This window comes from Pristis pectinata, chromosome 22 (assembly GCF_009764475.1).
Source record: "Pristis pectinata isolate sPriPec2 chromosome 22, sPriPec2.1.pri, whole genome shotgun sequence".
Taxonomy (NCBI): Eukaryota; Metazoa; Chordata; class Chondrichthyes; order Rhinopristiformes; family Pristidae; genus Pristis; species Pristis pectinata.
The window spans coordinates 14325092-14469270 of record NC_067426.1 but is presented as its reverse complement, the minus strand read 5'-3'; the positions used below and the strand labels follow the sequence as shown (position 1 = coordinate 14469270).

At 42.2% G+C, this 144179-nt stretch overlaps 1 long non-coding RNA gene across 3 annotated transcripts; it reads right to left on the bottom strand.

The window, feature by feature from the left end:
* Positions 1-69988: 69988 nt before the first annotated feature.
* On the bottom strand, positions 69989-142363 carry LOC127581868 (uncharacterized). 3 transcript variants are annotated; one of them, XR_007958025.1, is made up of 3 exons: positions 141952-142363; positions 93316-93439; positions 69989-71278 (listed from the first exon to the last, which is right to left on the bottom strand). It is a non-coding gene; the product is annotated as an uncharacterized LOC127581868 (long non-coding RNA). The 3 variants fall into 3 exon arrangements; XR_007958026.1 differs by having other exon boundaries at positions 142004-142363; XR_007958027.1 differs by lacking the exon at positions 141952-142363 and adding an exon at positions 122413-123502.
* Between the last annotated feature and the right edge of the window lie 1816 nt (positions 142364-144179).

The window sequence follows — 144179 nt, the reverse complement described above, 5'->3', positions numbered from 1 at the left end:
TGGCAGGTGTGTGGGGCAGGATGTCATACTGTGTCACTGCAGAAATATGTCCAACTTGAGTCAGCAGTCAAATTGGGCATTAGTCCCAAATACATGGTATTTTATTGAAGTTCCTTAACAGCTAACCCAAAGGTATCTCTGAACAAGATTGGCAATGGAGTGCCAGAAAAGGGACACATTTATTCAGATGCCCATGGCCCAAGAGATCTAATCAATCAATCCACTGATCGACTGATCGCTCTTCAGGTGAAGGATTTACTGAAACCCAAAAAAAGAACACAACAACTCTGCCTTGAATCAGAATCAGAATCAGGTTTATTATCACTGTCTTATATAGCACAAAATTTGTTGTTTTGTGGCACCAGTACAGTGCACCTGGGTTCAATTCCGGCTGCTGTCTGTAAGGAGTTTGTACGTTCTCCCTGTGTCTGCGTGGGTTTCCTCCGGGTGCTCCGGTTTCCTCCCACATTCCAAAGATGTACAGGTTAGGAAGTTGGGGGCATGCTATGTTGGCACAGGAAGCCTGGTGACACTTGCGGGCTGCCCCCAGACACTCTATGCAAAAGATGCATTTCACTGTGTGTTTTGATGTACATGTGACTAATAAAGATATCTTATCAAAGACATAAAAAACTATAAATTACAAAATAAATAAATAGTGCAAAATAAAAAACAACATAGGTTCATGGACTGTTCAGAAACCTGATGGTGGAGGGGAAGAAGCTTCTCCTGAATCATTGAGTTTGGGTCTTCAGGTTCCTGTGCCTTCTTTCTGATGGTAGGAACGAGAAGAGGGCATGTCCCAGATGGTATTGGTTCCTTAGCGATGGATGCCACCTTCTTGAGGCATCTCCTCTAGAAGATGTCCTTGATGGTGGGAAGGTTGTGCCCGTGATGTTCTGCTAGTTCCACTTCTATGGCTTAATTTAAAACATTCTTCTGGATTAGCCTTGACACAGAATTACAGAAAGGTTACATCATGGAAGGAGCCCATTAAGCCCACTGAGTCCATATTGGCTTTATTCAAGAGAAATCCATCTGATCTCATTAGTTGTCCTCTGCCCAAGTTCTTTTTCCCTTCATGTACTTATCCAGTTTCTTCTTGAATGCCATGATCAAATCTGCCTCCACTATCTCCCTGAGCAGTGCATTCCAGAGTCGAACTACTCAAGTGAAAAAAAAATCCTCATGTCATTATTGGTTCCTTTGCCTGTTACTTTCAATTTGATTCTTAATCCTTCCACCAAGGGGAATAGTCCCTTCAATCTACTCTATTCTGTCAGCTCTTCTCTCAACCTAGGAGAAAACATAGCCAAAGTCCTTTATTCCTGGCATCAATTCTATTGCCTGTCCTAACGTAATACATCTTTAATGTTCCACACCAACTCTGAAAGCTTGAAACCCACACCTCTCTCATTATTCCCATTTCTATCGGGCTCCTGACACCAGAGTTGAAAGTTGTGCTTCTTCCCTGCCTTCCCCACAGATGTCAATGACTGAAATTGAATGCAACCCCTGTGGCTGCAGCAGTGAGGCAGCAGCATGACCTGTTACACCTTTGTGCTAACTCTATTTGTCTCTCCAAAGATGCTGCTCGACCCGCTGAGTATTTCCAGAATTTTCTGTTTTATTTTGAATGGGAATATGGTGCTGCTTGTGGGTGAATAAATGCTGACACAGATAGGTTGGGCTGAACAATTTATTCCCCTGTTATTCTATATCTTCTGAAAATCTGGTCTTTGACTCAGCTCTGGGCCTTGTGGCCTCTCACACCACCTCTCAACTGCAATGCTCCAGTCCCCAGTGAGAATGAAATTTAACCTCTGGGGCTCAGAAGCTGTGCACCCATGAGCTTAACTGAAATTGCCCACAGATTGTCCCCTCCCAGCACCTACCCACCTAGAAAGAATAGTACAGCAAACAACTTTTGAATGATTCCAATGGTGTTGTATTTACTCTCTGATTTCCAGCGTCAATAGCCAAAGTAAACTTCAAATTTTAAGCTGTCCAAATATGGGAGGGAGGGATAATGCATACCAGTGAGCCACAATGAGTCAACAAGCTTTCACCATTCATGGTTCCATGGGTTAGACAGCCACATGAACACAGTTGCTTCTGAATCAGTTTTCAACAGAGTTACCGAATGCAAACATTGGGATTCAAATCCTCCGCCCTTCTTTTATCCTCTCACCAGCTTGTTTTATAGCTCTGCATAAGTGTTGACATGAGTGCACATTAAATGCCGAAATCTTCTCAGAAGCACGGAATGGTTGCATCACAAGAGACACCAACTAGTCCCTCTCATCCACAGTCCTGAAAATTCTTTCCTTTCAACTACCTATCCAATTAAAAGAGGACACTACAATTGAATCTTCCTCCACTAATACCCCTGTCAGTGCTTTCCATACCCCAGCCACTTAAGCAGGTTTTTCCTCATAACACTTCTGCCTCTTCTGCCAATCATTTTCATTCTATGCCCCCACATACTTAACACATTCTCTAGTGGGAACAGCTCTCATTTTGCACTGTCTCTACTCCTCATGATTTTAAATACTACCAAATCCCCTCACAGTCTCTTCTCTTCCTCAGTCTATCCATGTAACTAACATCCCTCATTCCTGGATTCATTTTAGGAAATATCTCCCTAATGCTTTTGCAATAGTGTGGCACCCAGAATTAAACACAATACTTTGGTTGTAGCCAAGCCAGTGCTTTATGACCTCCTTGTTCTTGCATCTTGTGCCGCTATTACAAAGCCCAGGATCCCATGTGCTTTATCATCCACTTTCTCAAGCTACCCTGCACTAAGTACACCACTTGTAACAGTGTGCTTACACCCAGCCCCATTTCTCTGTTCTTGTACCCCTTTCAGAAATGTGTCATCTAATTTAGATTTTCTCTTCTCATTTTCCCTAGCAAAATGTAACATACTGAACACACTAACACAAGATGTCTCAGAACTGAATTACATCTGCTACCCATGCACACACACATGTCCATTCTGTCTATATCTCATTTGGAGTCTATTACTATCCCTCTCATGGTTCACTGAGCCTCCAAGTTTTGTGCCATCTGAAAATTCAGAGACTGTATCCTGTACACCTGAGTCCAAAATCATTAAGGAAGACAGTGGTCCTACAACCACCGCCTGGGGAACTCCGGAGTACCCTTCCCTACTGTACGATAAACAACATTTCATTATTACTCTCTATTTCCTTAAACAGAGTTACTTTACAATTTACCCAGCTACTCAAGAGCTAATGAACAATGCACAGCACTTAATCCAAAGTAAATATATCCTTCAGTATCGTTCAATGTTTATTAAGCCCCGAGCATTCAATTCCCTTTAAGGGCTCATTCCCACTCAATCACTGTGATCTTCTCCAGCCCTGCAAATTTCCAAGAACTGGAGACACCAGAGATTCTGCAGAAATCTCTGGAGCAACACACACAAAATGCTGGAGGATTTCAGCAGGTCAGGCAGCATCTGTGGAGGGAAATAAACAGTCAATGTTTCAGGCCAAGACCCTTCATCAGGACTCAAGAATCAGGAACTGGAACTGGTTTGGAACTCCAATAGATGCACCATAGAGTTATTATATGGTGCATCAGCAGTTCCTTTTTCCTGTCACCAATTCCTCTGTTGCAGACATCACCACAGGAGCAGCTATTGCATGTCTCCCTTCACTGCTGATTGTGAAAAGCAAAATATGGTTTCAGGGATTCAGGCTCTTCATGGGGTCAAGCATGGGTAGGGAGGGGAGTGAGGGTTGGTGTCAGGGAGGAGGTGGCAGCTGGCTGGACTTCAGCCTTATGAGAGTGAAGTGGTGGGGGAGAGTGGTCAGAATGGGCCTCGATTGAGAAACTGAGGGCTTGGGAAGTTTAGGGATTGAGGAGTTGGTGGGTCAGGAGTCAAGGAACCAGGCCAAGGGGATCAGGGCACCCAGTCAGATGGCTGGAGTCAGGACCTGTGCCAACCAGGACATCTGATGATGGATGGAGCGTTCAGTATCATGGGGACAGCAGCCCAAGAGAGAGGAAGTAAATAATGGGACTTAAGTGGGTGGTGTCCCACTTCAGGTTAAACATGGTTATCCATGGAATGACCCAAATGTCACACACCCCAGGACAAGATGGAAGGATCTCCAAAGTAGATGATGGAATTTGATGCACATCTGGGTAAGCCAGTTCAATTTCTGCTCCACTAGTGGAAAAGAAAATGATTCTCATACATTTCATGGTGATAAAACACATCCACGTTTCATGAATTTCTGGGTTTCTCCATTTCATGCACACATCCCTTTCAGCTGCCTAGACTTTAAACACTGTATTTCCCTTCCTGAATCTCTCTGCATCTCTCTTTCCTCTTTTAAATCATACCTAAAAACAAATCTCATTGGTCACCTATCCTATATTATCTCCACCTTTAACTGAGTGTATTTTGTTTCTGATTGCTCTCCTATTTAATACACTGGATAGCAGCGAGAGCTTCCTTTGTGCGTTGAGACTGTGTACCTCATGTTGTTCCTGCCACTTGATGTCTTTCTCAGTCCCAATCTCCATGGCAACAGGCTGTGTCAAAGCCACTCCAGCTCCTCCAAAGGCAGCAGGAGACCGGACTCGACCAAGCCAGAGGTAAGGACACATTTGAAAGGGGTGGCAGAGAGGCATAGCCATTGGGAAGCAGCAGGGTAGATCATTAGCTCCAGTCATTATACTACCATGTTCACACTGGTCAGAAGTGTATCTCCTTCTGACACACAACATGTTTTAAAAATGTCAAAGCTTTGAAAAGTCCACAAGGAATCTTTCCTTCAGACAGAGTGGACGCTCAACAGGAAATGCCTCGGTTGTTGTTACAGTCACTTTGGTTGTCTTTGTTCTTGTACAAGGTCACAATATGTGGGACACCAAGATCGTGATCTTGTATCAGAACATGAGAGACAGCAATGATGTTAGCAATTATCAAGCCATTTTCCCACTGTCTGTGAAGGGAAAGTATATGCTTATGTTGTCCTGTCCAGAACAGATTTTGGCAGAATATGTTTACCCAATTTCCATAGTGGTTTTAGAAGTGAGAGATGCACAGCTCATCAATTGCAAGAAGATCAAAACCATTATGTGTTGCCGTAATGAACATCCTAAAAACATGAAAGACAATTTACTCAAACTGTCGAAGACTATTGGCTGGCAGCCAAAGCTGCTCAGTCTGATTTATTTCTTTCATGGCAACACGGGGCAAGATCAACTGTGACAGGGTTACATCGACGCCCCTTGAGAACCGCAGCAGAGTCAAACTGGGTTACATTCTGCCACTGACGCTCTTCAGCATATTGTCACCGCTGTGGTCATATGCCTTCAGCTCATCCACAGAGGGTGTCTATATACACACCTGAAGTGATAGAAAGCTGTTCAGCCTTGCCTACCTGAGAACCAAGACAAAAGTGCATCAGTCCTCATTGTTTTGTGGGAATGATGCCGTACCAGTATTCCGTACTGAGGACTGAGGAGCACCTTCAACAGGAATGGACAGACTCTTAACCTTTAAGGAGTTTGGATTTGTAAATATGTAAAGCTTGATATGTAAAGCTGTAACCACCTCCATTCAATGCTCTGGTAGTGCCCTGACATTTGCCCTCAGCATCATGATGTTTACAGCTTTACATATTGAGGCTCCACAATCACTAGCAAATCTGTCACTTGATACTGAAATCAAGACACACGCACATGCATATTGCAAAAACTGCAGCTACCATGTCTAAGCAAAGAAAGAAACTGTTGACCAACACCAACCTGATATGGAACACCAAACTGCAACTTCAAGCCCATGCCCTTATTACACTCCTCAACAGCATTGAGGCCTGGACAACATACGCAAGACATGAGGTAAGACTTAATCATTTCCACCTTGGGCATCTCCTGTTAGGACAAGGTCAACAAGTTAGATTCCTGGAACATCTAATTCTATCAGCATACATTCGTTGCTAAGCCAATGACTTTCTTTGGTAGAAGACAATTGTATTTCCATGGATATTCTCTATGGTGAGCTGGCTACTGGGTCACGACCTGCTGGATATGAAGACGACAGCCCTTGACAGACAATTGAGAATTGTCAGGACTACCAGAGACTTTCTTTTCAGCAGTGCATTAAAATAACTGAGGAGAAACAGAAAGCTCAGTTGGCTGAGAAGGGAACCTGGAGAAAACCAGCAAAATTTGTACCTACTGTGCCTTCATCTGAAGTAAGTGCAGTAGAGATGGCCACCAGGAGTGGGACACACCAGACAATGTTTAACCATCAAGATGCAAATCACTCTCATAGAACAGAAAGGAGATTCTGTGCAAGCTTAACATAATGTCTGTTTCTTTTCCAACTTTAAACATTTAGAAATGAGACTCCTTGTCTCTCTGTCTTTTTATTGCCTTATAAACCTGTGCTGTTTTTAACAATCTGTGTATCTGTACCCCTGAAAGCCTCTGCTCACTTATTCTATTTAAACAACTATTTTCCAAGGAGTATGTGCCTTTCTTATGCTTTCTACTAAAGAATTCTTTCTTCCAAACTTTAAGGAATACAGTCCCAATCTCGGGTTTGCCACATGAAGAAAGATGGAGTAAATTGGGCAATAAAAAGAAATAACCTTAACCTCACACTCATTTATATTAATTTGTAATTTAGACAACATTCCTACAGGTTTATTAACGTCTTCCAGGCTAAGAATTTTCAGGCCTATAGAACCCAGATGAATGTCCTTCTTCTATACTACAATTATTCTATGATTCTGTGAATGGCTTGATCAATTAGAGATTTACATACAATTTGATTTCTCCCACAAACTCCCACATTCTAATTTGCATTATTTTATTCACTGGAGAAAACCAGATCAAAGCACTTACTAAGTTAATGGACAAAGGCTTCTGTCTTTGGCTTAGTGGGGGATACCAACCTGTTTCAGCCAGCAAGTTATAGACTTCAGTCCCACTCCAGACAGGAGCAAATCTTAGGGAAAGGAAAGACTGCTTTAAAAATATAGTGCCTTTCATGACTTCAGGTCATCCTAAAACGCTTCAGGGTCAATCAAATGCTTTTGACTTGTAATCACTGTTCTAATGTAAAAACCATAGCAGCCATTTGCACACAGCAAGATCCCACAACCAGCATTATGATCATGACCCAGAGAATCTGCTATTGTAGTTTAGGTTGTGAGAAACAAAATGGTCAGGACTACCTTTCTCTCAATGATAATACCATGGTGTAGCTGCACGCGGTGTGTGGCAGAAAAGAAAACGTAGAAACACGGAGGCTGGACTGGAGCACACTTTACTGAATCAAACAAAGTGCGCACGCTCGCTAAAGTAACCTGCGCAGTGAGGGCACCTTCACGGGCTGTCTGATGTCCAAATGCGCCGGTTTGAGGCGGTCCACTGTGAAGGTCTCCTTGCAGCCCCCCACCTCCACGACACACGTAGATCCGTTGTGCCGGGTCACCTTGAAGGGTCCTTCGTACGGCCTCTGCAGAGGGGACTTGTGCATGCCCCTGCGAATGTGCATGCCACAGTCCCTGAGATCCCTAGGAACAAAAGACGGTGTAGTGCCATGTCTGGAGGTTGGAACCAGTGCCAGGCTCCCCACCTTGTCCCGCAGCTTTGTCAGCACTTCTGCCGGTGTCCCTGCTGGACCTTGGGCCCCCGGCACGAACTCGCCCAGGGCCGTCAGGGGGGTGCCGTAAACCAGCTCCGCCGAGGAGGTGCCCAGGTCCTCCTTGGGGGCCGTGCGGATGCCCAGTAGAACCCAGGGAAGTTCATCTGCCCAGTTGGGCCCTCTGAGGTGCGCCATCAGGGCTGACTTGAGGTGCCTGTGGAAACGCTCGACCAAACCGTTGGCCTGTGGGTGGTACGCTGTGGTGTGGTGTAACCAGGTGCCCAGGAGCTGTGCCAGTGTTGTCCACAACCCTGACATGAACTGTGCCCCTCTGTCGGAGGTGATGTCCGCTGGAAGTCCAAACCTGGCGATCCAGTTTGCGATGAGTGTCCTGGCGCAGGACTCCGTGGATGTGTCCGCTAGTGGCACGGCCTCTGGCCATCTGGTGAACCTGTCGACCATGGTGAAGATATACCTGGCACCCCGGGAGACGGGCAGGGGGCTGACGATGTCCACGTGGATGTGCTGAAACCTGCCGAGTGTCGGTTGGAACTGTTGGAGGGGAGCCTTCACGTGCCACTGGACTTTGGCGGTCCGGCAATGTACGCAGCTCCTGGCCCAGTGTCCGACCTGCTTGCGCAGACCATGCCAGACAAATTTGTCTGAGACCAATTTGATGGACGATGGACGGGTGGGCCAGGCCGTGTAGTATGTCGAACACCCGCCACCTCCATGCTGTTGGTACCACGGGCCAAGGTCTGCCAGTTGACGTGCTGCACAGGAGCTGAACCGCTGTAGGGCCGACGGGGACGTCCTCCAGCCGGAGTCCCGAAACGGCGGTGTGATAGGCCGGGATCTTGGTGTCCGCTTGTTGTGCCTGCGACGGCGCCGTGTAGTCGACCCCTGGGGCTGAGGTGGTCACTGAGTGGATGTGGGCCGAGACAGCGTGTCGGCAACCACATTGTTCTTCCCCGCGATGTGGCGGATGTCAGTGGTAAACTCCAAGATAAACGAGAGGTGCCTCTGCTGCAGAGCCGACCATGGGTTCGATGCCTTTGCGAGGGCGAAGGTGAGGGGCTTGTGGTCCGTATACTTGGTGAAATCCTTTCCTTCGAGGAAATACCGGACGTGCTGGATGGCTAGGTACAGCGCTAGCAACTCCCTGTCGAAAGCGCTGTACTTCACCTCCGGCGGTCGCAAGTGTCGGCTGAAAAAGGCGAGCGGTCGCCACAGGCCCTCAACAAGCTGCTCCAGGACTGCGCCGACTGCCGTGTCGGAAGCGTCTACTGTGAGCGCCATGGGTACATCGACTCTCGGGTGTACTAGGAGGGCCGCCTTCGCCAACGCCTCTTTGGTCTGCTTGAAGGCTTCCGTGGACTCCGCGTCCCATGCCATCTTCTTGGCCTTGCCAGCCATCAGACCGAACAGGGGTCTTATGATGCGCGCCACCGCCGGCACGAACTGGTGGTAGAAATTCACCATCCCCACAAACTCTTGCAGGCCCTTGACCGTGCTGGGCTTGGGAAACTGGCGGATGGCCTGAACCTTGTCCGGCAGAGGGGCAACTCCATGCTGGTTGACCCTGTGGCCCAAGAAGTCGATTTCCGGCAGCCCAAACTGGCACTTCGCTGGGTTGATTGCCAGTCCGTGGTGGCTCAGGCGCTGGCAGAGCTGGCGCAAATGTGCCACGTGCTCCTTGCACGACTTGCTGGCCACCAGGATGTCGTCTAGGTAGATGAAGACGAAATCCAGCCCTCGCCGAACTGAGTCCATTAGCCTCTGGAAAGTCTGAGTGGCGTTCTTGAGGCCAAAGGGCATCCTTAGGAATTCAAACAGCCCGAAAGGGGTGATGGGGGCTGTCTTGGGCACATCATTGGGATGCATGGGGATCTGATGATAACCTCGGACCAGGTCGATTTTTGAAAAGATGGTCGTCCCATGGAGGTTGGCCGTGAAGTCCTGGATGTCGGGCACTGGATATCTGTCGGCGGTGTCACAAACCAGCAACAAAAGAAACACACTGAGCATGATTCAGTGTTAAAAACTATTTTATTAATCACTACTTATGATAATATGTAAAATAAAAGTAAAAGTGTTAGTATGTTAGAATTCAAGAATGTTAAACCTCGAACGTTAACCCCAAAACTAAACTCTTCGTGTGTGTGTGTGACAAAGTCCAAAACTCCCAGTTCCTGAATGGTTCTTAAAGTTCAGTTCCGCAAGCCATAAGGTGAAACATGAGCAAGGGCTTCTTCAACAACCACCGTTGTCTGAAGATAAGATGTAGATGTAGAAAAACATAGAGAGAGTACATACGAAATCCAAATGTTCCACGATGGAACCCAAACGACACTTCATTGTTTACTCGGTAGTGACTTCCTCACCCCGAAAAGCATCCGAACCGTGGTCGTCCACACACAAATACCTGTTTCCTTCTACAGGTCAGCAACAAAGTGAACTCCACCGGATTACTTCCAACTTCCATACATGGATTTCAGTGGCAAACACAGTTATTGTTTCTCATCCATCGATAGAGAAAACAAGCAGGCTGGTGTCTCTCTCCCTTCTCTCTCTCTCTCCTTCTTCTTCTGCCTTCTTCAACAACGTCATTACGTCCTTTATCTTCTATTGACGTAAGCACGCCCCACACACACATACACACACACTCTCTATCTTAAAGGGACTTTCACTGAGTCCATAACAGCGGTTGTGGCATCGTTAAGTCTCCTGTAGTCCCCGCAGGGCCTCCAACCTCCTGCGGACTTGGGCACCATGTGCAGCGGTGATGCCCAAGGACTGTCCGAGTGGCGGATGATCCCCATTTCCTCCATTTTCCGGAACTCCTCCTTGGTGAGGCAGAGCTTGTCGGGTGGCAGCCTACGGGCCCGGGCGTGCAGCGGTGGTCCTTGCGTGGCAATGTGGTGCTGTACGCCGTGCTTGGGGTCGGTAGTGGAGAACTGTGGGGTGATGATGGAGGGGAAATCCGCCAGCACCCTGGCAAACTCGTCACCCGAGAGCGTGACGGAGTCCAGGTGAAGGGCCGGGAACTGGGCTTCCCTGAACTGGAAGGTTTGGAAAGTCTCGGCATGGACCAAATGCCAGCCTTTCAGGTTGACCAGAAGGTGGTTGGCCCGTAGGAAATCCGCCCCTAGTAATGGCTGCGACACTGCTGCTGCCGTGAAGGTCCAGGTAAAACAGCTGGGGCCGAAATGCAGCGGGATGGTACGCAAGCCGTATGTCCAGATGGTGGTGCCGTTTGTGGCGGTGAGGTCGGGGCCTGGGGCCGCGGTACAGGTGTCATGTTTGAGGGGGAAAGGACGCTGATTTCGGCCCCGGTGTCCACTAGGAAACGTCACCCGGAGTGTCGGTCCCAGAGGAACAGGAGGCTGTTGCGATGGCCAGCCGTCGAAGCCGCTAGCAACGGCCGGCCCCAGCGTTTCCCGGGAAGGCACACGGTGGACGGCAGCGGCGCGCGTTTGACCCCCACCTCTGATGGTAAAAACACCATTGGTCTGAACCCTCATCTTTGTTCTCCATGGGTCTCGGCGGTTTCAGTTGTGGGGTCTTGGCCTTAGGCTGCGCGGTCGTGGTTAGGCAGACGGAAGCCACTCCCCACTGCTTAATCTGCCACAAAATGTCCGCCCTGGCCGCGAGGCTGAGCGGGTCGCTGAAATCTTCACCTGCGAGGAGGAGGCGAATGTCCTCTGGCAGTTGCTCGGGGAACAGCTGCTCGAAAAGGAGGCAGGGTTTATGGCCATCCATGAGCGCCAGCATGTCGTCCATCAGCTCAGATGGCTTGCGGTCGCCCAGGCCATCCATGCACAGGAGCTGCGCGGCTCGCTCGTGGCGGGAGAGTCCGAAAGTGCGGAGGAGGAGTGCCTTGATTTTAATGTACCTGTCCTCCGTAGGTGGATGGTGCAGGAAGTCGATGATCCGCGCTGCCATGTCCTGGTCGAGCGCACCAACCACGTAGTAGTACAGCGTGGCGTCGGCTGTAATGTCTCAGATGCTGAACTAGGCCTCAGCCTGCTCGAACCAAACATGGGGCTGAATGGCCCAGAAAGTCGGGAGCTTGAGCGAGACTGCATTGTGTGAGTAGTTAGGATTCATGCCGTCTGGGAGCATCGGGGTCACCAAATGTAGCCGTACACGGCGCGTGGCAGAAAAGAAAACGCAGAAACATGGAGGCTGGACTGGAGCACACTTTACTGAATCAAACAAAGCGCGCGCGCTCGCTAAAGTAACTGAGAGCCTCTCCGGCGGATGTGATGTGCGGTCCCCGACGGAAGGCCCGCCCCACGGTTAGTCTGTGTCGCGCTCCCGCGCGTGCGCCTGCGGCCGCCAATGACGGTTCGAGTCCTGCGGGTCCGGGCCGCCACAATGGCATCTTTTCTCAGGAGAGTGAACAAAGCCTCCGAAAAGCAGCCCCCCCTGAGTTGGAACAGTTCATATGAAATAATAAAGTCTCTGTAGCCAGGTGATTCTCTGGAGCTGATTCTCAGTGATATGCTTTGTGCAAGTGACTGAAAATGCTGCTGCCATATTTACATTGGGGTCCTGAGAAGGGTGGCTAAAGAACCTACCTGTTTAAGGGGGAGGCCACCTGGAAATCATGAAGCAGTGTCCTAAGACATGCTGAGGAAAGCCTCACTTGTTACTTCATGATAAAAAATGTAGTCTCCATTGCACTCATTTCATCCATTAGTGCTGGAGGTTTTACTGTCTTCTCTGTCATTGTTACTGTCAGTTTCCTTTGCCCAGTTAGTAATGACACCCTCCTCTGCACAGTTACTGCTGACAACCTTCTGTCCTCCAAGTTCCTAGGTGTAAATATCACCAACAATTAGTCCTGGTCCAGCCACATGGATGCTATGGCCAAGAAAGCACACTGGCAACTCCACTTCCTCAGAAGTCTAAGGAAACTTGGCATGTCCCTGATGACCCTCACAAATTTTTATAGATGCACCATAGAAAGTATCCTATCCAGATGCATCACGGCAACTGCTCTGCCCAAGACCACAGGAAATTGCAGAAAGTTGTGAATGCCACCCAGTCCATCACACAAACCAGCCTCCCCTCCATTGACTCCGTCTACACTTCCCACTGCCTCAGGAAAGAGCCAATCTAATCAAGGACCGCTCCCACCCTGGTGATTCTCTCTTTTTCCCCTTCTATCAGGCAGAAGATACAAAAGCTTGAGAGCATGTACCACCAGGCTCATGGACAGCTCTCAAGCTGTTATAATACTCTTGAAAGGACACCTCATATGCTAATAGATGAAATCTTGAGCTCCCAATCTACCACGTTGTGGCCTTTGCACTTTATCTGTCTACCTACATTGCACTTTCTCTGTAACTGTAACACTATGTTCTGCATTCTGTTTTCCTTTTTATTACCTCGATGTATGAATATATGGAATGATCTGTCTGGATGGCATGCCAGCAAAAGCTTTTCACTGTATCTGGGTACATGTGACAATAATAAACCAATTCCAGCCAATTCCAATTCTGACACTGTCTTCTCTCCTAATGTCGCCACCCTCTTCTGCCCATTAGTACTGATAACTCCCTCTCCAATTAATGCCAATTTCTCCATGCACAATTATTGCTCACGCTTTATTTACTCTTCCTCTTCCTAATTATTGGTGGCCTTTCTTAAATCTTAAGCCAAATCAATCAGATGATTTCTTCTCTCTGTCCTATTCCCTCAACATTTCTCCCCATGTCTTATAGTTGCTGGTCAAATAGGTTTGAACATCTGGGTATACCTTTTATGGTGAGGCTGGGGGCAAATCATTTTCTACTTCTATTACACTTCCCCTTTATCCAGTCTTTTTCTTAACAGTTTACATCTCTGCCTCACTTTGAACTCAGTCTGAACTCAGTTTGAACAATAGCTTTTTGAGTATTGCCTGTTTTCTGAAGAGCTCTGTGAATCCTAGCAGAGACTGTGTGAAAATGTGAAAGTGTCCAAATTCTGCTCATGAGAGGTGCCGCAGGAATAGAATAATGGCTTAAACAAATCAGCTGGGGGAAAAGAAAGAGCTTATCTTTGCATTGTCAGCTTGGAATGATGCCATGTACAGATTTATGGATTAATTGGGTGGATATGTGACAGACAAAATTTATACAGGGTAGTACAAAATGATAGATTTTGGAAGGACATATATGAAGTAATAGAAACTAAATAGTTAATTTTGAAAGGGATTCAGGATCCAAAGAATGGGATATTACGTGCAGACATATTTGAAGGCGGTAGCATATTGGAAAAGCACATGAGGATCCTTTGTTTTATCAGGAACACAAATTATAAATGCAAGGAAATTATAATAAATCTAAAAAGATCACTATTTGATTTTAGCTGGAGTATCATGTCTGAGTTTGGACACCATACTTCAGTAAAGATGTCAAGGCCTTGGAGAGGGGCCAGTGTTTTATCAGAATGGTGGGGGACGATTCCTTATTTGATTGCCAATGGTGATTGCCAGTAACATTGCTCAAGTTTTAGCCAACACTGAATAGTGTGGCACCTCCAGTTGGTGGAGGTCTTGGGGTTGGAGCTGGGGGGTGTGGAGAGCGGAATGTTCCCCAGGCTTAAGGTTACAAGGGGTGAGATGGACTTCAGGGCTCTTGCAGAACAGAAACAGATTTGCAAAGGATGCCACAGCAAAGCATGAAATCAAATCATCAGTTCTCTAAGAGTTTGGGTCCATTCCTTTCCTGCACTTTCTCCCCATCTAAAACTATTACTTGGAATAAAAACAGAACATGCTGGAGATAAACAACTGGTCAAGCAGCATCTGTGGAGAGAGAAAAATAAATATTATTTCAGGTCATCAAACAATAAACTACTGCTTATCTTGTGTACAGCACCTTCTGATTCATTTAAACTGGCCAAACAGATCAGCCAAAATTAACAAGCCTTGCTGCCCTCTCTCAGCCTACATCTCACCATTTCTGTCACAGTCTCTCATACTGTTCACCATATCTCAAACATCTCTCCAACCCTTGCACTTCTTTACAACTTAAGCCGTGTTTGATTTCTAGCTTTTCCATTTCTGATGAAAGGTAACTGACCCAAAATGTTCCTCATTCCACAGATGCTGCCTGATCTGCTGAGCATGTCCAACAATTTTGATTTTCATTCCATAGTGTTGTGTTTTCTGACTATTGCTACCAAACCTCTTGCACCTGCCATTGTTCAAAGCTCAAATTTATTGTGATGTACATTCCAAGAACTTTGTTGTAAGAGTGAGCAAACAGTAGATTGCCTGCTCTCATTTTGTGTCCAGCACTTTGTGCTTTTGTATATCTTCCCCTTGTTCATGACTCTCCCACTAGTAGAAAAAATTCAACATCGACTCTGTCAAGCCCCATTAGGATCTTATATGTTTGAATAAAATCACCCCTCACTCCTAAGAATACAGACCCAAACTGTCTAGCTTCTCTTGAAAGGACAATCCTCTCATCCCAGGAATTAGCCCAGTGATTTTCCTTTGGGCTGCTTCCAATGCTATTATATCTCCTTTTAGGTAAGGACACCAAAACTGTGCACAGTATTCTAGGTGTGGCCTCAGCAACACCCTGTACAACCATAACAAAACCTCCCTATTCTTAAACTGCAACCCTTCGTAATAAAGGCAAACATGCCACTTGCCTTCTTAACTACTTGTTGGACCTGCCTGATAATTTGTTGTGATTCATACACTAGAACACCTGGATCCCTCTGATCTACACTTCTTTGCAGTCTATCTCCATTTGGATAATAATTCACCTTTTGATTCCTCCTACCAAACTGCATGACTTCACACTTCCCCACATTAAACTCTAGGTTTTTGCCAAATAATTCAATCAATCTATATCATAACATGTTCTTCCACCTATTTTCATATCATTGGAAGACTTGGAAACCTATATTTCATTTGTTCCTCCAGGTCATTAATGTAAATAGTAAACAACTGAGGGCCAAATACCAATCCCTGGCGTACTCCACTAGTTCTATCCCACCAGCCTATAAAGAACTCATTTATTCTAACTCTTTGCTTTCTGTGAGACAGCCAGTATTCAATCCATTGCTAACACACTTCCTCTGTTACCTTGGGCTCTTAATTTATGCACCAGCCTCTTACTGGCACCTCATCAAAAGCTTTTTGGAAATCTAAATACGCTACATGTACATCTATTGACTTTCCCTGTCATATCCTCAACTCATAACTCCCTGTCACGTAACTCCCTTACCTCCAGCACTGCTCTGTACCTTTCAATCTCAAACACACAAAATTTTCCCATAATATACTCTACCCATGTTCTCACCAACTTCTTCAACCTTGCCATTAATGCTTGGGGACTTGATGTTTGAACAAAACCATTTCCCACATTTCCTTGTCTCCCGTATTTAGTCACATCTCACATCCCTCCCGCAATCCCACAATCTTTTTTTTCAGTTATCCATGACATGCTTTTGCTAACACCCTCTCAACCTTGTTCTCAGCTCTGTCTCTTCTGTGTCTGCACTCGTGATGCTCTCTGGGCCATTGATATTCAGCTGAATTTTCTGCCTTTGCAGACCCTTTTTGCAGCAAATCACTTTCTTCCAACCCTGCTGTTCTTGACTTCCCATCTTACTTTCTCCAACTCTCCTCTTATAAGAACAATTTCCCATTTTCCCACACAATGGCAACCTGTTAAACTTGCACCCATTTCATTCACTACCTGGAATCGGGAGTAACTCTCCCAGAATTATACAGCAGTAAGAAAGGCCATTGTTTTCTGTATTCTATGGGTATCTTCTCCAAATAGCAGAAGTGACTTGTAGTGTTTCCTAGTGATCTTTGGGCCTCAGGTATTCAAAATATCAATAACTCAAATAAAGAATATATAAGTTTAGTGACATGTGGCATGATAAAAAAGGAGTGATTAATAGAATTAGTGATGAAATGGTGGAAACTAAAGTTCAAAATAAGGGATTGTGAAATAATCTGTTCTGGATTCACGAAAGGATGTTCAGCATATTTTTTAAAGAAGCTGGGAACTATGTAGGTCCAACAGGATTTAGGTGTCATATGTACAGATATTAAAAGCTAGCGGACTGCAAAAAAATTGTCAGTAAGGACAATGGAATGTTGGCCTTCATATCCTGAGAGCTTGTCATTATAGGTTTGGAGGGGAGGAGCAAGGAGAGCTGCAGTCCTAAATCTCTGCCTCAATCATACCTGGAAGAGCACTGCAGGACGGCAATATTACTCTTGAAGGAGGTTCAGCATGAATTCACGAAAATCTAGTAAAGGCTGTGATGGCATGTTGCAACAAGATTTGTAGTCACTTGAATATAAAGAATGAGATGACCTAATTAACCTATTTAAGATTAAGGATTTGATCAGATAGATGGAAAAACACAATTCTTTCTGATGATGAGACCAGAACAAGGGACATAACCTTAAAATTAGAGCTAGGCTAGTGAGGGTGCCAGATGCCAGAGAGCATTTCTTCATAGACTTCTGGAAACCTGACATTCTCTGTCTAGGTTGTAGGCAATTGAACATTTCAAAATTGATGTTAATCGATTTTTGATAGCTAAGAGTATTCAAGGTTACAGAACCACAGCACTGTTAAGATGCAAAGCAACTGTGATCCAGTTGAATGACAAGAAAGGCTCAAGGTACAGAATTTCCTTCTCCCGTTCCTGATCCTTTCCACCTGCACATTGCTCTCCACTATAAACATCTTCTCACAACCTTCCTTTTCCCCTTTATTGGTCCAAGATACTTTACATTTTATTTCGTCTTTTAGATTAAAGATATGTTTGAATTTGTTAGTGATAAAAATGAATATTGCTTTTTTTAATGCCTCAATGGGGAGGATTCTCTATTACAGCCGAATTCTTAGGAATACAAGAAAACTTGAACCCAGTGTGGATCTTCTCCCAAACTCCCTGACTCTGCTCAATCCAAGCTCTCTACTGTGCTGGTGGATTTGCTGTTGTTAGCATGTATAAATATAGGTTTATATACATCTCATTCAGAATTTCACTCTCTCATCTCCTTATATGGGTAAAGTGGGAAAGAAATTAATCCCTGTATGTTGATTTTGGCTTCTTATGTTTTAAAAATAAACTTTATTCATAATATTTGTAAAACTCCATTGCAGAACATCAATGAGTTATACAGTGCTAAAACAGGCCATTGTTTCTATGTATTCCACAGGTACCTTCCCATATCATTCACACTTTCAACTCTATTGCACAGAGGCCAAACATCAATTGTCAGACATCTTTTTATACTTCCCGCTGGACCACAATCCCACCACATTGTCTTGCAGACAGCCACTGACCTCTTTTCCTTGGGTGATCTTCCCTCCACAGCCTCCAGCCTTGAGACCCCCCTCTGTTATCTGCTCATGTGGAGTAACACAGTTCAGCTAGATTAAATTTAATGTAGGGAACTTAAGAAGCTATCACTCCACTTGCAGCACAAATTCAGTTTGTGCCAGTGCTCAGCAGAGCAATCCCATCACTACCAACCCCCTCCTCTCCTCCTCTTATTCCCCTTGACCATAGTCATAGAGTCATACAGCACAGAAGCAGGTCCTTCAGCCCACCATGTCTGAGCCCACTATCAAATACCCATCCATGCTAATCCCATTTACCAGCACTTGGTCCATTGTCTTCTATATCTTGGCCATTCAGTTGCTCCTTAAATGCTGTGAGAGTATCTGCATCCACCATCCTACTCAGGCAGTACATTCCACATCTGGGTGAGAAAGTTCTTCCTCAGATCCCTTAATTCATCCTCCTAAAGTGCATCACCTTTCATTTATCAACATTCAATTCCACCTGCCATTGCTCTGCTCATCTTGCCAACAATCCCGCAGTCTCCCACTATCCTCCACACTTCCTACAATACCACCAATTTTTATGTCTTCTACAATTTTACTAATCGTACCTCTTACACTCGATTCTGAGTTGTAATGTCTGCAACAAACAGTAAGGGCCCCAGCACCAATCCCTGTGGTACCCTACAGATCACCAGTTTCCAATCAGAATAGCAACCCTCTACCTTTACTATCTGCTTCCTATTACCAAGCCAACTTTTGATCAAATTTTGGTAACTTTCCCTGGATCCCATGGGCTCCAAACTTTTGGACCTTGTGGGACCTTGTCAAAGACCTTGCTACGTCCATGTAGACACCAACTGCACTAATCCCAGCAAAGTGATAGCTCCCCTTTTGTTCCATAGCTCTACCCATATGGCATCATTTGATAAGCTTTCTGAGATATCCTCACTCATTACTGCAGTAATGGACTCCTTAATCAATATTGCAATGCCACCTCCTCTTTTGGATTCACCTGCCCCTCACACCTGAAGATTCTACATTCTGGAATGTTATTTCTGGGTCCTACTCTTCCTTTAATCATGTCACTGTGATAGCAATAATATCATATACCCGTATGCTGAAAATTGCTCTGAGTTCTTCTGCCTTTCTAGTTCTTGCATTAAAATAGATGCAATTTAGTCCTGCATTCCTTCCATGTGCCTCATCACATAGAACAGTACAGCACTGGACAGGCCATTTGGCCCATGATGTTGTGCTAACCTTGATGCCAATTTATACTAAATGTCCTCCTCCTGTGTATCATACATATCCCTCCATTCCCTTCTATCTGAAAGCCCCTTAACCTCCACAAAACTGCCTGATTCCACTACTACCCCTGGTAACCCATTCCAGGCACCTACCATTGCGTAAAAAAACTTGCCTCTCATGTCGCCTTTATCCTCCTCTCCTATCACACCCAGTGATCCCGATATCTAAAGCCTGGCCTCTAACCTATCATTCTATACCAAGATTCATTAGCGTGTGGCACTGGCGGTGAATTAAAACCTTAGAGTTACTGCTCTTTAATCTGTAACCTAGCTCCCCAACTTCATGTTGTGGGACCTCATCCTTCTCTCTACTTGTTGGCACCAATGTGAAATCTAGCCTCTGGCTGTTTATCCCTCTTCTTTAAAGTGCCCTGCTCCTTCCCCATTCTGCAGCTGAGCCAAACACTGTGCTGTGATCTCAGCTCTGGCTGGGCTCCTCAGAGATACATTCACCCCCTCCATCTTACAACACTTTTTGAGTGAGATGCAGTCTGCCTTCCTTCCTCTGACTGACAGTCACCCATTCCTCCTCTGTCTGTCCTTTGTCAGGCTATGGGGTAACCATCCTTAATAACATTCCATCACGTAACTTTCAGCCCCATGGATACATCATAGTAGGTCCAGTCGATACTCAAGCTCCATAAGCCTGCTCTCAAGCTGGCCAAACTGGAGACATCTCCCAAAGCCATGGTGATCTAGACTGTAATGGGCATCTCAAATTCCCACATGTTACAAGCCATACAATCCACCGGACTTTAAATTTTGAAAGAGCCCCTGAAATCGCATCCAATTTGTTCCCACTCTTTATATGATCTAGAAAAAAGTGAAAATATTTATCTTTCATCTACCTGACTGGCACCAATGTCACACTATCTAACCAAAGGCCAGCATTGAGAAGAAGTCACAGATCCATCCCACTGAAGTCCCCTCACTCACAAAAGCCTGCATACTGAGATCATCCTGCATCCTTGTCCCAAACCCACCAACTTCCCCTTTTGATCCTTTTGCCAGTTATACATTTACAGTTGTCTATTAATTTACTGGGACATATTGGGATGTGTAGGTAACCTGAGTACCCAGGGGAAACCCACACAGTCCCAACGAGAATGTGCAAATTCCAAACGGCAGCACCCAATTCAGGATTGAATCTGGATCCATTCATGATTAAAACTGGGTTAGCTTCTGACGTCTGTGTGGAGCAGTTGTATCTAATTTCAGGTTCCCTCCTAAAAGAGCAGTTTGCGGAGAACAATCAAAGTGAATGTGAGTGATATTCTGTCAATGCTTCTCGCCATCAAAAGTGTCAGCTAGGCTACACCCAGCATTGGTGTCTGCTCCTCAATACCATGATCTGCCTGAACCGCCTACTAACAGTGAGCCATGCACTTGTGCTGATCCTCCACCTAGGTTGTTCTGCCAAGGTGACTTCAAAGGCAGTGTGGCAGTGTGAAAGTGGAAAATGCCTGGAATTCTACATATAAAACAAAAAAAAAATCAGCAATTGTTTTGCATAATGTGAAGTTTAACTGTAATTATTCTCACATCACATTGGCTTGACATCCTAGTTGATCAGATAGCTCGGTGTCACTCACAGGACAACACACTGCTCCTGCGTGATTGTTAGCACTCCAATCTTGCACATGTAATCCCTTCGTTAAATGGACATTAACTGGAAAATCACACCTCCAGTGTGGGCTGGTCTTCCTGGATAAACGTGGGGCACAGAGCCATGAGAAAAGTGATCTAATTTGACATGCAAATTTGTTAACTTCCATACATTCCAGCCAGATATCCTCCATTTTGAAGACACTTGCTTTTCACATTTCTTTCTTAACTAATCCTTAATACGCAGGATGGGCACTTGGATTTGAAGAGACATTTGACAATGACATAATTGCAAATTTGCATGAGAATGTTGATATAATGGGCTAACTAGAAAATATCCAAATAGATTCTTAAATATCTATTTTGCTTATGTCTACATCCAATAGGTGGATTGGGTTGCTTGTAACTTGTAGGAGGAGCCAATTCAATGGAGAATCTGATATAAACTCCAATCCTGTCCTCACAGAACGATTTCTCTGCTCACATGAGAAGTGAGAGTGTGGTCACTCCTACAAGTCAACAGAGATGAGGGCTGCTGCTACAGACTACGTCAATGCTGGTGCTTTCTACATGAATGCCCCCAAGCCACCTGACCAGCCAAGAGATTGTGGGACTCATATAGCCATCAGCCGGATTCCCCGACCAATGAATGCCTTCATGGTGTGGGCAAAAGATGAGAGGAAGAGGTTATCTCTGCAGAACCCCAACCTTCAAAATACAGAGCTCAGCAAACTGTTAGGTAAGGATTAGAAGAGTGGGGAACAACCCTGATGTTGTACTGTGGGGTGGTGGATTGGTTTAGATAGTATCGATAGAGGGAAATTCTTCCTATTAGAGGATAGTTCAAGGACCACGGATAGAATCAACCTCTTGTCCAAAAAGTACAAGGGGTATGCGATGATTTTTTTTATATGTACAGAGATCTGCATCTCATTATCTATGAGAGTGTTGGAAACAGCATCAGTCAGCTCCTTCAAGATGGAACTGTTAGATTCTAAGGCATGTTGGTTGTTAGATTAACCAGCCATTGGAAATTACCCTTAGTGTGGGCGGTTGCGGGAGAATTGTTGCTGTGTTAATTAGTATGCATGAGAGAATAGGTTACAAGGGAAATGGGATTAATCAATTGCTCAGAGCTAGCATAGACTTTATGGGTCAAATGGCCTCTTTCTATGACATAAGGAAATGGAGAAAATATATGGAAATACATGAGAGAGAGTAATTTGAAGGGCTGTAGGAAAAGAATGGGGGGTGGGGCTAACAAGATTGCTCTACTAGGAGCTGGGATGACTTGAAGGGCTGAATAGCCTCCTCCTGATTGTAACAATTATATGGCATGATTCTGAGTTCTATGTTTTAGCTATACTAAAACCGTTACTCAAAAAAGTAGCCAAACTTTTGAGATTTTCTGCAATGTTAATCTTCAGAACCTGCAGATTATATAATACTGGCTCTGCCATTTCTTTAATGTTCAATTTATGTAATTTCAAAGAGAAATGAGTATTTTTCTTCTAGTATCTAGGTGCTGCAACATGTTACACAAGTGTTCATAAGCATGACAAACATACACTTTTAACATACATGCATGCATAAATGCTCGTGTGTATATGAACAGCTGCCCATATACCTTTACATGCACATTTGTTTTTGCAGTTCTGCATTACACAAATGGAAATGTGAGTTTACGTACTAATAAACATCATAGTTAAAAATCAATAAAAGAACATGCATATCCAAGACACTTTGTAGAGCCTCTGAATGTGTTAATTAATTAAACATTAATAATGTCCCAAGTTATAATATGATGTAATGACTTCAGTATGATGTAAATGCAAATCTGTAGAAAATGCAAAGTCAATTTACATTCAGCAAGATCCCTCAAAGAGAAATGTGATTAAGACCAGGTAATCTGTTTCAGTGATATTAGTTGAAGGATAAATATTGGCCAGAACACTGAGAAGAATTCTCATGTTCTTCTTCATAACAGTCAAATAGAGACCATCATATCCAACTGGGAGAGCATGCAGAACTTGGTTTAATGTCTCATTGAAATACAGCAATTCTGACAATGCACCACTCATACATTCTCAAGTTTCCAGCATGGGATTTGAATTCATGACCCTCTGAAGCCAGAACAAGTATGCAACCTACTGAACCATGGCTGACATCCTTGAAAATTCTAGTCCCTTATTGGCATTAGGATACTCATTTCTCTGACGGTTGAATTTTGATGCAACTGTAATTCCTGCTGAAATAGCTACATTAATATTCTCTCAGCAAAGGAGGCCACTGGTGCCTCAGTCAGTTAACGCAGTGAATAGTTTAGTTCAAGAGCATGATGCTCCCAGATGTCATTGAAATAGATGATCCACACGAACTTGGCAGTTGCGATGCACACACATCTTCAGCACCTCAGAATAGTGAGAAGAAGTCACTAATGACTTCCCCACCACTGCTACAACCATCCCACCTCCCCACCTTGTGGCCAATTCTAATTTGTTGTATAATAATTATAATAAAACTATCAGTACACAAGATTAGGCATCAGGCTCAATTATGTGGTCACAGAGGGGGAGCAGTCAGCGAGAGAGGGTCTCACAGAACTCCCGTCAAAGAAGAGGAAAACTTCTTCAAAGTGGCCATACCTTGAAGAGACTTCACAGTGGAGCAACAAAATGGAGTCACAAGAGACTGCAGGTGCTGGAATCTGGAGCAACACACAAAATGCTGAAGGAACTCAACAAGTCAGGCAGCATCTATGATATGAACCTTCAGTCCAGATGAAGGGTCTCGACCCAAAATGTCGACTGTCCATTTCTCTCCATAGATGCTGCCTGACCCGCTGCGTTCCTCCAGCAGATTGTTTGTTGCTCCAGATCCCAGCATCTGCAGTCTCTTATCTCTCAGTTATGTAGTCACCTTCTCCAGACCAACAGGTTAACTATCATTCTGGCTTTCACAAACTAGTACAAACAGAACTAAGATGAACGTATGTAATGATGCTAAAATAAGTTTGCAAAGGTACTGACTTTTGCAGTTTGGGGGTGATAGATCACAGGAATCCATCCTTTATGTGTCAGCTTAGACTGAATGCCAGCAGACTGTTTGACTGCAGGACCGTCACAAGGATCCAAGTGTGCAAAGTCACTAATTTCAACTGCTAATTTCACTTCCTAAGACCAAGCACAGTAACTGTAGTATTGTCCAGCTGGAAAACGACCTGGTTCAGAAAGTTGAGAGAGAGGGCTGGATAGAATTTGGTCAGAGCTTGCTCACTCCTTGTCTCCTCGTCCATCTCAGCAATGGTATGAATGAAAACTACCAGCCTAAGGATAAAAAGTGTGTCTTTTCACACTAGAACCATCCCACTTATCCATCATCTCAGATCCCCCTGTCATAGTCAATGTTGGTAGGTCAATGCTTTTAATTCTTTAATTTTTAAAAAAATTTTTAAAAATTTAAAAAGTATATATTTTTTATTTACAGCGTGGTAACAGGCCCTTCTGGCCCAACAAGTCCGCACTGCCCATTTTAAACCCAAATTAACCTACCCGTACGTCTTCGGAATGTGGGAGGAAACCGGAGCACCTGGAGGAAACCCACAGAGACACAGGAGAACGTACAAACTCCTTACAGACAGCGACGGGAATCGAACCCCGATCACTGGCGCTGTAATAGAGTCGCGCTAACTTTTGTTAGCACTAACATTTGTCACGCTAACTTATAATTTTGTTATAAAATTCTCATTCTTTTGTCCACATTGGTGTATGGCTTTCTATGCCCTAACTCTATATCTTACTCTTGTTTCACAGCCCTCTGAGAACTCTACCCTCTTGTATCCTGGTTTCTCGTGGATTCCTGATTTTCTTTGCTACAACATTCATATCCTTGCATTCAGCTGCCTAGACACAAGCTCTGGAATTCCTTCCCTCCCACCTCCCAATTTTTCTCCATTCTGGTGAATTGTTTCATAAATCCAAGTCAATTTTGGTTTGATAAAGTTCCTTTGCTGTCCTGAAAAACATTTTACTACATTGGAAGTGCAATGCAAATACAACTTTTTGCCATGTAGAGAAGAAAAATGGAAAGATTACATTGTGTCTTTCTCTTAGTGCTTTGTAATTACCAATTACAAAGCAAAATTCTTGTGTGCCCATTAACCAACTCCCGTATTGCACAAAAATAGATGGGAAAATGACTTTGAGTAAGCTTATAGAAGAGAAAATGTACAAAACCATCAATATTCTATCCCACAACATCTAAACAATGAAGACTTTTGTGAGAAAAAATAGCAGAAAGTGTCTCCATGGCAGAAAGGTAGGTAACCAAGGGGTACAGATCCAAGGTAATGAGCTAAAAAGGCAATGGAGAGATGAAAAGATTTTTTTTTGCATGATGAAGTGTTACGACCTGGAATGCAGAATATGAAAGGGTATTAAAAGCTAATTCAATAATCTTCAAAAGGAAATTGTATTAATGCTTGGGGGGAAGAATATTGCAGGAATATGATGAAAGTGTATCAAAGCACAATAAATTGGATCGCTCTTTTGGTGAGATGGGCCAAATGGTTTCCTATGCTGTAAAGTACTATGATTCAATCAACACCATATGTTTAACTGACGGACAGAAATAAGGCAAATACCAAAAGCAAAATGGTCAGATAATGCTGACTTGCAGACAAAATTTGGCCTGCCCAAGTCAGATTAGTGCAATAGTTTTTGTATGCAGTTTATAAACCTCAAGGGAACTTCAAAGATCTTGCTTTAGAAAGTTTGCTCTGGTGAAACCACTGATAACACCGAACAACTATCTCAAATTCTCACTTCCAGAACTCAACCTCAATAATTTTCTAATTTGTTATATGCATTCAATTCTAATTTGCCACCTGATTTATTTCCATATTTTGTTCTAATTAACATTCTCTCCCTCAAATTAAACTGTAAGCAGCTAGCAAACTAGACCAAATGGAAATTTTTTAAAAACTGCAGATGCTGTAAATCTGAAATAAAAACAGAAAATGCTGGAAAAATTCAGCAGGTCAGGCAGCACCTGAGGAAAGAAAAATAGCTGAAACATGTTTCAGGTTGAAGTGCTAATGAAGGGTCTTTGACCTCAAACATGAACTGTTTCTCCTTCCACAGGTGCTGTCTAACTTGTGAGATTTTCCAGCATTTTCTACTTTTATTTCAGATCAATTGGAGTCAACAATTTACACTTATGAAACTAATTGAGTTTCAATGGATTACTTAAACAAATCTACAGGTGTCAAATGTCAACTGACATCTGTTTTTAATAGAGTAAGGCAGAAAAATTATAACATTTAATTCAACTGTCAGGATCGATCGAACAGGTGGGATTTCTTTCCTTTAGAAAAGAAGTCTGAATAGTGACCTGATAAAATTGTGGAAGAGTTTGATAACACAGATGTAGAAAAAATGTTTCCCCTTTAAGCAAGACCAGAGCTAGGAGCTATAATATAAGAGAGACACTAATAAATCTTGGAAAAACTTCCTTACACAGCAAAAGTTTGGAATGGGAGTAGTGCTATGCCAAATAGTAGCTGAGGTGAATATCACAGAAGCAATTAAGAGGGGGTTGGATCAGTACATAAGGGAGCATAAAGCAGAAGAAAGTGTTCCTAACAAAGAGTTCTGACGAAGAGTGGCCAACCCAAAATGTTGGCTGTTCATCTTTCCACAGATACTGCCTGGCCTGAGTTTTTCCAGCATTTTCTGTCTCTGCTTTCAAAAGATGTGTCAATTGGATTAGACGGGGTGTGGTGGCAGGAGACTTCAATGGGGCAGACACAGCAATATAGAACTTTAAGATCTCAATATCCTGTTGCTGTGGTCTAGATACTCTATTATGTAGCACAGCAGTTATGTACCCAACTCAACAGAACTTAACAGGCAAACCAATTGCTAAAAATGGTGGGTTTCTTGCAGCATCTTTCACCAAGGTCTGCTTATTTGCTTCTGGCTCCTCTTCTGGCACCTGTGCACAGAGGCCTAGAGCACACCACTTCCACTCAGGTAAGTGTGGTCCACAGACAGCTTGGGCTGTTCTTGCAGATGGAGAACTTCACAATGAATGTGAGGTCTGCTTCAGTAAGACTAAGCCTATGGAGTCCAATGTTTAGAACCACCTACAGGCAAATCCCCTTAATGTGCCCTCACCATAGGTCTCACTCAAACTCCCCATCCTAAATCCATTGCAGCCCCTATCATCTTCTGCCACTGTAGTTTGAACCTGAGCTCCACAACACCCTGTATCTGTCAATCATAACACCTTCCTCCAATAACTCAAGGTCCTGTTTCTCCCACTCCTGCAATTGATTGACACTCTAACTATTGCCCTGCCCCCAGACTTCTCTGCAGCCTGCCCTTGCCCATGACCTGTTACCTGCAGCTTATGAGCTCCTCCACTTACTCTGCAAAGCAAGTAAAGGAAAAGCCATTGTCTACATTTAGTCTGGTAAGGCCTATTCAATCGTACACAAGGCCTTGGGCCTTGATTGCAGTAAAATTTTATGGGAACAGATCCCTACACAAAACATGGTCTTCTTGTGCATTGCCAATTTAATTCACATGTCCAAACCTTTGAATCTCCACTCAAATCCCTATCATCTCAAAGTCATGACATGTACCCATGTAACCCATATAGGAAACTTTACTCTTCATCTCACAGCCAATGTGTAAGGTAGACTCTCAGGAGCTGTATATTAATGTACAAACATCCATATATCAACACCAGCTAATATAAACAGAGCTAACAGGACAACACAGAGGTCCAACTTTAATCAAAGTGTTGAGTGAATATGCAAGACTGCATGGAAAATTCTCCACTTGCAGAAGGCTTCAATTAATAGACAACTTGTCACCTCAAACTCTTTGGACTTGTACTTTGTATTCAAATGGAAATAGAACGAGACTTGTGGGTGGCACAGTGGCGGAGCTAATTATGTAGTTGCCACACAGCTTCAATGACTCAAGTTCAATCCTGACCTCCACTACTGTCTGTGTGAACCTTCACATCCTCCCTGTGACCATATGAGTTTCCCCTTGGTGCTTTGGTTTCATTTCATATCCCAAAGGAGTTTGCAGGTTAACTGGTGACTAAATTACCTCATGTAGGTGGGTGGTAAAATTGGAGGGGAATTGATGGGCCTGGGAAAGAGAATAGATTGCACGGAAATAAATGGGGGAATGGGACTGATGGAATTGCTCTGGGAAAAGGAATAGACTCAACAGGCCTAATGGCCCTATATTGTAAGGAAATATAATGAGATATGGTATAACCTGGAACAACTGGTTTATCATTTAAGAACCAACAAGGGAACAAACAACAAGGGTATCATTTTCCACTTGCCATATCAATGCAAGCCAGGTGCAATCAGCCAAGCCTTGCAAAAGAACGGGAATTGTAACCATGCAAATTACCTCCTTTAAACCAAATGCTTTGAGGTAAAGCTGAGTGCATGGTTCAATCACAAATCAGCCAAAATGGCTGGATGGACATGAGGAGCTAAATGACCTACTCCTATTATTGTACTATTGGAATGACTTATTTTCAAAAGCCTGTTATTTACTATGATTTAGGATTCAATTTGCCCAAAATCATCTCCTGTTAAACCAAATTAACGACATCTCCAGAATATAGTTGAGATTCTGTTGATACCATGGATTGAGAAATGTTCTTCCAACTGCATTTGTTTTCTTAGGCAGATAGGAACTAATAGGCACAATCTCAGAGTTTCCATTTTAAAACAATTTCAATTATTAAGAAACAGGGTAGTCTACAGCAGTGTTAGTATTAAAAGCTCAGAATAGTTTTGTAAGTAATTTTCCATGATTCTAATTATACACAGGTTAGGGAGGGTGTGGGAAGGGAAATAGAAGGCTTCAGATACAAATATTTGTTTTGATGATAAATCCTAACAATAAAGCTGGGCCAGAATGCCACTCTTAAATCCATCAAAAATCACTTAATTTATTTGTTTTATTTTAGCATTATTATGTTCCATCAGTTCCATTGGTTCATGGAAGATTTCACATCTGTAATTATGCAGCTAACGTTTATCATCAACTTCTCGCTTAATTTCGAGGTCTTAATAGGAGTGATTTCCTGCTATCTCACAAAGTCTATGTGGTGCAGATCCCAAGTGTTTACTATCCGCTTGGTGGGTCACATGATCACTGTTACTTGTCCCTAGTGTGTTTGTGAGTGGTAGAATCTGGAGGGAATTGATGGAAATGTTGGGAGAATAAAATGGGATTAGGGTAGGATTAGTGCAAATAGGTAATAGTGCAGAATCAGTGGGCTGAAGGGCCTTTTTGTGCTATTCCTGGTGCATATTTTCCAGTATGATTGAACTTTTGGATGGATCATAAGTTCTAGCTTTCAAGGAAGGCTGAAGGGTTTGAGTAAGAGCTTCAGTGCAGCCATTAAAAGACACAAAAGACAAGTCAATTGATATTCTTCAAAAAATATTCAACATTTTGAACATAGTAATACAATTAGGTAATTGGATATAAAAATGACAAGACATCTAAGTAGACAGCTGATCTGATGGTGTCCATTTTATGATGTGATTGAAGGTTAGAATTACATCTGAAATATACTAACGAATCCAAATAAAAGCTGAGGATAAGTTTGACATTTCTGGAAAGAGATCAGTTTGATAAAGCTTTGTTCACGTAAGGTCCATCTAAAAAATGAATGGCAATGGGTAATTTGGAGGTTAATCAGACCTACATTAAGGAGCTGAAACTGCAATGAAATGCAGAGGTAGTTCATGTTGAATAATTTGCTGGAAACAACATTAGGAAGAAGGATTGATACACAGCTGGACTTTATTGATCTGCTAATGAAGGGTCAGGAAATGAATGGAGAATAAAATGGAACAAAACTGGGGGAAAAACAAAAGCACTGACTTTTCAAATAATTAATTTGCAATAACTTATTTACTTTCTAACTTTAAACACAGAAGTGCCTTAAAAGCATCATGCAGTCATGTAAATATTATCACCATGGTGACAAATTTGGCACCAGGAATAAAATATGAAAAAACAAAGGCTGGCCATGTGCCGGCCATGTTAATTGTTTCTTAGGTGAAATCTCCAAAATCACTCAAAGATAGAAAGATATCAAATATGAAATATAATGAAGTGCAGCACTGCCTCTCCTCCAATATAGCCCAAGAAGCTAAGATCATGTCTGACCCTTTATTGCAAGCTCTTGTTACTACCCTTTCCTCAAACCCTTGATTTCCACAGCAGGCCTGTGAAAATAAAGACTAATGTAGTTATGATAAAAGAGAAAAATGCATGAATAAGGGCAGGGTTTGAAATGACTTTCTGAGGTAATTGCATCCAAATCTCTGTCAAAGACTTGCCTGAAATCGATTTGTCAGGTGTTTGAAGATTGTGGATAACTCGCCAAAGTCGAACACTGAAACAGCAAGGAAAGAAATTTAAGCAATGATGCTAATTAAGCATTTGGACGCTATAACTCCACAGTGAAGTTTCAAAGTCACAGAAAAAATACAGATGTTTTATCATTTCTTGAGAGATAAATGATCTTTCCCATTTTCTGAACAAAGCAGCCTGCTTGATTGCCACCCATCCACTACCCTAAAAATTAATTCCCACCACTGACACACTTTGAAAATGGGCTGTTAGTGCTGATGAATTGGATGAATAATTAAAATGGTACACTGGCTTCTTTCTCAGGTGAATGCAAAAGATCCTGGGAGTCCTGTTGTAATCTATAATAAAACCAATGAAAAAACTTACAGTAGAAGCATCAGCCCATTACTGGTGCACTTGCAAAGTCCTGGGACTTAGTTAATTTCAGCAGTCGTCCCCTGGGTCATTCAAACTGGACTCAACCATTTAGTGTACATGGATACTCGATGACTGAAGGATCAGGGTCTGATCGGTTGCATTTTAGGTTAAATAACCTCTTAGCACACAACCATCTTGTGACATCCAATCACTTCGATTAATTATCAATAGCATTAAATCCCAACAAAAGTGAGGGATAAATAACTTAATGTATATAGCATCTTTACAGGTGCCAGGACTCTTCACAGGAGTGATCAACAAAAAAACTGGCATCATTAAAGAGATAATTAGGACAGTTGACCAATTCTTGGTAGAATTTAAGGACTGAAAGAATGCAGAGATCACAGAGTTGAAGGGTTAGAGGAGATTACAAATATGGGCAGGAGAAATCCTGGGGGGATTGGATCACATGGTGAGAATTTCAAAATCAGAGGCTTGCCATATAGGAAGCTAATGTAGGCCAGAAAGTACAGGGAAACATGGGTGAACAGAACATGGGGCAAGATGTAAGGTTTTAAATGAGTTCAAGTTTACACAGTGAGCTATTTAGGAGGCCGTGAGAGCACTGGAATTACTGAATCTAGTGAATACCAAGGCATGGATCAGGGTTTCAGCAGAAGATAAACCAAACTTTATTTATAAAGAAAGCAATGGAACTATCCAAATTGAAATTGAAGGGGTAGAACTGACCTTTGGATATAGATATTATATTGACCAAGAACAGACACGTAGAGTAAAAGCAACCCAATGAACATTACAGCTATTCGTTTTCTTACCAACTTTCACCACCAAAAGAGATCTCAAAGCATTTCATGCCTGGAAAGTAATTGAATAAATACCATCAAGTGGTTCTGAACTCATATGTTGCCTATCAGGTGTTTCCCTTTAAGAAGAAATTAGATAAGTGCTTCAGAGAGAAAAAGTTGCCAGAAGATGGAGAAACTATCAGGGAAAGTGAACCCAACTGAATAACTCATTCCATGCTGTAGTGTGGACACAGTAGGCTGAATTTCTTCTTTCTGTGCTGTACTATTTTGTTACACTACAGTAATAAATGATCTTTAAATAAGGACACTGTCTTTCTTAAAGTGCATTTCTTTCACCATCTCCAGTCTGGCTCAATGTGTCTCCTTTCACTTTCCAGGGCGCTGTTGGAGATCCCTCACTGTGGTACAGAAGCGACCATACATTTTAGAAGCGGAGAGGCTGCGAGTGGAGCACATGCTGGAATACCCCAACTACAAATACAGGCCACGACGGAAAAGCCAAACCCGTGGCCCATACAGGAATGGCATTTCCATTCACGTGGAGGGCATTGAGCAACAGGAATCAACTGTTCGTCAAGACAAGAAATTTCCCATCAGCAAACAGGCAATAGACCAGATTGCCCACCCACACCCTCTCCCAGAAATAAACTCACCCAGCAAGCAGGAAATTCTCCCCTCTGAGAAACGGCCTCCGATAATCAACACACAAACTACTCAACCACAGTGCACAGCAGAAGCACAGAGTGGGCTGACAGGAATAGACTGTCCAATATCTCATCCAGTTTATGGACTTCCTCAGCCTGATGCTAGGCTGTACTGCAGCCAATCCTATCAAATGACCCCAGTGCCCCCTCCTTGCGATACAACATTTTGTTGTCACAAAGTGGCAGAACCCTCTCCATTGCATGAGAACTTGACCCAATGTTGTGTTCAGAGCTCTCAAACTATGCAACCAGAGAATGATATGGAAGTCCTGGACAATCTGTGCTACTCTGACCTGCTGGCTGATGTGGATCGCAATGAGTTTGACCAGTACCTGAACAATGACTCCTGGGCTGATCCACTTGGGCATCTACTGAATGAGAAGGTCTCCAGTAGCAATGACACTGCTGAAACTGATCTTGTTTCTGTATTGGCAGATGTGAATACAGCCTATTATAATACCATTTCTAAATTCATTTGACACCTTGTCATTGGTAGACTCGTAGCACCAATGCTGAAGGAGAACTGTGCTGTTCAAAAGTGCCATCTTTCAGAAGTGCAGTTAAACTGAAGCCCCTTCTGCCTTCTCATGTGCTTCTGATGGCACGAATAAAGTCGAGCGAAGAATCCTCCCCAGTACCCTGATCAAACGTTTAACACTCAAACAACATTATCATCAATATCTTTATGTTTTGGGATTTTGCTCTGACTAATTTGATTGTCGTGTTTGCTGTGATGCAAAGTTTGGCTTACATGTGCTTTCTTCTTTGTCTCTTTCTTTCTCTCTTTCCCTGTGAATACTTCAAATGGAAAAGACAACATTGTTATTATCTTGCTTGAAAATAAACAATAATATTTAAATAATCAGACAATAAGTACAGAGTAGTCTGGTTTATGTAGCTAGAGAGATAAGATTGTAGGGCAAGTCAATGTGAATCACTTTCCTGTATGCAGAGTGATACTGGGAGCAGCTTATTTTCTTGGCTTAGGGTTGTATTATGGTTGAAAATAAATGGGAGAAAAGAAAGTATGGAACATTGGAAGACAATGTTTTACTAAAAGGAAGGAATAACACTGGGCTTTGATTACCTGGTGGATTTTATATTCTTTAGTCTGTTTACTGAGCTAAGCTTTTGGCTGCAGCTCAATATTAAACAATGTGAATTTGAGAGGAACGGGTGTGGTGGTGGGACAGGAGGAGGCAGGAGATGGAGGGGGTGGTGCATGGGTGATCAAGTGTTGAAATAATCAAAGCGTGTAAGAACAACCAGTTATTTAAATAATGGGACATGGGTAAAGAAAAATTACATGATGTCTGAGTTGATATTAAAGTAGAAGAAACGGTTTGGTCTTTGTTCAGGTACTTTCTTGATATGCAAAACCTAACAGTTTATCAACAAGAACTGTGGGAAAGATTCAGGAGAAAAGCAGTAATTCCATAGAACCTGTAGGCACCTAGTTCTCTTTTCACCCAGCCACATCCTCTTAGACCACAAGACTTTGAATATTCTCACACAGACCTTTACTTCAATTATAAGAAATTTCAGTGTCACTATTTTGCTGGAATAATATTCCATTTTATTCTACTTTTTTAGATTAATTCATTGACAGGATGTGGATGATGGTATCAAGGGTGGCATTTGCCATCCATCCCTAATTGCCCCGGGTTTACATGGCTTGCTCGAGTCAACCACGAGAGTCCAGAATGGGTAAGGATGAAAAATTTCCTTCTCTAAAGGATATTAGTGAACCAGATTGGCTTTTATGACAATCCGGTTGTTTTATGGTTTCTACTACTGATACTAGCTTTTAATTCCAGATTTATTTAATTACTTGGATTTAACCTTGCCAGCTGCTATAATAGGATTCAAACTCATGACTCCTGAAATACAATCACCATGCTACAGTACAACTTAAAAATGCTGTTAAGAAAGCAAGCTATCAAGGCGCTGCAAACAACAGGAGACAAAAACTGATATTGTATACTTTAATTTTAAATTCATTGAGGTTATGAAGAGATTAGGGAGTACTTCCCAGTGGTTGCCAGGCAACAGGTAAGGGGGTGGAACTCAGGATAAAAGAACATTTGAGTAAATTATTCAAGGATATCCTCCCAACAACGAGTCAACAACAGTTTCCATTTGTATGGTGCTTTTTAAAGAACCAAAACTGCAACAAACAAATTTGTAATTCACACCAAGCCAAACAGGGAATATTAGAATAGATGACCAAAAGTTTTGTTAAAAAGATAGGTATTATAGAGAGCTGTAAAAGGCAAGGGAGAGATAGAGGTTTTAGGAAATTTTAGAATTTATGACTTGTGTTCTAGAGGCACAAGTGTCAATGGTGGAACAATTAAGTTCCAGAATGAGGAAGAGGACAGAATTGGAGGCATGCAGATATCTTGGAGGACCACAGGGCTGGAGGGGATTGGAAGACGCTCGTTTCGTGAGAGCTTGGGTTGGAAGTCTATGCTCCTGATTCTCCACTCCCAGCTTTCCTGTGCTTCCTGAAGCATGCTTTTGCAAATAAGGTCCTATATAGTAAGGACCATGTCAATACTAGCCATGTGGTGGCTCACCCAGTCAAACACAATGACAGGAATCCAAAGAGCTGGAAGTTTCTCCCGGTTCTCGCATTTTATTGAACAGACCTCAAGTCCTAAGACAGCAGAAATGCATGGATTGCGAATCATGCTAGTGGCAGGGAATTACGTTCATTTCAATGCTGAGGGGAAAATATCATTGCACCAGGAACAACTTAACTTTATTAGGGTTCACACATTGCACTGCAAGTAGAACAGCCTCAGAACAACATTGCAAATTCTGCATTGACACATTAAATTGATAAACAGTGCAGGTGGACATAAGAGTATGCAGGAGGGAAAACAAGAGTGCTATAAAATTCCAGAATTTCAGATCAGGTAAAAATTAATGAAATTACACTTCAGTGGATCATTTGCAGATCTGTAAAGATTGTTTTGGGATTTCATTTTGTTTTCTCACTGTTTCTAATTTTCATTTCCAGCAATAATTACTGATTGACAGAATAAAGAAACAATTTGTATAAAGGACCTGGTTGGTGTATGTTTTTTGAGTGTAATGTGTTTAATCTTTTAAGGTGCTTTTTTATTTCCAAGTCAGAGATTTGTCAGTTCAAGTGTCACTCTTGTTATCTTGGCTGATCTTTCTGGACAGTGCAGTGGGGGTAGGGTGTGGCCGACATTTCCTCCCCGTAGTGGTGCAGTTAGCGTAACGCTATTACAGCGCCAGCAACCCAGGTTCAATTCCGGCCACTGTCTGTAAGGAGTTTGTACGTTCTCCCCACGAGTGCGTGGGTTTCCTCCAGATGCTCCGGTTTCCTCCCACATTCCAAAGACATACGGGTTAGGAAGTTGTGGCCATGATACATTGGCTCCGGAAGCGTGGCAACACCTGCGGCCTGCCCCCAGAACACTCTACGCAAAAGATGCATTTCACTGTGTGTTTCAATGAACAAGTGACTAATAAAGATATCTTATCTTAAAAATCAAACTGAGGCCCTATCTGTCAAAGCAAATGCTGAAAATCCAATGAGTTGTTCCAAAGAAGGAAGGCAGTTCTTCTGGTATCCTGCATGCACTTTTATTCTCAATAAATATTACCAAAAGCTGTTTAACTTTTCATTCATCTAAGGCTGTTGTACTTCAAAGTAATGCATTGTATGCAAAGCAATTTGAAATGATTCTGAGAGGCAATTTATGATATAAATGCAAGTCATTTTATATATTTTCTCCCCTCCCTTTTCTTGGGCTTTCTCCCTCATCACCCATACCAAAACATGAATTGACAATCTTTGGTCTGGCCTCCATTGATGCCAATAAAATATACACATTTTAAAAATGTGCCTGGTTTCTCAAATGCCACCATTTGTTAGTTGTGAAAAATTGCTGATGTGCTGTATCATCCAATAGCACAATGTAATTCACTGACGCTTCTGCACCATGTTAGTTCAGTGAGTCACAAACATGCCAACCCATAACTAGTTGAAAACACAATGAAACAAAGTCCAGTTGAACGAAAACAGCCGCAAAGGACAGAGACCAAGGGTAATGGTTCAAGGCAATGTAGGCAATGAAAAGGGATTTTTATTAGACTAGATTTTTGTCAGTGCTTTTCGATTAGATTCCTCAATTTAGGTAGGTTTTTTGAGAAATCTGAAACACAGTTGGAATGGCTTCACAGTAGAAATGCAAGAGGTTAGAACATACCATTACTTAAGATGCAGCAGTACGCAGTATTTCTTCAGATGCATAAACCTTGCAGTGTTGAATTTAAATTTTGGTAAAGGGGTAACTTCTGATAATGCAGAACAAAGTTACTGGCAGTTCATTGCAGAAATTCCACCCCAAGAAGTTCCAATTCTCATTGTCCAAGACCATAAACAAATAGATATTATTCCATAGTTTTGGTCAATTTTCCAGGAATTTGATCGGTTGTGAATTACCCAGAGGACAAGGGTAACTTAGAGAGGGAAACCTTGAAAGCAAAGGCAGAACCATTAATGTCAGTCTTAGCTTAATGGATAGCATTCTTGCATCCCGGCCAGGTGGTTGTGGATTCAAATCTTTTTTTTATTCCAAAATCAACTTTATTCATCATAAAAAAAATAAACTATATACAACAATAAAACAGTGCAAACCTTTACATTCGTGTACAGATCAATCAATAGTGTTATCTTTTTATTACTAAAAAACAGCACCAATGCCACACCATGTGGCTCCCTGGGGTGCTACCCGAATCCCATATTTACAATATTTAAGGGGCTTCCTCGCCTGATGCCCCCCCCCACCCCCCAGTGGCAGAAGAACCCTAAACTGTAGTCCTTCTCCACCAAGCCCTTGAGTTGGCTGCACCCAGCTTCAGTGCGTCCCTCAGCAGGCACTCCTGCAGTCTGGAATGTATCAGTCAGCAGCATTCCTCTATGGACATCTCGCAGTGCTGGGAGACCAACAAGTTTCAGGCAGACCAAAGGGCGTCTTTCACCGACTTCGTGACCTTCCAGCAGCAGTTGATGTCCGTCTCTTCCAATGGAACATGTAGTGTAAGGTGGAATAGGGATAGAGGACTTTGGGTGTTTCCTTTAGGTATGTTATTTAAGCTCTCTCTTTATAGTGCACAAGAAAGTCTCAAGTCACAGCCTTAAGGAAGAGGACGGCTTAGTAACATCCTCACAGACAGACATATTGTGGATCTGCACATCCCTTTATGCCGGACTGTATGACAGACAGGCCACAGACTCCCAGAACTCCCTATCCCCTATCACGGAGGTTTTGGATGACAGCAAGTGGGAGAGCCTGGATCAGCCTGGAACTGACTGGCTCCATCCATTCCCTTGGCTCGAATAAAACTCCCGGAAATGATGGCTTACTGGCAGAGTTGTACATGGCTCTGTGGGACTGGATGGGCCCGGACCTGCTGGAAGTGTATAATGCTATGTTTCTGCCTGGCAGCATGTCAGACTCCATGAGGAAGGGCAGGCACAGTAGTGTAGTGGTTAGCATAACGCTATTACAGTGCCAGCGACCTGGGTTCAATTCCCGCCACTGTCTGTAAGGGGTTTGTACGTTCTCCCTGTGTCTGCGTGGGTTTCCTCCGGGTGCTCCAGTTTCCTCCCACATTCCAAAGACGTACAGGTTAGGAAGTTGTGGGCATACCACATTGGCACCGGAAGCGTGGCGACACTTGGGGGCTGCCCCCAGAACACTCTATGCAAAAAGATGTATTTCACTGTGTGTTTTGATGTACATGTGACTAATAAAGAAATCTTATCTTATCGTATCTTATCTTATCGTATCTTATCTTATCTTATCATCACCCTCATCAACAAGCAGAAGGGGGAGAGGGAGAACATCAGGAAGTGGAATCCCATTTCACTGTTGAATGTGGATAATAAGATCCTGTCCAAGACCATTGCCAACCGGGCCAAGTCTGCTTTGGGACGGATGATTCACCCAGACCAAACCTGTGCTGTACCTGGCAGGAAAATCTTTGACAGCCTTGCGCTGCTCAGGGATACCATCGCCTATGTGCAGGACAGAGGGGTGGGTGCTTGCCTGGTCAGTTTGGACCAGGAGAAGGCCTTTGACAGGATATTGCACATGTACATGCTGGACGTCCTCTCCAAAATGGGTTTTGGGAGGGAATCAGTAATTGAATCCAACTGCTCTACACAGATATCTGTAGTGCAGTCCAAATCAATGAACGGGAGACAGATAGTTACCCCATCAAGTCTGGAGTCAGGCAAGGGTGTCCACACTGCCCTACATTGTCTGTGTGCTGCATAGAACCCTTTGCTGAATCCATCAGGCAGGACGAAAGCATTGAAGGGGTGACATTGCCAGGCAGTGGAGGCACCCAGGTCAAAACCTCCCTGTACATGGACAATGACGTCGTCTTCTGCTCGGATCCACGGTCAGTTCACAGATCGATCAGTATCTGCAACTAATTTGAGTTAACATTGGGGGCCAGAGTCAACCGCAGGAAGAGCAAGGCCACGCTCTTCAGTAACTGGCACGATCGATCCAATGTCCCCTTCGCCATCAAGTCTGACTACCTGAAGGTGCTGGGGGTCTGGTTCGGAGGGGCTGAGGGCTGTAACAAGAATTGGCTGGAGTGTATTGGGAAGGTCAAACCAAAACTGGATCTGTGGAAACAGCATTCTCTGTCAATAACTGGGAAGAACTTGGTCATCAGGTGCAATGTCCTCTCAAGGCTGCTGTACTTGTTGCAGGTGTGGCCTGTTCCCCACTCCTCTCCCTTGGTAATCACCTGGGTTGCCTTCCAGTTCATCTGGGGGTCCAAGATGAAGCAAGTTTGACAGGTCATGATGCACAAGTCCCCAGAAAACAGGGGCAAAATTGTACCCAACATTGCCCTCATCCTGATGACCACCTTCCAGTGTGGCTGCATCAGGCTGTGGATTGATCCAAAGTACGTGGGAACCAAGTGTCACTACCTGCTGAGGTTGTACTTGTCCCTGGTATTGCAGAAGATAGGTCTGGCCCCTCTACTGTGCAATGTCCCAGTCAGTTGGATGTTGCCACACTACCTGTCCTTTGTGGAAGGGTTCTCCCAAGCAAATACCTTTGACCACAAGTCAAACAGACAGTGGTCGGCATGGAACACACTGGACACACTATGGGACGGGGAGTCTATGGAGACTGTGGAGTGGTCCCCTGAGCAAACTGTGCAAACCATCTGGCAGAATGCCTCATCACCAGAATTCACCAACAAGCACCAAGACTTCACTTTGCTGATGGTGAGAGGAGCCCTCACAGTCAGATCCTTTCTATACAGATGACACATCATTCCCAGTGTACACTGCCCTCAGGATGGCTGCGGTGGGGAAGAGTCACCCACCTCTTTGCAGACTATGGATTTGCTAAGAGGGTGTGGAGAAGGAGGTGAGGATCTGTGATCCTGTTCATTCCCAGCAGCTGCGTAACAGAGGACTCTCTCATCTGCGGGCTGTTCCGGGGTCACACACCGAGACAGACATCAAGTGCTGCTGGAAGGTCATCAGCTCAGTGAAAGTTGCCCTTTGGTCTGCCCGAAACTTGCTGGTCTTCCAGCAAAGTGAGATGTCCCGAAGGGAATTCTGCCGACTGGCACATTCCAGGCTGCAGGAGTACGTGCTGAGGGATGCACTGAAGCTCGGTGCAGCCAATGCAAAGGCTCTGTGGGGAAGGACCACAGTCTAGGCTCCTTTTGTTACCGCACATTGAGGGGCTGAGTTGCGTGGGGAAGCCCCTCAAACAATGAAAGTGGTATCACCCTAGAAGGCCACATAAGTGGTAATGGTGCAATGGTTTACAAAAAATTCTCACCTGACACTCAGACTAGGGAATCAAACAAGGGGAGCAGGCTGATGGGACATATTAGTGCTTTCTGATTGTGACAAAACTTCTAAACAAGAGCATCAAATTAGAAACCTGCTTGAACTGTGTTTAACATAGAACAGTACAACACAGAACAGGCCCTTCGGCCCACAATGTTGTGTCGATCCGTTTAGAAATGGATCCAAAATTATTTGGATTCAAAGTATCTTCTGGCATATGGTAGTGTGTGAAAACTTGAGGTTCAAATCCTACCAAGGTGGACCGAGAAATTCAAATTCAATTTTAAAAACTAAAAATAAGAAGTAGTACTGGTAGTATGGAGCAATGAAGCTGTCAGATTGTTGTAAGAACTGCACAGATTTGCCAGTGTCCTTTAGAGAGGGGTAACTTGCTGCCTTTACTCAGACTGGACTTACTGTGACTTCAGTTCCACGACAAAACTATTGCCTTTTAGCTGCCTGCCAAGGAGACCCTCACTTGTATCTAGCACTGTTTCAAGAAGAACGTCCACCGCCATCCTTTCAGGGCTAAGTGCTGTCCTGTTCAGTCCAGAACATTGAGAGGCTAACTTAGCACCAAAAGCTATATTATCACATTCTCTTCACTGTTAATGAGAGTCATTAATTTATTTGACATTTCCAGCGTTCTGGAGAGTGTCACAATGAGGTTCAACTTAAAACTATAAGTCTAAGCACTAAGTTGCTTGTAAACAACGTACACCATGCAGACAATTACTGCCATTGAACTCTTTAAGGTAGGTATGTGTGGTGGACTCAACATGATGTCAGGAAGCACTTGTTCTCAGACAAGGGGTGATGGAAATCTGAAGTACTCACCCAGGAAACCGTTGAGCTTAGAGATGAATTGAAAATTTCCAAACAGATAAAATGATTGTTGTTAGGGAAGATGTTCAAATTCAAGCCAGCTGGAATTATTGGTATTGGTATTGGTATTGGTTTATTATTGTCACTTGTACTGAGGTACAGTGAAAAGCTTATCTTACAAACCGATCATACAGATCAATTCATTACACAGTGCAGTTACATTGAGTTAGTACAGAGTCCATTGAGGTAGTACAGGTAAAAACAATAACAGTACAAAGTAAAGTGTCACAGCTACAGAGAAAGTGCAGTGCAATAAGGTGCAAGGTCACAATAAGGTAGATCGTGAGATTATAGTCCATCTCATTGTATAAGGGAACCATTCAATAGTCTTATCACAGTGGGGTAGAAGCTGTCCTTAAGTCTGGTGGTACGTGCCCTCAGGCTCCTGTATCTTCTACCTGATGGAAGAGGAGAGAAGAGGGAATGTCCCGGGTGAGTAGGGTCTTTGATTATGCTGGCTGCTACACCAAGACAACGAGAGGTAAAGACAGAGTCCAAGGAGGGGAGGCTGGTGTCCGTGATGCGCTGGGCTGTGTCCACAACTCTCTGCAGCTTCTTGCGGTCCTGGGCAGAGCAGTTGCCGTACCTGCATCGGTAAAAGTTGGTGAGAGTCAAAGGGGACAAGCCAAATTTCTTTAGCCTCCTGAGGAAGTAGAGGCACTGGTGAGCTTTCTTGGCTGTAGCATCTACGTGATTTGACCAGGAAAGGCTTTTGGTCATGTTCACTCCCAGGAACTTGAAGCTTTCAACCCTCTCTACCTCAGCACCATTGATGTAGACAGGTGCATGTACACCGCCCCCTTCCTTGAAGTCAATGACCAGCTCTTTTGTTTTGTTGACATTGAGGGAAAGGTTGTTGTCATGACACCATTCCACTAAGCTCTCTATCTCCTTCCTGTACTCCGACTCATCACTGTTTGAGATACGGCCTACAATGGTGGTATCATCTGCAAACTTGTAGATGGAGTTAGAGCAGAATCTGGCCACACAGTCATGAGTGTATAGGGAGTAGAGTAGAGGGCTGAGGACGCAGCCTTGTGGGGCACCAGTGTTGAAAATAATCGTGCCAGAGGTATTGCTGCCTATCCTCACTGATTGCAGTCTGTTTGTTAGAAAGTCAAGGATCCAGTTACAGCGGGAGGTGAGAATTATGATATAGATCAGCTTTGGTGAACAGAATGATCAAGCTGTTCAAATGGTAGGATGGTCTCTTCCTATTCCTTCAGAGCCATAGAGTCATAGATTAATACAGCACAGAAGCAGGCCCTTCAGCCCAACTGGTCCATGCCGACCAGAGCATCCTCCCTGCTAGTCCCAGTTGCCCGAGTTTGGCCCATAATCCTCCAAGCCCCTCCCCTCCATGTACCTATCTAAATGCTTCTTAAATGTTGCAATTGTACCCACCTCGTCCACTTCCTCTGGCAGCTCATTCGAGGTACTTACTGTCCCCTGTGTGAAGAAGTTACTTCTCAGGTGTCTTTCAAATCTCTCCTGTCTTATCTTGCATCTGTGCCCTCTAGTTATGGACTCCCCAACCCTAGGGAAAAGACTATGACTGTCCACCTTATCCATACCCCTCATGATTTTATAAACTTCTATGAGGTCACCCCTCATTCTTCTGCACTCCAAGGAATACAGACCCAGCGTGGCCAACCTCTACCTCTAACTCAGGCTCTCTAGTGCAGGTAGCATCCTCGTAAGTCTCTTCTGCACCCTCTCCAGCCTGACAATGTCTTTCCTATAACAGGGTGACCAAAACTGTACGCAATACTGCAAGTGCGGTCTCACCAACGACTTGTATATCTGCAACATAATATCCATATTCCTAAACTCAATGCCCTGACTGATGAAGGCCAGCATGCTAAATATCTTCTTCACCACCTTGTCTACTTGCACGGCTACTTTCAACGAACTGTGCACTTGTTTTCCCAGGTCTCTCTGTTCCACAATACTTGTCAGTGCCCTGCCATTCACTGTTTAAGTCCTACCCTGGTTTGTTCAAAATGCATCACCTCACACTTATCTAAGCTGAAATCTATTTGCCGTTCCTCAGCCCAACTCCCTAACTGATCAAGATCTTTTTGCAATTCATTGTAACCTGCTTCACTATCAACAAGATGCCCTAATTTAGTATCATCAGCAAACTTGCTAATCGTGCCATGTACATTCATATCCAAATCATTTACATATATAATGAATAACAGAGGTCCCAGCACTGACCCCTGGGGCATCCCACTAGTCACAGGCCTCCAGTCAGAGAATCAACCTTCAATCTTCAACTATCACCCTCTGCTTCCTATCATCGAGTCAATTCTGAATCCACCTCACTAGCTCCCCCTGAATCCCATGCGACCTAACCTTCCAGATCAGCCTGACATGCGGAACTTTGTCAAAGGACTTACTAAAGTCCATATAGACAACATCCACTGCCCTACCTTCATCTATCCCCTTAGTTACCTCTTCGAAAAACTCCAAAAGGCTTGTCAGACATGACCTCCCACGCACAAAACCATGCTGACTATTCCTGATCAAGCCTTGACTAGCCAAGTGATGGTAGATCTTGCCCCTCAGAATTCCCTCCAGTAACTTCCCTACAACTGAAGTCAGACTCACCAGCCTGTAGTTCCCGGGCCTGTTCTTGCTGCCCTTCTTGAACAATGAAACAACATTAGCCACCCTCCAGTCTTCTGGAACTGCCCCCAGTGGCTAACGACGAAGTAAGTATCTGTACAAGGGCCTCTGTGATTTCTTCCCTGGTCTCCCATAAGGTCCAGAAGTGCACTTGGTCAGGCCCTGGGGATTTGCCCACCTTAATGCGCTTCAAGACTGCAAATACCTCCTTTCTCATAATAACCATATGATCCAAGACCTCACTACTTATTACCCTCATTTCCTTGGCATACATGATATTCTCTTTTGTAAACACCGAGGAGAAATAGACATTAAAAATCTCAGCCACCTCTTGCGGCTCCACACATAGGTGGCTCTGATGGTCTGTAAGAGGACCTAGTCTCTCCCTGTCATCCTTTTTGCTGTTGATATAACTGAAGAACTTCTTGGGATTATCTTTAACCCTGCCTGCCAAATCCATCTCATGCCCTCTTTTTGCACTCCTGATTTCCCCCTTAAGCCTGGTCTCAAACTTTTAATATTCGTCAATGAATTCATTCGTACCCAGATGATGTATGCTTCCTTCTTTTTCCTGACCCGAGTGTAGTGGTTAGCGTAACGCTTTACAGCACCAGCGACCTGGGTTCAATTCCCGCCACTGTCCATAAGGAGTTTGTACGTTCTCCCCGTGTCTGCGTGGGTTTCCTCCGGGTACTCCGGTTTCCTCCCACATTCCAAAAGACGTATGGGTTAGGAAGTTGTGGGCATCCTATGTTGGCGCTGGAAGCGTGGCGACACTTGTAGGCTGCCCCCAGAGCACTCTATGCAAAAGATGCATTTCACTGTGTGTTTCGATGTATATGTGACTAATAAAAATATCTTATCTCTCATCAGCCAGGGTTCCCTGAACTTCCCTGAACTACCCTTCACCCTATCAAGAACATGCTGCCCCTGCACTCTTGATATGACCCTTTTAAAAGCCTCCCACTTGCTGCCTTTATTTAAAGCGCCACCAAGTTGACTCCAGCTAGATCCTGCATAATGCCCTCACAGTTGGCCCTCCTCTAGTTCAGAATCTGTTCTATCTTTTTCCATAACTATTTTAAAACTAATAGAATTGTTGTCACTGGAACTATAGTTACTTGGCCCCCCTCATTCCCTAAGAGGAGGTCCAGTGTTGCTCCTTCCCGAATAGGTTCCTCTTTATATTGCGCGAGGAAACTGTCTTGGACACACTGCACAAATTCCTCCCCATCCAGGCCCTTTGCACTCTGGGTGGCCCAGTCGAACCAGGAAAATTTAAATCTCCCACTAGCACAGCCCTACTATTCTCACAACCACGAGCAATTTCTCAACATGTCTGCTCCTCAAGTTCCCACTAACTGTTGGGAGGCCAAGGTGACCACCCCCTTCTTATTTCTAAGTTCTACCCAAATGGCCTCATTCGATGATCCTTCAAGAGTATCCTCTCTAAGCTCTGCTGTTATGACACTTAGATCTGAAAACATTAATTTACAAGAACTACCATGTGACCAAATTTAGTGAGCTTGGTTGGGAATAAGTATTGGCCCCAGACACCAGAAAGAGTTTCCCTGACTTACTTCAAAGAAAGACTATACCCACCTGAGACAATAGATAATGTCTCAGTTTAACATTTCATCTCAAGGACCATCAGGGAAAGAATTCTGAATTGGAGTCACTTTCGTAATGTAGAAAATCTCAACATCAGCACGGCACCTAGAAAACTGAGAAAACGGAAGTAGGTATGTAACCCACAGATACAAACTGATTGCTGTCTATTTCATCCACAACAAGTTTCATAAGATAGCTTCAAATGGGCACCTTTGTTAACCTTGCTGTGAACGGCTGGTCTATAGCTGTGAAAACCTGCTCAGCAGTTAGACACGGATTTACTCAAGGGCATTTCTCAGAACAAATCTATTCTTTATTGTGCCAAAGTAAACATGAATACACCACTGTTAAAATATGCTAATCATATGAGCTGATACTTTTGTTTTTTATTAATGAGCGTAAACTCTCTGGATGATTTATTGCCTTGTTTGCATATCCTGTCTAAAAATCCTACTGGGTGTATATTTTGATTGCATATCCCTGCTATAGCTCTTTGCCTGCTGGGTCATTTATCGGGAAATCGAATATGCCAGCAATTTGAAGCTCCACCAACACAAGATTTCTTATAATAGCCTGGTATATCACCCTTGGCAGCATTACCTTCAGTTGCAAGCTGCGGAATTCACTTCTTAAAGCTTTTTGCCTCTCTACTCCTCTCTCCCCTACTTTAAGGCACTCCTTAGGTCTCCTACCCTTTTATCTCCTGAAGTGACTTGGTGTCAATTTTTGTCTAATGATGGTCCTGTAAGCCATCGTGAGACAGTTTATTGCCAAAGGTGGTATAGAAATACAAGTTGCTATTGTACATGTCAGTCAAGTCTCTCAACTGGGTATATTATTCATTCCTGACAGTGAGAATCAGCAGACTATTTCACTAGGCGGTAGGTGGGACGAGGAGACATGCTTGGTCCTGGTTCCACCCACTGGACACACCTACCGAGCAGGATGCTCTGGATGAGGAACAGCAGGCTGAGCATTCCTTTCTCCCTTTGGCCCAGGAGCTTGCAAGACACTTGAGATAATTTGCAGCCTTTGTACACAGTTTCATTTGACTTTTCAGCAGTGTGCCATAGCATAGTATCTAGGAATGAGTCACTGTGAAGAGCAATAGCCATCATTATGTCACTAAATCCTAACTGACCAAGATCCCCCAACAGAACTGATCACAGTTTGTGTGAGAAAAAGTACAGATTTGTCTGGCTAAGGAACTCACTGAACCATCAGGGGATGCCAAAACCAATACCTTTGAGCAATAAAACTGCTGTGAAAACATTGAAACAAAAAAAATAACCATAACCAAATACAAAATTAGAAGCTTCATTAAGATCCTGTGCTTTGGATGTTGACAATCAACATAAAGAAAGAACATTCATTTTGACAGCAGTTTTACATCCTCCTGACTGCACAAAGTGCTTTACAGCTAATTAAGTATTAGCCATGATTTAGGGAAGCACAGTAGCAAACAGCAATGTTGACTTTCACCCAGTTTTTTTTTGCTTTTGTTGTTCTGTGGTTTGTGGCTACAAAAAGCTGGGAGTAGGATGCACAAGGATGTGAATAGCCAGATTTAGATTGGTTGTCAAGAGCAGTTTTTCCGCTCAGGATATAGTGGACCATTGGTTCTGCTGCTAGCTCATAGAGTACACACCAAGCTGATGATAGCTGGGCCTGTTCCTGGCTGGATCACCAATCACCTTGCACAAAATCTTATGTTAGAACATCGAACAGTACAGCACAGGAACAGGGCCTATATCTGCAGAGCATGATGCCATATTAAACCAATCCCTTCTGCCTGCACATGATCCATATCCCTCCATTCCCTGCACATTCATGTGCCCATCTAAAAGCCTCTTGAATGTCACTATTGTATCTGCTTCCACTACCACTCCTGGCAGCACCATCAGGACCATCAAAGAGCTAATTAATCATCAAAGGGTGTCAGGGGGGAATCGGCCTGGTGTTTTATATTTGAGTTTTCATTCCTGCCAGGAGATCACAGTGTGTTGTGGAGAGTGTCCATATTGGGATACGCAAGGTATAACAAATTGTGCAGGACAATCTTAATATAAACCAGTGGGCCTTTTCCTATCTTTTATTTTTCTCAAGTTTATAAGAATATAGCGTTGACCGGAATTTGTTAAGTTCCCTCTACCATTACACTATTCAATACCCAGAATAAAGTAATTGTTAAAATGATACTCGGGTTAATTTAAACAAAATAGGATTGACCCTGATAGTTAAGCAGATCAGGGAAGTGTTCAAAAGGGACCTTCAGTGATCGGTAGGTCCTGTGAATTTATATATATCCCCTAGTAGCAACGAAGCAGATTGTTTTATTGGGACCAACAATAGCACTAGTGGGGGAAGGGCAGATTGAGATGGGGGCGGGATTCATGTATGGGGAGAAAAGTAGCCTTGGGGAATGGGCATGAATGAGAATGCAGGAGGTTTGTGGAAGCTTCTGGGAGGATATCAAATTGGGGGGAGCTATTCAGGTTGTGGAGTAACAGTATCTAGATGCAGGGAAAATTTGCTTATGGGAGGGGGCAAAGAATTTGGCTCCTCCTAGCCCAGCAGTAGTGCTGGAAGAAGATGCACTTATTCCATCCAATGGTTCCAGACTCCCTTCAGCTACCAAGTTACTGAGACCCAGAAAAGCTGTGTGACCAGCAATGAAGCTGGGACAGAGAAAAGAATATGACACAAAAAACCTTATTAAAATGACTAAATGATTGACCCACTAACAGGGAGCATGTTCATTGCCTATTCCCTATGAACACCAACTCAAACATGCCTGCATTGAGAGTAAAAATGACCTGCTACTTAGGATTGTGCACAGGGATTTAAATTCATTGTGTTTTGCAGGAATCTCAGTGCATCCCTAACGTTAAGGGTATAACAATAATGTGACAGATTGCTACTGGGGGTTGTATGCCCCTTCCTAAGTCAATACCCTTTCCCCCCTCATTCTCCACTCTCTCTTCCCCCCCAGTCCTTGCACATGTTCCTGGCCCTAAGTGTCTTGGACCTTTTACTATTGGATGGGAGTTAGTTGATAGGAAGAAGGGATTTTGACAATATATCATTTAAAGAAGAAATTCCACTTACTAGCCACTGGGCTACCTCGAGAGTGATTGGTATCAGTAAAATCCAAAACCAGTGATATGCAATCAGTTGGTTAACTAGTCAAGATCCAAGGCTGGGTTATTTGTAGATTTTAGCATTACTTGGGGATGATCTGTTTGACACTCCCACACAGGGATACCCAGGGTTTCCAAGTCTCCAGGGTTGACCTGGAGTCTGCAAGAATTGACAGCTAATCTACAGATCATTGCTGCCAGCAAAGCTACCAGGACATTAAAAATGTTTGCAGTTTTTAAAACAAGTTCTTTGAAAACTTTTGCTTTTTAATTATTAAAATAATCTTTTAATGACTAAAGCCCGAGTCCATTAGCAAGGATGAAATTTCGGAATACTCGGAAGTACGTGATAAAATAGGCCAAAGTCAGCATGGTTTCGTTGAGGGGAGATCTTACCTGACAAATCTATTAGAAGTATTTGAGGAAGTAACAAGCAGATTAGACAAAGGAGAGTTGGTGGATGTTATTAACTTGAATTTTCAGAAGGCCTTTGACAAGGTACTGCACATGAAGCCGCTAAACAAAATTCCATAGTGTTAGAGGCAAGATATTAGCATAGATAGAAGATTGGCTGACTGGCAGAAGGCAGAGAGTAGGGGTAAATGAGTCCCTTTCAGGATGGCTGCTGGTGACTCCTAGAGTTCTGCAGGGGTTGGTGTTGGGACCACATCCTTTCACGTTAGTGATTTGGATGAAGGAACTGATGACATTGTGGCCAGGTTTGCAGACGATACAAAGATAGGTGGGGGAACAGGTAGTGTTGTGGAGGCAGGGAGTCTGCAGAAAGACTTGGACAGTTTGGGAGAGTGGGCAAAGAAGTGGCAGATGGAATACAACATAGGAAAGTGTGGGGTTATGTACTTTGATAGGAAGAATAAAGGTGTATTCAATTTTCTAAATGGTGAGAGAATTCAGAAATCAGATATGCAAAGGACATGGGAGCCCTATTTCAGGATTCCCTTAAGGTTAACTTGCAGGTTGAGTCGGTAGTAAGGAAGGCAAATGCAATGTTAGCATCCATTTCAAGAGGACTAGAATATAAAAGCAAGGATGTACTGCTGAGGCTTTATAAGGCATTGGTCAGACTGCATTTGGAATATTGTGAGCAATTTTGCACCCCATATCTAAGGAAGGATGTGCTTGCCCTGGAGAGGGTCCAGAGGAGGCTCACAAGAATGATCCCAGGAATGAAAGGCTTAATGTATGAGAAGCATTTGATGTCTCTGGGCCTGTACTCAATGGAGTTCTGAAGGATAAGGGGGTCTCATTGAAACCTACCAAATACTGAAAGGCCTGGATAGAGTGGACATGGAGAGGATGTTTCCATTAGTAGTAGAGTCTAGGATCCGAGTGCACAACTTCAGCCATGATTGAAAGGCAGAGCAGACCTGATGGGCTGAATGACCTAATTCTGCTGCTATATCTTATGATCATGGCCTATGGTCTTTTGGAGATGGGAGTGCAAGCTATTGCATGCTGAGAATCATCCGAATGAGTAATGACAAATTTGCACAGCCCTCTGTGGCAACGAATTTCACACATTCACCACCCTCTGGCTGAAGAAATTCCTCCTCATCTCAATTTTAAAGGGATGTCCCTTTATCCGTTTAAAACTGAGATGAGGAGCAATTTCTTCAGCCAGAGGGTGGTGAATCTGTGAAATTCGTTGCCACAGAGGGCTGTGGAGGCCAAGTTATTAGGTGTATTTAAGGCAGTGATTGATAGTTTCTTGATTGGTAAGGGAGTTAAGGGTTACAGGGAGAAGGCAGGAAAATGGGATTGAGAAAAAAATCAGCCATGATTGAAAGGCAGAGCAGACTTGATGGGCCGAATGGCCTAATTTTGCTCCTATATCTTATGTTCATGGCCTATGGTCTTTTGGTGATGGGAGTGCAAGCTATTGCAAGCTAAGAATCATCCGAATGGGTAATGACAAATTTGCACAGCTGAATGAAGATAAATGGATGTGTCAGTTGTCTAATGAAACAGGCAAGAGGTCATGTGATGAAACCTTCATGAATTGTCCAGTCAGAATTGGTGAACCTTCGAGGCATTGCTGGAATGACCAGAACTGATAATTTTGTGAGAATGATAGAGGAAATGCCTAGGAAGAGAAGGAGAGAGGTAATCCATCTACTTAAGTAGCTGCGAGGTAGTAAGCAAGTGAGTAGGGAAAGGAAAATAGAGGGAACAGTAACCAGAAGATGGCAAGAGGGAAGATATCATGTAGGGTGGAGACTGGGATCAATGAAAGTGGTTTATTTGGGAGCAGCTGACATCTCAACCAGGAGGGAATTTAAAGTAAATTAAAATAGTGATAGTCCAAGCTATTCAACTACTGTCTCTGGTGAGACACAATGAACAGAAGCAATTCCCCTGGGGAATTAAAATAAGCAATATTGGTTTGGAACATTGTACCATCACCCAGCAGCCATCCCTCACATCTTTCATTAATATAGAGGTGGTTGGTGTGTTGTGTTCAGTGATCTGTATTGAACCATGGCATGGCGAATCAAAGTGATCTCCAACAGATTTTTCATTCCAATGCAGCCCTGTTTCCTGCACCACTTGTTTTCAGTTCCGAAGTTCCAAGATTATGAAAGATTTAGGAAATAACAGGAAGAGTTTTTTGGACTTCAGGTCAAATCTCAGGAATTTCTGGAGATCTTTATTAACATAGGGATCAAATTTTCACAGAGCCCTCTTACATATGACAATGATTTGTACCAACAAGGGTTGGAAACTGACAGCGAACTTCAAGGTGTTGCCAATCAACATAACATAGTCAACAACTGTGGGCTGAATGACTTCCCTCTGTTTTCATAGATGTGAATCATGGCTCAATGGGGAAGCACTATAGTCCAGATGTGAGAAGGTCCTGAATCCAAGACGCACCAGAGATTTGAGCACTATCTCCAGGCTGATGTTCAACTACAATACTGAACTGGTAGTGCATTGTTTGACTTGCCACCTTTCAGACAATACATTAAACGGAGGCCCCACCTATTCTGACAGGTGAGGATGAAGGACCCCAGGCGTGATTGTGGAGAAGGATAGAGGTGCCCTGGCCAATATTTGTCCCAAATCACAAAAAAGCACAATATCTTGTTAACATCACTTTGCTCTTCATGGGTGCTAGTTGTGAACAGATTGACTGCCACAATTCCTGCATTAGAACCTTCAACACAATGCCATAGTACATAAAAGTTCCTCTATAAGTAGAATACTTGTTTTTTTTATAATGCCTATTTGTAGCAAATTAAAGATGATTTTTAATGTCTTGCATTAAGGATTGAAGTTATACATGTTCTTTTCACCTTTAGCATTCCAACCAGCAGGGAAGAGAACAAAGACCCAGAGCTGTCTGGCGCTCTGTGTGAATCACTCCCATCTTTGATAAGGCATTGACCTTAGATTTAAATGAGAAAAAAATCTGTGCCTTTTACAGGTAATGAGAGAAGTGGATTAACAAGTCTGCAAGAAGTCACCACGTGACAACTTAATATCTGAAGGGAAATTGAACTTAATGCAAATAATTATCTCAGTTTAAAGACAGGCAAATTCACACAATTTGATAATTCTTTTATTTTCTGCCTTTTCATTTCAGTGCCTTATTTGAAAGTGAATGATAGTTGTTGGACATTTGGACCGTTAACAAAATACAGGTGCTGAATGATCATATCAATTAGATGTACATTTACAGTAACTCCCCTGAGATAACACTTTCTCCCTTTACCTCCTCTAAGGGATAAGGAGACTCCTCTCAGATTGTCGGTTTGTACCAACTCTCTCAATCATGATCAACTGCCAAGGGCCAGGAGGCAGCTTAAATAAAAGAATCCTGAATCAGTCAGGTTCAACCAGGGTCAGAGTGCAATCTCATGGTTGGGAGGATTTCCATTCCTCCCAATGTTGAATCCGGATTCTGCAATAATGGAAAGTGTGGTCTATTGTATTCAGATGAGGTGGGGCAGGATGGAAGACGAGGGATTTAAAAAATCGAGTTTAACTGTACATTAAAAAAAATCCAACTGCGTTATTGCAACCTGATGCAAATAGATTTGCCTTTAAGCTCTAGGCCAATGTCCTGGGAACGTGGTGCAGCCTTAATTGTTTACTTTTTAAATATACTGTTAAGCTAAGCATTTTCCACCTTCTCCCCATTGGGACTCCTGTGATGTCTGTTGAACTTCTCAAAAAGTTTTTAAAATGAAGGGTGGAATGGACGAGAGGATTGCTCCAGCCCCTCGTTTTACCAACGTGTAAATAATTATCCAAACTTCAGCTGGGGATGGGTAGCAACTTTTAATTTCTGAATTGATTTGAAGCTGAATCTAAATTTATTGAACTTCCATTGCTGAGATTTGAACATGACACCTATAAATTATTAGCCCATGTCTTGGGATTACAACCAAGGCAAAGCACTGTGGATGCTGGAAGTCTCGTGTATAAGCAGAGAATGCTGGAAGCACTCAATAGGTTAGGCAGTATTAGTGGGGAGAGAAACATAATCTTACCTTTTGTCTGAATTATCTTCAAACCGAAACATATACTCTCTGCACCGGTTCTACCTGATCTAGAACATAGAATATAAGGAAAAGGAGCTGGAGCTGCCCCACTATTCAAATTGATCATTGCTGATTTCTACATCAAACACCAGTTTCTTGCTCTGTCCCCATATCCCTTGATTGCTTTAATATCCAGAAGTCTATCAATATCTGTTTTGAGTGCGTTCAATGCCTGAACCTCCTTATTATAACAATTCACCATTCTCTGAGTCTGAAATGACCTGCCCCTTATTTGGAGACCATGATTCTTAGTTCTACACTATCGTCTTCACAAGTACCTGTTGAGAAGTTCAGTATGAACTCTGTGGTCAAACCACCCAGTTGGGTACTTCTGACATTTCTCTGTTTATATCTTTCGTTGTCTGGTCCATGTTATAATCACCACCCTACTGCATCTGGACCTCTGAGATACGGAAGTAAGCGGAGTCTGTGGATTCTGATCAATCAGTTCAAACACACCCTGAGTGAAAGTGTAATTTTATTAGCCTGATGTAAGCAATCAGAAACAGGTTACAAAGGTGGGCAGATATGCAGCTCGTCCTTTCCCTTTAAATCAAACTGTTTCGGCTAAAATCTGCAACATTGGGAGATCAACCAGAAAATTATTAGGGAAAGTTTGCAAGACCTGTGATTCTTTACAATAAAACTAATAGCACTTCAGAGATAGGAGCATAAAGTTAAGGCTGATCATCCGACTGTAAGAACTTGCTATGCACAAATTGGTTGTCCTGTTTCCTAAACTCCAACAATGATGACAAAAGAACTTTATTAGTTATAAAAGGCATTAGGAGATCAAGAGGTTGAGAAGGATGTTATATAAATGCAAAAGCTTATTTTTTGGAAAATTTAATTGTGGCAACTGTGTTTTGATAGTCAGCAGTTTTGTGCTGAGTTAATCAGGGTCTCAAAGCCTGACTCATTTTAAGAAATATAAATTTAATAAAGATGCACTGTGTTCCAGCATTTTTAAACATGGATATTATTTACACATTGAGTGGGACAATATGAAGATTTTTGATGAGAAGTAATTATTTTAGGTAACTACAGGTAAACAGCATCATCTATTTTTGAACCAGTTACGCAGCTGCTGCCATGGTAACTATGCTTATGGATGGTACAAGAAGATGTAAAGAAGAGACACTGTCTGAAGTCATCCACTGATGTCTTAAAGGGGAGTCAACATTCTGCCAATAACGCTCTGCAGACATTATGGAGGTAATGAGGAGGGGAGAGGGTTTTTATTACCCGTCCTTGATCGCACTTCTTGAACTGCTGTGGTTTGCGTGATGAAGTTCCTCCCACAGTGCCTTTAGACAGAGAATTCCAGAATTTTACCCAATGACGATAAAGGCACAACAACATAGTCCAAGTCAGAATGTTCTGTAGTGGAAAGGAGCTCAGAGGGGTAGGCATTCTCTTGTGACTGTTGTTCTTGTCCTTCCAGGTGCCAGAGGTTATGGGTTTGCAAAATATGTGACAAGTAGTGTGCACCACAGCCACAAAGCCAAGGACAATGTGTTGATCAAGTGCTTTTGTCTCTCCATCACTCTCTTTTACTTCACCTCCAATTCTTATATCAAGAAAGAAAGGCATGAGATTGTGTAGGACGTTTCATCACTTCAGAGTGTCAAAGGCACTTTCCAACCAGTGAAATACTTCAGTACTATACTTCAAAAGCTAATATAATGGAAGAAATGTTGCTGGTAAATTTGTACTCAGCGAGGTCTCCTGAACAGCAACGTGATAGTAACCAGTTAACCATTTTAGTGATACAAATGCAAAAAAACTACAGTCGCTGGAAATTGAAATAAAAGCAGAAAGTACTAAAAGATCAGTCTGCAAGAGAGAAATCAAGTTAACATTTCACATCAAATATCTTTGAGTTCTGAGAAAATCCCTGTTTCTCACTCCACAGATGCTGCCTGACCTGCTGAGTATTTCCATTATTTTCTATTTTATATGATTTTAGTGATGTTGGTTGAGGGATAAATATTGGCCAAGGCACCGGGGTCAACTACTCTGTTCTTAATCAAACTAATACCATGAGATCACTCATCTCCAGGTGAGAGAGCTGGTCTCCCATATAAAAGATGGCTCCCCCAACACTATGGAATTCACTTGGTTTGCACTGATATTTTTATTCTCTCTTTAAACATCCCAAGGCACCTCATATTACCAAAGAATATTGACTCTAAAATGCCTAAGGAGATACTAAGGCAGGTACTTGGTCATAATTTAGGAAGCCCATTAAAGGAGGAAGAGAGGTTGAGAGACAGAGAGCATTCCAGAGCTCAGGACTTCTTAGCTGAAGGCATGACCACTGAGGGTTAAGCCATTTTCTACATTTAATGACTTAGAGTTAGAATTGGAGGGATGCAGATATCTTGGAGGGTTGAAAGGCTGGAGGAAATTATGGAATAAAGGGGAATCAGAATGTTTATTATCACTGACATATGACACGAAATTTGTTGTTTTGCAGCAGCAGTACAGTGCAAAGACATAAATGTTACTATAAATTACAAAAACAAATAGATAGTGCGAAATCAAAAGGAATAACGAGGTAGTGTTCATGGGTTCATGGACCGTTGAGATATCTGATCACGGAGGAGAAGAAGCTGTTCCTAAAGCATTGAGTGTGGGTCTTCAAGCTCCTGTACCTCCTCCCCGATGGCAGTAACGAGAAGAGGGCATGTCCTGGATGGTGAGGATCCATTAGGAGCAAGGCCATAAATCAATTTAAAAAGCAAGGATGAGAAATTTAAAATTGTTTTATTTAACAGAGGACTGAGGTATGTTAGCATGAACAAGTGTGATGAATTAACGGGGTTGGGTGCAATCTAGGATACAGGCAGCAGAGTTTTGGATGATCTAACTTACTTTTGTTCATTTTTGGACTGTGGACATTGCCTGCAATGTCTACATTTATTGTTGACCATCGTTAAACCATGTAGCTTGGTGAGAGCAGATAAGATTCCATTACATTGCTGTAGACCTGGGATCACATATGTCAATCATGGGAAGAATGTCCGGTTTCCTTCTCCAAAGGAAGTTAGTGAACACATGTTTTTTGCTGACAATTTGGCAGTTTTTGTTGGCATTATTGGTGATAGGTTCATTAAATAATTGACTGAATTTAAATTTCTCAGATGCCATGGGAATATTTGAGCTCTCATCTCCAGGTCTATGGATCATTAATCGAGCAACCTAACAATAATGGTACCAGGTTTCTGAAGGGTAGAATGAGGAAGGCTAAAATCCTTTGGAATAGTCAAATCCAGAGACAACCAAACAAGGTGAGGGATTCAAAGGCAAATGAGATGCGTTGGGACAGAATTGGGTGACATTTTGGGAATGGAAATAAGCAGTTTAAATAACAGCATCTCAGATGTGGTCAAAACACATAACGGTCAATATGATACAAAAGTAGGAAACAATCTGGTTCAGTTTTAGACATTTACCAAGAAGAAGGAAGGAGCTGGTGGCGAGGAAATGGAATTGGTGGCAAGGACTGAAAACAATAACTTAGATTTTCCCGATATTGGAGAAAATTGCTGCTCATCCAGTGCAGCACATCAGACAAGCAGTCCGCCAAATTGGAGACAGTGAGGATGTCAAGTAAAGCAGTAGGCAGAGCTGGGTGTTTGGACATACATGTGGAATTTGATGTTCCATTTTAGGATTGTGTTACCATAGAACACCATAGATTTAGATAATGGTACAGTCATGGGAAGAGATGCACTTGCAGCTAATTCACATGTTATGATTGGACAGATCAGAATGGAACCACATGAATGGAACCAGCTGGATGATAATGGAGAGGTATTGGAGAACAAAAGAGTGGCCACCCATCTCGAAGACTGCAGGTAGTACGAGATGACTGAGGAAGTATAGATTACTTTGTTATATCTGACATTGATCAGAGAAATTAAAGTACTGTGGCAGGAATGTAAGCCTGATTAAAAATGGATCCAGACTTTGGAGAGGAAGAGAAAGCCGGGGACGGGATGGTAGGGGCTCCAAGGTTTGGAATTTTAAGGACAAGGACAATGATGGCAGATTGAAAGGAACCCAAGGAGAAAGAACTGCTGAGAGCATCAGCTAATACGGAGCCAGGAAGGGAATCTGCTTCTCTGCAATTTATTGGAAATAGGACCAATTGAGCAGGAGGTATTTACATGGACAGGTTGAACTTAGGCAGGGCACAAGAGAGAAGTGAAGACCTAAAGATGTGACAGGACAAAGGCAGTGGGAAACCATAGATTAAAGTTGCCTCGTGGACCAGGGAAGGGAAGGAAGAGGCAGAGAGAGCTGATTAAATGGTTTTAACCTTAGTATCAAAGAAGCCCAAATTGTTATTGGAGTAGAAGATGAATGAGATTAGAAAAATTTCAGCCTGGTTTCTGAGCAAAGGCCTTTGGAGATACAATAGTGCTACCTACTAAGTCCAGCTGAATGGCAGCATAATATCAGCTGGTGATTCATTACTGCACATTTCAGGATCCAATGCCAAGAGGAATTTCATTCCCACTGCCTCAGGAATTGATCTCATGAGACTTTGTAACAGCACAACACATCCCACCTGAAACTTTCCCCTCCTGCAGATCACCCAGAAAGGTTGGGAAACAAGGATTTCAAGGAAAATGTGAATCCTGTTTTTTTTGGGAAAGAAGGTAGAATACCCTGTTTTCTATTTTAGCTCGAGATCCAAGAGCCAATACTCTTCCAAATGCCTCGTAGTTATACATCTGCCATCTCTGATATTCCAAAATAAAATGGATCCGCAATAAGAGCAGAGAGATGTGTCTCAAACAAATACATCAGGTCTTTGTATGTAACTCTCGGCAATGTAATTTATAAGTCTCTACAGGCTAATTTAATATATAAGTCAGTCATTTAGGGCCACAAATCACTAGCTGACAGTTACTCCCTCTTCTTTCCATCCTTCAATCAGGATCACTGCAAATTCCACTTACTTTGTCCTCTGGCATCTCTCAGCTCCTACAACATATTTTGTTCAATCCCTTTGCATGTGTACCTGCCCTGTGATCTATTTTGGACCCAGGCAAGATGGATGTCTGCCAAAGGAGGGGTAGCAGTGAAAAACATCAACCTCTGAAAAAGGTTATTTGGTTCTGACTCGTGCTCTTGAGACCTAAGCACAAAATCTAGTTTGATTCTCCTTTACTGGGGGAGACCTGTACTGGCAGGACATAATTCTTTTTTCAGATCAAACATTATACCCCAACCTCATTTGTCATCTTGGCTGAGAAAAAAAAGATCACAGGCTGCTCATCCAACAACACTTTGGTAAATTATCTTACTGCTATTTCATTGCTGTTTGGAAAATATTTGCTGTGTACAAATTGGTAGCTGCATTCTCTGCATTAGAAGTGTGTTTGAAGTCTAGTTAACAGTGATTATACTTCAAATGTACTTCATTCATATAGTTAGGGATGGTACAGAACAGAAGAAAGCCACTCAGTCCATCATGCCAATATATCTGAAAGAGCTGTCTAGCTAATTCCAATTCCTTGATGACTTTTCAAGTCGCCCTGCACATTTTTCATCCTCGTGTTTGATTCTTTGTTTCTGCCCACTCTTTAAATTGGGCTATTTAAGTAAGATTTAAAAAATTTTTTTATTTATTCATTTTTCAAGTTTCACACTCACAGCCAAGACCAGTGTTCATTGCCCAGCCCTGGTTACCCTAGAGAAGGTGATGATAAGCCACCTTCTTGAACCACCACATTCCTTCATCTCACAGTCATCCCACAATGCTGCTGGGGTGAAGCTTCCAGGATTTAGAGCCAGAGACAACGAAGGAATGGTGAGATACTTCCAAGTTAGATGGGCACATGACTTAGAGGAGAATCTGCAGATGGTAGTGCACACATCAACCTGCTGCCCTTATACTTCTTGTTGCTAAAGGTCATTGTTCTGAGAGATGTTGTAGTGTGTATAATCTGTGTAGTAATATATGTGCCAGCAGAGGCCGTAATTCTTTAGGGGGCTTATCTTGTGTCACTGTTTTGATCTTTAGCAGAGAAAATTTAGGCATTAACTGGACAGCTCTTTCAGAGGTAGAGACATATTGGACTGTGTGGCTTTCATTGATGCTGTGCCACTTCTAATTATATGTATGAAGTACATTTGAAGTACAGTCAATTTTATAATGCAGTGAATGCAGCTGCCAATTTGTACACAGAAAACATTTTACAAACAGCAATGATAAAGTTAATCATATCTCATGACACACTACTATAGTGTTGGGGCTGTGTTGTTTCTTGGATGGAAGATGGTTCTGAAAAGCCAATAAGGTTTATGTCCAGAAAGCTCATAGCAGTAGAGAGAAAACAAACTCATAGACAGATAAAGAAAGTGTAGCCATCATATTTGGAGCACAACAGCTCTATGTACATTTATGGACATCACTCTACCGTCCACACAGATCACAAACCCCTGATATCCTTGTTCTGAGGTGTCTGAAGTGGTTTCACCATAAGTTCAAAGATATTTGCCAAAGTAATGTTGGATGAGCAGCCTGGGATCTTTTATGTCAGGCTGAGACAATAAATAAGGACTGGGTATAATGTTTGATCTGAAAAAAGGTCACGTCCTGCCAATACAGGTCTCCCCCAGTAATGGAGAGTCAGCCTAGGTTTTGTGCAAGGGCTATGTTTAGAAACAGTACACTAGGCAGACTTGAAGAAAATAATTTTCCTTTGGATGAAACTCAGATTTCAATTTTTTTATATGTTAAGCAATAACCTGTTGTCAACGGGGAAAATTGACCCTGATACCAGGTAGAGTGAAAGAGAAACTCTTTTTCAAAAAAAAAGGAGAGAAGGAAAGTCTAGCAGCTGTCTAGATTAAAAAAATAAGGAAAGGAAAATGGCCACAACAATTGGTTCAATTGCAGTATTTGAGTCTCAGACCCGGACATGGGAGGAATATTGTGAGATACAATTGCATTTCTTTATTGCAAACATTATCAGTGTTTGAAGTAAACAGAGGTCTATCTTAACTAGTGTGGTGGGACCCCCTACCATATAGCTAAATGAGAAACTTGTTGAGCCCAGAGAAACCCCATAACAAAACTCTTAAGGAAGTGGTGGAATCACTTTAACCCAGAGCCAAGGGAGATAGTGCAAGTGTTTAACTTTGACTCATGATAGCCTGTAATTCTGCCAAAACACTCTTTGGATGCGAAGGGACCAGTCACTGGTTGGAATTAAAGATGACCAGATTCAAAGGCAGCTGTTATCAGATGTGAGTCTGACTCTTGAGATCACATTGAAAATTGTCCGAGCAGTGAACTAGCAAGTAAGAACATGAGGGAATTGCGAGTGAGGCTGGCATTTCCATGTAACAATGTACATGCTACACAAGCAGCAAGACACTCTGTTCCCAAGCAAATGGAACATCATGTTAAAAAGGTAAACAAAGGCTGCTCCACTGTGAAGGAAAACGTATGCCATTTGAATGCTGTCTCGACATGAGAAGTGTCACATATATGGTTTAAAAGGCTAATTGTCAGAGCTTGCAAAAAGAAGTGTAAAGTTGAGCAAACAAAATGAGAGTAAGAACTGAAAGGAAAAAAACTCAATATTTCCAGAGTTTTAACCATCCTCACTATGTGAAGGAAGAAAGTGAAGACTGATACCGAGGAAAGCTTCACAATGTTTCGTTAAAAAGGGACTAACCCAATGAAAGTAGAACCATCGATTGTTGTCGTGAAAGTGACAAAGACTTGAGATTAGAGCTTGACACTGGATGCAGTGTTACACCAATGAACCAGACTGAATAAAGCAGCTATGTTGTTAAAAAAAACTTGAACTTAAAAAGGCACAGCTAAATCTGAAAGCTATGCAGATGAAAGCAAAGCAGCAGTTGGTGTCACTGACGTAAAAGTGAAATATCAAAAACAGATCATAACATTACCACTCGTTGTTGTTGCAGGATCTGGACCAAACCTGTTGGGAAAAGGTTGGCCAAAGGGAGTTCCATTGGATTAGAGGAACATCATCACTGTAGAGGGGGTGGACTGAAGCTCAAGACAAGGCTTTTGTGCATTCCACAGAATTGTGACAGTCTGCTGATGTGCTGGTCCCCTCCTTAAGTGACAGAAAGTTAAATCATATCTCATGACACACCACTATAATGTTGGTGCTGTGTTGTCCCATTGGATGTAAGATGGTTCTGAAAAGCCAATAGGGTTTATGTCCAGAAAGCTCACAGCAGCAGAGAGAAAACAAACTCATGGATAGATAATGAAATCGTAGCCAACATATTTGGAGCACAACAGCTCTATGTACATTTATGGGCATCACTTTACCATCCACACAGATCACAAACCCCTGATATCCTTGTTCAATGAATGTAAGCTGGCATCTCAAGTGGTTTCCCCATTAGTTCAAAGACGAGCTTTGACCTTCAGAGTAAATGAACATGTTATTGTTTTCATATATAATTGAATATCTATAGTAGATAGTTGTTCTTCTCCAAGCCAGCAGAGGTCATAGTATCACTATTTTGATCTTTGACAGATGCCATTTTGCTTGATCTCTGTAAGGCAGACATGTACATATGGCAGGATTGAAAAAAAGAACATTCTAAAGGATTAAGCTCAGATTCCATTGTTTCAAGTATTTTAAGATATAACAGGAAGATTAACCAAGGTGACTAACTGCAGTGCACTTTGTAGGCGGTGCACACGATGTGAGTGGTAGTGGGAATGAATGTTTAGAGTGGTGTATGGGATATCAGTGAAACAGGATGGTGTCAAGCTTCTTGAGAGTTGTTGGTGCTACATTTATCCAGGCAACTGCAGAGTATTCCACCACACTCCTGACTAGTCCCTTGTAGAAGGAGGAAGGTTTTCAGGTTTCAGGAGATGAGTCATTCATTGCAGGATACAACCTCTGACCTGCTCTTGTAACATAACATTTCTGTGGCTGGTCAAGTTGAGTTTCTGGTTAATGGTACCTCCCAGGATGTTGATGATAATGCCATTGAGTATGATGAGTAGGGACTTAGATTCTTTCTGCTGTGAATGTCACTTGCCACATACTTGATTGCTGTCCAAGCTTTGCTGAATGCAGGAGGCATGGGCTGTTTCATTTGCTAAGAAGTTATGAAAGGAATTGAACATATTTCAATTATTAATGAACATCTTCACTTTTGACCTTCTGATGGAAGGAAGGTCAACCATGAGATGGTTGAAGATGATTGGGCCTTGTGAGCAGCCCTGAGGAACTCCTCCATTGATGTCCTAGGGCTGATATGATTGGCCAACAAACATGATCACCTTTCTTTGTGCAAGGAATGATTCCAATTATTGGAATGTTTTGTCCTTGATGCCCATTGACTTCAGTTTTACCAGCACTCTCTGATACCAAACTTGGTCAAACGTCACCTTGATGTCAAGGGCAGTCGATTTCACCACACCTCTGGAGTTCAGCTGCTTGTTCCATGTTGATTGTGATGGAGTCTGGAGCCAAGCATTTCTTACAAAACACAAGTCTGGGTGTCAGTGAGCATGTCATTGGAGAGTGGTGCTGTTTGATAGCTCTACTCATTCTACTTGCCATAAATGTCACATTGTGTGTTAAGATGAATTAGTTATCAGCTCATTCACCACTCTGGCTATGTCCTTCTTATTTACTATGTTACTGAGATTGAAATGAATTTTGAAATGAGGCCCTGTATACCTTTCCCTAAGTCATGAATGGACAGTAGGGTATGCAGAGATCCGAATATTGACTCCAAGCAATAACACTAAATATCATTCTCAGTCTGAAAAACATTTCACCACCCCCTGTCTCTTAAGCCAATTTCATACCCATCACCACTGCCCTCTGCTTTCTGTCCCTGAGCCAACTTTGTATCTCCACCATCCTCTGTTCTCTGTCCACTGGACATCCTTGTATGAGTGTAAAGTTCTGAGGTCATAAGAGACATGACTGGACCTGTTCCTGGGGCATTTACTGCACATCCCATTTCAGTCCTTCACAAACAAGTCTGAAATTGGTCAAAATGAAATCCAGGAGACGTTAGCGTGTTTGACACCATGAATGTGTTGAACCAGGACCTGCATGGTTCCCGATGGGGTCAGGTTTACTTGCACACAGCTTCTGCCACTTTTCTGTGCAGTAGTGTGGGAAGGGATACTCTCCATGGCAGCCAGACAACCCCACCTCACACTGTGAGTGCCATAGCAGAGAGAGAGGCTGCAGGGGAGAGGAAGACCACCATCCCGCAGTGCACCCCCTCCCCCACTCCCCCCCCGCCACCCAGCCACAACAACCAAGCCAAACAGATTGGGAGTGCTGAGCAGACACTATTGCTCACTCACTGAGTCAGGGAGGTTGGCTGGTGGCTGCTCTTCCCACAACCTGCTCACCCTCCTGTCACAGGTGTTTCTGTGACCCTCTCCCACGCAGGTTATGAACAGTCCTCAGGAACGGATCAATGCTGTAAGCTGAGAAGACCTGTTGTGAATTATGCTCCTAGTTCTACAGAGTTTGTTCTATGTCAATCATTGCTTGGAGTTTGGAGCTCCAATGTGTGTTGATTACAAGGGGAATTGTACATTGTGTGAATAGTGATGTCAGAAAGCATGTGTTTGACATCAGGAAATGTCTGACACACGTGTAGATTGAAACCAGAAACGTCCAATCCAATTTTGTTACTGACACGATTTTACCCAGCAATGAATAACCTGGGGAAAATCAAAATTATTTTACATAATGTTGTGTTTTTTTAAGTGTTAAGCCATCCAATATTTAGGCATCTATAAATGACATTCACAATCCTCCCTCAGTCAACATTGACAGACAAAGATTAACAGGCCATTAATCTAATCATAATTGTTGGAATTTGATCATAGAAAAACATCAATTGCAGCACAAGAACTATTCTCTGGGATGCCCTAAGGACACAATAAATGCAAATTCTTTCTTGTTCACATTTGTAAATTAATCTCACAGCATCAGAACTTTGCAGTACTGACTCAGGCTGTTCCCCACTCTGCCGTGAGTCAAGCAATGTTCCTAATGAAACACAATAAAGTGATTTAGGCTCTCTTGAAGTTGTGAAAGAAGCTGCAAAAATGCAAGACCTGCTTGCAATCACAATCAAGCTTTTATAGCAATGTTTCAGCAGCTTCTGGTTGAAGTGGCACCACAATTCAACATGATTCCAAGTGCAAAGCAATTTCACCCTCCAGTGCTAGACCAGAGCTACTGCAATCCAAGTGATGTGTGCAAAACAATTAATAAGTCCCTGTGGCAGAAATTTATTCTTGCAACAAGCACAATATTAGAACAAGGGTGTAGTACATCTCACTTCTTAACTTTGGTTCCCTTGACTTCAGGGGAACTCAGCTTTGGAAGCAGTGATCAATGCACATATGCTGCAAATTTCTTATAAATTTCTATACATGTACGGTGGAGACCATTCATCACAGGCTGGTATGGAGGCTCCAATGCACAAGATTGCAAGAGGCTGCAGAGGGTTGTAGCCTCAGCCAGCTCCATCACAGGCACAACCCTCTTCACCATCGAGGACATCTTCGAGAGACATTGCCTCAAAAAGGCGGCATCCATCACTAAAGACCCTCACAATCAGGGCCATGGCCTCTTCTCATTACTACTATTGAGAAGGAGGTAGAGGAGCCTGAAGACCCACACTCAACGCTTCAGGAGTAGCTTCTTCCCTTTCACCATCAAATTTCTGAACGGTCCATGAACCCATGAACACAACCTTGTAATTCCTTTCTTTTACACTATTTATTTATTTTTGTAATTTATAGTAATTTTATGTCTTTGCACTGTACAGCTGCCGCAAAACAACAAATTTCACGTCATATAAATCAGTGAAATTAAACCTGATTCTGAGATTCTATTAGATCACATGTTTGGTCAGTGCTGCCAAGGACGAATTTCAACTTCCGATGAATTTGTGTAATTCAATAAGATTACAGTGCTGGAAATAGTCTGTCAATGACCCAAGACTCAGAATAATCAACTTCTCTGTGTTTGTGCTCTACTCTCTGAGTAGAAAACTAATTGGAACAAATGCCACATACTCTAACCACAGGAAATTTGAAATAAATGTTTGACAAAAGATCACTGAACTGAAAAATTCACTCTGCTTCTTTCTCCACAAATGCTGCCTGATCGATGGAACATTTCTTATTTGTCTTTTTTGAGACAACAGATGAAATCCATCAAACATAACAGTTGTACACAAGCAAGAAAACATTTCAAAAATTGGACAATACCGTTTTGTTACTACACTAATAATCCGGAGGATATGCTAATTTTACACTATGGCACTTTGAGAATGTAATTCAGTTGAGAGGTCTGGGAAAATGAAGCTGATATCAGTTCTCATAACTTGGAGTGGGTGTGTTTGGTCAAATATAAAAATAAGAATGTAAGAAACAGGACCAAGATTAGGCCATTTGCCCTACTAGGCTGTTCTGCCATTCAGTAAGATCATTGCTGATCCAATCTTGGCCTCAACATCATTTTTCGTCTACTTTCACCCAATATCCCTTGACTCCCTTATAGTTCACACATCTACCAGTCTCTGCCTCAACTATATTCAATGACTATGCCTCCACATCTCTCTAGGGTAAAGAATTCTAAATATTCACTGCCCTCTGAGAGAAGACATTTCATTGTAAATGTTCCTGTACCTCCTCCCCAATGGCAGTAATGAGAAGAGGGCATGGCCCTGATGGCTAGGGTCTTTAGTGATGGATGCTGCCTTCTTGAGGCACCGTCTCTTGATTTTCTAGAATTAGTTCTAGAAAATTAGTTCTAGAAAATCCCACTTGGGGAAATATTCTCTCAGTATCCACACTGTCAATCCCTGTCTGAATCTTCTGTTTCAATAAAATCATCTCCCATTCATCTAAACTCCAATAAGTACTCAGCCTTTCTTTAAATGTCAACACTTCATCCCAGGCTTCAACCTAATGCACCTTCTCTGCACTGGCTGCAATGCAAGTATATCATTCCATAAATATGGAGACTAAAATTGTGTGCGGTCTCACCAGCACCCATTAAAGTTGCATCAAAACGTCCCTACTTTTATACTCCATACCCATTGCAACAAAGGCCAACATTCCATCAATCCTCCTAATTACTCGCTGTGTCTGCATGCTAACTTTTGTCTTTCATGTGCTCCTTTTGACCCCTTTCTACATCAAAGTCTCACTTAACTTAAATAATAATTTGCTTTTTCATTCTTCCTTCCAAAGTAAATAACCTCACATTTCCCCACATTATACTCCATCTGCCAACTTCTTGCCCACTATTTAACCAATCCATATCACTTTGCAGGCTCTTTGTGTCTTCCTTACAACTTGCCAGCCCAGCTACCTTTGTAACATTCCCATGAGAATCTTATATTTGAATAAAATCATCTCTCATTCATCTAAACTCCAATGAGTATAGCCCCAACCTGTAAATGAGACTGCAGTGTACTCAGTCCCCTCACCAAACTCATTAACATAGATTGTAGATTGCTGAGGTCACAGCACTGATCCCTATGGCTCCCATCTAGCTACTGACTGTCAATCTGACAATGATCCATTTTCCCTGACCCTCTGTTTTTTCTTAGTTGGTCACTCCCTTTTCATGCCAATATATATTATCCCCAACCCTGTGCACTCTTGTGCAATAATCTTTTATGTAGCATCTTATCAAATGCCTTCTGAAAATCCTAATGCTCTTTACCTACTGGGTCCCCTTTATTCCCCCATTTGTTATATTCTTAAAGAACGCTAGCAAATTTGTTAAACATGATTTCCCTTTCATAAAACCATGGTAATTCTGCTTGATTGTCTTATGATTTTCTAAATGTCCTGTTATATCCTTCTTAGTGAGGGATTTCAGAATTTTCCAAATGGCAGATGTTAGGCGAACTTTGTTGTAGATTCTTGCTTTGTCTCCCTAGTTTCTTGAATAGTAGCATTACATTTGTGGAGCCTCTCCAGAATCCAGGCAATTTTGATTTAGTGCACCCAATGGCATCCACCACCTCCTCAGCCACTTCCTCTAAGATGCTAAGATGCAGGATATCTAGTCCAGGAGACTTGTTAGACCTTAGCCTTACCAATTTGTCTCATACTTACTCTCTCATGGTAGAGATTCTTCCCTTTCTATAGCCCCTTGATGTTCCATTATTTGGGGAATGATTTTAGTATTTCTACCATGAAGACTAATCCAAAATAATTATTTAGAATTTCTCAAGCTTCCATGATTAATTCCCCAGTCTCATCCTCCAAGGGACCAATGTTTACTTTAGCTAGTCTCTTTTTGTACACTCATGGAAGCACATACAGTCTGTTTATTCATATTACCTGCTAAATATACTCTCATACTCTTTCTTCTTCTTCACTGTTTTGAGTCATTCTTTGGCGGATTCTAAAACTTTTTCCAATCTTCTGGCCTACCACTAATCATTGCAACTTTGTATGCCTTTTCTTTCAATTTGATACCATCCTTAACTTCCTTAGCTATCCCTGGATGTTACATCCTTCAGATACAGTATTTCTTTCTCACCAGAATTCATCATTGCTGTAATTTATTAAACGTCTTTGTAACTACTGATCTACCATCTTACCTTTTAATCTGTTTTCCATGTTCACTTTAGCACATTGAAGTCTTCACTGAAGTTTACAACACCAGTTTCTTATCCTTAAACAATTTGAAATTTAACTGGACAATAATCTTTCTTTCCTAAGTGATCTTTTACAATGAGATTGGCACATGAATATGCAGAGAATGGAGGAATATGGACCATGCACAGGCAAAAGGAATTAGTTTAATTAGGCATCATTAGCTTAATTGTTCACCACAACATCGAGGGCCAAAGGGCCTGTTCCTGTGTTGTACTCTCTATGTTCCATGTTCTATTAATTAATCCTATCTCGTTACATAATGCTGGATCTAACATATCCTCCTCCCTTGATGGTTCCTCAAAGTATTGCTCTAAAAAACAATCCCAAATATACACTATGATCTTGCCTTCAATGCCACCGTTGCCAATGTGATTTGTCCAATCTAACTGATAATTAAAATTGCCTATGATTATCGCAAGCTTTCTTACAAGCTCACATTATTTCTTGATTCATCCTCTGTCCTGCAGTATAGCTGCTGTATGGGCCCTAAGTAATACTCCCACCAATGACTTCTTACCCCTACTATTTCTTGTCTCCACCCAAACTGATTCTATATCTTGAGCTTCTGAGCCAATGTCATTTCTCATCTCTGCAGTGATCCCATCCTCTATAAACAGAGCTACCCATTCCCTTTCCCTTCTGCCTATCCCTCTGAAATAGAAAACGTAGAAAATCTGCAGTACAATTCAGGCCCTTCGGCCCACAAAGCTGTGCTGAACATGTCCCTACCTTAGAAATTACTAGGCTTACCCATAGCCCTCTATTTTTCTACGCTCCATGTACCTATCCAAAAGTCTCTTAAAAGACCCTATCGTATATGCCTCCACCACCGTTGCCAGCAGCCCGTTCCCCGCACTCACCACTCTCTGAGTAAAAAACTTACCCCTGACATCTGCACTATACCTACTCCCCAGCACCTTAAACCTATGTCCTCTTGTGGCTACCATTTCAGCCCTGGGGGAAAAGCCTCTGACTATCCACAAGATCAGTGCCTCTTATCACCTTATACACCTCTATCAGGTCCCCCCTCATCCTCCTTCGCTCCAAGGAGAAAAGGCCGAGTTCGCTCAACCTGTTTTCATAAGGCATGCTCCCCAATCCAGGCAATATCCTTGTAAATCTCTTCTGCACCCTTTCTATGGCTTCCACATCTTTCCTGTAGTGAGGCGACCAGAACTGAGCACAGTACTCCAAGTGGGGTCTGAGATGGTGAGACCCCTGAATATTTAGCTCCCCAAAATGCTAATCTATTACCATGTCTCTGTGAAGAATATCAGATCATGCTTGTTTATTTCTATTTGTGCTGTCAACTCATCTATCTTGTTATGAATACAGATAGTTCTGCTACAATGCGATAGTTATGTTCCTAAGAAACATCACATTATAGAAAGTTGCTTTACAGCAGAAGATGCTTTAGTTGCCTTCAAAGAACAGATTTAAACAGCTTTTCCTGACCACGATCATGCTACAACCAATGTGTCTGTGTAATGCAAATAGTTTTCCCTAATCCATCAATCGCATTATAACCAAATTACATTATGGAACCATGCATTATAGCAGAAGTACAATATGATTTGCATATTATACGTGATGACCAAGTTAAGAGGGTAGTGGTTTCACTGCGCTTTATTAGTATGCTCACTTCAACCATTTTATGTGGCATCAAGTTCCAGATTCTCACTTGGACACTTCTCTTGAATTGCTGTTGAATTCAGTAGCAATGATTGTGTATTTATGGTCCCTAGTTTTCAGCATCACACAAGTGGAAATATTTCCTCTTTCTCTATCTGTTGAGTGCTGTTTTGCAAGACACCAGGCATTCCAACTTATTTTACTTAAACTGCAGTCAGTCCTGAATACAAATTGTAACTTTATACAACGTAGAGTGTTGTCAGAAGAGTTGAACTCCACAGATGGGGGGAGAGGTGGTTGAGCTATTTGAGGAAGTGAGATCTGGTGAATAATCATAGTTGTTAAAGCCCAATTTAAATGGAGCACTGTACAAATTGGCAACTTTAATGTTATCACTAATCTGAAGTGGTAATGGTTAGCGTGTGAGCAAATTTAAGCAACTACCTGTTTTATATAGGTTTTAAGAGATCCCAGAAAGTAAAACAATTGGATTGTGGTAAAAACTCAACTGGTTCACTGGTATCCTTCGGTGAAGGAATGTACCATCCTTAAATAGGCTGTAATGAGCAGGTGGAGACCACTATTCCTCAAACCATTCAATGAGATTGTGGTGAATCTGCATCCTAACTTCAGTTTTCTATAGAGATTATTGCGGTAATCTGGGGTAAAGGACTGAGATGCACATGAATTAAAAAAAACACAAAACCAGATTGGAAGACATTTTTTTAATTTAAGGCTAAAGTCTCACTCACATCATTGACCAGCTGCTCCATCATGTAGAGACACGTGGTTATTTCACCAACAATATTATATAACCAATGGAATTGAAAACCCCACTCCTCGTACAAAAATGAATAAAATTTCCTGTTACATACAGGAGCTGATATTGTTCATTTCACACAAAACCTTTACAGTCAGACAGCACAGGAAGCCTGCTTTCAAGTCAATTCAAATTGGTCTCGGGATTGAAATGATAGGACTCTCTCTTGTCACATTGTTCAGGCATTCCTGCAGCAAAGAAAAAGGAAGAGAGACCCCTGTCAATGCACTGATATTTCTCTGAAAGACTGAGAGCCCACTCAATACACAGATTTCTCTCTGAAACACAGAGATCTCAGGCAATGCATGGATCTCTTTCTGAGGGACTGAGATCTCAATCGATGCACAGATCTCTTTCCAAGGGACTGAAAGATCTTAGTCAATGCACAGACCTCTCTCTGAAAGACAGGTGAAGGATAGAGAGACCTCAGACAATGCACAGTTCTCTCTCTCTCTCTCTCTCTCTCTCTCTGGTGGAGCTACAAACAAAGAAATACAAGAGATCAGTGTCCAGATGTCCCTGAAGAACAGGCAATTGAGAAACCCAGTATATGTTTATCTTCCTGAGGGAGGAGCATTGTTTTGTTAGTGGTCTTGATCAATAATTGCTAATATTTAGAACTTTACTATAAAGTGCATCACTTTTTTGGTTGAAATTTGATGCATGTATATGCATCAAACTAGTATGGTATCCAATTGTTTAAACTACAGGGCTACTGATCCACAGGTTCAATTCCCAATAAGGTATATTGCCAAATTTAATCAAACAATGGATCAAGCTCAGACTGTAACCATAAATCTATTGATCCACCTGGTTTACTCACAGGTAGTCATTACCTCTACCTGATTTGGCCTATACATAACTCCATTCCCTTGGTACATGGTTGAATCTTCATACCCTCACAGACACCAGGTTTGGACAATAAGTACTGGCTTTGCCAATGACACATCTGTCCCAAGAACATACAGAATAAAGATATATTTGAACAAAGGACAATTAATTAGTATGTGTATTGTGTTTCCTTCACATTTACTCCAAAGACTTTGCTGAAGCGAGTTACATTTCCTCTGCTGTCTACAGCTCCCTAGAGCTGAAACCTCCAGTTCATTGAGCCATCACATCCAGTGGGATCTTGGTGTAGGCACTGGCAATATTCATCCTCACTATGGAAAGAAGCTTTCAACTCACGGACTTTGATGAATCTCTTGTTGGACAATTCCTAAAGTCAAACCAAAGTAAGAAAATATCAGTGATGTAGCAACTGATGTTGAGACCTGACAACATTTTTAAATAAGGATCGGTCTCAAGGTAATGTGCTCATGCTTTTGGGCTGAGATTTGAAAGTAACACAAAAATGGTTTGACCTCTGTAGTATTCTCACTGCACAGGAGAAGAAATTATCCATTAAACCCATCAGACTTATTCTGTTAATCAATGGTTGGTATCTTAACCCTGCCAAGATACCAACCATTCAGTAACCTAAAAAATTTCTATGTCTCAGTATCCAACTTTTTGATTGCCCATCCCACCAACTGCAACAGCTTTTTGAAAAGGAGTTCCGGATTTCCAGATATGAAGAACTAATTTGTGACATCACTCCTGAACAGTCTCACCCTACTTTTGCAATCATTGGGAAAGTCCAAAGGAGATGTGCAGGGCATATTTTTTTTACACAGAGAGTGGTGTGTGCCTGGACAGGTGGTGGTGGAGCCAGATACGGTAGAGGCGTTTAAAAGACTCTTAGATAAGCACATGAATATGCAGAGAATGGAAGGATATAGACGAGGTGCAGGCAGAAAGGATTAATTTAATTTGGTGTCATTAGCTTAATGAGTTCAGCACAACATTGTGGGCCATAGGGCCTTTTCCTGTGCTGTACTGTTCTATTCTATTAATTAGTTCTATCTCATTACATAATAGCAGATCTAAAATATCCTGCTTGCTCATTGGTTCCTCAAAGTATCGCTCAAAAAAACAATCTGAAATATCCACTAGGAACTCGCCCTCAAGGCCAACATTGCCAATGTGAATTGTCCAATCTCTATGATGATTAAATTTGTCCATGATTATTGCAAGCTTTCTTCCAAGCTCCCATTATTCCTTGATTTATCCTCCGTCCTGCAGTATAGTTCATCTGGAGGCAGATACGATAAAAGCATTTAAGAGGCTCTCAGATAGGCACATGAATATGCAGAGAATGAAGGGATATGGACTATGTGCAGGCAGAAGGGATCAGCTTAATTAGGTGTCATTAGTTCAATGAGTTCAGCACAACATCATGGGCCGAAGGGCCTGATTTGTGCTGTACTGTTCTATGTTCAATGTCCCAATGTACTGGACTCCTCTGACCAGGAAATAGTTTCTCTCTATCAATCCTACCAGTCACACTAATCATCTAAACATCCCCTTTAGATCAGTGTATTATTTCTAGAGAATATCCAGCTGCTTTTGAAATAAGCTAAGCCTTCTGAGTTCAGTCTCTCATTCTGTTCACCCATTGTAGCTGTGGAAACCCTCAACCCTGTATCTTCTCACTGGCCCAGGGTGTTTGAAAGGAGTGCTCTGGGAAGACACTCTTGTATTCCACTAAAAACTGAATTGTCCTCTTTCATGGATGATGGACCATTTGGGAGAACAGTACAGAAGTTAGACACCCACTAAGTCTTTGCCAGTTCTTTCAAAGATCAATCAGCTTCCACTTCCCCACTTTTTCCCCACAAACCTGTATTTTTTTCTCCTTCAAGAATAAATCTCATTTCCCTTTTGAAGGCTACCACAGAATCAACATCTGCCACTCTATCAGGAAGCCCATTCCAACTCTTAGTCATTCATGATCAAGTTTTCATTCTCATCCCGCCAGATTCTTTGCCAATCATCTTAAGTCTGGGCCTTCAACCACTGCAGACTGTTCCTCCTAATTTTATCTAAATCCTTCCTGATTGGATGCATCATTATCAAATATTTCCTCAGCCTCACTGTTCTAAGAAGAATTGTCTCAGCTTCTCCAGTCTCTCCAAGAAATTGTAACTCCTGTCCATGAACCCATTCTGCAAATCTTTTCCTTCCAAAGCGTCCATTTCCATCCTAAAGTGCCATTCAATTTTTATATCCTTTTGCTTGGATGTTGGAAGGAGCTGGGTTTGAGAGTGATGCAAGCTATGGCAGAATATTCTTCTGATACTTCTTATGTCCGAGTGATACCCAAAGCCAAACTTTCAACTTCTGTGACTGGTCTACAAGATGGATGGTCGTGTTACAGCACCAGAGTCATGCCAATAATTTTGGAAGTTCTATCCCAGCAAGGCTGGGAGGGAAGAAATGGAGAAATAGAATGGAGGTAAACCTCCAGCTCTGAATGCCAGCTTTAGTAATTACAACCATGCTTTTACTTCAAACCAGATCACCTTTCTTAAAGGGCAGAGACAACTGGTGCAGTGCTTCTCTTTGTTCACCCTATGCCATACCCCTCCTCAATGTTAGCAGTAGGAGCTCAGCTTGGGATCTGAGCCATGCATCCTCAGGTTTGATTTTCACTCTCGAAAGTCCTGGCAAGTAAAGATACTGGCTCAAAGTTGTGGTTTGTCATCCAGTGAGATATTAGTCTTTGGGGGGATATATATATTAATCCCTCTCTTCATCATATGGGATGTCGTATCCAAGAGCACCCTCCCCTTGCGTGGGAATAACTCCTCTCTGCTAGAATAAAGCTGATCACTGCCATGGAGGGACAGTTTACCTCCCACCCAGTCAGACCATTGAGCAAGCTGGGAATCCTTCCTTTAATTCATGCACTGCACGGTGAAGACGCAAAAATACCCCACAGGGTTGATGGTCCTATCATCCAGATTTCTCAGAGGAGAAATGTGGTAGGGGGTCGTGATGAGGAGATAAGTGCCTCAATGGCTGAATTCCTTGACAGGCTGAACAGTTTGGGATGTTGCACCCGCTATTGCAGAGGCCTTGGCCCTTGCCATGAAGTCCACAGTGAGCCCATGGAGGAGGAAATCATAAGGGAATGATGTTTAAAAGATATCAGTAGGATGTTTGAAAGAGGTTTGACCTGTGTTATCACTGAGTGACTGGCACATTCCACTGCCCAGTGACACACTAGTTGGCAACGATCTGCTCACATCCCCTGACAGGGTTCCCAGGGTCTGGTGAGACTGCAGTGCACAGTGCCACCTGCTGTTTTCCCCACATAATGCATCTTTACACCTACAGATCTGCACACGATAGATCTATGTTTCTCTGTGGGTCCGCGAGTCCCTGTGTCTGTGTGTCTCTATAACTATGTGTGTCTCTCTTGATCTTCCCATATCTCAAGAGCCACTTCTCAATGAAAGCAGACATCAAATCACAGTCGCCTTTGTTTGAAGGTCAAGAACTCAAACCCAGCACAAAGCTTATGGTCTACTGGGCAACAGTGATCCATGCTCTCCTCAATGCTTCTAAGACAATGGTACATAACACCTCAAAGCACTGAAGGGATGCTACCAGAACTGTGTCTGCAAAATCCTGCAAAAGCATTGGCAAGATAAGAAAACCAATGTCAGTGTCCCCTCTCAAGCCAACACCCTCAGCGTTGAGGCCCTTACTACACTCATCAGCTCTGACGGGCTGGCCATGTTAATTGCATGCCTGAAACAGACACTTAGCACCATCATAGCAAGGAATTACATGGTGGCAGAGGGAGAAGTGTAACATCCCCACTGACTTGTGAGAATCCTTGACCCATGTCTGCACAAAATGGAGAAGGAACATTTAGGAGCATGCAGAAGCCCAGCACAACTGGTGGAAGGAGTACACTGACTTCCAAACTGCTGGCTTGTCAGCCCCATTACATACCTCCCATGTCACCTGGGACTGAACCTGCAGATTCCACAATGGCCTCATTAGCAACCTCAGAACCCAGAGAACTAGAGTAGAAGCAAGTCAATCCTCAATCCTAAATAATTGTCTAAGAAACAGAAGAGATGTGTCTCTATGTAAGATAGATCTGTAGTATCCATGTGGGCCTGTGGCTGTGTTACTCTGAGTGCTTCTCTGCATGGTAGGCCTGATTGTTGCTGCGTCTGTGTGGGTCTGTATGTCTCTGTGGGTCCGTATGTCAATGTGGGTGGGCTTATCTGGGAATGCAGAGTCTGTGTTCATATGGGTCTATGTGCCTGTGTGCCTCTGTGCCTGTGTCAGTGTATCTCCAGGCATGAAGGGTCTGTGCGATACCGTGTTTCTACGTATCCCACTATATATACATACCACTTTGTGAGTCACTGTGCATACATGGGTCTGGCTGTTTGTCACTTCTTCCTCTCAGTTCTTGTATTTGTTTTTCCTTGTATATGTGTGTATTTGTATCTATCAGCCTGCCAACAAGTGTATCATGTGTGTGTCTGTGTCTGTGTGTCTGTGTGTTCTTTTACTTCTTCTGTTTGTAAACTATGCATCCTGTTCATACAAGACCCTTTCCCTATAATTTCCAACTTCCATTGCTCACCTCTTGTTGACATCTATCTGATCACTAACCAAAATGTTTTGACCTTTTAGTCATCTCCTCAGATCCCCTAACACCAGGCCACTCTTCAGTGCATTTATTGAAATGTTGGGCTGCTGATGTCATTAAATTAATGGTGTTGTCTTTCATCCATCACCAACCCTACTCTGCAAAACAACAATAGCATTTATATAGTCCCTTCAATGTTACATTTCACAGACTTCACAAGTATTTTACCGGGACTTAAGTTATAGGGAGAGACTGGATAGGTTGGGGCTTTTTTCCCTGGAGTATAGGAGGCTGAGGGATGACCTTATGGAGGTTTATAGAGTCATGAGGGGCACAGGTAAGGTGAATGGTCACAGTTGTTTTCCCAGGGTAGGGGAGTAAAAAACCAGAGGGTATGGACTTAAGGTGAGAGGGGAAAGATTTAAAGGGGACCTGAGAGGCAACTTTTCACACAGAGGGAGGTGGGTAAATGGAAAGAGGTGCCAGAAGTAGCTGTAGACACAGGTACAATTACAACGTTTAAAAAACATTTGGACCGGTACATGGATAGGAAAGGTTTAGAGGGATCTGGGCCAAACACAGGCAAATAGGACTAGCTCAGCCAGGCAACTTGGTCAGCATGGACCAGTTGGGCCCAAGGGCCTGTTCCTGAGCTATATAACTCCATGAATCTATCATTAGCAATGAGCCACATATGGAAATATCAGGACAGCCAATCTAAAGTTCAGTCAAGGGAGATGTCTTCAAGGAATATTTCGAAGGAGGAGAGGTAGAGAGGTGGATGGGTTTAGATACAGTTAAAGGCATGACTGCCACTGGAGAAGCAATCAGAATAGAAGATAATCAGGTGTTAGGGGGTTGGAGGAAATTACAGAAATAGGGAGGAGCGGAAATAAAGATGAGCTTTTTAAAATGGAGGTGTTTCTTAACATGGAGCCAAAGAAGGTCAACAAGGAGTGGAGTTGGGGTGAGTGGGGGGAGGGAGAGGGTCTGCCTTCATTGCTCACAAACAATGTTTTAACTCTTATCCCACTCCCAGCTCCCTCCGGATTCACTGATGTCCCATATTGGTGTCAAGTAGGTGTTGGTGAGAGTCACCAAAAAGCAGAACCTCCACTGTCTCCCACTCAGTGGGAGGACTTGCTGGAAGGAATGACAGTGTCTGTCACTATGAAGCAGGAAATGTAAACAGCAGAGAGCACTGACGTGAAATCAGAAGCCTCCCTTCCCCACCGCCCCCATGCCCAGCTCCCTTCTTGTCTTTGGACATGGCTCCAATGACCCGCTGTTATTATCAAAAGGGTCTTTGTAAAGAAAAAAATGCAGAAGGGGGGAAAATGACCAATGGGGAGATAACCTACAGAGATTTTGAATCAAAGCTTCCCTCTTCATAGACCGGTCCTGCTGTCAGACTTGAGTGTAATTACTATCCTCTTTGAACAGGGAAGGGAAGAAAAGTATTAAAAAAGGAGCAATTCGTTCTAATTAAATCTCGTCACAGAGCCGATGGCTGTGATGGCTGAATGCAGAGATTGCAGTCAAGCAAAGAGCATGCAGCCTGCTGATAAAGCTGCTGCTGCTGCTGCTCTCTGGCCCAGCTCCCCCCAGCATTGCTCTCTTTCATCACTCAAAAGAAATTAACGGCAGTAAGTGCTCCAGTGGCAATCATGCAATTGCTGCCACCAACCAGTGTCCTTCAGGACGCCACTAATGGTAACTCCCTCCCATTGCAGAGCCTGCTGTGTAATTATTCACTCTCTGGCTCCAGTTAATTCTGCTGTGCTCTCTTCACCCAGTTCCTCCCCTGAATCCTGCACACGTGTGCTAAGTAATGGGGAGCAGATTGAGCCACACACAACAGAAAAGGATTGTAGTGAAGGGTCAAGAAAGAAAGAATCAGAACCAGATTTATTATCACTGATTTATATGGCATGACATTTGTTGTTTTGTGGCAGCAGTACAATGCAAAGACATAAAAATCTATAAATTACAAAATTAAATAAATAGTGCAAAAAAAGAAGAATGAGGTGGTGTTTATGAGTTCATGAATTGTTCAGAAATCGGATGGCAGAGGGGAAGAAGCTGTTCCTAAATCATTGAGTGTGGGGCTTCAGGCTCCTGTACCTCCTCCCCGATGGCAGTAACAAGAAGAGGGCATGTCCTGGATGGTGACGGTCTTTAATGATGGATGCTGCCTTCATGAGGCATCACCTCTTGAAGATGTCCTCAATGGTGGGGAGGGTTGTGCCCGTGATAGAGCTGGCTGAGTCTACAACCCCCTGCAGCCTCTTGCAATCCTCTGCATTGGAGGTTCCATACCAGGCTGTAATGCAACCAGTCAGGATGCTCTCCACCGTACATTTATAGAAATTTGTAAGAGTCTTTGGTGACATATCAAATCTCCTCAAACTCCTAATGAAATAGAGCCACTTGGTGTGCCTTCTTCATGATTGCATCAGTGTTGGGCCTAGGATAGATCCTCTGAGATGTCGAAGCCCAGGAACTTGAAACTGCTCACCCTTTCCACCATTGACCCCTCAATGAGGACTGGTGTGTGTTCACCCAACTTTCCCTTCCTGAAGTCCACAATCAGTTCCTTGGTCCTGCTGACATTGAGTGCAAGGTTGCTGTGACATCACTCAACCAGCCAATCTATCTCACTCCTGTATGTCTCTTCATCGCCATCTGAGATTCTACCAACAACAGTGGCATCATCAGTGAATTTATAGATGGTGTTTGAGCTGTGCCTAGCCATGCAGTCATGAGCGTAGAGAGAATAGAGCAGTGGGCTAAGCACACATCCTTGAGGTGCGCCTGTGTTGACTGTCAGTGAGGAGAAGGTGTTATTGCTGATCCACACTGACTGTGGTCTCCAGATAAGGAAGTTGAGGACTCAGTTGCCGAGGGAAGTACAGAGGCCCAAGTTTTGAAGCTTGTTGATTAGTACTGAGAGGATAATGGTGTTGAACACCTAGCTGTAATCGATAAACAGCAGCCTGACGTATGTTTTGCTATTGTCTAGGTGCTCCAGAGCAGAGTGGAGAGTCAGTGAGATTGTGTCTGCTATAGACCTATTGTGGCGGTAGGAAAATTGCAGTGGGTCCTTGCTTGGGAGGGAGTTAATTCTAATCATAACCAACCTCTCCAAGCACTTCATCACAGTAGGTGTGAGTACTACCGGGCGATAATCATTGAGGCAGCTCACCCTGCTCTTCTTGGGCTCTGGAATGATTGCTGCCCTTTTGAAGTAGGTGGGAACCTTAGACTGCAGCAGTGAGAGGTTGAAGTTGTCCTTGAACACTCCAGCCAGTTGGTCGGCACAGGTTTTCAGTACCCGGCCAGGTACACTATTGGGGCCTGACCTCTTGCGAGGTACAGGAGGGGAAGGCGTGAGCATGTGGGGAGAACAAAATGAAGACAGAGAATGAGAATGAGAGAATGAGAGAAACGTGTGTGTGTGAGAGAGAGAGAGAGGAAAGAGAGAGAGGGAAGAGAAAGTGAGAGAAGAGAGAGAAGTGAAAGAGAGCGGGGTGAGAGAGAGAATGACAAAGAATGACAGAAAGAGAGAAGACAGAATGAAAAGATAGAGAGATAGTGGTGCAGCTAAAAGACCCCCTGCCTTGCAGTGCTGGAGACTCTGGTACAATCCTGACCTCCGGTGCATGGATTTGCATGATCTCCCTGTGATCATGTGAGTTTCCTCCAGGTGCTCCAGTTTCCTCCCACATCCCAAAGCCACTTGGATTGATAGGTTAATTGGCCACAGTTGAATGTATCACGGCAGCACCAAGACTTGGACTGACCAAGACAGACAGCAATCATGGATTCAATTCTTAGTCCATACTGGATTAACTAGTCATAGCTGAGGCAACATTGGAGAGCATTACTGGCAGTGATGAAACTTGGCCGTCTTAGAGCATTCAGATCTCCATCCAACTTGCTCAAGTAAATCATTAAGTCACACTGAAGCAGCCTCAAAAGCTGTGAAGTCCTGTTGCTGCATGTGCTGAGCACTGTTTCCTCTGCTCATTAATAACGATAAGGCTGAAGGAAATTGCAGCCCACACTAAATCTCCAATTTTCGATGTTTTATTTTTCTTTGAAAAGGAGCACCGTGTGATCTCATTTTTTGAAAGACATGCAGTGGAGATTGACCGGAATATTACCTGGGATGGAGCATTTCAGTTATGAGGAGAGGCTGGAGAGGTCCGTTTTCCCTGCAGCAGAGGAGGTCGAGAGGAGATATGATTGAGGTAAATAAAATTATGACGGGTATAGATAGGGGAGACTTCAGGAAACCTTTCCCCATATCAGAAATAGATAAAACTAGACGACATATATATATAGGGGGCAAGAGGTTTAAGGGGGACCTTTATTTACCCAGAGAATGGTGTGTACCTGGAATACACTGCCTGAGATAGTGGTGGAAGCAGAGTCACTGACAGCATTTAAGAAGTGTCCAGACAAGCACTTGAATCGCCAAGGCATAGATGGCTATGGGCCAAGGTGAGATTAATACAGATGGGTCTTCAGTGATCGGCATGGACATGGTGGGCCGAATGGCCTGCTTCCATCCTGTATGGGTCTACGACATGTTTCCACAGGAGGTGGCATTCAGAGCTCCACGTGCATTCTTCAGATGCTAACCTGCTCAGTGAGTATTGACAGCCCCTACAACCATGGAGAGCATCCTGGTTACGCATCAACTGCTGCCTCAGCTGGCAACTGTTATGGAACCCTGGCTGACCTTTGCCTTGTGTTACACAGGACCACTGAGACCTCATGGTGTCCCGAGGAGTCAACTCCAGGCAGGTGGGAATGAGCTTGACCAGTGAGCTGGCGCCAGTCAGAAGTCCTGGGATCCAACTCACTCTTCCCCAAAGGCCTAAAGGTCAGCCCCTCATAACAACAACTTGCTTTATATACTACCTTTAACTATCCTCAGAAAAGCGACTGCCAAAATAAAACTTGTCACGAAGCCACGAAAAAAATATTGGAACAAGTAGCCAAAACCTTGGTCAAAAAAGTTTTAGACAAGGAATTGATGGCAGTACCTTTGAAAGAATTGATAGCAAGAGCAGTTCAGAGTGAAGAGTTGAGGGGGGGACTTCCAGAGCTTGGGAGTTGAAGACATGAATGTCAGTGGCAGCAAAAAAATTAAAGGGTGAACCAGAGGTCAGAACTGAAGGAATGCAGAGGGTTGTAAGGCTGGATGAGACTGTGAGGCTGAATGAGCCTATGGAAGGATCAAACGTAATGATGTAAAATTTAAAAGCAAGGTGCTCCTGAATCCAGAGCCACTATAGACCTCACTGCCCAAGGTTGATGAATGAATGAGACTTGGTGCACATTAGGACACAGGCAGCAGTTTTGCTTGAGATCTTGTTTACAGAGAGAACAAGATGGGAGTCCAACCAGTACAGCATTGCAGTTGTTGAGTCTGGAGATAACATTAGCTTGAATAAGTGTTTCAGTGACTGATAGGCTAGAGACAGACAATGTCGTGGAGGAGGAAGCAAGCAATTTTCATGACAGAAGGGAAAAGGGAGTCGGGAGCCCCATATTACTGGGGCAAATAGGACTCCCAGCAGAAGATAGCACCTCCTAGGGCTTCATATCTTATGGACAGCACCAGGGTAGCAAATAAAGGAATGGAAATCTCCATCTGATCAACACCCCTCGCTCACAGGGCATTTATTTCCAAGGTTCCCTTTTTCTCGCCCATGTTCAATCAAGCCTCAAATTAAATGGTAATGAAATCTCTTAGAAAACATGCAGCCCAGAATCAGTCTGCTATTAGTGCACCTGGATCATGGAGTAACAAGGCACTCCGGAATAACACTGCTAAAAACGAGCCCTACTGAAAGCAACAGCTGTGTTCGGACAATACCAGTAATTACTATACTGCAGGGCCCGCTGTAATTATGGAGTTGATTAAAGCCTACAAGTCACATAACTGCAAGGATGGCAGCTCTTAAAGGGTTTGTAACACCCCCACCCGCCATCTCTCTCACACACAACTTCACCACAAATCCCGTCCCTGACACAACGACATTCCATCTTTCAGATGAAGGATAAAGGCTGCAAAAGCAGCCAAGACACCAGGGAAGACTCACTTGCTCAACTTTGTATTAGTAACTGTGGAATCTGTTGCAGTCACATGAGAGTGGAGAATGGGTGCCAGCTTGACGTCTCATCTGAAAGGCGGTACCTCTGGCAGTGCGGCACTGGAAGGAACCCCCTCAGAGTGTTATCCTGCATTGTGTGCTTAAGTCACTGGAGCGGGACTTGAACCTGTGACCTTCTAACTCAACAGTGACAGTGCAGTGTACAAGACCATGCTGACACCAGAAAAGCTGGCATCTCACACAGAACAGGCACAGATCAGGTGAGAATCAATCAAACTAATGTCTGAGATTACACAGGTAAAGATAAGTTCCTTGACAATTTGGAGGGACCATTCTTTTTTTATATTCTTTTATGGGACATGGCATTCACTGGTCACTTTGCTGAGCCATTTCAAAGGTGAGTTAATGGGCAACACATTGCTGAAGTCACAAATAGGGGAGACTGAGTGAGGTTACCAATTTTACATCCTTAAGGGATATTAGTGAGCCAGCTAAAGTTTTAGAACTTTACACCTATTCGTGATCAACATTACCTTTACTAGCTTCTTAATTCCAAATTAATTATCTGAATTTAAACTCATGTTTCCAGATCACTAGACACTGAATTACTAACCCAGTAGCATAATCACTATGCCACTTCATCCCTTAACACCAGAAAGAATATCCAAAGGCCAAGGCACTGTTGGGAGGTTGTGGGATTGAGATCCTTTCATTGTTTCAGTCAGGTAACTGTGTCCCTAAAGTGCCTAATGACCATGTTTTACAAATTTCTCATCCAGTTGATGAGAAGCTGGTTCACAAATACCAACTCCTAACACCAATGCCCTGGGATATCTGGGGTTATAGCTGGAATATGGAATCCTTTCTAGGAAGATGGTTGATAAATGAATGTTACTCTTTCCCTTAACCTCAGGAGTTAGAGGGTTCAGGTCACATTTCATAATCTGGATTAATGCTGCTGGTATAAACTGTGGGGTGCTGCACTGTTAGAGGTAACATTTTTCACATGAGTTGTTAACCTGAGATGTTGTGGGTGGCATAGTGGCACAGAAGTAGTTCTGCTGCCTCACAGCTCAAGCGACCCAAGTTCAATCCTGACCTCCAGTGCTGTCTGTGCACATATCTCAAAGATATGCTGGTTGGTAGGGTAAGTGTTCACTCTAAAGTGCCCCTAGTGTAGGTGGCTCATACAATTTATGGGAATGTGGGGAGAATGGGTTACAGGGAAAACTTATGGGGAGAATGGGATTGGTCTGTCAAATGGCATAGACTTGATGGACTGACTGTCTTCTGTCTATATTGTATGGAAATATGAAGGACCTCACAACATGAATGTAAAATATGTCATGGCACCATTTTGAAAAACAGCCATGGTGTTCTCACCAAAGCCTTGACCAATAGTTACCTCAATCCATGGCATTATCATTGAATATCTCATTATCATATTTTATTTGTGGGCTCTTGCTGTGTGCAAATTGGTGGCTGTATTTCTTCTATTCTAACAGTGACTACCCTGAGGAACTTTGTTGGGTTCATTTGGGATGGCCTGGGATTGTGAAGAAAGCTATAGAAATGCAAAGTGTGGAGCAGATTACTTAAACCTAAGGTTGGAGGGCAAGGGGGAATTCACAATTCATCTTTTTCTCACCATTTGATACAAACTCCCTTTCCAGCAGGTGTCACTGGTTAGTGCAGAAAAAGTACCTTGGCTTTCGGCATGAGGCCTTGTGGATGAGTTAGTGACCAGCTACGGATCCTACCCCAGATAGCACTATTTCCAAGCCATTCCCATCCCTCCCTGAGCCAGTGCCGTGGCTTGAAAATGGCCACCCAGCAACCTCCAATATTACACTCCCAGCCCCTCCAACACACACATTTCCCTAATCTCTTTGCACTCCACTCAATCCCCACAAATGTAGCCTGAACTTATTAACTAAATCTGAAAAGCCAATGTGCAAATAAATTAAATAATGTATAAGTTCTGTCCTTTGTAACATATTTCTCTCAAGTGGCAGTGCTGCCTGTAAGTTTGGCTTTGATTGTAACGTGACGGATAAGAAGTGGTGGGAGCAGAGGGTGCAAGGTGGATATTGGGTCACGGCGGGGTTGGGGGCGGAGGCAGGGAAGGACTAATAATGAAGCCATTTACTGGCTATAGACATGGGTACAAAGAGCTTCTAGAATTTTCTACAATGTCTTTCAAAGAGGGTAAAGAAATCAGATCGATGACAAATGAAGGTCAAGGCTGCCGGTTTCATGGAAAGAAAAGCAGACTAGAATGTAAGTTTGAAATAAAAAAATCATTCATCAGAGTAACAGGTAAAATGAGAAAATTGAAGGTTGCCATTTATAGATTATTGTTTTATTTCAAAAGTATACTTTATTCATGATATATACAGAATATATAATTGCTACTCATCTTTACATTCATTTTTCCATCAATTCAATACATTCTCTTACAATGCACAAATGCCACTCAAGTTTCCTTCTAAAATAACACACCCATGAAGTGTTTCAGAGGTTGTTACACAGGTTCCAGCCACTCAGAGTCAGTGGCAGCAGGGCCCTAGACTGTGATACATCCCCACCAAGCCTTTGTGTCTGAAGTTATATCCATCAAGAAGGTCTTCAAAATACTATGGCTCTCTATTTCAAGAAAAGAAATGGTGAAGAGAGGGCCTTAAGATTAAAGGGTAGTTGATCAATTGGACTTGCATGGAACCCAAAACTCAGGGCCATAAATACAAGATAAATCGAATTTTGAATTCAGCAGAGAGCAGTTAGAATGTGGAACTCTCTGCCACATGAAGTAATCAAGGTAAATGGCTTATCTGCATTTAAGGGGAAGCTGGATCATTATTTGGAGGAAAGTTAGATGAAGAGGGATGGGAGGCACTTGAGCATTAAAACCAACACAGGCCAGCTGTGCCAAATGGCCTATTTCTGTTCTGTACATCTTATGTAATATAATGCAACTCTTTGCAGATATCTCTTTAGCAATGCTCTAGGTGGAGATTTAGACAAATGTACAAAGTATATCATAGAGTACATGAAATTTAAAGGGAAGATGCAGTGGTGTGCCTTTTATATGGTGACAGGTGACAAAAATTCTTAAGGCTATAGGATAGAATATGTAATGAGAAACTGCATTATAGAGCCAGATTTATTGCTTTATGTTTCTGTACTAGCTATTACACTTTGTAGCAAGAAAAAAAAAGTGGAATTAAAGTTCTAATGCAATTTTTGTTTTGTGAGTTCTAGCTAGGAAGCAGAAGTGTTATTTACACTGGGCAATTTGAGTGAACAACATGGCTCACCATACTAACAAAAGCAGCAAATTCATCATTCAGGCAGCAACCAAGCAGAATCTTCCCCTCTTATTGTGTCCACACCACAGCTGGTTTCATTTTAGTGCATAGAGGCACTACGTGAACCTGGCATTGAAAGCCAACAGAACTTGATACATTTTGCTAAACAGAGAACTGTGTCCTAATTCCTTTTATCCCCTTGTCTTCATATTCCCTTATGTACCAGGTAGCTTAGTGGTTAAGTTACTAGACCGGCAACTAGAGGTCTGGAGTGTTGATGCAAGTTTGAGTCCCACCAGGCAGCCAGGGAATTTAAATCCAAGTAATTAAATAAGTCTAGAATTTTAATAAAATCTAGTCTCTGTAACAGGACCCATGGAACTATTGGATTACTGTAGAAATGTTTTTTGTGGAAGAAAATCTACCATTCTTTGCTAGTATGCCCTATATGTGACTCCAGGTCCATCAATGTGGTTCACCCTTATGTATCTACCTCCTCAGTTCAGGGGAAATTAGGATGGGCATTAAGTGCCAGCATTGCTAGCAACATTCACATCCATAGTACAAGTAAATGAAACATACTCTCCATCTCAAAATGAAAGCTAGTAATTGGGGTGGCATCTATTGCTTTTCATTGGTTTTGAGTTCCAAACTTCTACAATACTTTATTTAAAAATGGAATAACCTTGTTTCATTTTTTAAGTTAATTCTCAGATGTTGTATGCCATCACTGTTTACCCTGAGAAAATGTTAGTGGGCCTTCTAATAGACTTGATACAATCTGTGTGAGAAGGATGCTCCCACAACACTGTGGGTAGAGAATTGCAAGGATCCAGAGACAATGATATTACTTCACCATGGCGGATCAGTGGAGGAGCCCCCATGTGCCTTCTGGTCTACATCTTTCAGTGGGTTGAGGCTATGGGTTTGGGAGCAGCTTCCAAAGAAGCCTTTGTGAGTTGTTGCAATGCATTCAGCAGGTAGCACACACTGTATCCACATAGCACAGGTGGCGGATGGGGTGTTTGTTTAAGGAAGTGAGTAGGCTGCCGTTGAACAGATAATGAAAAAGCCCTCGAATATTGCTGAACTCAAGGTAATTAATGAGTATTTAATTTCATCACAATCTTGGCTTGTACCTTGTAAGTGGGAAAGGATTTAGGGAGCAAGGAGGTGGCACCAATCCTTCAGCTTGCTGGGTCATTATTAAACTACACTGAAACTGGTTATCAAGTCATGAATATCACTGTTACTTGAAGTACCCTGATGTGCAGATTGAATGAAGGAAAGACATCAATTTACATTGCACCTTTCACACTGTCCCAAATTTCTTTACAACCAATTATTTGCCTAGTAGTTTTATTATAATGAAACTGTTTATGCCTAGCAGCCTTCCACAAACAGCAATGGGAAAGTAACTGATTTTACCAGTGAGGGATAAATATTGATCTGACTCCAATGAGATCCCGCCTGTTTTTCCTTTGGATACTTTCCTGACATTAGAGTTGGTCTCAGTTTAACATCAGACCTGTAAGAAAGCAACTTTTAACAGTGCAGCATTTCCTCCGTACTGGAGTATCAGCCCAGGTTTTTATGCTCGTATTCCCTGGAGCGGGAATAGAACCCACAACCTTCACCCACTAACCCAGAGCAGACAATGGCACAGTAAAGCACTTAATAATAGACTATTTTCCCTGGTACTAAGGCTTTAACTGGTTCTGAGGTTGTGAAAGGTGTTCCATGAATGCAAGTTACTTCTATTTATTTTATTCTATCCATTTATAATTTTGAATTCCTATGCCAATGATTGTCAATAGTCCACACTTCTTATTCTCTTCTTTGAATATTGAGTCTTTGACATCCACATTCCCCAGTGTAGCAGACCAGGGCTTCAATTTAACTTGATCCTCATAAAACAAATCGTTTGTGAAATTTATGCTCCAATCAAATTTAGTTTTATTGGAGTACAGTGTCAAGCTGTCTTGCTTTCATGCACATTGCTCATTCTACTTTACAAGCCAAAAATGAAAAGTCTTGGAATAAGCCTTCTGGCTTCAAACAAAAATAAAGCCAATCACAGGGGTCCATTTCTGGAGTGACAGAATTGCCATACTTGAATGGAACCCTGTTTAGACCATATTTGACATGGAGTACCATGTACAGTTATGCTTTCCGTATTACAAAAAAAAACTATGGGGGGCATTGGAAAGGATGCAAAAATAGATTTGCAAGTACTGGAAATTATTAACCATAAGCAAAAAAGAGCTAAGACGTGACCATACCTTTAAAGTATGCAAAGGTATGGTGGGATAAATGTAAAGAAGATATTTTGCTTGTGGAAGAGTCAGAACTAAACCAAAACTAAACCAAATGTGAAACAGTCACGAGTGATTCCAACTGCCAATTCAGAAGAAACCTCTTTACCTAGAGCAGGATGAGTTGTGGATTTCACCATCATGCTATCTGGCTGAGGAGGATAGCAGAGATAAATTTAAGGAGAAGGGAGGAAGTGGTTAGGGTGATAAGGAGGGACGGAAGATGGGACGTACGGTGCTTTTGCATCTGCAAAGATCAGTTGAATTCAATGGCTTTTTTTTTCCAATCTTGGGTGTTCTCCATAATTTTCGTGATTTACCAGCTGGCTGTTGGCACCCCTGAAATTGAGGCACCAGAGAGAATGATCATTGTCAGGAACATAACCTGCCAGAGACTCCATTTTTGCTTCCCAGCAAGGAATGGTAATGGATAAAGACACCATTTCCATTTGCTCAGTATAGAAATTGCTCTTCTTCATAATAATAACAGGGTCATTCTATTTGTTTTGAATAAACTGTTTTCTTAGCTGTCCAACAACATGGCTTGTAAACGCACAGCATGGTGTGGTAACGAGAGCAGGAGATCCGAGTCTCAATCATGGAGCTATGGTGAATGAGCTGATTTCATTTGCAGCAAATGAGACATTGATTTGACACTGGATTAGGGATGGCAAAACAATTTAGAAGACCATACTGCTCCAGATCTCGCTGAGAGCGAGTGTGTGTGTATATTTTTGTGTATTTGCATGTGTGTGCATATCTTTCTGACTTTTGTGATCATATACACTCTAGGTGTGTGTGTGTGTGCACGCATGGTGCATTCTTGTATGTCAATATGTACAAATGTATGTGTTCAAATTTTTATGTGCAGGAGTGGTTTTGTGTGTGCCTGTGACCACATACCTATGAGCTTAAGCATGTATAATCATGTCAGTGAACATGAACACACAGATGGGCTGATCTATGAATTTGGATATATATACAGTATATACTGTAATATACACACGAGCACAGATGATCAATGAGTTGATGTTCATATGCAGATTGAGATCAATCCTGACTTTAGTTGACTTTACAATGGTCATATTAAGCGGTTCACAACTGAAGAATTTCTTTGGTGACAGGAATAAGTTTGGATTGCTGTGGCAATTTCCCTTGAAATAGCCCCTCACCTAGACTGCTTGATTAGGCAAGGAGTCAGATACAAATTACAAATGGAGTCATCATCCAGCAAGCAGTTAGCATCTTCATGGTATCTGCAGCTCAGAGTCAGAAGATCATGGGTTCAAGCCACTTCTACAAACCGCAGTCCAGGTTGACACACCCAGTGCAGTACAGAGGGAGCACTGCACTTTCAGGGGTGGTGTCATTCAGGTGGGACGTGAAACCAAGACACCATCTGCTCTATCAGGTAAAGATCCCAAGGTATTGTACTGTCAAAGAGCAAGAGCAATCTTCCTGGCACTCTGGCCAATATTATTCCTACACCAACATTACAGAAACAAATTCTCTAGACATTTATCACACTGCTGTTTGTGAAAGCTTCCCGTGTACAAACTGGCTGACAATGTTCCTACATTACAACCATAGCAATGCTTCAAAATAAAACATGCAAGTTATGGGCTGTGAAGGGCTTTGGGGTAACCTGAAAAGCAGTACAGGTTTTTTGTCTTCCTTTGAAACAAATGCTAGGAGCTTTGGGAAGAATTGGTCCAGGGCTGCATATAAGAAAATTATGCAGAATTATAGAGAAAAAATATAGAAGTCATGGGAATGGCTGATTAGGATGGAACAAGAAAGAAAACAGAAAACTCCGACAATTTTCTTTTCCCCCAAAATTAATGACACCCAAACTGGCAGTTGCCTCCTTATAGAAATGAATGTTCTCACAGATCAGAGAGCTGCACTCCTCAGCATTTCGGAAGAGCTGAATAGACAGCTGGCTTTCCTTTGGGCTCAAACAATGGCTTATCAGAGGCAGGAGTTAATTCCCATTCTCTATGTACGGTGTGTGTCGGAGCTGATAAGGTGGCCCAGTTAATTAGCTCCAACCCAACAAGGGCCTAACAGCAGAGCCAAGGCTAGATTCAGGAGCTGGGACTGATTTCATCATAATGTATTATAGATTAATGTCCCAACGGAACTGTAAATTTCTTCGCATAAATCAAACCTTTTATTCACTATGAAAGCAGGCTCCATGAAACAATGGTTGCATTAACTGTTTCACAACTGAAGGATTTCTTTGGAGACAGGAAAAAGGAACTAGGTGGCAGTTCTGGTAGTTTGTAGTACTCTTGCTTCTGAGTCCAAAGGTTGTGCACTCAATTCCCATTCCCAGGACTTGGGCACAAAAACCAAGACAAAAACTCTGCTGTAATACTGGGAGCTGTGCTTGTTGGCACTATCAGACGTTAAAGCAAAGCTCTATTTGCCTTCTCAGGTAAATGTAGAAGATCCTATGAAACTATTTGGAAGAAGAATAGTGGAGCTATCCCTACCGTTCTGGTCAAAACTCATCCCTCAATCAACATCATAAAAACAGATTTTCACTGTGCTGTTTGAGAGAGCTTCCTGGACACAAATTGCTTGCAGTATTTTCTGCTTTACAACACTCATTGTACTTCAAGAATACCTTATTGAGGCTTTGAAAATTGTTATTTAAATTTAAGTCCTTTGTTTCCTGCAATACATTTCACTCTCATTTGTTGATGGATAGGCTGAATAGATTAATGACAGTATTAAATTCTTAATACTGTCATTGCTTTTATTCAGAGTGGCGGGATTTGATTCAGATCCTATGGAGTATTATTGTAGTTGTGTAGATTACTAGTTCACCAACATAACCATTATACTTTCACATCTATGTTGTCACCATGCAGGCTATAAAACACTTTTTGGTGTTTAATGAAAAGTGTTGTATAAACGCATGTCTTTCTTTCTTTTTGATTAATTTGCTGCATCACTGAGACCTCTTCAATGAATTGCCTCAAACGTACACCAAGTTTTTCGAGGAAAGTGGATTAAAGACAGATCCTTGCACAACTCTGATGTCTCACACCATCAAATGACACCTACTGGTTTGGTTCTGTATAGAAAAATGGCAAAGATTCCAAGATGACTTCTCCCTCCTCCCCACTTCTTCACTCACCCAGCCATGGCATTATAGTCCTGTGAGTCTCAGTGATTTCAGCACAGCAAAGAGAGTGAAGCCAGAGGCTTTGAGAAAATAAGTCACAAAACCACCTCACGAGCACAAACTTGAAACTGACTCAAAATATTCAAGAGTTCAGAACATGATCTCCATTAACCCAAACTGTATTATTAATAATGTTAAATGTGAATGGCAATGATGAACAGTTACCACTGGACGGGTGGTGGAGATGATGTGTTTTAGTGATGCACCTCGTTTTGGAAGCATTGGGTTTGAGAGACTTTAGATCAGAATCCACACCATCAGCATCAAGGGTATGTTGCCAAAGAGTAATAGGAGGGAAATGATCACACCAACAAGAAGAGGGGAAATATGCAGAATATTATTAAAGATCACTACCAATGGCGACAACTACCATTGTTCTTTTGCTCCATTTCCTACACCCTCTGAAAATCTCACTCTGGTTTTCTCTCCTCCTTTCAAGACCCTCCTTACAACCCTATCTTTCTGACCAAGTCTTTGGTCATATGTCCCCATTGTCCCTTCTCTGGCTCAGTGTCAGTTTTAATTGTCTGTGAACTCTCTTGTGAAGGACCTTGCAAGATTTTCAAAGATCATTCTATTTCAATAAATTTCAGCCGCAAGTAGCCGGAAATGCTGCACGTTGCTCTGCTTAACATACAGAGGAGGTTGACTTTGTTTCCACGTTCAGTCAGTGAGGCAGAGGTGTTGGCCTCACTGACTGACTGAAACAAAGTCAGTTTCCTCTCGAACACTGCATGGGAAAAGATGAGTGTACAGCAAAAGACAGTACTTTGGTTTTAAAAAGTCTCACACAACAGGGATCCTGGACCAAATCTACTCTATGACAGATGGCAGTCACAAACAAGCCAAGGCAAGCTGGGTCAGGTATCACTGCAGCCACATCACCTTAACCAGCTCTGACAGACCATCCGCAGAATCACTCCACAATCCAATCTGATGCAGAAGCACAGTCTGTGAGACAGACAGAGGGAAAGAGAGGCAGTCTGTGACACAGAGAGCTGGTGACTATTTCCGGAGAGCTAGAGAGAAGCACACAGAGAGACAGACATGGAGATGGAATAAGTGGAGATATGCAGAGAAAGGAAGAGGTAGAGGGGGAAGGGGCTGTAGAGAGGGAGGGGATAGTACGATAGGGAACAAAACAAGAGTTGAGAAAAAGAAAGACTTGCATTTCTATATGATCTGTCACCTTCATTTTAAGAAAACTGAAACCACATTACAGCTGATGTATAGTCAGGAGAATGGCAGCCAGTTATCCCAGAGCAAACTCCCACCACCAACAATGTGATCATGACCAGAATCAATTTTAATAATGTCCAGTAAGTGACTAATATTGGGGAGGGGAATACTGGGGATACTATTCCATTCACACTTCAATGTGGTACTGGAATCTTTTATGTCCTTAACAAAAGATGGAGTTATAAATGAGATATATAGAAGAATATAAAAAAAAGGATAAAATGAGGTAATGTCTCCTTGACTGTTCATACTGTTAGCAACATTGTGAATGTGCACAGCTGATGCATCCAGGGCTGAGGAATAAATCACTGCTATATGATTGTACATAGTAAGGTGATGATCACTTTCCTGACCAGGACAAAAACGAACAATGGAAGAGGATTCAGGAGTGGCTGTGGTAACAGCTGTCCAAAGGCATTGCCAAGGTTATGTGGATGGGCTCAGGAGCATTCCCTTTTGTTGAAATCCTTTTATGACCTCTCTAGCGCTGTAACTGCCTCCAGCTTTACAATTCTCTGAGATCTTCTGTGTTCTTCTTCCATGCTTCTTGCACGCCCCCAATCTTCTTCACTTCATTATTGGTTGCCAAGAATTCTGCAGCCTGGTCCCAAGCTCTGGTTTTCTCATCCTATATCCTTCCTTCCTCAATACCTACTACTTTAAAGCCATTCCTTTTGTCACTTTTGTCACTGTGGGCAGGCACGGTAGTGTGTGGGCAGGCATGGTAGTGTAGTGGTTAGCATAAAGCTATTACAGCACCAGCAACCCGGGTTCAATTCCTGCCACTGTCTGTAAGGAGCTTGTACATCCTCCCCGTGTCTGCATGGGTTTCCTCCAGGTACTCCGGTTTCCTCCCACATTCCAAAGAGGTATGGGTTAGGAAGTTATGGGCATGCTATGTTGGCACCAGAAATGTGGAGACACTTGTGGGCTGCCCCCAGAACCCTCTGTGCATTTCATTGTGTATTTCGATGTACATATGACTAATAAAGATATTTTATCTCATCTTTTCCTAATTGCTCCTTATGTGGCACAATGATAAATTTTGTTTCATAATACAGAACCTGATAGCATCCAGAACTCAGAAATAGGCCATTCCACTTAACTAGCTTAGAGCAGGATTTATGTTGTACACAAACCTCCTCTGAGCAGTAATTAACAAAGCCACTCGGGATATTTTACTACACAATATAAATGCAAGAGTTGTTAGTGTCAGGGTTGGGTGAGTGCATGTTTGATTGCCATTTGAGTGAGTTGGTGGACAACCAGATGGGTAAATGGTTATTGACTTTATTTATGAGTACTTGGATGGATGATCAGGTGGATGCCCAGCAAGAGAGTGTCTTCATTGGTTGTTATGCTGGTAACTAATTCCTACTATATCCTCTGGAGCCAATATCAATACATCTTCACAATTACCTAAAACAGCTGAAATGGACCATTTACCCAACTTTTAACAAGTGAGATGTTCAATCCACAGATAAACTTGAAGCTTTTTATTTGATATGATCAACACTCATTTCTTCAATCTATTACCGCAAGGTTCAAAGGAAATGGCAATGCCACTCACCACACCATGTCCATCCACCTGCCTCGGAAATCCTTTGATTGTAGTGCAGTGTTCATCTGGCCCTTGGCATATCTATAAATTACCAATCAGTTCGGAGTGTCAATACTCATTGTCTGACCCAGTCCTGCATAAAAAGAACAACAAACGTCAGCCACAACACAACCAAGGGCTTAAGACTAGTAAACAAACACAGCTATCAAAAACTATGAGGACATATCAGCACAATATAAGGTTTTTCGATTTGATTATTCGCATCTTCCAAAATTTGATTGCATTCTAAATTATTCTTCCCAAGGAGCTCAAAGCTTAAGAATACTTCAAACCCCTCTGTGCTACAACCTACAATTACACAAATCCAATAACTAACAGACTTGTCAAACATGATTTCCCTTTCATAAATCCATGTTGATACTGCCCAATCCTATTGTTATATTTTTTTAAGTGCTCTGTTGCCACCATCTTAACAATAGATCCCAGCTTTTTCCCTGACCACTAATATCAGGTTAATAGGTCTGTAGCTTCTCACCTTCCCTCTTCCTTCCTTCTTGAACTGTGGAATTACATTTGCTTTCTTACATTATCATTTCTAATCTTTTCCTTTTTACTTATATGTAGAAATTTTTTTACGGTCTGTTTTCATGCTTGTTTACTGATTACTCTTCTACTCTCCCTTTCCTCAAATGTCTTGGTACCCTGTTGCAGTAAACTGAAATTTTCCAAATCATTGGCATTAAATGTTCTTTAAAACTTTGAAAATCTTTCTCTTATGATATATAAGTCTGCATTTAGTGTCTCTTTTTGTTCCAAAGTGGGACCACTTTACCTATTGGGCTATGTGATTTAAATGTTCGCCATCATTTGTTTACATTGATTCCTTCTAACATTGTTTCTCAATTCCTTCTAAAATTGTTTCCCAATCTACCTTAGCCAATTCATGCCTCATACCTTCATTTAGATTCAAGACCCTGATTTCAGATTGAACAAAGTCACTTTCAACCTTTACATAAAATTCTATCTAATTATGATCCTACTTCCCGAAAGTGTCCTTAACCATTAGACTATAAATTAACCCTTTCTCTTTGCACAAAACACATTTAAAATAGTCTGCTCCTTCACTGGCTCCTCAATACACTGATCTAAAAAATGATGTCTGATATAAATTTTCCCTCCACATCATTATTGCCAATTTAGGTTACCCAGTCTGTGTCAATTGTCATTTTTCTTTAACTTGCTGAATTTTCTCTCACCAGAACCCTGCTCTGACAACTGAGTTTAAAGCCTTATCTAAAGCCCTATTTATTCAGTTCCCTAAGAGACAGGTCCCAGACCAATTCAGGTGAAACCTATCCTAACACAGTGACTCACTCCTTCCTCAGTACAGATGCCAGTACCCCATGAATTGAAACTCATTCCTCCCACACCAATCTTTTGTACACACAATCAATTCTCTGATCTTATTGACCCTATGCCAACTTTTTTTGTGGCTAGGTTAGTACTTCAGAGGTTATTACCTTTCGGACTTTGTTTTGCAGTTTGCATCCCAGCTGCTCATGCTTTGTCCTTTCTATGTCATAGATTCCCACACAGACCAAACAACTGGATCTTCAAGTTCCTCGTCATTCCCAAAGAGATATCCTTAACCCTGGTACTGGCAAAGAAATAGGCTTTGGGACTCATGTTCGTAGTCACAGAGAACAGTATCCATCCCCTGAGCACTGCTACATTCCTTTTCACTTCCATGACCTGAATGATCCCTTGCACCACCTGAGGTCAATTTGCTCATTTTCTCTTCAGTGCCTGCTTTTACCCACACAGAAGCAAGGATTGTGCATTTGTTGGACAAGTGCTATCTTCTGGATCTGCATACCTGCCTCGTTCAGTCAAACCTTCCTGTTACTCTTGAATGACTAATTCTGCGGCATTTAATCCAAGAGATCTGAATGCCTCCAAGAGAAGGAATCTAGGTAACTATCTCTCTTCTTTGCATTGTCTGAATCTTGGACTTCAGCTCACCAGTTGAGCCAAAATGTCTCAAGCTGCAAACACATGAGAACATAAAAACAAAAGAACGTAAGAAGTAAAACCAGGAGTAGGCCATTTGGCCCCTTGTGCCTGCTCTGCCATTTAATTAGATCATGGCTGATCTTTTATCTCAGAACCACTTTTCTGCAGAAACCCCAGATACCTCAATTCCCTTAATATTTAAAAATCTACCAATATCTGTTTTCAATATACTCAGTGACTGAGCCTCCATAGCCCTCTTCGATAATAAATTGCAAAGATTCGGTACCCTTTGGGTGAAGAAACTTCTTCCTGAATAGCTGACCCTTTCCTTTGAGATTGTGGTCCCTCTTCTAGACACCTCAGCCAGAGGAGACATTATCCTTGCACCTTCCTTGTCTAGCCCAGGAATAATTTTGTATTTCAATTAGATAATCTCTCATTCTTCTAATTATGATCCTTCTTCTCCAAAGTTTCCTTAAGTATCAGACTATAAATAAAGCCCAGTCTGCTTAATCTCTCCTCAGATGACAACCCTACCATCCTAGGAATTGATCTGGTGCACTCCATATATCACCAGTATATCCTTCCTTGGATAGGGACACCAGATATGTACATAATATTCCAGATGTACTTCATCATTGCTCTATATAATTGGTGCAAGATGTCTCTAGTACTCAAATCCACATGCTTGCTGTTGCAACAAGTTAACTTTCACTTATTTGTGTACAAGGATGCTCAGGTCCCTCTGAATACCATCACCTATTAATCTATTATTTTTTCCTAAAACTTGCTTTCTATTTATTCTACCAAAGTGGATGACCTCATATTTTTCCATGTTACTTTCCATCTGCCATTTCCTTACCCATTCACTTCTATGTCTATATCCCCCTCTCTGCATCCTCCACACCACCCACACCATAATCTGGTTTTGTATCATCAGAAAAATATTGCAGCTGCTGTCATGAATCACAATATTTTCCATCAGCTTTCACATACTGCAGCTGCAACACATCACCTGCCCTGATAGGCCTGTCTTTATTTAATTGGTATAACTTAATTTTTTTATTTTTTTAAAATATAACACTGGCAGGCTACTTTCTTATATTCCACATGAAAATTACAAGGTTTAGAATATTTAAACCAAACAATTACATTCTTCAAATGAAATCGCCCCCCACCACTCACCAACATCCACACAGTGCATAATAACAAATGTAAAACTTTTCGTAAAGTTCATAATTGGACAATATAGCAGAACATGATCCTTTTATTACTTTTCTCATTGTAAAGTGTTTAGGAATATTTGAGGGGAAAAAATGCTGGAAATACCCAGCCAGTCAGGTTGCAGCATGGAGGAAGAAGCAGAGATATTGATCTGTAATATTCACTGTTTGTCTCTATCAACCTGCTAAGCATTACCAACATTTTCTGGTTTTATTTCAGATTACTAGCATCTGCAATATTTTGTGTATTATCATAACCTGGCGCAGTTTTACTGATTCATCTGTAGGATTTTTTTTATATCACCAAAATTAAGCAATAGTACTGACGGTCCAGTCCTCCATTAGTGATAATTTGATTAATAGTCACTGAAAATTACTCTGAATAAGCAACAGTAAACTACAATGAAAGTATAGTTTCATTGTATACAATAGTTAGTTTCTTCGTAAATTCAGTACTTTTGTTTTGAAAATGGAAATTCATTTGTAGCAGGGCCACAGGTACCTGTGCAGCTGTGAAAGTTAATCTCAGTTGAAGAGCCTTCCCAAACCTGGATGGGGTCGACAGAATTTCACAGGGTATTGTTGGTGGGGCCTAATTTTGAACCACTTTAAAGGATCACAGAAATCAAAGTGTTTTACAAGCCCCGATCTTTTCCATTGATTTGGCCATTTTTACCACATTACAGTGATATTAATGGTAGTAAAAAGTGGAAAATTAACACCCATGTATAAATATCAGGTGACTTGGCTGTGTTACTCTACACAGAGTTGAATATTCTACTGACACTCACTGTTAGGAAGATAGACTCCTTGGACAAGACACCAAGGGATAGTGGGCAACTTGGAACTGGGAGGCAGTTGGAAAAAGGGTGGTGGAATGACAAGATAGACAGTTGTAAAATATAAAACTTAAAGGATGTTTTCCATCTGAATTCCCAAAATATACCAACATCAGAGGCGACTGACTGTTACTCATTGAAAGAGGATTGACTGCTTGACAACTATCTTTTATTTATTTACAGAATGTGGAATTCACTGGTCAGGCCATTATTTCCTGACAGTCCCAAATTGTCATTGTGGTGAACATATTTCCACAGCCCTGTTGAGGAGAGTGCTTCAGTATCTGGAGCCAGTGAAACATAAGTAATTCCTAAGCTATCATGTGATTTGGAGGGAATTTGCAGGTTGAAATGTTCCCCAGCTTCTGATACTCCTGTCCTCTAGGTGATAGAGGTCACAGGTAGAGGAAGTAATAAGATTAATATTCATGATACCTCCACAGATTACAGATGACAGACAGCACATAAACATATGCACACATGCATGCGCAGACACACACACACACACACAAATAAATACACGCAAACACATGCAAATCCACCGTAGCCCAAAGCAAGTTAAGGAGCTTCTGTCATTAATCAGCATAAATTAATTTTTTCAAAAATGCCTGTCATTAAGATTGACAATGATGAGACTTTCACACAAAGAATCAGAAAAAAAGAAAAACAGACAAGGTCACCCTAATTACTAATTGCTTGGGGCTGGGTACCAGATATTCTGTATCAATTTTTCATCACTTGATTATGAATGAACCACTGCAATGTTCATTGCAGTTAATACCTCTGCTCCCAGAATAGCTGGGCATTTATATTAAAAGATATTCTCAAAAATAGTTAATTCCATTGAAAGGAATTTGTTTTATTCCAGAACTATAGCAGTTAGGTGATCGCTGTGAAATATTAAATGATAGGGAAATGCCAAGACTGGAGTTGGAGGCAAAACAGAGTAAGGAAAAAACTTGTACCTGTGAAACATCTTCCATATCCTCAGGACATCACAAATTTCCCACAAACCACTTTTGAACTGCAGTAACTGTAGCAATGTAGGAAACATGACAACCAAGTTGTATGTGGCAAACTTCTCCACACAGCAAAGTGATGGTGGATAAATAATGTGATTAATGTAGAGTACTTGTATATTCTTCTTCTAAGTATTGCCAAGGGGATCTTAACATTTCATCTGAAAGACAGACATTTGACAGTGCAGCACCCCCTCTGAGGGTATCAGGATTGCGGACCTGGATTGTGTGTTCTGAATTGGGGCTTGAACCTACAATCTTTTGACTTAGAGTGCTATCCATTGTACAATGAGTAATACTATGGTGACATTTCAGCTAACAATCAAAGCAGCTGACTTATTGCCTCATTACCCCACTCCAAATGTAGTTCAGATACTGAATGAGCTCAAAATTGATAAGTGCAGGGTAGTACTAGAATGGCTAGCTGTATTTTAAGTGGATATATCACTTGGTTTAGGTGAGATGCTCATTAGATTATTGAGGGACGTAAAGGTGCACATTGCAGAGGTATCAGCCACAATCTTCCAAACATCTGTGGATGTAGGGTTGGTGCCTACAGACTGGAGAACTGTTTGACAAAGTGTGTAAGGATAAACACAGTCAGTTTAACCTTGGCGATGGAGAAACTTTTAGAAATTATAGCAGGGCAAAAAAATTACCAGTCGCTTGGATAAGTGTGGATTGATTAAAGAACGTCACCATAGATTTGCTGAAGGCAAATCATGTCTCACTAACTTCGAGTTTTCCAATGAGGTAATCAAGAGAGTCACTGAGGGAAACGGAGATTGTTGTGGTGGAAGTGGACTTTCAAAAGGTGTTTGATAACTTGGCATATGATTGGCGTATCATCAAGATTGAATCCCATTGAACAAGAGGGACAAGAGCAGTATGCTTAGAAAACTGGCTCAGTGAATAGTTGTTTTTTTAACTAAGGGGATGTGTACAGTGGTGCTCCCCAGCATTAGGTATTAGGACCACTGTTTTTCATATTATGCATAAATGACTAAGACTTGCATAGACTGTAACTTCCAAATTTGTCTGTGAGGAGGATAATAATGGACTTCAGGAAGTCAGATGGAAGAATGAGACAAGGCAATATAAACAAGAGGGCACAATTTTAAACAGGGCAATGTGAACAGAGAGATCTAAGGCTATATCTGCAAAATTGTTCAAAGTAACAAGACAAATTGAGAAAGCAATTAAAAGAGCATTAAGGTTTATAAATACAGGCATGGAATAAGGAGGCAAGGAAATCATGATGACCAGTAAAATACTGGTTCTGTCACAATTGGAATATTGCGGCCAGTTTTGTGCATCACAAAGGAATTAGAAAGGCTGCAGGAGAGATGTATTAGACTGATCCCAGCGATGAGGAACTTTAGTTATGTGAAGTGACTGGAGAAGCTGGGGTTGTTCATCTTGGAACAGTGAGGGAATCTGATAGAGAAATTTGAAATCATGAAGGGTCTAGACAAAGAAAAAATGTTTAAAATTATGGATGGGTCAAGGACTAGAGGGCATAGAATGAAGGTCATTGTCAAAAGAACCAAAACTGACATGAGGAGAAATGATTTTACACAGTGAGTGTTTTGGATCTGGAATGCACTGTGATGGCAGAGGCATATTTACTTATTGTATTCAATAGGGAACTAGGCAAGTACTGGAAAAATTAAATTTGAACATTTGTGGAGGGATTTGTATCGATCACTCTTGAATGCAGCCAGCATGGATTTGAGGGGCAGAATGTTCCCCTTACCTTGCAATAACCTTCTGTGATTCTATGATTCTTTGCTTCCTCGTGTTTTCCCTTTTTAACTAAGATGTTACTTGTTTCAGTGCTTTTCCTTTTCTCAAGATTTGTCAGTGTAAATTAAGCCACAATATCTCATCATACTTTACAAAAGCATCAACAGTTTTACAGTGTCTTGTGGTTATGAAAAGTGCTACCCCAAAACTGCTTCCTTCCTGGCTCTTTTCACTCTCTCTTGTTCATTCATTTATTGGTTTTCTCTTTCATTCTTCTTTCTGCCTCTCTTTTAATTCTATTTATTTTTGCTAGTTTTCTCTTCCTGTCTCTCATCCTCATTTCTGGGCTTCCTTCATTCACTTTAGAATGTAAGAAATAGGAGCAGGAGTAGGCTATCTGGCCCGTCGAGCCTGCTTCGCCATTCAATAAGATCATGGCTGATCTGGCTGTGGACTCAGATCCACCTACCTGCCTTTTCCCCATAACCCTTTAGACTTATGCGCATACTTTTTGTATCTGGGATTCCCTTTCCCATCTCTGATATTTTCTAAAGTAAATTGCGATTCACTTCTGAGTGGTCCATCAATTTAAATGTTCTATGTATGTTAATAAGTTTGGTGTCCATTTTTCTGGGGTCTTGATGTTTCTGAAATTCTGCTCTGAAACAAGTCAATGAATCAGTTGCCATTGGTTTGCTTAAAGCTAAAGCCTCTGACTAGATTGTCCTTCTGAAATGGTTAGTACCATTAGTCTCCCAACAAACCTATGTTCATGGCCGGCCAACTCAATCTGATATTTGGCTCATTCACCATAATCAGTTTTCTCTCATACTTTATATTCTACAAATCATGAAAAGCAACTAGAAAGAATTAAGAAAAGGAGAATTTGAAAGATGTTGAAATAATAATCATTGCTAACGATACAAACTTTTAGAGGAACAGGATCAGGGGAAGGCCATTGGCTGCTTCATGCCCATTAGAAATGTTGTTGACCTTAACTCCATTCCAGCCAAAATAAAAATACAAAATGCTGAAAGTGCATTATAGGAAAAATTGAGGACATCTGCTTTTGTAGAAAATAAATTAAAAAATGGACTCCTTTGCAAATGCTGAGAAACTGAAAACTGTTTATGTTTACTTGTCCTTATACACGAATCACTGTAAGTTAATGTGCAGGTACAGCAAGTAATCTTAAAAGCAAGTGGTAGGTTGATGTTTATTGCAAGTGGATTTGAGTACAAGAGGAAAGATGTCTGACTGTAATTCTACAGGGCCATGGTGAGACTGCTCCTGGAAAATTGTGTATAGATCTCCTCATCCATTGATATGGATTGGGAACTGCTGCAGCCTCAGCACTGATCCCTGAAGCACCAACCCGTCACATAGTCCCAACCCAAAAATTACTCCTTTATCCCCATTCTTTGCTTTCTTTCCATTAACCAATCCTCAGTTCACACCTGTATATTATCCCAATCCCATGTGCTGTAGTTTTATTTTAAATCATTTGTGTGACACCTTATTGAGGACTTTCTAGGAATCCATATACATACTGTACATCCACTGATTTGCCGCTCATCTATTCAGCTAAATACAACCTGAAAAAAAACTAACTTATCAAACATCATTTTCCTTTTGTAGATACATGTGAACTCTGCTCAAACATTATCATTTTCTAAATACCCTGCCACCATTTCATTAATAATATATGCTATCATTCCTCTTTACTGATAGTTCAGACTAACTGGGCTAATAGTACCTCATGTTCTCTCTCCCTCCTTTCTTAAATTGTGGAGTTACATTTGCTAGCTTCTAATCTGAGAACCCTTCCAGTATCTCTAGAATATTGGAAGGTAACAACCAATGCATCTATCTCCATCACTACTTCGTTCAAAGCTTTGGGAAAGAGATCACCACGTCTTCAAGATTTATTGGATTTCAGACCATTCATCTCTCCAATAGTTTTTATATAAACATCTATTACTTTTAGCATCCCATTAATCTAGACCTGTTGATTTCAACCATCTGCGTGAAATATTTTTGTCTTCTTTCATAAAGACAAACGGAAAATATTTGTTTAATATCTCTTCCATTTCCTTGTTCCTCAATGTCATTTCTCCTGTCTCAGTCCAACAAGTAAGCCACATTGGCTTCTGCTAATCTTGTAGAAATGTAGAAGCATTTATAGTCAGTTTCATGTTTTTTGCTACATTGAGCTCACATTATACTCTCCCTTTCTTTATTAAAATCTTGGTCCTCCTGTGTGAAATTCTGAAATTTTCCCAATCCTCAGGTTTACTGTTCTTCTTGGTAACATGATAAGCCCTTTCCTTTATCTAATACCATATTTAACTTAAAATAAAAACAGAAAAAGTGCTGGAATAGTCAGGCAGCATCTGTGGAAAAATAGTTAACATTTCAGGTTAATGACCTTTCTTCAGAATTAAGAAAATGTGCTCTAAGACACAGAGAATGGGGAGAGGGTAAGAGAACAAAGGGGATGGGCATTTATAGAAGTGACGGGAAGGGCAGGGACAGGAGCTGGTCGGTGATAGGTGGAAGCCGATGAGGAGGAGAATGATGGGCAGATGGAGCCAGGCAGGGTGAGGGATGGAAAATGGAGAGAGATGTGGTCAGAGGAAAGTGACGGGGAAGAAAGACTGAAGACTATTAGAATTCAAGAGTTGTTGAAATCTGTGATATTTGATGCCTGAAAGGAAGAAAGAGATCTATTGTAGGAGCCCCAGGATAAACTGCAGTCTGGGACAGCTTTAAGATAGAGCGAGTTAGTGCTGTTGGGAAGAGAGATCAAGTGCATTTATGTGCTGGTGTACGGCATTAAACAGGTGTCTCAAGATCTTTAACTTCACTTGTTAGACCATTAGTCCTGTTATTTTTTCATATCTTGAAGGGATATGTATTTAGTTCTAAACAATGTATTAATTCTTTAAATGTTAGCCAATTGCTCGTACACTGTCATATCTCTCAATGTGATTCAGTTCTGGTCGCCTCATTATAGAAAGGATGTGGAAGCTTTAGAGAGGGTGCAGAGGAGATTTACCAGGATGTTGCCTGGATTGGAGAACATGTCTTATGAGGATAGGTTGAGTGAGCTAGGGCTTTCCTCTTTGGAGAGAAGGAGGATGAGAGGTGACTTGAAAGAGGTGCACAAGATGATAAGAGGCATAGATTGAGTGGACAGTCCGAGACCTTTTCCCAGTGTGACAATGGCTAACACGAGGGGACATAATTTTAAGGTGAATGGAGGAAGGTATAAGGGGGATGTCAGGGGTAAGGTTTTTTTTTTGAAAAACACAGAGAGTGGTGGGTGCGTGAAACGCCCTACCAGCAGAGGTTGTGGGGGAAGATACGTCAGGCACATTTAAGGGACTCTTAGATAGACACATAAATGATAGAAAAATAGGGGGCTATGTGGGAGGGAAGGGTTAGATAGATCTTGGAGTAGGATAAAATGTCGGCACAACATTATGGGCCGAAGGGCCTGTACTGTGCTGTAGTGTTCTATTTTCTATGTTCTATGATTTCCCAGTTTTCCATAGCCAATTCAGGAGTCATATCTTCATAGTTTCCTTTGTTAGATTTAAGACCCTAGTTTTTGATTGAAACAAATCACTTTCACATTTAATATAAAATTTTAATCATACTATGAGCACCTTTCCTAATCAACCCCAGAACCAAATTATTAATTAACCATTTCTCTTTGTACAGTACTAGGTCTAATACAGCTTGTTCCCTCACAAACACAACATGAATTTGTCTCAAAAAAAAATCAAAACAACTGCAGAGGATGGAAATCTAAAACAAAAACCAAAAATGCTGGAAATACTCAGCAGGTCGGGCCACATCTGTAGCAAGAAAAAGAGAGTCAATATTTCAGGTTGGAGACCTGACAAAGGGTCTTTGACCTGAAACGTTGTCTCTGTGTCTTTTTCCCACAGATGCAGCCTGACTTGTTGAGTATTTTGAGCATTTTATGAATTTGTCTTCCACACTATTACGGGTTTACTTAGACTATAATGTAGATTAAAGTTCCCGTGATTACGGTATTACTTTTGCTACATGGGCCTCTAATCTCCTTACTTAGGCACTGCTATACATCATCACAATACTGTTTGAAGTCTTACAGACATCTCCCACCAATGTTTTCTATTTCACAGCTCCAGCCAAATTGATTCAACTTCTTGATTTTCTGAGGAATGATCTTTTCCCTCAACTGCCTTCATGCTATCCTTTAATTTTAGGACTACCCCTCCCCCTTTTCCATTTTGCCTACCTCTTCTAAAAGGAAGTAACATGGGCTTTTTGATCCAAGTACCCGCCTCATAGTAACATCCTCCTGTCCCTGTTGACTGACCAAGTCTTCCACACTAAATCTATAGTGTGTGATTGCCCCACTGAACAAAGTGTCCAGTAACCTTCCCCCTCGCTGATGCTTGAGCAAAAGCAATATGACAGCCTTGCGACAGAACAAGCTAGTGCTTTGGGAAGAGAGTCAAGCTCATGTATGTGCCGGTGTATGGCATTAAGATATCTTTAGTCACATGTACATCGAAACACCCTGAAATGCATCTTTTGTGTAGAGTGTTCTGGGGGCAGCCTGCAACTGTCGCCACGCTTCCGGCGCCAACATAGCATGCCCACAACTTCCTAACCCGTACATCCTTTGGAATGTGAGAGGAAACCGGAGCACCCAGAGGAAATCCACACAGACACAGGGAGAACATACAAACTCCTTACAGACAGCGGCCAGAATTGAACCCGGGTCGCTGGCGCTGTAAAGTGTTACGCTAACCGCTACACTACCGCGCAATGGAGCAGATATCTCAGGACTTTTTAACTTCACTTGTTAGACCATTAGTCCTGTTATTTTTTTCGTATCTTGAAGGGACACATTAATTCTTTAAATGCTGGCCAATTAGCCGACTCCTGTTCATCAACTCTGAGCCAGTTCCCAGCGCTACAGATACTGCGGATGTGGTCACAATGTATCCCAATCAACTCTCACATATTCCAATTCCAACATATCACCTATATGCCAATATTATTATTTTACGAATTTAATTTGCTTAATTCTTTAAATATGAATCTGCATCTTTGCCCTTGCCTCTCTGAAGCCCCATACTCAAAGTCCTGCACTCAATGAGAACTACTGTGCTAAATCACCATTTCAAAGCATTTTTACTGCTATGTTATTTTGAACAGTCCTGAAGATAAAAACATTGACAGTTTGACATCTAATTCTCCATTGAGGGTTGTCATCACTCCAGGACTGATAACCCTGCAGTCTCCAGAAACTGAAGATTAGTCTCCTGGATACTGCTGGAAACAAAACTCAGGAGAAAAGTCACAGAAACATTATCATAAAATCAAACAGATTTTCTTACCACTTTTAAAAATATAGGAGATGGGTAATTAAAGGGCTACAACAAACAATCTGTTGGAAGGACTCAGCAGGTCAAGCAGCATCTGTGGGAGGAAAGGAACTGTCGATGAAAAATCAGCAAGGTGCTGGAGGGACTCAGCAGGCCAGGCAGCATCCATGGAGAAAAGCAGGCGGTCAACGTTTCAAGTCAGGACCCTTCTTCAAGACTGGCAGCATCCATGCAGAAAAGCAGACTGTCAATGTTTCGGGTCAGGACCCTTCTTCTGCCTGACCTGCTGAGTTCCTCCAGCATCTTGTTGGTTTTTTTCATCTAGATTCCAGCATCTGCAGTCCTTTGTTTCTCTAAGGAATTGTCGACTTTTCGGGTTGAAACCCTGCATCAGGACCCTGCATAATTAAAAGGCTGTTTGACTGACAGTCAAATCAAATAATGAAGAGGTTGGACTCTGCAACACTTGGATATGTTGAGCAACCAATGTCCAGAATGTGGGAGTGGGGCAGTTGGAGACAGACTGGCACAAGTCTAACTACGACGGAAACTTCATATCTCAGTCCGGCCAATTACATCACTTTTTTCTGAAATGTGACTCCTGCTATTTTCTGCTTTGCAATTCTCTTCTGAGTAAAGCAGCAACTATAGTTAGACAATGGGCATGGACCCTGCTCCTGGCCTTTAATGAATGCTTCCATCCAATCAAGAGCTACAGTATAGTGGCCTCATAGAACCTCATCCCGTGTTTGCCTCTTTCATAGTATGATAACCCTCACAGACCTTCATCTTGTATTCACCCTCTTCAAGTATGGCCTGAGTACTCTGAGCTCAGAAGCATACATTAATGACACCGGGCCAAACATGAATGCTCGACTATTGTGCTCTGGTATCACAATAGAGATGGGAAAAATCTGCATTTCTTAGCCTCTTTCATAGTTTTAATATATCGCAAAGTTCTTTACAGCAAATAAAGGTAACAGGAGGGACAAGGTTGTACTCTTCAAGATTCTACAAAAAAAATTACATTTATCCACTTTAGCTGTTGATTGAGGGATAATGGATTGTCTCAACACCAAGTAGAACACCGCTGCACTTCTTCAAAATAATCCTGAAGGTCACGATTGACCAAAAACTCAAATAGATCAGCCACCTAAATATTGTTGATACACAAGTACATCAGAGGCTGGGTATCCTCCAGTGAGCAACTGGCCTCCTGATAACCAAAAGTCTTTACACCATGGCACAAACCAAGGACATGATAGAACCCTCTCCACTTGTCTGGATGAGGGCAGCTACCGTGACAGCCAAGGATTTGACAGCATCCAGATAAGGAGTCCAGTCAATTGGCATCCAATTCACCATCTTTAATATTCATTCCTTTCATTACTGAAATACTTTGGCAGCCGTGTGTACTATCCACAAGATACTTATGCAGGCTACTTTAACATCAGCTCCACCACCAAAGACAAGGGCAGCAGACAGAGGAGAACACCACCACCACCAGATTCCCCTCCACATTCCACACCATCCCAACTTGGAAATATATCATTGTTCCTTCATTGTAACCAAGTCTAAATTCTGTAACTCCCTACCATACACCACCACGGGTTACCTACCCCAGAATGACGGCAGCAGTTCAAGAAGGTTGTTTACCATCACCTTCTCACAACCTTGTGGTTCAGATATAACTGTGTAGCTAAGTCCTTGGTGACAAAATGGCTGTACAAATATATCTCATATGTATTTGAAACACAAATGAAATGGAAAGGCTGATTCAGTAACACAGCCATCAGGAAATTATCACCAGAGGTGCATGTCATTTCCTCGATCAGAGATCTTTAAAAACAATACATTAAAGAGAAAAATGGGAACAAATAGTCTGCTTCACCGAACAGCCTCTCTATTGTGGAGCCTTTGTTGGTGCCAAGTAAACACAATCTTCTGTCAAAGTATGCACAGCAATCTTCACTGATGTATTGGTAGGTTATCTGCCTCCTACCTCAGGAAGTTAGGACTTAAAGAGTGTCAGCGACTGTGGAAAAAAAGCTATCATCTGTTTCAGCCACATGGAAATCCCCTCAAACACCTCAATATCTCTCAGATTCTCCTCAAAACTTTTTAACCACCCATTCAGTAATCTATTCAAGCTCAGCACTGCACAATTAGAAATGGTAAGCAGATCCAGTTGTATCCACTTCAACTAATTTAATAGAAAGCACCTGAGACACAATGCAGTTAAATGTATTTCACATATTACCAAACATCCATCACCTTACATTAACCAACAAAGTAAAGCACTCACAACAATCAGAAAATCCTCTGTTCTGTGTCTTTACATTTTACTAACAAATGTGAAAAGAGGTTAAAGTTCATACACGCACATATGTATTCTGAGGTTATGTGACCATTAACACTGCCTTTTAATTTGGCCTTTTAATTTATTAATCAGCAATGCCATTAGCTACATCCAGATTTTGAATTAGCCACATGAGCCTAGTGGTTAATGTATTGGCCAACATTGTCCTATTGTTCCCATTACTTACTTCTCTGTTTAATTCCTTTGTGATAAAATGATACACTAGAGAAAACTCAATATTGGAAAGAAAATACAATACTGGAAAGAAACACAGAGATGAAATTTAAGTCATATATAGAGATTGTGCCTGCCACAGGATAAACCAAACTGCTTTAAAACCATTGAATTATTTTTGTATATTTTATGCAGGCAAACATGATTGGCAATTCACACACAGCATAAAAAACCAACAATTCCATTTATTTATTGGCATAGTCATAGAAGTAAGTTTTAACGGTGACTTAAATAAGGAACAAGAGGTTAAAGATGAAGAGGTTGAGGGAGAGTTCACCAGAGCTTCAGGCTAAATAGCTAAAATCATAACACCTTATGGTGGAACAAAGGGGGAGAGGGGCGCACCATCAGAGATTGGTTAGACTCTTGCAATTACAATCCAGCATGAGGCAAGGGGAGAGAGGATAAACCCCATGTTTGCTTCCAGACCAGGGTTCAGCTGATCTTCTCCATTCTCACACTGATGGCACTCTGGCATGTTCCTCTTCCTGCGCGTTTAATTAGCCTTGGCGAGAGACAGTAGCTGATAATTATCGCATCATTCCAAACAACAGCTGTTAACCCAATTAAAAAAGGACCAAAGCTATCAATTACTGCTGAGGTACAGTAAATGTTTAATTAGCTTGCTATAGGCACAGATAGAGAAAACAGATGCAAACTATCCCCCTGAGGCCAGGTCACAAGGGAGGGAAGAGTGACTTTTGGTTTCTGTAAACTTTCCAATTACATTAACACCTCTCCTCCTCAACACACTCCCCCTCTCCTCATCCTCCCCCCACATTGTTCCGGGAAACTTAAATTTGCTTGCATATGTAAGGATTGGAAATTGCAACAGTCTTGAGAGAAGCACAGCGTCTCAAAGATAAACTGGGAACACAGCCAAAGTTGGCTGTCAAGGGAGAGGAACAACTGGGAATAGCTTTGCTGGTCCCTGGCTGCAAAAGGACAATTATCCATATAAACACTCTTTTACCCAATTTCCTCTCCTTCTTCAGCTTTGCAGATGCTAGGCTTATGCCAGTCAAACAAATTCAACCAGCCCCTATTTCAAGGACCAATGTCATGCTTGACAAATTGGGTCATGCCAATTTTAGGATTCCTGGTAACCAATTAAAACGGGTTCTAGGTCCATAACATGCAGGCCAAACTTCAGTTTAGGACCTCCACTGGGACAGGTGGACAGAACAGGTGTCAGATACCAGAGACTGCAGATGCTGGAATCTGGAGCAACAAACAATCTGCTGGAGGAACTCAGCGGGTCAAGCAGGGTCTGTGGGGGGAAAGGAATTGTTGACGTTTTGGGTCGAAACCACTAGGACTGCTGCAGGGTTTCGATCCAAAAGGTCGATAATTCCTTTCCTCCTGCAGAATAGATGTCAGGCCTGTCCTATTCAGCAGTCTCTGCAGTGGCCAACTAAAACCTGTCATAATCTAGTAAAATCTTCACTCAATCTCCTTTGCTCCAGCTTCTCCAAACTAATCTTGGATCTAGAATCTCTCAGCCCCGTAACCATTCTGATAAATCTGTTCCAGACCCTGGCATGGACCTTCACATCCATTCTGTAAGTGTGGTGGCCATTCTGGACACAATGTTTGGGAAGTAGGCAAACTAGAGCTTGATAAAGCTTCAGCATAACTTCCCTGCTTTTGCACTTAAGACCCCTATTTATGAAGCTCAAGATCCCATGCACTTTGCTAAATACTCTCTCAATACATGCTGTCACCTACAAAGAACCACCAGGTCCTTTACTCCTGCACAGTTTTTTAGAACTGGTCCATAAGTCTGTAATGCCTCCCACCATCCCTTTTAACAAAATGCATATATAAGGATTGGAAACACCTCACATTTCTGTTAAATTTCATCTGCCCATTCTGTTAGTCTATCTGCATGTTGTTGCATTCAAATGGTATACTCACTGATTGCCACACCCCCAAGTTTGATATCATGAGCAAATTTTGAAATTTTACTCTGTGTTATGTCAATAAAGTAGTAATGCCAGTACCTGATCCCTGGGGAACAGCTTTATCTATCATCCCTCAATCTGAAATAAACTCATTCACTACTTCTCACAGTTTTCTATCCTTACATTAACTTTGTATCAAAGCTGACAGTACCCTCCTATTCAATGAACTTTTATTTTGTTAACAAGGCTTTTATGCCATACTTCGTCAAACATTTGCTTAAAATCTATTGGACAAAGATTCCCTTCAACAACTTTCCTGTTATTTCATCAAAAAATTCTATTCAGTCAGTCAAAGTCTGCATTTTATAAATCTGTGCCCGTTCTCCTTAACTCAAACCTCTCAAATTAATTCTTTCTAAATCTTTACCCATGTTTAATGTTAAATTGACTGGCCTGTAGTTCCCTGGTACATCCTTCCACCCTTTCTTGAATTAAAGTGTCATAATTGGCACTTTGCAATCCACTGACACATCCCCCTTATCACGAGAAGTTTGGACGATTATAGCAAATCCTTCCCCCATCTCCACACCCACTTTGCAAACCATCAGGACCAGGCAAATTATTCACATCCTGCCTATCAATTTTGACCCCATCCACTACCTCTACATGCTTCTTTAGCAAAGCACCTATTAAGTATTCTAGACCTGCCCTGCACCTGTAATCATGTATCACCTTCTTAACCTCTAATAGGGCCCATCCCATCTCTGACTATTGTCTTACTACTTACATGCCAGGAGAAAGCATTTGGGTTTCCTTTTTATGTTAACTGCCATCCTATTCTCATATTCAGTTTTTCTAAGTCACAATTTCCTCTTCACTCTCCAATTCAGCTTAATGTATTTTGACTGGTTCTCGCTTGAGGATTTCACCTGACAAACATCACATACTTTTTTTTTGTTTCATCATATTCCCTATCTCTCTTGTCATTCCACTTGCAGGAATGTACCCAGGTTGTTCACGCAACATTTCCTCCTTAAAGATCTCCAATTGTTCCATTACACTTTCTCCTGTCAATCTTTGACTTCATTTTACCCTGGCTAGATTTCCTCTCATCCCATGAAAGAGAGCTCTCTTCCAGCTTTAGATTGTTCCTTGTCCTATTCCATAACTAAGCTAACCTGTCATATTATCATTTGCGTGGATTCAATAGGTGCAATTTGATTAGCATACTTCTAACATTTTAACAGTTGCTACATTTCAAAAGTACATCATTCATTGTAAAATTCTCTGGAATACCCTGATGGAAAAGGATTATAGAAACGCAAACCTATTTTTTTGAAATCTCCTTCCAGGGGACTGTTTTAATTCACTGTATCCCATTAGCATGGTGATGCAGCAGTTAGTGCTACTACCCCATAGCACTAAGGACCAAGTTCAATTCAGATTTCAGGTGCTGACTGTATGGAGTTTGTATGTTCCCCTGTGACTGCGTGAGCTTTCCCCAGATGCTCTGGCTTCTTCCCACATCCCAAAGATGTGTAGGGTGGTACGTTAATTGGTGTTCAAAAACTGCCTCCAGTGCGGGTTAGTGATAGGTGAATCAAGGAAGGGTGGGCATGTGAGAAAAACAAGTTATTGGGAAATAGTTTGGGGATTGGGAATGATGGGATTGCTCCGAGAGCTGCTCTGGACTCAATGGGCCAAATGGCCTCCGATGACATGAAAAGTATGAGTATGAATTCCTTGATAATCTTAATTACCAGTGACTCCTAGTTCTACATACCAATGAAATTGAGAGGTTAATTAAACTGGAAAGGCTGTGAATTTACCTCAATTACAGGGAAATATTCCACAGTTCATAAAGTGACAGCATTACGCCAGATCACTCTCTTCACCAACTTTTCTTTTTGAAGAGAGTCCATTCGTTTTGTTCCCCTAATTTTCTGGTCTCCTGACTCAAGATACCAATGAATCCTGGTGCCAGTTTCAGCAGCCAGCCTGTGCTAAGCCAACTAATCTTTCAAAATGTAGTAGTGGGGCATTACAATTGGTTCCCACCGCTCACGGTCTTTGATAGGGGGAAGGGGTTAAAAAGACAGAGGCTGGAATACGCATAGCTCTTGGATGATATCATCAAACTGCTGTTATGCCTTGCCATCGAGAAAAATCCTACCAAAACCCAATTCCTCAGCAGACACAATGAAGAACAGTCCCTTGTGAGAATTATCAAAGAGCAATGATTAACTGTGGAACCATACCTAAAATGAAACTGCAGAAAATGGAGGAAAGAAAATTGGCTCGCAACAGAATGTCAGCTTCCTTTTCAGATGCAGAATTTAATATAATCCCACATGTTTGATTAACTAAGTCAATGTACATCAGCTGAGGCAGAGGCAGACAGAGGGAGACAAAGACAGAGGTAGCGAAAAGCAAAGACAGTAATCCAGAAAAGGCAATAGAAACCAAATCAGACTAAAAGAAACAGAAGGATCAGGAAAGTCAAAAAGAGAAGCTCAGATAAATTCTATAGTTCTTGGATCCTGCAGATTGGATGGTAGCAAATGCGGCGCTGCTACTTAAGAAAGAAGGGAAAGAGAATTTGGGGAACTAATAACCTATTAATCTGACGATAGTTGTTGGAAAAAATGCTGAAATCTATTATAAAAGATGTGATACTTAGACTGGGTAAATAATATGATTGTGCAGAGCGAACTTGGATTTATGAAAGAGGAATCATGCTTGAATAATGTATTGAGATCTTTGAGGATATTTCTAGTGGAATAGATGAGGGAAACCAGTAAACATGGTGGATTTGGATTTTTGGTAAGGTCCAACATGGCAGTTGTTCAACAGACTTACAGCACATGGGATTGAGGGTAATATACAAGCATAAACTCAGACTAGGTGAATAGATAGAAAACTACTCTTTAAGCAGGTCCTTCTTAGGATGGCCAGCTGTGACTAGTGAGGTACCATAACATCAAAGGATAAGAAATAGGAACAGGAGTAGGCCATTCAATCCCTTGAGCCTGCTCTGCCCTTCAAATAACATCATGACCGATCCAACTTACTTCAAGTTCACTTTCCCACTTTACCCCCACAACTCTTGATTCCCTTACTGATTAAAAATATATCAACCTCAGCTTTGAATACATTCAAGAATTCAGCCTCTTTAGCTTTCTAAGGCAAGGAATTCAAAAGTCTCCCAACTCTTTGAAAGAGGGGTAATTCTTCCTCATCTGAGTCTTGAATCCCTTATTCTGAGATATGCCCTCTCTTCCTAGACTCTCTCATGTGGGGAAACACTCTCCAGTCATTACCCCGTTCTACCCACTAAGAATCTTATATGCTTCAACAAGATCTCCTCTCGTTCTTCTAAACTGCAGTGAGTTCAGAGCCAACATGTTCAACCTTTCCACATAAGACAACCCTTCCATACTTGGGATCAATCTTGTGAAAGTTCTCTGAATTACCTCCAACTATTGGGCCTCAGCTACTCACAATCTACATAAACAGTTTGGCAGCGGAGACCAAATGTAATACTTCCAGGTTTGCTGATGGCACAAAGAATTTGAGTAGTGCTGAGGACACAATAAAGCTTCAAGGGGATATAGACAATGGGACAAATGCAGATGCAGTACATTGTGGAAAAACACAAGGTTATACATTTCACCAAAAATAAAACACATCAATCCTGAGTATTTTTTTAAATGGTGAGTTTAGGAAGTGTTAAAGGGAAAACAAAACTCTGGTTAGACCACACTTGGAGTACTGTGTCCAGTTCTGGTTGCCTCGTTATAGGAAGGATGTGGAAGCATTGGAAAGGCTGCAGAGGAGATTTACCAGGATGCTGCCTGGTTTGGAGAGTATGGATTATGAGGAGAGACTAAGGGAGCTAGGGCTTTACTCTTTGGAGAGAAGGAGAATGAGGGGAGACATGATGGAGGTGTACAAAATATTAAGAGGAATAGATAGAGTAGACAGCCAGCGCCTCTTTCCCAGGGCACCAATGCTCAATACAAGAGGGCATGGCTTTAAAGTAATGGGTGGGAAGTTCAAGGGAGCTATCAGAGGGAGGTCTTCTACCCACAGAGTGGTAGGTGCATGGAATGTGCTGCCTGGGGTAGTGGTGGAGGCAGGTACGTTGGTCAAGTTCAAGAGATTGTTAGATAAGCATATGGAGGAAGTTAAAATAGGGGGATATGTGGGAGCAAGGGGTTAGATAGTCTTAGGCGAGGTTTAAAGGTCGGCAAAACATGGTGGGCCGAAGGGCCTGTATTGTTCTATGGTTCTATGGACACAAGTCACAGAAAGCAGGTAGTTAGGAAGGCAATGGTTGGCCTTTATTGCAAGATTTCAGTACAGTCATAAAAATTTCTTGCTACAATTACACAAGGCCATGTTGAGCCCATACCTGGTGTATCATGTGCCATTTTGATCTCCTTACCAAGTAAAAGGATATATTTTCAATAGAAGGAGGGCAGCAAAGGTACACCAGACTGGTTTCTGGGACGGCAATTGTGTCACATAAGGAGATATTGTGTATGCTAGGCCTCCTGTCTTTAGAATGTAGAACAATGAGAGTTTATGAAGAATTCTTAGTGAACTCGATGGGGTAGATGGAGAAGGATGTATCACCTGGCTGAGGAGTCCAGAAATTGGAATCCCTGTATCAAAATAAGCCACAGACTATTTGGGACTGAAATGAGGGGACATTTCTTCACACAAAGGATGGTAAACCTTTAGAATTCTCCACCTGAGAGTGCTATATATACTTAGTCATTGATTTCATTCAAACTGAGATTCATACATTTTTTGGATATTAGAGGAATCAAGAAATATGGGAATAGAGCAGAAAATTGGTGTTCAGGTAGAAGATTAAGGGTGAACTTGTAGAATGGCAGAACAGCCAAATGGCCAACTCCTATTCCTATTTCCTTGTGTTCTTAATAGAGGGTATTCAATTAAGAATTAATATAATGACATGGATAGGGAAGTGGGTGACAAACAGAAAATTGGATAAATGGGTCATTTTCAGACTGGCAATCAGGAACTAGAGGGATGCGACCAGAATGGTTCCTGGGAGAGTAGATCTGCCAAATGAGGAAAATTTGGATTAACTAAGTTTGTATTCATTAGAGTTTAGGAGAATGAGGGTATCTAATTGAAGCTCACAAAATTCTGATGCGGCTAGATACAATGGATGTGGGGAGGAATGTTTCCCCTTGCGAGGTGTCTAGAAGCAGGGATGACTGTCTCAGATTACAGGGCAAGAGATTTAGACTGTGGCGAAGAGAAATTTCTGCACTCAGAGGATGATGAATCTGTAGAATTCAGTATTGCAGAGGGCTTTGGAAGCCAAGACAGTGAATAGTTTTAAAAAGGAGATAAGATACATTTCAAGAGACAAAAGGCATCAAAAATGTGGGGAAAGAGCTGGAACGTGGTGTTGAGAATGGAGGATCATCCGTAATCAGATTAAATAGAGGAGCAGGCTAAAAGAGCCAAATGACTAATTCCTGCTCCTGTGTTCCTCATGCCTCAGAGATCAGGGCATGGACCTGAACCATTTACAATGTATGGTGGATGGTAGGACCGAGTGTACTTGCGTCAAATAGGGAGGTCAGCAAGTTGTGAGCAGGACACAGAGTCTGCGAAGAGAGGTAGACAGGTGGACAAGGCATTGGCAGATGGAATATAACGTGGAAAAATATGAAGTTATCCATTTTTGGAAGGAAGAATGTAAAAGTGAGTTGTTACTTAAATACAGTGGGACTATAAAATGTTGTGGTACAAAAGGAACCGGGGTCCTAACGCATGGTGTAAGTGAGAACTGGCATGCAGGTACAGCAAGTCACTTGTTAGACTAATAGAACTTTGGCCTTTATTGTAAGGCAGAGGGAAAGGCAGCCCTTGGTGTATTATGTGCCACTAATTGTTGGTATACAGATGACAAACTGGAAAAAGTGTGAAATGAAGCTTGTTGGATTCCCATTGAAGGAAAGCTGGTTATTAAGGAACAGAGTCCATTATCTGCCGGCTTTGCAGCCTGTGCCCTGAATGCACAAAGAGGGCTCTGCATCTGCCCCTGGTCACCAGCAGTCGAGCAGCACAGGTACAGACACAGGCGAAGCACAACCCTTTCCTTCAGATTAGTGGGGGAAATGGGAGGAGGGCAACACTGAGCGAGAGGGCAGGGGTGGGGAGGGATCCTCGCAATCTCCCCGCTGTCCAAGGAGAGTTGGGAAGCTAGAACCCCGGCAGCTGATGCACAGTCGCTGGCACAGGGCTGGTCAGTGGGGACGGGCAATTTCACCCGAAAGTCAAATCACACGTTAGAGGCGGACGTGGAAGGGAGGGGGGAGGGGGGAGGGGGGAGGAGGAGGAGGAGGGGGAGGGGGAGGGGGAGGAGAAGAGGAGGGAGGAGGGGGGAGGGGGGGGGGAGGGAGGAGGGGGATGACAGACAAGGTCAGAACAGAAGCATTGGGGAATTACTTGCAGTGAGAAAATCTGACGCCATACTTTGCTGCTGTATTCAAGGGCTCCCCTCCTTTAAACTCTTTAGTGGAATAATTAAAATGCACTGAGCATCTCTCACCCCCACCCCCAGCTCAAGGTCATTTGTCCCAGTCACAACCCCTCCCCCATGCCACTCTGACCCCCTTTTTCTCTGAACCGCGACAAACTCTGATCCCCTTTCTTTAAACATGGTTTCTTATTTTTTTTTAAAGCTATAATTGGGGAGTGGCTCCTTTAAGAAAGAATTTAAGGATAAAATCCAGTTCCGGACCATGACTAGCTCCATCAATCAGAGCAACAGCCAATCAGAAAACAGTCGTTGGGCAGATTTCTGCCCCCGTTCTGGGGGAAAGGTTAATTGAACGAGGGATTAAGTCGCTTCTTGCAGCCGGCCCCTAAGCTTCACTGCAATCAGAACCAGTGACTGCGTGAGAGATTGTTGCCACTGTGTGCAGTTAACCCGCTCTTTCCCGTAGATCTCCGTGTTCAGAACATTAACCTACTTTTCTGTTATCGTATCATTTTGTAATTTACCGTCAATTATTTACCAATCAGAAAAGGGAAACAAAAAAGAGTTCATGTTCACACTGACAGCAGCTCTTTGCATTTTACAGTGGGTCTCACCTGTTAAGACATCTCGAAATGCTTCTCAGCAGTGAATTTGCATTCATCTAGCCCCTGAAAGGGTTAGAGGGAAATGGGTCAAATGGGAATAGCTTAGATGGGCATCTTGGTCAGCATGGACCATTTGGGCTGAGGGGCCCGTTTCCGTGCTGTATGACTCCATCTCATTTCCCCGTTAGAAGATCATGGTACAAGTCCCACTTCCGAGAACCGAGCACAGGGCCATGGGCTGCTAGTACTGGACTGCACTGCCTGGGGTGTCCACTGCCGGTCATCTCCCTACTGACCAATCCCCACTGCAGGAACTGTGCAAGTTGCTGTTTCCACCTTCCCAAATCTCTTTGGAGAGCGGGGATATCTTGAGGATCCCATTCCGTCCCAAGTACAAGCTCCTTGTGCCCTTGCCCCATTTCACCCGCTGACCGGGAGGTACAGGCCAAGCTCCACGTGTGTTTGGCAGCAGCGAAGGAGCCTTTGCTGCTCTATGGCCAGGGAAGCGAAAGAGTTGGACAGCCTTGTTGTGCGCCGGGAGGACCTTGTTCAAGGCACTAAACGATGATCCCATTTGTCCTCTCAGATGGACACAAAATATCACACTCCCTCTTTGGAAGCAGAGCATCCAGAGCACCCCAGTGTCCTGGCCAACAGTTACCTCAGAATCATTAAACCAGAAGTGCATCAGAAGTAGAGCAGAAATATACAGCACAGAAGGAAGCCACTTCATTCACTCCAAGAACTATTTAGCATGCTCCAAAATCCTAGCCCTAGGAGTTTGGTTTTGTAGGGTGTGGTTCTTCAAATGCTAATCCCAGTCTTTTTAAATGTGACCTGGGTTTCTCCTTCCACCACCCTTTCAGAATTCCTGAAAAAAAAGTGTTTTCTCAAATCTTCTCTAATCCTACTATAAATTGCCTTAAATTTATGTCTGGTTGTCATTCTCTTCTAAGGGAAAGAGGTCTTTCCCATTCCCCCTTACTAGGCCTCCCATTATTTTTCTACACATTAATTAAATCCCCCCCCCCCGTTCCTAAAATGCCCCTAGAATAGCCGTTTTCTCCTCAAAATTAACTTTCTCCAGCTCTGACAACATGTTTGTGAAACTTTTTCTGCAACCCTGCAGTGTGGTGATCAGAACTGTAAATACTACTCATTGTAAGAAGTTTACAACATTCCAGCACAACTTCCTTGCTCTTATATTCTAAACTGTAGCTGACAAAGGCAAATATATTTGTAAAAAATTCAAACGTACATAGTGCAGAACACTCAAGTCAACATTTTCATTACAAGTCATGTCATTCCAATACTTAAATAATAAATCAAATCATTGCTTTTGTTATGTACAACCCTTGCCCTTCCCCTACCCTGCTCTGTTCTATTTCTCCCCTGAACTACAATAAACTCTGATCCATTTCTAACATGTTGCTGATTTTTGCCATAATTGGGAAACTCGGTCCTTTAAGAAAGAATTTAAAGCTTAAAAATAATTTAGTTCCAGACCATGACTAGCTCCCAAAATCAGTTTGAACACTTAGCCTGCAGTGGCAGGACAACCTTCTCCATGGAGGCTTTGCAGTGGCTGTGCTTGTTTCAGCATGTCTCTCAGCACACAGTCCTGAACCTTACAGCCTGGCAATTTGCAGCACTTGGTCATGGACAATATTTTGTACTGGAATACCAGTGAGTTTCAGGCAGACCAAAGAACATCGTTATGCCTTCTTAACCAAGTTATGGACCTGCCCAACTGCACAGAACATGCACATTCCAAGATCCCTCTGTTCATCATTATTGTTCAGTATCCTACGATTCCTTATGCATTGTCCTCTTTGTCCTCTGCAAATGCAATGGCTCACACTCCTCTAGATTGAATTCCATTTGCCACTTTTTTGTCCCCCTGACTTGATAATCACTTGCAACATGTCTTTCATTCTCTCTAATCAAACTTCTGATCTTTGACATCATCCAGAAACATATTAATTAAATGGCCTACAATGAGATATACCATATTTATTCCTCAAACAATAGCAGTAAATAACTTACCAAATCTTCATTATAATTTTGTTAGTGTGACCTACTTTACCTAAATTAGCTGCCTTTTGGCCCTGCATTGTAATCGTGACCACTTCAAAGTACGTCATTGGCTGCCAAGTGTTTTGGGACATTCTAAAGTTATGAAATCTGTTATATAAATCATGGCTTACTATAAAAACCTTTTGCTGCTACACATAAGAAGATGCTCAGACAGATAACCAAATGTTTGGTCAAGAGCGTGGGTATTAAGGAATGCCATGAAGGAGAAGAATGGCGTGGGAGGAACTCTCAGAGAACCTGGGCTGGTAAAAACACGGTGATGCTTCCCTCAGTTAAATAGTCTGTTTGCACAACCTATCCTAGTTCATGCATTAAGAGTTTTAGGGAAACTGCTGCACAGAATCTCAACTAAAGAGAGCATATCGGCAGGTCAGTGAACAATAAAACAATTCACCATACAATATTGGCATTATCTGGCAACATTTAAATTAAGGATCCTTATTTTAAGTGAAAATCAACCGTCTAAGCACAAAGTTTTGTAACAACCTTCTTTAAAAAGTCTGCCTCTGTATCACTCTTGCCTATTTAAGACGCTCATGAAAATCTTCCTCTTTAACTAAACGTGCGGTCAAATGCGTCAACATCTCCTTATGTGGCTTCACAATCAACGTTTCTCATCGCACGCTTATGAAGTGGTTTGGAATTCTTGCCTATGTTAAAGGAGCTACATAAACACAGGTTATTGTTAAAACAAATTAAGAATTTCTTTTTACTCTTTTAATATTGGAATGCACTGACGTTAGGTCCTGGTACAAAGCAGTTCAATTTAATCCGCTTAATGTGCAGTGCTCTATGAAGTCCATTAGGTCTCCCAGTGGCTGCAACACCCCAGAGGGCCTGATGTTCTGTCCACATAATGTTTTTATAGCAGTGCAGTCAATCACAGAACATGTTCGATGAAATGTGCAGCTAAAGCTTTAAACTTTCCGTGTGTGTGTTTTGTGTTGTATGTGTGTGCATGCGTGCGTCTGTGTATGCATGTGTGTGTGCGTATACATACATGCATGCGTGTGTGTGCATGCGTGCGTGTGTCACTGTTGTGTCTAAATGCATATCTGTGTCAATGTATGCGCGTTCACGTGTCTTTGGGTGAATGAAATAAAATGAATACGCAGGTTAGAATGTGTTACACATCAAAGGGCGCAAAATATCAACGTTGTTTCGGCCTTAAGATCACAGGCATATTTGGTGCTTGAAATTGTAAAGTTTGCATTCTTAATTCTTTATAATGTAACAATCTACATTTTCTATGTGTTCGGATGAGCTAATGAAGTTCCTCAGACCGCTTTGATAATGCTCACAAAGTAACAGCTCATTCCAGACTATGTAAAAGTTCGGCAGACATCAGATATAAACAGGCATTTCGCAAGACAGAGTTAGAGCACAAAGAATTGTCCTCTGTAATGAACTACTAGCCGAACTCTCTCCCAATCTGTATTATGTTTTACAAGGAATCGATTGATTGCAAACTGCACCCAACTACTCAAATTCAAAAGACATATTTCTATTGCCCTTTTTCATGTTGATTTCAGAATACTCTAAAACTCTTTACACCTAATAAAGTAATTTTGAAGACAGCGCCATTATGCTTCTAAACCTTCTTGGAGTTCATAGATGCATCCATGCTGCCACAAAGCACTTTACAGCCAATAATTATATTTTGGAGTGTGGTCTCTGTTGTACGGTGGGGAACAGTAGCCTATTTGTGCACTGCGAGCTCCGACTAACGGCAATGCGGTACTGACCAGATAATCCATGTTAAGGGTGTTGACTGAGGGAAAAATACTGGCTGGGACACCAGGATTAATTCCACTGCTCCTATTTGAAATAATCCCACTGGATCTTTCCCATTTCATGCAAAAATCATGGAATTACAGGATTTGCTAACAGAGCTGGTTTGGCCCGTGGCGTCCGTCTCCAAAAGTATAGCCCATATTGGGGTGGCTGCTTCCATTTTTGTATTTGGAGTGCGGCTTGAACCAACAACCTCCCGCTTCAGAGGCAATGCACTCGCAATGCAAAAAACCTTGCATGGATAGTATGGCCATTCAGCCGGGGTACTGCCAGTGCCTATGAAACTGAACCCCAGCAAAACGCATGGTGGCGAGCGAAGGGCGGGCGAACAGAGCATGAAACCTTTCCAACAGTACACAAGCCATGATCTTCGATTGCCGTTATGACCCGCCACCCGCTTTAATGTCTCTATATGAAAATTCTCGTGCATGTTTTGCAATGTCTCCGTGCAGCCGCCCCTCTCTCGCTGTGTGACCTCTCCCGTCCCCATAACAATGCAAGATATCTCCAGTCCCAGACTCTTGAGCGCCTCTGTATTTAATCGCGGCCTCAAATTCAACTCCCAGTGGCTTCATGCTTTGGAATTCACAAAGTAAACCTTTTCACCTCTCCCCCCCCCCCCCCCCCCCCCCCATCAAAACGGGAACTTTAAACCGACCCTAATCAAGCTTTTGATCATTTGCCTTAATATCTTCGGAAGCGGCGTGGTGTCTTTTTTTTGTATGTAACATTGCTGTAAAGCGCCTTGGGAGTTCTGCCTTAAAGGAAATGGAATTTATTTTGTTTTTAATTTGTTGATGTTATTGACTGGAGTTTAAAATGCGTTGCACGGGGCGCTTTGCAGGCGGTGTTTGAAAGCGGTTTGATTAGAAATGCCGCAATGCCGAGGACGGCAACTCAACCCCTTTTCCCCCAACCACGCATGGAAATAAATATGTTAAATGCAAATTAAAGCGAATAATTAAGCAGCCGAGCGAGTAAGGCAGTTCGGCTCAGAGAGAGAGAGAGAGAGCGGCCGCCCCTCCGCTGGTTGCAAGAAACAGACACAATTAAAGCGGCCGCAAGGATAGCTCAAGCGGAATTTTAATTCACTTCAATATTTACAGTAATTTAGCAATACGTCGATTCAGAAGCTGTGAAGCTGCCATTTGGCTACCCCCGCCTCCTCCCTCCCCAATTCCCCGCAGGCTCCTCGTGTCGCTTCACTGCCTTTTTCGGGGCTGCAGCCTCAGGCGTGTAATTTAACAAGGGGAGGGGGTTGGGAAGATCATTTTCATTCTTTTGTATCTCCAGTGCTAATTACGAAACAGTAATTAGGGAGCGTAATGAGAAACTGGCACCTTGATTATCATACCTTGTGTCGGGGTGGCGGTTTTCCCTGAAGACTTGGGCAAAGCTCCATTGTCCGTGACGTGTCGCGGTCCAACACACACTTCTCCCCCACTTCACTCAGTCCCGACAAGGACTAGACAGTGACACTGGACTTCAGCGTCCCATAGACAACAGAGAGAAAAAAATAAAATCGCGTGTGTTGTTCAAGAGTCGTATCAACCATTTTTTTTTATTGTCCCCTGTCCCAGCCTGAATGTGCAAACTCATATTGGTTGCTGCTCATGTATTTCACGAGCTCCTGAGAGGGCCCTCGGGCTGTGCTTTATTGCTTTTTCACAATACATCTGCATTGCTCTTTAACACTCGGAGCTGCCGCTAGGGAACAGATATTTTGAGGGTTTTTTTAAAAAGAACAATACAGTCCAACTCCACGCCGATTTCGTCCTTGCCTTCAAGGTTAACAGAGTACAGGGACCTCTTCAGGGGCTGGGGGGAGAGGAGGGAAGATAAGGAATTTTAAAGAAAAGGTAGAGAGAGCCAGAAATGGAAAGAGAGGAAAAAAAGAAAGGGGAGGTGGGGAGAGGGGGAGAGGGGGATAGCAGGAGTACGGAGAAAGGAGAAAGAAGGACAGTGACTGAATCAGTGGGGAAAGGTGGGAGTGAAAGAAAAAGAACGAGAAAAGGTGTTGGAAAGTAACAGACACGGAGGAAAGAGAGACTGGTGGAGAGAACAAGGAGGACAAAGGGACAAAGAGAAAGCAGGCAGGAGGGGAAGAGAGGGGCTGAGAGAAAATGAAGCAATGGAAATTGTTTGAGGTAACTGGAGTGGATAATTTAAGTTGCCACGAAATGGCCCAAATTGATGACTATCAGAAATTAGCCAAAGCAATGCAGTCACTCTCCTCAAATTCACACACCGGGTTCAACACAAAGATTTGAGATCTCTCCTTTTCCTTGCCTTACATCCAATCTACATGAAGAATGTATCAACTAAACCCCTCACCTCCCAACTGTTTTCTGTGCTCAGTCGAGTGTCCCAAAACCAAGCGTCTTTATTTAAATCTGCTTCGAAATCAGGAAGTTCAAGGTTGATGGTTGTTTTCAAACATTCCCACAAGCTCAGCTCCAATGTAAGCTTGGGGGGGAGGGGGGGGAGTCAAGTGAACACTTCAGATCTGAGATTGATGTATTTTGTTAGTTGAGGATTACAGAACTAAAGTGGAAAGATAAAGGTCAGATATGAACTGATTGAATGGCAGAATAGGCTTAAGGGGATGTATGTCCTCCTGCTCTTACTGTGTTCCTAATAAGTCCTGTTGGTCCATGACCCTTGTCCTTGCTAAACTCCATTGGCTCTTTGCCTCCCAATATCTCAGACTTAAATCCTTCTTTCAAATTACTTCCAAGGCCTCAGCCCATTCCATCTTGACAATCATTGCCAAAATCAGCCACTTCACTAAACTATCACTTCCTCTACATTTCCTCCGAATCTGGCCTATTCTGCAACCCAGCTCTCAACATTCACCCCATTATTAGTAGTAGACATTTCAAGTCACTCACCTTTAGGAGCCCTCTCCTTCTCCACTCTTTCCTTAATACAATCCACAATCCATGCCTTGCTTAATTTTTTGTTCACTCCCTCAGATCCCTCTTTTCCCTGATGTTCTGCCTATTTTCTTATCTGTGAAGCCCCTTGTACATTGAAGATATTTCAATACATGTTGTCATTGCTGAATTTTGGATCATACCCATGTAAAATGGAATGAGTTGCCCAAATTAGAGTCCTTGCAGCCTGCAGGAAGAGGAAGCATGATGGGATAATTATAAATACAGGTCCAAAAGTCTCGCATTCCTAAATGTGAGCTCATCTAAACTCTGCTGCCTTTATCCTGACATATCATCTCATTCACCCATCATCGTTGTGCCTGTTGACCTACAATACTTTCAGATCCAGAAATACCTGTTCACATACTTCACCACCCTTTCCTTCAAATCCCTGCACATTCTGTTACCCTTATCTCAGAAACCTCCTCAAAGCCCCACTAGCACTTGAGATTTCTGTGCTATTCCAATTCTGGCCTTGTATGTATCTCCAGTCTTTATGTGAGTGGCTGCCACTTTGACCAAGTTTTAGATCGTTTGCCCTTATATGTGACTAAGTATCAGGTTTTAATGGATAGTGCTTCTCTAAAATGTTTTGAAGCATCTAAAATGAATTGATTTTGAGAAGGACCAACAGTGTTGCATTTATTGAGTATCTCATATGAGTGAGTCTTCATGACTTTCAAACAAAAGAAAGTGAACAGAATTCACACTGAAACAACAGGATTATTCCCTGGATTTAGTAGGGAAATTATGGCATTGTCCTACATAGGTGTCTGGCTTCATTAAATCAGTGTACCAACTGAAAGAGGGAGTTATTCTTCATTGATTTTGAGAGATAGGTCAGTGCTGGTATGGTGTGGCCATCTACAAATTCATTCTCCCAATGCAATGCCTTGTGTACCAGAAAATCTGTGAATGGTAGTCAGGATATTAAAGGGTAGTGAATTCTGAGAGACCACCAACATCTCTGCCTGAGTTCCCAATGTGCAGTCCCAGCACATGACCCTTCTGGGTTTGGAACCAGAAATTCTTAGCCTTACTTGCACTCTAAGTCATAAGTTGTGGTTTCTGGGCCTGACTGACTTTCCCAGTGCTGCTCCAAGGGAATGCTACACAACCTTTTGAATGAGACATTTGACTGAAGAGCCATCTGCTCCCTCAGGTAAATGCAAAAGATCACACAGTATTATTTCAAAGAAGAGCAAACTAGTGTTCAGGTGAATATTTATCCACCAACCAAAGGCAGTAAAAACAGTTGTCATGTGATAATTACATTGCTGGTTGTGGGATCAGTGACTGCAATTCAAAGGCACTTAATTGGCTATAAGGTGTTTGTAACCGATCATATGGTCAGTCTGTGCAATCTGTGATTTAATTGAAAGGGAACTGGATTTGGACACTGGGAACATTTTATGAAGAACTTCAAAGGAAGTAACCCATCATTAAAATTATGATAAATCATGGCTAAGTAAAGCCCTGTTTAATCTGAGAAAAAGCGTTTTTTTATTTGAGATTACTGTACTGACCTCAAGTAACAGGAGATCTGAACGGACAGTAATCCTACTCAAAATTTGGAGGTTGATCAACATTATATTACCCTCTTTTAGGCATGGCTTTCTGATCAGAGTGCTGGAAACCCTACCGTCTTATCCTGGGAACAAAACAAGTGGTTTGCATTAAAAATAATTCAAAATGTGCGCAGCAAGAGGTGATCTCCAGCTCCCACAGCTACTGTAAAAGGTGACAGAATAGGTTTATGATCACTTAGTTAACAAGCACTCACTGCACAGTTAGTGTTTCCAGACTGTTAGCTAATTTTGGTCAGGGTCCCAGTTGCCCACCTCTTTGCGGGCTGTGGGTTTGCGAGGAGGGTGTGGTGAAAGATGCAAGGGTCCTTGTCACGGTTCATCCACAGCAGCTGCGTAACAGAGAATACTCTGATCTATAGGCTGTTTCCGGGGACACACACAGAGACGGACATCAACTGCTGCTGGAAGGTCATCAACTCGGTGAGAGACGCCCTTTGGTCTGCCCAAAACTTGTTGGTCTCCCAGCACTGTGAGATGTCCGTAGGGGAATGCTGCTGACTGGCACATTCCAGGCTGCAGGAGTACGTGCTGAGGGACTCACTGAAGCTAGGTGCAGCCAATGCGAGGGCTCGGTGGGGAAGGACAACAGTTTAGGGTTCTTCTACCTCTGGAGAGGAAGGGGCAGGGTCAGGCGAGGAAGCCCTTAAAGATTGTAAATATGAGATTGGAGTATCACCCCAGGGAGCCACATGGGTGGCATCGGTGCAGTGGTTTTTACAAAACGTAACACTAATGATTGATGATTGATCTGTACACGAATGTAAAGGTTTGCACTGTTTTATTATTGTATATGGTTTGTCTTTTATTACGAATAAAGTTTATTTTGGTAAAAAAAATAATTTTGGTCAGGGTCACTTGCTGTCACTTTGGTTCCCTTCAGCAGAAATGGTTTGAATACTTCTAACTGCTCTTTCTTGCAATTGATATAAACTGATGTGACTTTGCTTCAGACTGATACATATTAAAACAAAATGATGGCCTGTCAAATGCCCCAGGATGGCACTGAGGTATAGGAAGGGACCAAATCCTCTTCCACTCTCCAATTCAGATGTGCCATTAGTGGGCTGGGCACCACAATGTGTGCACATGCACATGCACACGTGCACACACACACACACACACACACACATGCACACACACACATGCACGCATGTACACACACACAAACACACACACACAGATATACACATCTAGTATCTCATTTAGTAAATACTACTTCATAACACAAAAGTAGAAGATAGAAGCCTTGAGCCTGATTGTCAACGAAGCATGTTGAGAAAGTTTCAGCTGCAAATCAGATGCACAGTCTCAACCTGGAAGTGGACACAGCAGGAGATTATTGCCTTATGGCATCCTCTACAATCCTGGTCAGCCAACAGATAACACAACTCAATGCCAGGCAGATGCAAGGGCCTGACATTGGGAGGGGTCAGTGAAGCAAATCAGGTCATACAGAACAATGAAACGGAGCAGTAAAATATGAGGGGAAGGAACATCACAGAGTATAATGGAAGGGAGGTTGAAATTAGAGAACAAACAGTCCACTGTATTTAAGAATATCAGTGCATACTCAGATTGGAAGGATGGTACCTTTCCAGGGATTTGAACAGAGAAATCTAGATTGACACTCTCAGTGCAGAATTGAGTCTGTGTCACATTCGCAGTTATCATCTTTTCTTAAGAATCCCCTTCTGCCTTCTCAAGTCGGTGTAAAATATCCCAGTAGCCTGATTTGTAATTCCCCTTCAACCACACTCACAAAAACAGACTTCCTATTTATTGTTATTTATACATTTTTCTGGCATTGAGCATTGCTGAAAAGGCCAGCGTTTCTTCCCCAGACCTTGGGAAGGTGGTGGTCAGTCATCTTCTTGAACACTGCAGTCTTCTGTTAGAAGTAATCCCACAGTGCTGTATGGCAGGAGTTCCGGGATTTAGATCCCAGCAATAATGAAGGCTGAAGGACCAAGTGATATACTCGCCACTCAGGCTGGAGTTCAGCTTGAAGGGGAACCTGCAGGTGGTGGTCTCACATGGACTTGCTGCCTTGTTCTTCTTGCTGGTACAGCTCACAGGTTTGGGAGACATTGTTAGAGTAGCCTGGATGAGTAACTGCACACATTCTGTAGATGGTGCACACTGCAGCCACTGTGTGTCCGTGGTGGAGAGAATGAATGATTTGGGTGGTGTTGGAGGTGCCAAGGGGGGAAATCTTAAAAGTTTTTGGAACTGTAGTCATCCAAACAAGTGAAGACAATTCCATCATGTACTTGACTTGTGTCTTGTAGGTAGTAGAAAGGCTCTGGGAAGTCAAGAACTAAATCACTTGCTGCAGGATACCTAGTCTCTGACCTCTATGTGGTCAGTCCAGGTGTGTTTCCGGTCTGTGGTAACCGCCATTATGTTGATCGTGGGGGTTTTAGTGATGGTAGTGGCATTGAGGTCAAAGATTGGAGGTGAGACTCTCTTGTTGGAAATGGTCATTGCCTGGCACTTTTGTCACATCACACATTACCCTATGCCTGAACATTATCTAGTCTTGCAGACATGGGCTGCTTCATTAGCTGAGAAGCTGCAAATGGAAATTAACATTGTCCAATCATTTCTCACCTTATGATGGAAGGAATGTCATTGATGAAGCAGACGAAGATGGTTTGGCCTACGACACTGCCCTGAGGAACTCCTGCAGTGATGTCCAGGGGCTAGAAAGATCAACTTCCAAATAGCACAGCAACCTTCCTTTTGTGAGGTATGTCTTCAACCATTGGAGTGTTTTCTCAGTCATGTCCATCATTGACTTCAGTTTTACCAGGGCTCCTTGGTGCCACATTAGGTCAAATGCTATCTTGATATCAAGGGCAGTTACTATAACCTCTGCAGTTCAGTTCCTTGGTCCATGTTTGGGTCATGGCTGTGCTGAGATCTGCTGCTGAGTGTCCCAGTGAAACCCAAGCTGGGCATTGATAAGCAGGTTATTAATGAGAAAGTGCCCTTTGATAGCAACTTCCATCACTTTGCTGATGATTAAAAGCAGATGAGCTTTTCACCATTACCAGCAGATAATGGCCAAGCAGTGCCATGCGTCGGGGGCAGGGACAGGAATCTGTGGAATTTAATGAGTAGAATGAACAAAATAGCAATAGCCTTCACTAGAAGAGGATTAGTTCTGAGCTGAGGAACAGTGCCTGAATGGTGGCTCATTATAGTAGGGGTGGGGGCAAGGATCAAAAATTGCCTTGGTTTTATTGTTTGGGGGAATAATTTTAAACAACATAAATGTAAATTTTGATTATTGAGAAAAAATAATCCCCTTTACAATAGGAAACAGTGTGGGCTACGTTTTAAGTGCGGCAGGTTGCGAACTTGTTTTACATCTTTCTGTGTTTGTATTGCAGCTGAAACCTACGGAACCTCAAAACCCACCCCAGACAAGTTCTAGCTCCCACCAATTCACTTGCAGAAAAGCTCCTTCCCTCAACATGAAGCATTCTTTCTCTCATTTTTTTCAGGGAAATTTACCTAACGGGAAAATTAATCTGAAAGTAAAAGATTAAAATAAATTATCCACATGAATTCATTTCAGTACATTCACATTATTAGCTTGGACTGGGAGTTATCTTGCTGTGGAAATTCAGCGAAAGACGGGGGTGACATATACTGGTTTGGTACCTCGCTTTCTTGTCATTGATGGATTACCCCTACGTTATAATCAATCAACAGGACTGTCATTAATGTTCCATCCCCCTTATCCCAGTTTGTCGTTTAAAATGGGCGCACTGCTTTCCTTTGTTACATCCTTTTCACCTCATGCAAGTTTTAAAAACCAAAGCACTGGCATGAACGCATGGTGCTTGACATAATGTTTTCTCCCAGCTTTATCCTGAATTCAATGTAGAGCACAGTAAGACGACGCACATGCAGGATCTGTGGGGGTGGGATACTTCCCATTACTAAAATAAAATTTGAAGCCGTAGTAACCGACGCTATCACATCACAAATGCAACAGAGACAAAAGATGGTGTATTCTTCAAAAAACATTTTTTATCTTTAATTTTTATTTCAATATTCCTAGTTTTTTTTATCCCACTGTAGATTGGGGCAATTTTGAAAATAATGCACACAGCGGACACACACTCAAGCACACAGATGCTCTCACATTCGAGCACTCTCAGACATGCAAGTACGCACACAGCGCAGCACGGGTGACGCGATGAACTAGATCACTCTGCATCTCCCCACCATGGCTTTAACTGCAAAGACTGCAAACCAGTTTTGTATATATTGCAATGTGCAGATCCCACCTCGCCCTCCCCCTCGCCGCCCTGAAATCTAACTGCTTCAACGCCTTGTCCCCCACTCGCCTCGTATTCTAGCTCTTGGGAAGCGAACAAAAGCAGGGGATTAACATCTCCAGTCGGCGCAAGACCCGCAAATCATGTCGATCAGACGCCACAAGCAAAATAAAAGGCTGCGATAAAAGGCGCAACGGGTTTAATCACACACGTTAATGAGGGCGAAAGAAAGCACACAGCAAATTTACAGATTTGCACATCAAAAGGTTAAATTGTCCACTTAAAACATGATTCCAATTTCCATACCCATATGCTAATAATATAGCCTCGCTTCGTTAGCGGTAAAATGTATTTTGTAAAAGACAATCAAAGCGTTCCCCTCTTTTCCCTTCCAGTTTCTGACTGACTCACTGTTAATTTCCAGCATTTTCTCTTTCCATTTCAGATTTCCAGGACTTTATTTGTATTTCCTCACCTCTTCAATAAAAATGTAATCAGTTAAGTCAGTGCCCTGGATATTAAAAGTTAATGGAGGGAAATGTCTGTGATTCAGCAATGACAACCGGTACAGCTCTGCTGCTGGGTTCTCGTGTACACCGTTTGTATTCAGAGAGGCGAGGTGATGGGGAGGGGGTGACAGAGCTAGGGCAGGGGCCGGGGTTGCTCCAGCTGTGCCCAAATTACACACAGTAACTCCCAGGAAATCGCTTGAATACCTCCAATCCTTCAGTCACCATGTCCATGCTCACAAAAGGAAAATACCGCAGATGCTGGAAATCAGAAATAAAATGAAAGACCGAAAAGCCCTCAGCAGATTAGGTGGTGCCTGGAGAGAGAGTCAATGACGTTCTCTGTCAGAAATGGAAAATGTTGATCACTTGTGTGTGTGGCTGCCATCTTCATGGTAAATTGGAGGTTTTGTTTTGGTGGGTGAGCTTGGAAGTCAACAATTTCTCGATTGACAAGGTGCGATTTGATGGAACCAAGGTCAAACCCAGGATGTTAGTCTGAACTGCAATTGGAAGTGGTAACTATTTAAATAGCATGTACTGCTTGAGTACCAAATACAGACTGGGATTAAAAATTGGCCTTGGACCATCATCCTTATTCCTTCTTCCCTGCCATTTTCTCTCCCTCTCTCTCTCCCTCGCTAAGAGGGATGGACAATGGATTCTGGGTCTCATCCATCAGCTCAAACAACAGATGTTGGTCTAATTTCAGGCAGGTTTAGATGGATCAGTGGAATGTTTGAGTTTAAATGCCCACCATCAGTGACACAGTGAACCTGTGCATCGCACAAATTGAAAGGGCAGTTTACCAAACCTAATTTTATGATCAGGATAAGGGTGATCTCAACAAGAAGGTGAGGAGATTAAACTGAAGTAAACCTTTCAAAGTTTTACATTGCTAAAAGTGTTTAATCGTCAAAGTCTTTCAATGCTTCATTTATTTCAAATGAGCCCAACTGTTAGTGGCAACAGTCATTCTACACAAAACTGTTCAGAATTCGGCTCCAGTCAGCAAGTTCATTCATCCCGCACAGATGATTGCTGTGGGACATGGGGATAACACACTAATGTTTTATGGTACACTTAACTAAAGGTTGGATCCAAAAGATTATGTTGACATGGTAGAGAGAGATCTGATTGGCCCACAGCCTGTAATGTACCTGCCTTGAGGCACTCAGTCCTGGTGTGGAAAGAGCCATTTTATAAATGCATATTTCGTCCATAGTTATAATTAGTCATGTCCCATTTACAGTGGAAAATTGGGTTCTGAGCACTACACCTCAAAAAGGATATATATCCCTTGGAGGGGGTACATGGCAAATACATCAGAATGAAACCTAAACTAAAAGGGTTAAACTTTGACAGCAGCTTCCATTATCTAGGCTAGTATTCCCCTGAACATTGCTGATTTGGGCTGATCTAATTCAGGTGTTTAAGATGATTAAATGAGTTGACAGACTGGATAGCCAGAAACTATTTCCGGTGGTGGGAGAATTTGGGACAAGATGGTCTGACCTTGATTAGCGTGTGGCTGTCCAACAGTGATTTTGAGGAGCTCTTCTTCCTACAAAGTGTAGTAGAAATTGAGAACTCTCTCCTCCAAAATGTATTGTGGCTGGAGGGAGAGGGGTGGTGGTGGAGGGGAAGGGAAAATGTCAAAACTGAGGCATCAATTTTTGTAATCAAGAGTATAAATGGTTGTAAGGTTGAGGTTGTGGATGTGAGCAGTGCACAGATCACCACAATTTAATTGACTGTTGGAATTGGTTCTAGGGGTTCCAAGGTCTGCTCAGACATCATCCCTCCCTATTCCTAAATTTCACTGATGGACCTTTTTGTGAAATTATAAGAGCCTCAAGGAAGTATAGGCAGTTGGTATGGTGGAACTGATACCACACTGATCTGTTCTGCCAGATAAGTGAATGTCAGCATCCACTCCCAAGCCAACATCCACTAGGGCCCTAAACACAGTCATTTGGCTCCATTCTGATATCGTTCACCTTCCCAACACCAGACTCCCAAAACAGGTTCTCTTCTCCAAATTCTGTCTGGGGGTGGGAGGCAGTGGAAAAATTTTAAGGATGCTCTCAAATTTTTGAAGATGTGCAACATCTCCATGAACTCTGGAATACCTGACCCAAGACCATTCAAAATAGAGAAGGAACATCAGATATTGAGAATCTTGATTTCATGCATCAGGTGCACACAGAAGCCCTGCACAAGCAGCAAAAGGAATGCACTATCTCATAAACTACTCATCCACCCTCCCCACCAAGCACCTCCTGCCCCATCTGTGGCAAATCTGTGGGTCCCATATTAGTCACATCAGTCGCTGAGAATCCATGGAACTAGAGTGGAAACAAGTCACCCTCAATCATCTAAGAAGAAGATGCTCTGCCCTACAGAACCAGCCTTGGTGCCTTGGCCACCCATCTCAAACTACATACTGATTAGAAAAGCATCACAGTCACTAAAACCCAACTTTCCTCAGTCGAGTATAATGGTCAATGCAAGACTAATAATCTGGAGTATATGAGTTCAACTTCCATTATCATGGGTTCAGGATTTCAAATTCTGTTTTAAGAATGTGGGAGGAACAAGGCCTCAAGGTTAAGGTTTGTCCTCATTCACCTACTGGTCATCACAGTAGCAGCTACAGAATATACTCCACTTCTAGGTCAGATTCATTACTTTCTATGAAATCTGATTTTGGAAGTGGAGCATAATTTGTAACCTGAACTGCATTGTATGTTTGGTGCAAGTACCTAAGTCTCATTCAAAGTGACTGTGAAGCACACAGACTGATGTAAAAATTCAGTTTACCATTATATTAGTCTTGCCTGTAAATGAATGTATCCATGTAACAAAAGGGGTGATGGTAAAAAATCCATCTTCTGGTGCATATACTAAACACGCAATGTACGATCCATCGGAGTTCAGCTCACTTCTGAAATTCTGTTATAATGACACCAATTAATTCAAATTCTAACCCAATGACTCTTATCTGCTCTTTAAGGTGATCAGCACATCACCCAGTGCACCTAAGGACAGGAGATAAGTACTCTTGCCAGCTTTGTCCACATTCCAAAAATTAATATCTTTAAAAATATACAAAATATCAATGCTATATTACATGCTGCACTGTTTAAAAACAGACCCGCCATTTCTTTCCTTCAAGGGTGTCTAAAAATCAATAATCAGCTGATGAAAAGTCACTGACATATCAATTATTTCTATCTCCATAGATGCTGTCCAACCAACTTATTTTATGCTCTTAAATTAGCAGCATTTTATGCTCTTAAATCAAAACTGCTTTCAATTTACTTAATGCACAAAATCCTTAAGGACTAAAACTTCTTCCAATTCAATCCAAGTGTACAGAATCACCAGGGAACTATCCCTTCCTATTCAGATTCATTTGACAGAATCCCAATGGAAAAAAATATGTACCCATTGTGTTGAATGCACTATCCAAAATCTCAGAGAATTACAATGAGTCAAATCACTTCCCACTCACTCCTATCATCGAGAGACCAGATAATTCTATCATATAGAATTCTAATGATCCAAATCTCTTCCTGCTCGTTGATCTAAGTACGAAATATTCCCTAATTATCTGTTTTATTTTGATGCTTGGTTACAGCCCACTGCCAAATTTCATCAGGACATTTTAGAAATTTGATGAATTTTGTGTCAAATATATATTCCTATTCACAGTATTTCTGTTTAGTTTGGAGTGGGCCATTGTGATGAAGGGGTCAACAGACTGTGGTACAAATGTTTGTAGGTTGTTCATTTTTAATCAGCAGATTTTCTTGGAGCTTGTTTAAATTTTTGGAATATTAAGTGTGTGTTTATCTGGACACGGGTGTGTCTGTGTTCAAACAGATATGTAAATATTATGCAAATTATCCGTCGCCAGTTGTCTTTGTATTTAAGAGTGGTTTCACAGCAGCTTTCTTCAGACAGGAGGGGCAGGGCATTTCCTACTTATCCTGACATTTGGAGATGTCAGTGGTGTCAGTACCTTGGTGTTTTGATCAGAACTGGCTCTGATACCCTGACTCTGTAACAGTTCCTCTTCCATTTTGGTCTTGCTGCTACAAGGGAGTATTTGTCACTCTTTATACCAGTGAGTTTTTCACTGATTTTTATTGAATTATCCAGCTGATCATGCTAGGTTGGATAGTCAACTTGCCAACTGGATGTGGAAGTGGTCCTGTGGATCCATCCCTGTTGAAGAAACTGCCAACTATCCATTGAAATTGATATGTGGAAAATCTACCCCAAAAGAAATCTGGTCACAAGGGAAATGAAAGGGAAACAATGACCCATAAAATTTATTAACTAGAAATCCAGCATGCTACCCATTGCAATTCTATGGTTTAAAAAGGCTATAAGCATTTAACTCTTTTCAAACAAAGTGGTTTAAGTTTTAATCCACTCTTCAGAATTGGTGAGTGGGACGCTGATGGCAGCTTTCTTCCTTAAGTATTCTGACTATAGGACCCACATGTAATTTTAACCCAAAACCAGTGTAGCAAATCAATCCTGGCTTCCCACCAAGGCAAGTCTCCCAAAAGAGGTTCCAGAGCCTGATTAATGCAAATACTTCAATTGTAGTCTAATTATCATTCTATACAAGTTTAACTGAACTTTCTCTGCTTTTCAAATCAAAGATGAACCTGAGGGTCTTGCTTCCGACATGATTAAGTGGTGGATCAGGCTGAATGGAATGAATGACCTTCTCCATTCAGATGGGAAAAGGGGAAGGGAGGCTTAGGACATGGGAGGCCTACAATTCACAGAATGTATAAAATTGGGCCAGATGCCCTGTCCCCTTGCTATAATTTCTATATAATTAGTGTTCTGCTTCTTAATTCCGTCTACCCATTTGGTTCCATAATATTTAATGTCCTTCCATAAATTACCTGGATATTGGTTGTCTTCCTTTAATTTTCGATATCCAACATTAACAGCTTCCTGATGCCCCAAACCTCACTCCTTTGTTGTCAGTGAACAATGCCTATAGATCTAGGTTCTAAAATCACCCTGGCATTGTATTGCAGAAGACTACATATCTGGGGTTTCATCCAGTTTGTACTTTGATCTCTCCTAACATCATAGGATCCAATGCTTTAATTCTTTTTATTCATTTACAGGATGTGGGTATCACTGCAAAGCCAGCGTTTAATGCCCATCCCTGACTGCCTTTGAGAAGGTGCTGTTGATCCACTTTATTGAATCACTGTAATCCTTCTAGTGCAGGTACTCCTACAGTGCTGCTGGGTAGGGAGCTCCAGGGCTTTGAAGCAGCAATGATGAAAGGTCAGTGATGTATTTCAAAATCAGGATGGTGTACGACTTTGTGGGTGGTAGTTTTTCCTGTGAACTTCTTGTCTTTCTCCTAGTTGGTGGAGTTCACAGGGTTAGGAGCTGCTGTTGAAGATGCCATGACAATTTGCTGCATGAATTTTGTAGCTGGTACGCACTATGGCACTGGTGGTGAAGGGAGTGAACCTTCAGGCCAGGGAATTGTAAGCCATCAAGTGGGCTGCTTTGTCCTTGGAGGTGTTTTCTGTTGAGGCTGCACTCACTCAGGCAGGTGGAGAGTATTTCCCCACACTACTGATCCCATAGAGGGTAGATTAACCTTGCGTGGACAAGATCTGAATCCCTCACTACAAGATGCCCAGCCTCTGATTTGCTCTTGCAGCAATTATAAATGTAACAAGTCTATTTCCAGGATATTGATGGCCCGAGAAGCTTGGTGAGGATAGGTTTATTGACTGCCAAGGGAAGGTTGTTACTCTCTTTCATTGGAGATATTTAGTAGATTTATGTCTTTGTTCTTATTTGCCTTAAACCAATAACTTGACTTTATCCTATATTTACCATTTCATATTTCACATTATCAGACTTATTCAGATTAACCAATTTCTGACTGAGGGTCATTGATCTGAAATGTTACCTCTGTTTCATGCTCCATAGATACTGTCTGACCTACTGAGGATTTCCAGCATTTTCTGTCTTTGTAACCATTTTCTTTTTTGGCTCAAACGTTTCATAGATTTCATCAAGGCTCACCCTAGAATCGTGAAGTCCGACACCACATTGTTCTCCAAGAATTTACATTTATGTCGCACCTTTCACAACTTTAACACACTTTACAGACAATAAAGTGCATCTATGAACTTTATTCATTGTTTTAATGAAGGACAGTCTTACAAAACAACTATGAACAAAATATTATATTAAAGTGAACATTGGTTGTGAAATAAATGTTGGCTCTGGCTAATTATTCTTATCCTTACAATCCTATTATCCTGAAGGCGATGCCCATTGTCTTTTAAAAGTTTCCATTGAATCTGATTCTACCGCTTTCTCAAGGAGGGAGATCCCGATCCTGACACCTCTGTGTGAATATTTTCCTCATTCCATTCCAGTTCTGTTGCCCATTGTTTTAAATCTAATCCCTTTTGTTCTTGTCTGGTTCTCCTCTGATGTATACGTGACCTTTAACAAATGCACTGGTCAGAGCTACACATTGCATTCCAAGTGAGATAGATCAGCTTGAAATAAGAAAACAGGTTTACAACATGCTTAGAATAAAGATTGTGGCTATCTTTCACAATTTTAGGACATCCTAAAGTGCTTCGCAGCAGCCAATGACGCATCCTCTGGATTTTAATTTTTTTGATGCAGAAAATGGTGTGGCTTCATTTGCACATAAAAGATTCCCACAAATAGCCATGTCCATACAATTATGTTTTTGTATGAAAGATAGATACTGACCCCAGCTTAACTTCTTCAAAAAGTCCCATAGGATCTTTTGCATCCGTCTGAAAGGTCACACAGGGTCTACGACTCTAATCTGGCTCACCATCACTTTCTCAAGGGCACTTAGGAATGAGGAATAAATGCTGACCTTGGCAGCAATCCCCACATCTTAAATAAAAATCTTTCAACCAACTAATAAAACAACGTCTAGTAATTATTGCATCGCTTTTTATGGCAGATTGCTGTGTGTGCAGTGATGGCCATGTTCCCAGCATTACTTTACTGATTACACGTTAAAAATACTTCATTGTTGCAAAGTGCTTTGGGACATCCTGAAGTCGTGAAAGGTGTTTTGGAAATGTAAATCTTTCTTTCTCCTTGTTAATTACAGTACCTTCATTGTATACTTAGATTGCCTATTTCTTCCCACGTTTCATACTTGTCGATCTTAAGTTTCATTTGCTATTTGTCTGCCTTTTTGCAGAACTGAAAGTCCTTGCCTACACAATAGTCACCACATTTCAAACATAATTCACTCTTTATAACATGATTTGGGATGCCTCTAAAGTATGTTGAACGTTTTATTACTACAAATCTTCCTGTTTGCAAGCCACTTGCTCCATTTCCCTCCCCAACTGCACTTTGCACTTCTGTGTTTATCATCCAGACTATTTATAAAGATGAAAACATAGAGTCTAAGCATCGACTTGTGTAGTTGAAAACCAAACTACCATGACTACTGGAAATCTGAAATAAAAACAGAAAAGGCTGGATATATTTAACAGATCAGATGACATCTGTGGAGAGAGAAAACCAGTGATGACATCTCACTCTGATGACCTTCCTTAAAAAGGGTGCAGAGGAGATTTACCAGGATGCTGCCTGGTTTAGAGAGTATGCATTATGAGGAGAGACTAAGGGAGCTAGGGCTTTACTCTTTGGAGAGAAGGAGGATGAGAGGAGACATGATAGAGGTATACAAAATATTAAGAGGAATAGGTAGAGTAGACAGCCAGTGCCTCTTTCCCAGGGCACCAATGCTCAATACAAGAGAGCATGACTTTAAAGTAATGGGTGGGAAGTTTGAGGGAGATATCAGAGAGAGGTTTTTTACCCAGAGAGTGATCGGGGCATGGAATGCGCTGCCTGGGGCAGTGGTGGAGGCAGGAACATTGGTCAAATTCAAGGGATTGCTAGATAAGCATATGGAGGAATTTAAAATAGAGGGATATGTGGGGGGAAGGGGTTAGATAGACTTAGGCGAGGTTTAAAGGTCGGCACAACATTGTGGGCCAAAAGGCCTGTATTGTGCTGTACTTACGATTATTCTATGATTCTATGAAAAACGTATGTGACACTTCCAACTACACTCCAACATCTCAAGGTACACTTCTCACGAGCATGCTTCCTATTCTTTACAGAATTTCTTATCCAGTCCCAGGTTTATTCTTGGATGTTAGTTTCCCATGCACATTGTCAAAGGCTTCTCAGATAAACAACAACGTAAACTGGATTAGGATTTGCTTTTGTGGACATCAGTGGCTCTCGAATGGACCATCAAAGTCCACATTCTTCACAAACAGGAAATGAGGATAAGCAGCATACCTGACAATGTGCATGTGGTCAAGCAGCCCTATCTTCATCCAATATCCAATCTTATCCTTGCTCAATCTAAATGCATGGATGCACATGCAAAATCCTGTCCAAAGCCACCACCACATACAAGTGCAACGTTGTATTAGCAACTTTGATCTTATAAACATGTGCTTCAATGGAGAATTATCAGTCAAAATCGGTTGATACAAAGAATGAGGATGCCAAATACTCATTCAAAGAAGGAGGATTTAAGAAGGATGTAAAGGTGAGGAGAGATTTAAATCCTAGGGACATGGAGCTCCGGTAGCTGAAAGCCCATTCACAAATAATGAGACTACATAAGAATGGGAGTGTGCACAAAAACTCCAAATAACAAGGACACATGTGTTGAACCCCATCCCCAACCAATGTTCACACACAGTTTCCAATAGATTTCATTGATTTTTGTCTTCTAACATTGTATCACAGTAATTGCCAGGGTCAGTAAACTGAAAGAGGAATAATTGGCAAGTCCTTCCTTCTAGGTTTTTATGGTTCAGCTACTCTTATCACTCAGAGATTTTATTTTTGAATCAGATCTTTGGTGTCTGGTATACATCTTGGAAATGTACAGAAAACTATAATTTGTCATATTCATGCTAATTTGTTTGGTGGGTCACTCAGAAACTAAATTTCACTTCCTGCTCTCTGGGTCTTCCTCAGCTTCGAGTATCATTTATTCAACCTGTGAATAATACATTAGCCTTTGCTTTCTCCACTTCAGCTAAGGCAGAGAAATATCAAAAAATGGTGGAAAAGCACACAATAACCTGCAGGCAGATCCTGCAATTTACTAGTAGTAAAGAAGGACTTGCATTTAAATACTTTCTTTCACCATTTTAGGAGATCCCAAACAATCAATATTCAGTGAAGTACTTTTGACTTGCAGTATAAAATTGCTTCTATTCTAACCAGCTGTTGACAACCTGATTTCCCTTTCATGCTGTGAACTCGTGTTGGTAACGCTTCTTATCAAACATTGTTCTCCCTTTTCTTGAACATGCATCATCACATTTCCCTTCAAAAGGACAAACCCTTGAACCCTCCAACCTTGTCCCTTGACCAACCTCCCTTTTCTCTCCAAAGCCCTTGAACGTATTGCAGCCCCCAAAATTCATGCCCATGTTCCTGGGAACCCCTATTTGAACCCTTATGCTTCTATCTGGTTTCAGCCCCTACAGCAGAAAAAAAGTATCTTTTATCAAGGTCAGTAATGACATCTGGTGTGATTTTGACTAAACAAATGTACCCTCCTCAACCTATCTTTGACAGGGCTGACCATGCCATTCTCCTCCAGTGTCATTCCACTGTAATCCAGTTGACTAGGACCACACTCCCTTTATATCTATCATCAGCGAGTGGTTTCCCTTCCCAAGATTACATCAATATCCCTGGTGTCCCCCACAGATCTATTTGTAGCCCCTGCCATCATGAATATATATATAACACAGTATTTTAGTGTCCACGTATTTGCTGATGATACCCAGTTCTAACTAACCACCACTTCTTTTGATCACTCCACTATCCCTAAATTGTCAGCTTCCTTGTTCAATATCCTATACTGGATGAGGAATAATTCCCACTAGCTAAATATTGAAAAGACTAAACCCATTGGCTTTGATGCCCATTAAAAATTCCAGCTATGCCACTGATCCATCGCACTGACTGGCACCTGTCTGAAACAGAACCAGGGTTTACTATATTGGTGTTGTATCTATCCTCAAGATGAACTCTGGACCAAATATAATTTCATATTGGACACAGAGATGAGAATGCTACTCGGAAGGTTGCAATAGGCAAATAAAAAAAGCATAATTAATTATGTTCTTTCTGGTCTTTCATTCAGAGTTAACTTCAGATAATTTCCTGATTACGGAAGGGAGATAGGGGTGGGTAGGGGTTCACTTCCTGGGACATGTCAGGTGACTACCTCCATCATGACTCTTAGTAGTAGCCGAGGGGAAAAAATAAATCAATCAATCACCTCCTGGCTTGAAACGAGTGCCAGCTTTCCTGAAATGAATTGAGTCCTCGAGCAATGCCAAGTGTTAGTTGGCACACACCACCCAAAGCAATCTGCTACTTGAGCAAACTGCGCAATCCAACACAGCGGGTATGGAGTGCTCCAAAACCCTACTTTGTAACTGACAACCAGCTCACCATTGTCCGGGATTATTCCATTGGCAACATGAAACTATTAAACCGAGTTAGTTAGTTACTATTAGGGGGTAGTGGGGGTAAGGACGTAAAAACACAGTAACAAAAATTAACCCTTCTTATGGTTAATAATCAGGACATCAGACACTTGCCCAGCTGGCAGACTGACTGGCATGGTGCCCAGAGGGTTAAGGTTCATCAAATACCAGTTTGATGTGCAGTTTAATATCTGTCATTCTGGTTTTTAGTGTCCAAGTATCCTTCCTGTCTTCTGTACACATAATTATGAGAATCTAAATGATCTGTGCAATTATAAGTACATTCACTCTGCTCTACAACAAACTATGATAGATTTGTTTAGTAATAAGAATTTGAATCTCTAATGCACATATTGTCCTTAAACCGTCGGGAAGGTCCCATTGATTCCAAGACTGGCCACAAGCATTCTTTCCTTTATGCTGTGTTTCTTGCAAGGGCTTTGACACTATATATCAGAAATTTGTCCAATTTTTCCTTTCTTGATCTGTCACAGTCTTACATAGGATAAATAAAGTATTTAATTTTTATGTATGCATGCGTATGTGCGTGTGCGTGTGTGTGTGTGTGTGTGTGTGTGTGTGTGTGTGTGTGTGTGTGTGTGTGTGTGTGTGTGTGTGTGTGTTTATAAGCGCGCCCACTGGTTGGCTGGGGTTCCTCATTCCCGCCTCTCCTGTTCTCTCTTTGCTTCCTCCACTGTAGGCAACCCAGCTTGGCAACTCTCCCAATGCAAGCCCTTGGCACATTGCCAACTGAGTGCCAGTTTATTCTCTGCAATCCGCAACCTAGCCACTTTTCTCCGAGAATGCTAACTGTTCCTTTGCCAGGAGATCAGCTCAAACACAGCGCACTTGTTTACAAAACTTGGAACGTGAAGGAGAATGAAAAAAAGGGGAACAAAAGTAAAAATCGCACAAGAGAAACGAAGAGAAAAAAAAGCCCGCAATCGAATCACTCACCGTGCAAGACTCACGATCTTTTCTTTTCTGTCCTCTGAGAGCGACAGCTTACCTTAATAAAACCAGACCCATCACTCGGCTACTCCACGCGGGGTTTCACGAGGACAATATTTATATTTACATAAACACGCACGTCGCACAGAGAAAAGAGAAACGCACACAAAAAAATAAATAGGAAGGTGCCGAAAGTCCTGTTGTACAATCTTTACCCAAACATGACAGACCCAATACCTGCCGTCAATTGCATTTTGGTGGGCAAGGGAAGCACACCGCTTTATATGGCACAAGACTGCTGTTCTGTGCCGTGAAGCATCCTGGGAAGTCTATGGAGCCGAAGCTTTGCTCATGTATATTTTATAAAGGTGCCCTGATGAATCTGATTAGAACCTGCGCAGCACAGACACACGACAGCCTTTTCCAGCCCAGGCTCATTCTTGGTATTTCAGAAGATGTGCGGCTCTGCATTAACACTGGGAAGGGAGGATCAAGCAGACTATGTCTGTCAGTCCTTTTATACTCCCTCACCTTTCTTTTTTTGTGGATAGCTTCATGAGTTTGGGGAGAAATAATATGCAGCTGATTTCTCAGACCCAGCTGGGCTGCCACAATGACCATTCAGAACATGCCCCCTCTGATGGTCATTAATCAGGGGCAAACAAACAGATGTCCTTCTTTGCCAGTTTAGGTTCTGAGGGGCAATATTCCTTCCCCATGCCACCCATTCCCCCACTTCCAACTTCTTCCACTTCTAGTGCCAATCTGTGTTACCCGAGACATCTGTCCCTACAATAGGCGCTGCTGAAATTGCATGTCAGGGAACTCAGAGTGAGACGAAGTTTAACTCTTTCAACCCTGAAGGAACACAACTAATCATGCATTAATAGAACATCAGTATCATGGTAAAACATCCCATATTGCTTTACAGGGTCATTATCAGATGAAACTTGGCACCAAACCATTGAAAGGAATAATTGCCCAGAAATTCAATTAGACAAAACTTGTCTTTCTTAGTATGATGCAACTGAATATTGAATTTTTTTTTCCGAGAGTGAAATGTGATGGTGGCTATTTCCAGGCCATTTCCTATTACTCTGGAAATTTGATCATCATTTCCTGTGCACGTTACCTTTGTGATCTTGACTGGTCGCAGCTTCAAGGCTGCAGGGCAACAATATCATTCTCCATGCAAAGCTCCTTTTAGAGCACTGCAGAGGAACTTAGACCATGTTGTCCTTAGGACACCACCCCCACTCCACTACTGAACATTCCTGAAACAACATGGTCTTACCAGTACATGCCAGGGTGGGACTTCTACAGCTTTCATCCTTGGGCACTTTGGACCACACTGATCACTCACTACCACCAATCTGCAGCCCCTTCCCTGATTGCACAATGTCCTGCCTTCTCAGACTCTGTGATGGTCCCCACTAAAAAGCCCAATCCCTGCCCCTTCCCAATATTCCCCATGGTCACATGCAAAAAATTGCCAGTCCTATCCCCGATCCTCCTTAAAACAAAACTGCCAGTGCCATCCCCTTTCAGCACCGTCACGGTACAGGCCCAATGGGGTCTATGGCCATTGGCCATCAGTACCAAAAGTGTGCAACTAAGGTTTTTAGCAGAGGATCTACAACCGAGGCAGTTGTTGCTGCTCTGCTGCTGGACTCATCTTTCTCACCCATTGGGATATACTAGAATTTCTAGATGGGCTTATTGGGCCAGAGAATTAGTACTTCTGATCCTCTGAATGCAGGTCAAGAGGTTAAGGGAGGGAATTCCAGAGCATAGGCCCTACAAAGGGGAAAACGTGGTCAGTAATGATTTAATAAAGAAAGTCAGTTATCTGCAAAGGGCAAGAGTGGAGATGCTTGGATGACAAATTCAAAGAAGAGATGAAGCAGGGCATGGTTCCAACACAATGCTACGAGAAGCATCCTAACCCCAAATATTGCAAACTGCAGTTCACTTCTTGCTTCTGGTTGCTAACTCTTGCTGGATGTATTATAAGAGATCTCATCACATGACCTCCCGGTTTTAATATCTTGTCCAAGGAATTCTTACTGCACTCCTGATACTTCATGGGTAACAAACAGAAGAACAAGAAATAGTAGGAGTAGGCCATTTATCCTTTTGTGTCTCCTCTGCCATTCAAAAGAATTAGAGCTGTTCCTTTACCTGAGCATCACTTTACTTTCCTTAATATCTAAAAATGTATCAATCTCTGACTT